This window comes from Ammospiza caudacuta, chromosome 1 (assembly GCF_027887145.1).
Source record: "Ammospiza caudacuta isolate bAmmCau1 chromosome 1, bAmmCau1.pri, whole genome shotgun sequence".
Taxonomy (NCBI): domain Eukaryota; kingdom Metazoa; phylum Chordata; class Aves; order Passeriformes; family Passerellidae; genus Ammospiza; species Ammospiza caudacuta.
Window position 1 is genome coordinate 14867224 of NC_080593.1, and position 144179 is coordinate 15011402.

The following is a 144179-nucleotide window of genomic DNA, read 5'->3' on the forward strand; positions in this document are numbered from 1 at the left end:
CTTGTTGTCAAACTGAAAATGGGAGTATAATGATATGTGAGATAATTTGCCTTTGACACAAATGAAAACATTGGACTTCTGATGATCAGATAATCAGCTAATAAAGCCTGGGGCTGTGCTAATTTTTTAGAGTGTTTAGACAGGATGATGGACATTGATAAGGCATTTATATCATGGCACAGTTGTGATTCCAAAGAGTTTGGTAAGATATTTGTAAAATGAATCTCAGCCTAACAATGTAGTCAGTGTGGAGATGATGTAAAAGCAAATGAATCTGATCTCTAACCAATGGAGTCTAGGATATGAGTGTATATTGCAACACATGGCCATATGTAAATGCGAATAATGTATAAATCAGATGGCACAGTTTATGAAAATAAAAGTATTTGCAGTGGTTCTTTGTAGAAGGCTAAGATGCGCAGAGAAAGAAGAGGGATCATTTGGATGTGCGTGGCTCTGTGTGGAAAAGAGGTGTAACGTGAGAGGACAGGGTGAAAAAGCATTGGGTGTGAGAGACTGAGTAGGAGGATAAAAGATGTAGGAGATAAAAGGGCTGAGAGAGGAGAGATATAGACAAGGTAAAATGTATGTCTGATCTTAAAGATAAGGGTAAATAGCTTTGGTTCAGTACAGTAAGCAACAGGAAGCCAAGTAGTGATTCATATGGCCAAAACAACAGAAGAGGAGATGACACAGAAGCCTAGTTTTGGAGAGATTCTTGGGCAAGATAAGTGCAGAAAAAAAGGAAAACATTAGAGAAAAGGATATAAATGAGCACCAGACTGTATATGAAGATATTAGCAGACACAGTCATAAAGCAAATATATTTGTATTCTGCACTAAATGCTCATAGGAAGTCTCCATTTTCAGGCTTTTAATATTATGGATGAGTTTAATTTGTTGTGTTTCTTTTTGAAAATAATAACAAATAAAGGTGTCTTCAGCCATTGATTAATCATTTGCCAAACTTAGTTTTTAATTAGAAGTGCTGTGTGAGTACATAAAGGAATAAACATCAAAGTTGCTCCGTTCTGCTATTGTTAAAATGGGAAAAAATGTTTTTTTCTTTGGAATTTTAAGTTTTATATTACATTATTTAGCCCAAGGCAAATATTTTTTTTATGGCTGAATTATAAACTTCTTGAGAAACAGGTTTATAACAGAAGTGCAGACAATCTTCAAAAAAGCATTATAAACACCAAGTCAAATTATGAAGCAAAGATGGGCCTGAACCCAAACCCCAAAGCTAGCCTCTCCATTAACTTTTACATACATTGGACTCAGATTCAGTCTTTGTAACACTAACTCATCCTTGCCTTAAAATCCCATTACTGATGTGAAAATGGAGAGCTGAACAAATGTAAGCAGTTGCAGGATCAGGGCCTAAACTTCCGTGACTAAAATGTGAGAAGTGGATTATACAAAGAGACTTCTGAATGTTTCATTTGATGCCAGTTTATATTCAAGATTATTAAAGATTAATAATTTTCAGGTAAATATATGTAAACCAAGCATAGAATGTCTTCACTCATCATTCCAGGGCAATTCATACTTAGGAGAAAACTGTGCTTATATAGAGAGAAAAAGATGGGTGGAAAAATTAGACTGGTGTTATTCATGTTGTGATAGGGAAGGACATTTATGTACCAGACTCTGGTATATTTGCTAAGCCTTGAGACATCAACAGGAAAAAAAATTTAAATAAAGCCCCATTGTGGAATCCAAAATGCCCACACAGTACTGAGGAAGGGGAGAAATCCTTTCCTGTGGGCCATGGTAGCCCTAACAGAGGCCATTCCTATTCAGCTCTCTTTGCAGCCTGTTGCACATCTCTCTCTCTCTCTGCAAGAAGAGGAAACACTGATATTTGAGACATAAGCATGTTGAAATAAACCTTGGGATATGGATTAGTGATTACTGGCTAGGCTCAGGTGATAAAAGCAACTTTAATCATTATCTTAAAATTTATCACATTGTACCATCTTCCCTAAAGTACATGTTCTGTCTGCATTTAAGTGGTTTTCTTCCAGAGAAAAGAATTTCTTTAAAATACACTAGCTACTAAAAACTATGTCTCCATCAGCAAAAAGCAATTTATTAATCAGATAGGAAAACGAATTGATGAAACAGAGTGGTTGGTTGGTTGGTTGGTTGGTTGGTTGGTTTGTTGGTTGGGAGCATCTTTACAGCATACAGCTGGCAATGATTATTTCCTTTCTGTAGATCCCTAGAAATGACCTGACAGACAATGCTAATCCCAAAGCAAGAGGGCCATCACTGTCAGTAAGTGTATTTTTTGATGTACATGCTTTCTGGGTATCTGTCACTTGGAGAATTAATCTTGGTTTCTGGAACAGGTTTTAAAACAAACATGTATGTATATATTTCTGCAAACCCTTAGTAAGCAACCATCAGCAGGTAATTTCTGTTTTCAAAAATAGATTTGCTTTATTTTAAAAGCTATATTGTTGCTCAAACAGTCAAACTATGATCAAGTCAGAACCCATTTATCTCAAGAACTGTCCAGCAGAGTGAGTTTTAATAATCAGAAAGCATGGTTAACTCTCCCCTTCCCCCGTGTTCTGGGAATGCCTCTAAAAGGAAAAAAAATAAAGGGGGCTTAATGTGCTACCCATAAAATATACATCCCAATCAATCAGGAAAATGCATAAGTATTGCAAATGATGATCCAGAGACTGCCTAAAGACAGGGAAATGAGACTGAACCCAATAACTCAATCTGACTAGTTTCAGCCTGCCTGTTTCTAGCCCGCCTGCAGACAGGCATGGGCAGAAGCAGGGTCATGGGCAGGGGCAGAAGCAGAAGCCAACAAAGGAAAGAATTAGGTGTACAGAGAGTATAACAGCATCAAACTGCATTTTAGTGCACAATATTAGGGAACTGTAATCACAGAACAGAAGGGGAATGTCTGGAAAAAACTCAGAGAGTAGTGGTGAGAGAGTGTGCAGTATGAAACCAACAGACAGATTTCCTACAGACTTAATCTCCAGACTTCAGCTGACCTTAAACTCAGGGCTTCAAAAGGGCAGCGAGGGAGAGTGAGAGTAGAAATCTCAGACTCAGGGCTAGAGACAAAGGGATGGAGGAGGCTGGATTTGTGTATGGTTTCTGTACACAGATGTAACACATTTGTAGTTAATCTGTGTGGCTGCAGACTGACAACTATGTTTGAAAATTATTTCAAACAAAGCTGTATGTTCAGAGTGGACAGGGGTTTACTGCCATGGCTACACTTGGAGGATGACCCTGTCCTCAGTAAAACCCAGCTCTTTTCCCACTGCATCCTTCAGAAAAACTCCTTATGGAGTAGGTATTCTATCAGGCCTTTTTCCTGATGAAGCATTAACAGAGTTTGCCTTGACTGTGCACCAGTAACAAATTGTTTTCAAACTGTCCTGGGACATGACAGAGGCTGACATCCACCCCTGGCTGCAGGTAATTTTCCTAGCACAGACCCGTCTTTGGGAACCATTTAACTCTGTGTTTCAGCTTTCAGCCTTGGAGCTCTCCCTGAAACCCCTACCCCAGGGACTGGATTGCCCTCACATAGAGGGTGTGCAAAGTACTCCACATAAAAAAGCAGCTGGGTTCAGCAAGGTGATCACTCCCCAGGTGCAGGGACAGCCTGTAAGGCAGGGCAATAGAGCAATTCCTTGGACAGGGCCCGTAGGTGGTGAGCACCAGACCGTGCAGCCAAAGCAGCAGGATTCAGAGCCTGGTATGTCCCCGCTTTGTTCCTTCCTCTGGTGCCTGTGGGGGTGGTGGGGAGAATGCTCAGGAGGAGACACACACTCCCCAGTGGGGATTTCATGCTGCATAGCCTCCTTCGGGAGCAGAGCCGGCCCTGGGGGACCCCAGCAGCTCCTCAGCCCCTCAAGAGGCTTCATGAAAGACAGACAGAATGAGAGGGGCAAAGCTGCAACAGGAGCTGAGAGAGATGGGAATGACAGCAAGAGTGGGAGAGAAGGGACGTGGGAAAAGGGTGGGAAGGGAGGGGATACAGGGAGGCAGATGTGCAGTGGCCAGATGAGCCTGACACCTGGGGGTGCTCTGACAGGGGTGCTGGCAGCTCACCCCACATCAGCACAGCGTGCTTCCCCTAGGACAAGAAGGGACGGTTGTGTCCCAGTGGGGAAGGGGCAGGGACTTCGAGGGACACGCACTCTCTCACGAAAGAAAAAAAAAAGTGTTGGAAGGGGGAGAAGGTGGCGGAGGAGGGAAAGGTGGCAGAGGGGATGGCCCGGGAAGGGACGGGGCAGGGTTCCCGCGGGGTCCCGAGCCGGGAGGCGGGAGGGATGCGTGTGTGTGTGTGCGTGTGTGTGTGTGGGGCCGGGGCGACGGGGGCGGCCGGGCAGGGCACGGCAGGGCACGGCGGGGCAGGGCACGGCAGGGCACGGCAGGACACGGCGGGGCAGGGCCGGGCAGGGGCGGCGGGGCAGCGCAGGTGGTGCCGCCGCCCGCATGGGCTCTACCTGCCGTGCCGGGGCCGCCGCCTCCCGCTCCCCTCTGCTCCGCTCCGCGCGTTCCCCCTCGCCTGTCCCCGCCTCGGCTGAGCGCCAGAGCTGGGCTTGCCGTGTTTGTTTGTTCGTTCTTCCGCGCTGCCGATGTCTTGGGGGGCTGAGGAGGAGAAAGAGGAGGAGGAGAAGGAGGAGGGCGGGGAGGGGGAGGGGACTGGGGCTTGGGAGACGGCGGTTCCTCGGCCTCTCTTATTGCCGCTGAGTTGCGCTCCTCTTCCTCAGGCTGCGAGCAGGAGCCGCCCGGGCGCTTCCCACTTCCCCGGCCGGCCGGCAGTGCCTGCTGGGCAGCGCGCTCGCTCGCTCGCCTCCCGCCGGGGCAGGTGAGTGCGGGCACCGCCGGGCACCGCCGGGCACCGCCGCCCCGGGGCTCCCGGGCTCCGGCCCCGTGGGAGAGCGGCCGCTGCAGAGCGGGGCAGGCAGGGGGGACGCAGTTTGCCAAACTCCAGCGCCAGGCTGGTCCCCGCTCACGGCCGCTTTCCCTTCCTTATCTCCCCTCCGCAGAGCACCCTCGCCCAGCAGAGCGCTCCCGAGGTGCTGGCAGCCGCCAGTATTTTTTGTCTGTCTTGTTTGTGTGTTTGTTGGGTTTTGTTTTTGTTATTTTTCCCCTCGTTTTTATTTGGCTTTCTAGTCTCGCTGGGAATGGCAAGGGCAGCGGCGCCTGGAGAAGGAACAAGTGTGGGGAAAGGGAGAGGGAGCCGGAGCTAAATGACAGGATGCGGGCGGCTTGAGGCACAGAGAGAAGCCAGCCTCCTTCTGTCCCCGAGACTGCCCCTGCGGACCGTGCTTTCTGCTCCTCACTCCGGCTGGAGGATTTAAGGAAGAGTTGTGCGTGGAAGGCATTTTTATTTTTTTTTCCTCCTTTCCCTGCTGTCGGAAGGGAAAATGGATTGGGGACTTCTCCTACACTGTGCAGCCCTCACCTTCACCCTGGCCAGGGCTCTGCGGAGCGGTGAGTGTCACGGGCACGGCGGCTCTGGGCTCGGGCACATTCGGGGCTCCGGGGGGCGGGCGGCGGTGCCCGGCGGGCCGTGGGACCGGCACCCACACAAACCCGGCTGGGGGGAACTTTCTGCCCGAGGAGGGATGCGGCGCAGCCCTCGTCTGAGGATCGCTCTCCCCGACATTGCTTTCCGACTTTATTTTCTGCTTTTTTTGGGTTATTGTATAAAGCAGGCTGCTCATTCTCACTAGATCAGGACAGCCAATTATCTTAATAGCGTCCCGTCCCATAGGCAATTAAACGTCTCTCCTCCGATATCTGAAAGATAATGAATGCTTTAAAGCGAAGGCTCTCTTCCCCGCCCGCCCTTTCTGTTTTCCAACGCGTAAATTTTTAGATCATGCCTCCTACTAGCTGTGTGTGTACCTGCGAATAGTCTGCACCAGGAGTACCCCTTTCCCAAGTCTGCAGTTTACGTGCAACTTACACTGTGCCAAGAGGGAAGCTGAGCTTCTCTGTGAAAGCTCGAGACTTCCTTCCAGGAGGAGAAATCCCAGAACAAATGAGTGGTGCGTCTAGTTTACTGTCAGGCAACCTTTGAAAACACAACTAATTAAAAGCACCGTGCTCCTCCTTCCCCGAACAATGCCAGGGCACTGTGAATATTTCACTGCATGATGCATTTTTAAAGATGGTCTAATTGTGGGACTGCTTGACGTTTAGCTCTTGCACATGAAACAGCTCATGTGAGTCTTCCTTTCCTGAGAAATCCCGAGCAATTACTATTAACTAATTATCAAATATTTACTTTTGCCTGGCTGGGTTCTCAATCAAAGTAATTAAAAGAAGAGAGCACCCTCCACTTACCCTGTTATATTGTTTTAATAAGGGACCGCAAGTGGAGTGTCAAGCAAGAGTATTAAAATCACATGTTTTATGATGGAAGTTAATCTCTTTCCCAATATGTTTTGAGGAGGCTGCTTAGTTTAATCAGGAGCTCCCTCCTCCAGTGCTGTGGCACAGGAGCAGAGGTGCTAGAGGGGTGCACCAAGCCCGGGGTGGGGATGCTCCCAGAGGTGCCCTTTGCTCATCCCCCAGCCCAGCTCGGGGTGTGGGCAGCTGCCTCCCACACAGACCCACACTGCCACCCTGTACCTCTGAGGGACAGAAGGAGCCACCCCCGTGCTCTTGTTGGTCATTTGTCCCTGTGCAGAGCAGGAGAGGAAGTTGCTGGGCAAAAGCCTCCACCAGGAGTGGTTGATGTGGTGGTCCTGCTGGAGGCACCAAGGCCATTAACCCCCTCTACAACCTACCTGACCTACTAATGCCACCCTCACCTACATGCAGTATTAGTGTCCACTAAATTAATTCATTAACCTTATTTGGAACTAATGGTCCAAACTCATTAGAAACTGCTCTTCTTAATCAAGTGTGAGAGAGATTGCACAGAGCCAAGGAGTCTAGCAGACCGCATTATCTTATTACACTGACACTTTCCCAGAAGTCGCAGATTAAGGAGCGCTGGTGGTAGTGAGTCCACCTCAGCGTCCTCTGAAGTGACTCTGTCAAGTGACTAGAAGCAGCCCTGCTTTATTTCAGGCATTTAACAGATGCCAGACCCTGCCATGATGTTTGCAGGGCTGGAGTGGGCTTAATGAGACAAGATCACTTTCTGAGTGTGCTTTCACAGGGAGGAGAAGGCAAGATTCCCTGAGAGCCCCAGACAGCGGATTAGCAAGATCACCAGTGACAGCTTTTGAGCTTTAAGCACCAATGCCTTTTGTTCTGGTCAGAGGAAAATAGCCTGTTTTGCAAAGGCACAGCAGAAATATAATAAGATACCTTTCCCAGCAGCATGCTTGGCAGCATCTGGGTTTTGACCATACATCTGAGCACCTATCAACCCCTTCCCTCCTAATTTATGGCAAATAATTTCTATAAAGAGTGTTGCTTTATGCATTTTTGATGTGCACTTCCTCATTCATTTCCATTTGACCTGTTTTTTCCTACAATAAAATCCTGTATATTTATAAATTCATGCTGAGAGCAAGGATTGCCATTTTGCTTTCACAGGGAATGTATTAGATAGAGCGCTGCAGACTGTATATACCATTATTGAGATGTAGTGATATATAGTCTTGCTTTAGTGGGGACATTCTTCCTGTCCATAGTTTACTGTAATGTTTTATTGCTCAAAAATAAACAACCAACACTTGGAGAAAGTTTTTCCTACCTGAAGGTGCCCAGAAAGAAATCCATAGTAGTAAAAAAGTGATAACACAAACCTGCACTGGACAGTGAAGTGAGTGACTGTGTGGGTTGGATGTTTTTGTCCCTTTTTTTTCCTATAAAGCTTAAAATGCAACCCTGACAATGCTGACCCAAAGGAGCAACCATCACACTTTGTGATTCAAGAAACTTTTGCAACTATTTTGCTATTAGAAGTAAATCTTTGTTGTTGTTCAGGGGAGGAAGGAATGAAGGGAAGAGGAAGGGAGGTTGTTCTGCTCCATTACTTTGATGCAGTCTCCAAGCATGAACAAACGTCCTTGAAAGAGTAAATAGCGGATGATTTCTGCTTCACTAGAGCTACTTTGTTCTCTTCTATCCTGGGTCTGAAGAGCACAGATAGCTTCAACCTGCCTAGATTTATGGACTGATAAAACAAAGGGAGGGTGTCCTGAGAATGAGCTTGGATCCACCAATACAATCCCAATGGTCGGTGACACAGACCAGACTTATCCTGTAGCTGAGCAGGGCATCAAATGGCATCTCTTAACATCTCCTCCCAGCTTTTCTTGAAACTTCATACTTAAGAAGAGTATAGTTTTTGGAGGTAATTGTGTCCCATGCACCCTTCTCAGCCAACATGAACACAGTTATGAAGGGGCAAGGCCATAACGCTGTAAGGGGTACTATTGGAGTGGAGGGCTTTTTAAAAGGATACTGTTTAGTAATGAGAGTGCCTTCTGCTGTCTGCTGCCTGTCCAGCCACCGGGTTTAAGGAATGGGGTACGGGAGGGAGTCCTCTTCCTCCGGTAGATAGTAGCTCAGATGCCTTTAAAAGCAGAAGGATGCTAAGTTAGCCTGAAGAAGGCTGCGGCCCCGCAGCATTCCCACGGCAGTCTGCCGGGTGTGCTGCTGCGGGCTGCGCCCGGATGCTTGCCGGGGGCGCTGAGACCAGCCCATGTGTTCCCTTCCCTCGCAGACAAGTGCGGCGACACGATCAAAATTTTAAGCCCCGGGTACCTGACGTCTCCCGGCTACCCGCAGTCCTACCACCCCAGCCAGAAGTGCGAGTGGCTGATCCAGGCGCCGGAGCCCTACCAGCGCATCATGATCAACTTCAACCCGCACTTCGACCTGGAGGACCGCGACTGCAAGTGAGTGAGCCGGGGAGGGAGCGGGCAGGGAGCGCTGCGGAGCGCCACGGCGACACCTGCCGGCCGCCAGGGGCAGCGCCGCGGACAGCTCCGGGCCGGCGGCGAGCGAGGCAGGCAGCTCTGAGTGTGTCCGTGTGTGTGTGCGTGTGTGCGTGTGTGTGTGCGTGTTAAAAACGTCTTCGCAGCTTTCTGAGGTTTTTAAGCTCCGTCTGAGCTGCGCCCGCCCGGTGCGCTGCGGGCGGGGGCGGTGGTGATGCGCGGAGTGGGGATGCGGTTGTGGTGAGGCACTCTTTGCTGGCCTGCTTGTTTTTGTAAGTTTCGTGTTTGAGTTGGAGTTTGAAAAAGGAGCTCCTTTGCCTTTTGTACCCCCACGACTACAAGCAGCCCATGGAAGAGACAGGCCGTTTATAAATTGGCAAACCTTTCTAACGCAGAGTTAGTCTGGCAATTACCCTCACCCTTCAAGGGGCGGTGGACTGGAGGACTGATGGTCGTATTTCCTTCTTTCTCCCTTTGCTGCTGATTTATAGCCAGTAGCTTTTCTTTCCCCTCCTCCTGCTCTCCTGTAGTGCCCTGAGAGGAGAAAGGAGGGAGCTGAGCTCCCTTTGTCCCCTGTCCTCGCATTCCCTTTGACCACCCCTTCCAAAAGTGGGAAGGAGAATCAGAACCTCCCAGAAGCTGTTCTCCACTTTCCCCCAAATCTGTAAATCTCACAGCTTGCACAAGACAACATATGGTCAGATCATTCCCCTCTTCAACATGCCCTCTGAATTCAGCCAGCTTGTTGCATGAAGAAAATATTTTAGTGATTCATTATTTAAGTATTTTCTGGAGTATCATAGTTATTTAAATATTTCTTGTGTATCATAATATTTTATCCCCTACTGATAACTGCAAGAGAGTTGCTGTTGATTAATGCTACCAGTCAAGATTTTCTCTGCCTGTCAGAAAGATTAAACTCAACAGCCAGTGGTGTTTGGTATTTCACGGTAGTATACAGGATTTGGTCCCGTAAAATGATGTTCAGTTTATCAGGACTGCTTGTGATAGACCATGAGATGAGAGTGTTGGACTTTGGAAAAGAGAGCAAGTGTATTCAAGCACTTCATTTTTACTATGCATGTCTTTGTCCTATTATTAATAACTTGATTACTTAGATCACAATTATTGTTTTCTCTTAAAATGAAGTTTTTAATGATGCATTGTGGTACTTCATTGCTTTTTTATGGTATTTTATAACCACTTATAGATCAGCATTGCAGTGCCATAGTTGAGTGATAATGCAGGGAAACCCTGTGCTCATAAAATGAAACTTTGTGAAAATGAGTTTTTACTGTGGTGTTGGAGCTGCAGCTCATATTCACACCATATGTTCACACGCTGACTTCCCATTCTTTAATTTTTAATGTCTTGTACTCAGGCAATGGTTCACTTCTCTGTGTCTTCTTGATACAGGTTTTGCTTTCATTCTGTGGAATGCTGCTAATGCTTTAAAATATTTGTCACTCTTTGCTTCATAGAGAGAAATTAAGAAATCAAATCAAGCATATTTCAGTGTCAAATCCTTTTTCTCCATTGCTAGAATGCATGTTTTTCCAACTCTGTAAAACCAACATGGTCTTTGGCAGCAGTAAAATGGTGTGCAGCCTACAATTATTTGAAGAACAAGTAATCTTTGTGGCACAGTGTTGTGCTAAACAGTGCTAGACTGAGCTGAACTGGGTCCAGGGAAAGGACTGAATCCCTCCCTCTGCTGCTTCCCTCTCAGTGTTCATTGTCCACTCTCCCTGCTGCATTATTTCTGTCCCTGAAATGGAGCCCAAAGCAGTAATGAGATGGTAGTGGGTGGAAGTAAGTCTCTCAACAGGGTTGTTTGCATTGTGTTTGCAGTGTATGATGGTGATGACTTTACCATTATTTTGTCTGTGCTGAAATGCTAATTTTCTAGGCTATGCTAAATTACTCAGCTGCTACTTCATTTATATCGAAAATTGCTGTTTTTAACTTGAGAGGGATTGTATTTGTGGGAAGAAAAAAAAATCAACAACAAAAAAAACCACCAAAACCTTAGGACCAGAGAGATTATTTCAGCAACAGGAATTTGTCAACAATCTCCATGGTCAAATTTCAGCATCTACTTACAAAATTCACATTCCTTGTACTTAATATTGAATGCAACGGATGATTAATGCAATAAATGTATCACAAGATTTTTTTCTTTTCCAGCTAAGTACATTTTGTTTCTCTAATATGCTTAGCTTATTAGAAACCCAGTTTGCAATCTAGAAATGTGTAATTTAGGTTACAGTCTAGTTTATTGAAAGGTTTAGCACTGGAAATTAATAACCACTTAAATATGAAATGCAGATAGAAAATGGGAGATAAGGGAATTCATGTCTGGGAACAAAAAATGTCCCATACAATTAGAGTAGACTAGAGAAGATTAGCTTGCTGGCCTAGCTCCCAAAATCCTCTTTATAATGCTGTTCATTGCAACTTGGACCTTAGTTAGCATTGAAAACAACTTTAATAACAGGGAACCCCTGAGCCCGGGAAGGGAAACATTTTGACTTTGGAAAGGTTACCTTCTTGTTCCGTAGTGCCAACAAGAAAATCAAGAGGCTTTACCTAACTTTAAAAAATATTGCTGTATATGGAGGGCTAGATGTATTGAAATGTAAAACTGGTGAAAGGTTGGTTCTCTGGGGAGAATCAAAAGCAGCACATTTAAGCACTAGCTGTTACTGAAGCTGTTCCCAGTTAGTCTCTTTGTATGTTAGGGTTTGGAATTAATTTAAGAAAATGCCCTTGATTTACCTACTTATTATGCTATGCTTTAATGAATAAGTATTTCTCAAATGACTGCTAATAAAATTCATATATGTATGTTTTTCTGACAATCAGAACCATTTGAGTTGTTTTAAATTTCAAGTAAACATGGTGAAAATTCCTTTTTCTCTGGAGGCATTCCAAAGGACTCAACTTTCACAGTTTTGAAGAATAAAGATAGGAAAATAATTAAAAAATATGTTCACACAAGCTAGGTTCATCTAATAAAGAATCTTCTAGACAGGACTACTGTACCAGCATTATGGAAATACTGGGTTTAGACAGGAAGTACACAAACATGTCGACCACAGATTGTTATCAAGGACATATATAATGAAAAAATTCACAGTGTCTTTAAACATTTAGCTCTAATGAGTGTTATGCCTCCTCTTCAGGAAGCCAAGAAACAGAAATTATGGTTGCACTTTAAGAGAAAAGTAGTTTTTATTTGCCATTTTGCCTTTTCTCAAGCAAGTCCCAAAAATAAGCATGCGTTCTTGGAGTCAGGAATACGGTTAAAATGAATAGAAGAGACAAAACATATGGCCACATATTAGTTAAAATGCTCCAGTGTTTGTTGCATGTGGTAAATGCTTTTCAGCACTTAGTGCAAGCTGTACAAGTCTCGTGTTGCTGAAGTATCCTACTGTGTAAATGCAGCCATCTTGAATCTAGTAAAACTTTATACCTAGATAATAAACAAGAATGTCACTGATACAGTACTTTGAATTTATGGAACTTTTCCGGTTTCCCAGCAATGCACACTATCAGCATGATAATTTATAATGGTTTGTGACAAATGTTGCTGAGCAAAGAGGTGTGTGGTTACATTCAGATCAGATGTCATTATCTAGGGAGCAATAAAAATTTCACAGACACTAGGTTAAAAACATTAAGAAAATGAATGTGAAGCTTCAGAAGAAAAGGGCTTAAGAAAGGTGGAGGGTTGGGTAGAAAAAGCCCAACAGTGGTTTTCTTACTGACAAATTATTAACTTTGTTGCCAGACTTGACTGTATTGTTTTACAAGGTTTTCAGAGATATGCCACACAGCACTATTATTATAATGGCCATCATTTATAGATGTAGTAAATAAATATAATTCTTGCTTAACACTTGTGGATTATATACAACAGTGCTGTCAAATCTCTCAGAATGGAAAAATTGCCCATTTTGGAAACATTCAAGTTATAGGAGAGATGTCATAGATAATTACTCTTCATATTGCATTTACTAGGGATTAGTTACATGAATGAGAGCAGAGCTGTATAGAAATTGCGGTCAGTTCTAGAATACAGAGAAAAAATATCTATGTTTGTTTATATAGAAGAAAATGCCTCCTCCAGATCCTTGGGTAAGGAAGAAAGCATAGGTATTCAGACCTACAGGGTGAAAGTATAGCTCCACATAACTCCCACAGACCTTAATGATGTTAGAAATTCATTCATCCATTTTACTTCTAAATAATGTCAATGGATTTATGCTACAAAACTGTAGGTATAATAAACTCAGGCTGGTAAAATAAACAGGAGCAAGCAAAGTCATGGCTCAGCCTTCCTTCAGTTTCTGCAAAGTTTAAGCTTTCATTTGCTTTTGTCTAAATCCTGATTCCTATTTTTCCATGCAGCAAGGTTTGCTTTGTGCAGGCCTCGTGCCTCGTGTTGGTTCCTTTTGTGCAGGGGTGGTTCAAGCCCTTTGGGCTGAGCTGATGGGAGTAAGAGTGCCCATGTCCTTGGTGCCCAGCTGCAGAACCACGAGGAGTGATCCTGCTGGGCTGCCACTGAGCCTGTCAGAAGGGTTCTGCCATCAGCTGCACACAACAGCTGCTGCTTGATTGCCCCAGGGGCCCTGGAGCCTGCACAGCCCTGAGCTGCTCCCACAAACTGCCCCAAGGTGTTCTGGGCTCAGTGCAGCCCCCCTGCCCATGGGAGCAGTGGGAACTCTGCCCCCACTCCCACAGAGCTGTCTCCCATCATTCCCGGTGGCTGTGGGGAAGGGCTCAGTGCAGGCCCCGTAGGATGGTTAATGGCTGTATTGGTTGTTTGGATAGCAAATGTCAGTCAGAGCTTCCTAATTCCCTCTGCCTGGCCACCATGGGGCTCGGCAGGCACAGTGCCTGCCCCTGACAAGGCAGGGTGAGCAGCACAGGAGCAGAGTTGCTCAGGTCTGGGGAAGGCAGGGGCTGTGTTTGCCCACCACTGAGCAGAGAGGTCTGAAGGAGCCAAGGCCTCTGAGCTTTCCAACAGAAATATGGCTTGACTGGCTGGGCACCATCAGCTAAGCATCAGCATGGGCCTTTTAGTGGACTTCAGCAGGACAAGGCATCCAGGAGACATGGGAATGCCCCCTCCTCCCTGCTGAGGGCAGCTGGAAGGATGCCTGCACTCCCCTGCTTGCTCTGGACTGGATTCACTAATCCACTCACACATCACCCACCCTGGGCTGCACTGCCCAGGCAGAGGTGGGCAGGGACCTGGACATCTCTGTGTCAAAGCCAGAGTGGGAAGTGGGCACTAACACACTGGGAAGGCCATACCTGGGCTGAAGAGGCAGCATCTTGTCCTTTTTGTCTCCCTCAAAAATCTGTCCCTAAGAGCTGGTTGGGGTTACCAAGAGATAATTGGAAGTACTAAAGGGATGAAGGGGGCCATCCTTCAATCTATTCCTAAAACAAGAAACAAGTGGGTTTGGCTTAGTTTGAGATGGGTTGTTGCAGTAGATTGGGGGCCATGTGCTATCTCATGTTTCAGGGTGTACTTTATACATTTCTCTGCTATGTATATTAAGCACATGTAAAGCTTTTTCAGGGAGCACTCAGCTAGACCCAGACAGCCCTTCTGGAGACCACTGCTGTTTGGTACCCTCCATATGGCTGCAGGAAAAATTCTTCTCAAAGAAAGGAATCAGTTCAGACCCTGTGCACGATCAAGGAAACAAAAAACTCTTGTACCCCCAAAATTTTTTTAACTTGAAGACTTTGCATTATGAAAGTATATATAATATCTCTTTGCCACAAGATTCCACTTGTATCTGCACACACAGGTACAAGTATTTAAAGATAAAGATGCTGTTATTTTATTGTAAGGACTAAATGAGAATTAAAGGAATTTGGAAAATATATTATTTTCTGATTATACAGTGTAATGAAACAATTCCTTTGGTTTTTATCCAAGCATTTAACTCTTGTGAAAGTCTCTATTGTCAAACTGTTTAACAATTTGTTCTTTTAGAGTAATGGTTTTTGTTTGAGTTTTCTCAGGAAAAGGTATTAGGAAATCCATGACCAAAGTGCCTGGTCATAGCTAGAGGGTCTGTGCAGGACTGTGTTCAGGGCTGAGGGGTGGGATGGAGAGCCCATTATTGCACTCTGTGTATGGGTGCATCCTCTGTCACAGCAAAGTTAAAACTACAAAAACATATATATGGTTTTTCATATATACATAATATATGGATGTATATATGAAACATATGTATATATGATAGAAACATCATATATGGATGTTTCTATTAGTCTGAACACTTAACTGTGAGGAGAATTCTGTCTAGATGTGCTACAACCAGATGCCCTTGAGACAGGAAAAATTTGAGGGTCAAATGTGGATTCCCTTAAGCCTAATCCTTCATCCTTTCTGTGAACAGAGATAAACAAATTCAGAACAAAGGTCTAAGTCCTTTCTAAATTGAAACCCAGAGTTGTTGGAATTAGCTCCGTGAAACTCTCAATATGTTTTCAGTCAACCCCACATTGCTCCTCTCTCCACCCTCCTCTCCTTTGCTAATCTAATTGGAACAAAAACCTATGTGTTTCTGTTAGTTTCTTAGTTTCTTAATCATAGTTTATTGAAAGCTATAACATTGGATCATAATTTGATAATTATGATATAGAGATCTTTTTACAGCTAATGTGAACCCAAATTAAATTATTCTCTTTTGCACTATTTTCAAGGAATGAAATTATGCCTGAAAACTAGATATACATGCACTCACATGTCATGTATATGTCTAGGCTTATATATCACACCAAACTGCTTGGATATAGGCATATTTTATGTGCACCTCTTTAGGGCTGTGCATATATGCCTGTATTTATGTATATGTTATGGATTTCTTAGTTTATGTAGAAGTTCCTAAAGTAATTAAAGCCCTAATACCCATCTTAAGGCTGATAATTAGGTATAAAGAGAAAAAAAACCCAGGATTAGTGTTCAGATCATGTTCCAAATGCCTCTTAATTGGGTGTTTGTAATCAATCCTGATTGCAAGAGGCAGTGGTTTGGCAGAATAAAGAATGAAAAAGGCTTAGCCCTGCTATTCTCTTGAATGACTTGGCCGTAGTATTTTAGGACAGGATCCAGTGTTAAACAAGGTAATTTTGTCAGCCTTAGCAATCCTTATAAAACATCTAAAAAATATTTTCTAATGATATTTTTTTCAATCTAATAACTCTCTCAAGCTAGAGAGTTATTTTTATCCATAATCTTAAAAATTGTTTTCAAGTGAACCACAGGAAAGACTTTGTTCTCCTGGCCTCCATCCACCACTGGCTTCGGAAATCATGTCTGAGTTCACTGTGGGTTTTTCATTGCATTGACCTTGGTACTTTTCTCACCAAGCCACAGTTTTCCATCATAAAACCACACAGCTTGGTATAATGATTATTTCTTTATCCTGAGTAACCAAACAATTTTTTAAACAGGGTGACAGATTTCTCTCTTGCACTGTGGGAAGCAAGCACCTGGCCATTTCCAAATAGACTTTTAATTAACTTCCTGAAGGAGATTTGAGAGAAGTTTAATAAGTCACCTGCCAACTTTTTGGGAGCATAGGTCATTTCCATTTCTGTAGGAATTCACAAAAATGTGAGAATAACTCCCTTCCCAAGTCCTAAACTTCCATGGAGGAAATTGATTTTCATGGGCAGTATCAAAGGTTTTTAAAAGTGTAACCTCAGAAATTGAATTTCTGATTGTTTCTCATGCACAAGGTACTGTGAAACTCTGTGATCTGCAGAGCTGGTTATGAACTGTGTGAACTTTATAATAATTTATTTAAACATGATCAGATTGTGCATATTTAGACTCATCTTGAAGGTTAATATCATTACAAGGGTTTTACGTAATGCTATAAAATGAAGAATTCAAATGGCTCAAAAGGACCATTGAGCAAATATCTCCATATATGTAAGAGACGCCCATTTAATGTGATTTTGTCCAGAAGAAACTATGCACATCCCAGAAGCACAATAACCAGCTGTTGTTCAGGAGAAACTGGGCAGTTGTCTGCTGCCTTCCACACTGACGCGGAGCTGCAGTGGCCACACGTTCCATGCCTCCTCTAAATACAGATGGGCTGAGCCTCGTGCTGAGTGAGCCTGGCTCAATCCCTTCCCTGCATTCCCAGCACTGGGCACTCCCAGCAAATATTGAACATTTGTGCTCTGGGCTGCTCTGTGCCCCCACGTGAACACAGAGCCATCAGAGCTGTGGTGTGGCAGTGGGATTGGAGCACCCCACTGCAGGTGGGGCAGGACTGAGCTCACGTGTCAGCCCTGTGCTGGGGCCATGCCATTCTTTGAAAAAAGTTATATTGGTAGTCTTTTTCCTTTTGTTGTTTTCTTACAACACTCTGTATTAAACTGAAAGTTGGTAACCTAGAGAAATCTAGAGGTCTGTTCACACCAGAATGATTATTCTGCCTTGAGCTTTGAGAACTGCTCCCTCAAAGCCAAAGTTTTGCTCATTCACATAAACAGTCACACTGAAGTCAATTAAAACCACAAACTCACTTGAGCAGGGCTAATGAGTAGGACATACATTTCTGGCACTAGACAAATTAATAATTGCTTCATAACAGTGGTTTTCAGATGTTTTCAGGGTAATTTAGAGTACAGTAGGAGATTCAGCCTCATACTTCATAGACCATGATAAATAGGTTATTAGTTCTTCTCCAGCTCCTAGGTCTTACTAGGGGAACAAGTTCCTAAGTGCATGAGTAACAATCAAAGTTTGTCTTCTTATGCCAATCTGTCATTAAGCCAGACAACTTCTACTGACTTACTTCTGATGTATTCATCTGTAACAAGGAAAGCAGATCAGCAATTTAGAAAAGGTTTAGTTTGATCACTATGTAGAAATGCAGGCTACACTGCCTATTTCCATAGTGATCACACCACTTTGCCAGATGCAAAATGAGAGGCTTATATCCCTCATGCTAAAAGCCCTTCTTAGAGGAAATCCTAGGCTGTCGCTTCATTTGAGTAGCTTTAGCTAAGTCTAGAAAAATATGCAAAGGTAGCTCTTAAATGAAAACTCTTCCTTTTTTTTCATGTTTCAAAGTCATCTCTATAATCTCTTTTGGAGACAGAGGCATAAGATATATTAACATGGAAGGCATATGTTCTGATTGCTGAGTGTTTTTTGACATTCCCAGAAAACCCCTGGGACTTTGTGTCACAGTTCTGTAAACTTTATCTATTTGTATATTCATATCTGGGCCTAAATCCAAAACTTCTTTACATGCATTACAGCAGACAGTTTAGGTTCATCTCCTTGTGCTCCAGATGGCAAGCAGTTAAATCAGGTACACATTTTAACTACTCCACATAGTCTAACGCTCTAATGCTCTAATGCATTTCAAAAGTTTTCCAATGCATTCTTATAGCATATAGACTATAAAATGTACGTGTATAAAATAGATACAGGACTACATTGAGCTGTGAAGCAAGTGAAGACAGCTCCACTGATGCCAGTAGAGCTGCACCTGCTAATAGCTCAAACACAAAATACCATAAGTATATCATATTATGTTCCTTACTGGTTTCCATTTTCATTTATTCTCCACAGCTACACTAGATGATGGCCTTCCAACAGTATAATAGTCATCTTTATCTCATTTCTCTGACATAATTTTCAAGCTCCTTATTACTGTTGAGCAGTGTAGCTAATACTGCCCAAATTGCTTCTCATTCTTCTCATTATAGTAAGTCATTATTCAAGAAACCATCCTTTCCCACACAAATAGCTCTCCCCCAAACTAAACTTAAAATTTACCTCCAAGTACCAGTCTCACATTTGCCAATTAGACTCCTTGTACTGGCTATTACATTTATACTTTGCACATTTTTACACCTTTTTTACTAACTGTACCTGTGTACTCCTTGGAATTTTAATCTTTGTCTTCTAAGCCTAGTTTTCATGCTCTGATTTTTGGACCAATTTAATTATTTCAATTAAGGTTTTGTTTGTGTATAGTTAAAACAATTCAGCATGCACTGGGGGACGCATATATTCTAGTATAAAGGTGTCCTGTGTCAGTATTTTCACAGAATAAACCTTGCTAATGTCAGCAGTTTGCAGCAAAGACTGTACTGCTTTATCTAGAAAGGTCTCTAAACTGGTGAAGCTACAGTGCCTGTAAAAACAATGTACAAACCTACTTCTGTGTGACATAACTAGTCACCAAGGCTAGTAGAGGATTTGGGATCCCATATTAGCTATATTTGTCAGCAAAAGTTAATTGGATTGCCTTACTGACTGCAAGCTGCAAATTGCAATGTGGACATAGATGTGCATATTGAGGGCCTTCCTGACACATCCATTTTCTCCCAGCTTTTAGTCTTCAAACAAAAGCTTAGCCAAAGTGTCTAACTAAGCAGTTCCTCTGCCTGCTGTAACTTATGCTTTCCAGGAAAGTTTTTTTTGAGCTTGTGTTATGAGGCAGCTACATAAATTACTGTGGTATGACCTTCAAGCACCTGACTTACTCCATGGAAATTATCCATATGCACACTCTCACCCTGTGATCTTCCATATGACATGCAAGTTTCTTAGTTGTTCCTCCCCCACACCTGAAATTACAAAGTAAAAACATGCTCACAGATGTAACCACAGCTCATCTGATGCTCTGAAATGAAACTGACTACTCTGAAAATAAATATCTGATCCCCAGGTAACTTTTGCATGTCCCCATATGCTCAGCATAGAAAAGAAAATAAATCCTCCTTTCAACATCCCAGCTTCAGCTCTTTCTCATCTGAGAGACACCAGATAATTTTGATTTAAATATGTAAAGAAAGAAAGCTGTTTTTCATGGACTATATTCCTAATTTGTTTAAAGATCATTCTACTGAACTTAGTAGAACCCCAGTGATTTATATCAGCTGAGTGAGGAGCTGACTCTACACTTCCACAGTTCCCTAGAAATTCTCAGAAGAAAGGTCAGTATTCTAGCTGAACAAATGTTAACTCAGAGTGAAGGCTGTTAAAGTTTTGCCATTCATCGGGATTGCACTTTAATACTTTGACCAAATGGGTAGGAGCTTCTTAAAAGTAGATGAAATAAAGACAAAAGTAATTTTGTATGTGTACAAAACTCTCTTTCCACTAACATCTTCAAAGAACTGTACAAGACTGGATGCTGTGGTACTGTGACTCTTTATAGTGATAACTCTCTCCTACTGCTTGATCTTGGGACAGTCAGTCATCATCTTTGTGCCTCTGTTTCTTTCGAGAGTGTAATATTTCTCTGGTTTTCAAATATCTGAGGATGTGCTTATTAGTGTTTGCAAAACCCTTAGAGACTGCTGGTGAAAATGTAAAGCAGTATAATAGTAATTTTCCATTGTTTTGTGTTGTTCATCTTCTAGCTGTTAATTTTTTTTAACAATATACTGCAATGTAAAAATGCATGTGGCAATCTTCTAACGTTCAGAAAGAAGTGTTATCCAAACAAAAATAAAGAATAGCACTCATGCTCACAAGAGACACATTATCTGTGATGAGGAGAATCTGTAACAGACATGGCACTAAGTCAAAGCTGTGCAGCAAACAGCATCCAAATGCAGGCAATTTCAGACGTGTGCATATTGCCAGCACAAAACCAGGCCATTCTGCAAATGCAGAGTCCCCCAAGGAGCAGTGAACCTCGCAGCAGCAGCACTAATGGCTGTCTTCTCGTGTGCAGCAGGGGAGAGCAGCACTTTAGAGCCGCCTTGGGCAGCTGTTAAGTTATTCATTCCTAACTTACTTCTATAAAGCTGCTATTGGGTGGAAGCAGATGACACAGAAGATTTTGGACCTGTTTTGCCTTCTGTGGGGGGAGCATTCCCCATTCTTGCACACAGCGTGAAATTCTGACTTCGTCCAAGTCAATGACAAAATCTCTCCCCAGTCTTGCTTGGACTGAAAAAAAAATTATTTTAGGCCCCAGAAAACCCTTTTTTGAAGAGCACTTTAGTGGTGCCAGTGTCTCTTGTAGGATTTTTCTCAGTTTGGACATTATTTTTCTTTCAATGCACACTATTCAAAGGCATTTTTACTGCTAGAACAATAATGAAATAAAAAAAAAAAAAAAAAAAAAAAAAAACAAACAAACAACCACAAAGCCAAGAAACACACCACAACCATTTTCTGTTGTTAGAGTACATGTAATGCACAAGGTTCTGTGCTGGACATCTGCCTTGTTTCTTAACCTCTTTTCAGAACATTTTAGTCTGGTTTATGGTTTGCTTGTTCCACCTGATGCCTTGTCCTTCCCTATCTCCTCTCTACAGCTGATGTGAAAACTCAGACTCTCCTCAGTAAAACACAGCAGTGCCCTTTATCAGTTTTGTCCACTCCAAATTTTGGACATCATAAGTCAGGCCTAAAATATTGCAAAACTTTATAAAAGTCCTTGCATCTCAAAAACTACTGCTGGTTCCTGTTTCATTTTGTATCAAGTATATTTTGAGTGCTTTTCTCTGCCATAAATGAGAAGTTTGGCAATACCATGACATCAACAGCTGATGCTTTAAAATATGCAACCAAATTTCATGCTACTCATGCTAAAAATAATAAGAGCTGGTAATGCTAGATTCTTGCTAAAGTCACAACTTCCTGATGCTTTTACTGTTCTCAGTCATAGCCCTGAAACTCCCACTGAAGGGAAGAATTATAGAAGAAAAAATAGAACCAAAAGGAAATTGAGGTGTTAATTTATATTGATTTCAGTGCATGACTAAGTTTCTTCAACCTAGTGATATTTGATCACTATATGATCAAAATTGGCAGAAATCAAAATTCATCCCAGAAAGAAAATACCTCTGAGTCTACCATCCTTTTCTCTGAGAAGACATGAAATAGCATTAGGAATTGAACTGTTATGGTGGCCACATATTTGCTTGGCTTAAAAGCCAGATTACACCAATGAGAAAAAATTTGATTGAAAGCCATAAATACCAGGAGATGACTTTTGGCTCAGGAAGAACCTGATCTGCAAATTGCTGGCATGGTTGGTAGAAAGATCACACTGGCTGCTTCAGGATCCTTTCCCTGTGCCACAGCTGTCCTCTGCCAGTCCTACTTTCCATAAATGAGGTGCGCTGACACAGAAGAAACTTGCCTATGCCACGTTCTTCTATGTGTTGTGCAGGCTTATGTTTGCAGGGGATTGTTCTCATTTAGATATTACACAAAAATACAGTGCAAAGCAGCTAACACTGACTTTAAGGGGCCCATCCTGCACTTAACTATACCATTTTTTTTGTCAGCATGTTTCTAGTGAAGTAAATGAAGCTGTGGCCAACCACTTTGTATTCCCTTAATGGTTTGGATCCTTCCCTGTTGCAGTTACAATAACTGCAGTGGGTCTAATCTGATGTGCACCAGCTGAGAAGTGGATGCAGAGCTCTAAACTCAGGGGCTGTCCTGAAGACAAAGCCAATTTTTGAAACGATTTTATAAACTCAAGGAAATCTTAATGTCTTTATTCTGTTATTGCTTTACAATAATAATCCCAAACTGGCCTGGGAACCATTACTCAGTGAACACTGGCCCCTTGGAAGGTTTCAACTTGTCAAGTTTAGCCATTTTTTGAATGCACAGAGGAAGTCATTAAGGCACATCAGGCTGCTGATTGCTATTAAACTCTGCAGAGACTTCTGTGCAAAAATCAATGCCATAACAGGGCTACAAGAATCTAAGAGGTGGGAAAAGCATTTCTTTACCCTCTGGTAACTCAAAAATGGATTAATAGACTTTGTGAAACTTCAAAAAAAACATCACCTATAAGCTAGGGGCCAAATGTAAACCTCTGTGACAAAATAATACAGCTCAGAAAGCTCCAAACATGTGAAAATGGTTTTATAATGGAACTGTCACTGCTGTGACCTCAATTGTATGTTTCTGTGCTGGGGAAATCTCACACATCTGCACATCTACGCATGCACGTGCTTATTTATTGCATCCCAAGGAACACCTTTTTTTGCTGTATTGCCACTAAGGAACCCAGAGGGAAAATGCTTTTTTAGTAAGGTATGATCTTAGATAGCTTTTGGCAGGAAAGTACAAGAATTTTCCAGATGAGTTCCATCTCAGCATCAGAGAAAGTGTTATTTAGATGACTGGCTGGTTTTGACTTGGGCGTGGGAGGGGGGAGATTTCACTGAAAAATGCAACACAGTTGCAACAATTGCTAACAGTTGAAGACTTTTGTAGAAAATATCTTTATCATGGGAAAAACTAGTTTAAATCGCATTAGGAAGTTTTATTGTAAACATGTATTGTATAAACCTGGCAAAGTCCATTGTCTGACTCTGGAATATCTTAAATTCCAACTGCCCATTTGTCTTCTCCCACAAAGCAAAAGGGAAGTATTCAATTCAGTTTTTGTCATGAATTTAATTTGAATTTGATGAAATTATGAAATGTTTATTCATCTGATTCTTAATTATTATTATTCTTATATGAAAATAAAATTTTACTGAGATGCATAAGAATTATTTCACCCTATCCTAGGAATATTTGGGTTGGAGTGGTCTAGGAGGTCACCTCATTCAAACTTACTGATCAAAGAAATTGCATTTTTTTAATGCAAAAGATAAAATGAAGCAATCCATGTAAACGAAATGTTGGTTTCCATAAAAACAAAGATCTAGTTATGGTGTTTCAAAACCTTTATTTCACTGACTTTCTCAGACTTTCTGCTTAAGCCAATACCAGTTTGTCACTAGCTCTGCTTATTAGTTTTAAAATTTTAGACAAATGTTTTTATTGAAAAGAAGATTCCCTTCTGTTTTTCGTTTTTAAAATACATGGAAGTGTCACATAGGATTGGCCTTCCCTAGGAGGAGGGCTGAGGGGCAGGGCCACAAGCATGTCCCTACACAGTGATTGCAGGGCCATGATCTGTCCCCTCAGCTAAGCCCAGAAAATACTTTTTTAAAGAAAGAGCATGAAGATGAGACACCTCAGTGTTAAGGCTCAGGGCAGGCAGGACTTAGGACCAAAATTCCCAGCTTTGGTCCAGGTGGAGGCAAGTTTTTCCCCAAGCTCATCAGGGCTGCAGCTGTCTGACAATTTCCACCCTGTGCCAAGGAATCACCACTGTACCTCCACCCGTGGCAAGAACATGTGTGGTCATGGCTGCAGCCAGCATGGCAAACCCTCCAAAGTATCTGGAACCAAGACTGAGATCTGGAGAAAAGGATCAAAAATAGGCTTTCTCTTAAGGACTGTATCAAGCACAGTCACTGGAAAAGCTTTTAGCAAATGAGTTGTTAAAGGCTGCTGTAGTGTGTATGGTCTGGACCAGCTGCAGTGAGGGGGCAGATTGTGGACCATTGCCCCAGCATGGTGCTGGGGAAGGAGGCTCCTATATTCTCATTATAGCAGGGGAAAATCCACTTTTGTCGCATGGATAATTTAGAAGTTATGAATCAGCCTGTTGTTTTTATTTCAGCAGAGTACAGACAAGAGTTGCGCAAAATGAGGCTGCTGCCTGTCTGTTAGGCAGCTGTAGTTTTTTACCCTGCAGCTCCTTTTAATGTGCATTCTTGGCAAATTCTGAAGAGAAGCAGTCACAACTGTGCACTCAGACGTTAGAGCAGATCTCATTCCCTTGCCATTGAGCCAGGGCTTCACTCATGCATCGTCCGCGTCTGACGCAGGCATTGAGCACCCTGACCCAGTAACCAGAAAACTGAATTGGAGTCTAAGTTAAAAGGCACTCTAAAAATATGCTCTTGAATCATCTGTTTTTGAAAAGAGATTAATATTTTCTTGCAGTGTATCTACTTTTCCCAGGTGTTAAATAGACCGTTTGCTGTCTGCTGTCTTTAGGATTTTTTTAAGTAGGTGTTAAAGGCTATTCCAGACTAGCTCTACAGGGTTTTAGGGCATGAGAGACAGTTACCTGCAGAAAAGTACCCATCTCTCTCAAATAATTAGCAATTATCTGTCAAAAAAGCTTCTGAGCTGACTACAGTGAGAAAAATACTTTTCATCTTTGGCTTTTCTGACTCTCTCCTTCCCTCTCCTCTTCGCCTCCCTCCCACCTTTCCCCTAGCATTTTTTTGAGCAGCCTTTTCCAAAGGAAACACTGATGAAAGCATCTTTCAGTGCCTGAGCAGTTCCCTTGGACACCTCCTCCCTGTCCACCCCTGAGATTGCAGGAGACATCTGCCTCTGTACACACCATGTCAGCATCCTGCAGAGGCATTTTGTGTTCGTTGTTTCTCCAAAATAAATAAGAGCAGCACAGACGATGCAAACTGGCTGTAGATGTCCCATTGCTAATAACACAGCTACATTGGTAATTGCTAATAATGATGCAGTGTTTCAGCATGGGAACACTCTCCTAGCTGCAATGTGGATAGGGCCTGAATAGAGCGACACAGATGGTAACATTATTGCATATTTCTTTGTATAAGAAATTGAAATTTTGCTGTGGGAAACAAAAAAACAGCATTCCTACATTTTGTTCCAATTATTTCTTTAATATTAGCAGCACTGGCATGCTTGATCTGTGAACAGTGTCAGTGCCACCTAAGGAAACACCAGGAAGAGTCAGCAAAGTGAGGAGAAGCAATTGTTTCCACTTAGCAAAAGAAGCACTTAGATGCTATTTGACAGAATTGCATTTGCCTTCTTTGGCAAGGATGACCCATTTTGATCACACGCAACAGCCAAGCAACATGCCATTTGCAGTAAATCAGACTTTAAACATTTCTGTAGCTCCTAGACTGATTCTGGAGCCTTGTCTCATGTACCAGAGCTCTCACATCTGTACCTCAGTTGTCCGGGAGTGCTTCACTGCCTTTTGCAGGCCACAAACAGCAGGAACACATGGTTTGTGGGCCAGCTCCTCGGTTTCAGCTTCCTTTGATGCCTGCAAACTACGTGCTCCTCTGGGAATGCCTGACATCCTCCCTGCTTACGTGCACAGCCACTTCAGCACCCTAGTGGGTCCCAGCCAGTGGCAGCACACAGTGCTGCTTTGGCCCGACTGCAGCACGTTTCCTTTGGAAGGTGTTTGGAGAGCTGTGGCAGCGTGTCAAAGATAAGAGAGGCAGGAATTGGTTGTATTTGCCAAGCCCCTGCCTTTGTTGGCTCTGTCCACGAGAGCAGCCACCCTCACTTTTGAACTCTCCGATCTTGCTGCACGTTCAGCCACAAAAACTGCTAGCTCACCCAGACCTGGAGTGTCAGACCAGAGCTGTCCTTCCTGCAAGATTAGGTCATATCATTAGATCAAAGTCCTATTATGCCATTTTACACCATGTGGATGCAAAGCCAGCCAAGTTTCAAATCCCAAGCACAGGTGTCTACTAACTGTATGCTGCACACATGAAAATTAGAGCCATAAGCCAAACTTAGAAGCTAAATTTCCTGTCTTTCCCCAATGTTACACCTTCCTCATCTACACTTATAACTGCATTTCCAACTTAGATTTCAGAAGAGCACTGCTAATGTCTGAAACTATCCTACCTGTTGTTCCTTTGCAACTTTTTCTCTTCATCTGGCAATTCAAAACTGCTCTTAATGACGCTCTTTTAAACAGTGATCTGCCAAAGAGGCTTTTTCCTGGCAAAAGGAGTGCTGTGCAGTATTAACTTCATTGTAGAGGGACCGTGTAGCAGAAAACAGTGTTAGCACATGGGTAAGGAAATAAACAGGGTATTTTGCTGCAGAGTTGTTGTGTAGCAGAAAGTGCAAGGCATAAGCAGGAATGATAAGCGAGTGTCATTTAAAAATAATCACGAGGAAAATGATGAAAAAGCATCAAAACCCACATAATTTCACCTAATTCATCTTCCAAAAAAATGTGTGTGTCCTCTAATCTGGGTATGTGGGGTTTTTCTGTGGTTTATGGAGCAAAAATAAATCCCACCTTAAGACTGATCACCAGGATAAATCATTCTTTCCAGGTGCCTTTATCTCTCTCCCCAGACTACCAAGGGATAACTAGCTCAGAGTATCTCCCTGGGTTTTAGACAACTATTATAAGGTGAAATAAATTTCACCCAAAATCCTCACAAATGGCTGCCCTAAGTGGACAGGAAAGCTGGCAGACTTAGATAGCTGTTGGAGCTCATTTCTGTCATGGCAGACACAGAGCTGATTGCCAAGGTTGGTACAGTATTGCCCATCGCAATGAGGATTAAAAAAATGTTACTACCGTTTTGAAATTTTTTGTTGTGTCACAGGCTTAATGCACAACAAATGGCATAATTCGTTTACAAGTGAAAATTAAAACAGAAAATGAGCACAAGACCTTTATGTTCTGTTCTTATGAAAGTAAACTTTTCTTCAAGAGCTGAAAGAGTTGTGTTGCACTGTATCACGTTGATGATAGTGTCAGATTGTGTTTGCTTAGGCAGTGTTGCCTGCAGCACCCGTGGCTTGGCCAAAGCCTGTGGGAGTCTAGTGGGATGGGCTGACAGACCTGTGCTCGCTGGGCTGTGGGGTTCAGTCACTCCTGCAGAACACAGGGGTCAGCAGTGAGGGACCTTCTGCAGCAAAGATACTTGGTACAGGACACAGTGATATGAGCAACATCCCTGGGGTGGAAGGGAATGGAAAGAAAACTACTGGAGTGTAAGTGCACACAACAAAGGCTGCCTAATTCAACAAATGTCATTAATTCACTTAAACTTCCTCATTCTTCTCTCAGCACACGCTCAGTCCTGTTTAACATATGCTTGAATCCTGCTTAATATAACATAGCCAACTTACAATTAAGCACATGCTTAGTAATGTGCCTGAATTAAGGCCCAAAATATTCCTGCTCTAACACATGGACAAGACTGTTTCCATTAAGATGGAGCACTGCACGCTAGGATTTGTGACAAGTACAGACCACGCCACATGGACGATGAAGCGCTGTGAAATGCTTCTGTTGAGAGGACTGTTCATGTGCATCCATTTGGGTCTGAGCTCAAAACTCTTTTTTAATCAGGGTCAAAGCAATGACTGTCTTAGACCAATTTATGAAGCCCAAATACTGAAGTTCCTGTTGCTTTCAAAACTCCCACAGGCTTGAAACATGCAAACTGGATGCAGTTCATGGACTCCTGGCATATGGTCAGGGCACTGTCCTTAAGTTTGTGATGTTTTGCTAAACTGTACTATGAGGTTCTGTTTAAAATTCAGGAAAAACAGAGGATACTGCATTTTCACTTACAGTCTGATTTGTTGTCTCTGCCTCATGTAACTAAAGTAGGGTGGACTGGAACACCAATAGGTTAAGCAGTAATGACGCCAGTAATTTCTTTTGCTGAGGCTTTAGTCTGGCTAGGGACACAATGTTAATCTGGGGTTGTTTCTCTTTTTCCTTAAATAATATTTTTATTGAGCAAGAAGCGGATGTCAGAATGGCCTTTTGATCAGCTAAAAACAACAGTGTCTCTAAGGGAATCTTTCCTGTTTACTGTATGCTGCTGCATTTGAAAAATGCTAGCCTACAGTAGAGCAAGACTCCTTAACATACACGAAGCAGGGCAAAACAGGATGAGACCAAAATGGGAACTGTATATCACAGGAACTTGGAAAGACAGGAAGTCACAAAAGAAGTAGAAATTCTTGATTAAAAGTATAATTGTACCAGCTTGTGCAAGAGGATAATGACTTTCAAATGTCAGCCTTTGTGCCTGTTCATAATGATAAAGCTATTAAACCATATGTACTGTTCTTAATTCCATTTCTCATGGCAAGTCATTTAGGATCTATAACTATTCTGTCCACTAAAATCCAGAGTACTTCTTCAGTTGTGTATTCAAACAGTAGATTAAATGGAGTGCTACCTAAAGCAGAGCCAGCCAGGACTGCTTCACAGTAGTTTAAACTGCATTGGAGATCCTGTTATAAGACTCTATTTTCAAGGGTTTAAATATCAGCCATAAAAATTCACTCCCAGGATTAAAGTCAGCCAATGAGTGAATACTTGAAGAAAAATTATTAAAATAAAAAGGCATAATTTTTACACTTTAGAAGTTTCTTGTGTAAAAAAGAATAAGCTTTTCAAACATTTTTCGCAGATCTGTGACTGAAAAGTAAATTTACTTCAAAAATTTCCTCTGTAGGAAATTAGCCCTTAAAGCAGTCAGTGGTTTTGTTATTTCACAAAATCAGTCCTAGCAGAAATAGTCACAAAAAGTTGCACTATTGAGCTTGGTCCAGCTCTGGCTTGCAGAGGGAAAAACCTCGTTTGTATCAGTGAGAATTAGATCAATGCTAACTTCCTCCTCAGGAAGCTGGAGTCTGGAAGAAAAACTAAGAGCTCAGTTTTACAACCACTGTGCTTGTTAAAATTGTCACCTATAATAACAGCAAAGTTACCTCCGAAGGGAGGAAGACAAACACTGTGCTGGTGTCACCACGGGTGCCTCAGTCTCACCAGCACTTCAGTCAAAGTGTCAGTGCTCCTGATCCCAGGCTCTGGGATGGTGCTGCTTCCAGACCAAGCTGCTGATCTATAGTTTGATAACAGGTTCTATAGTTGTAGGCACACAAAAACAGGAAAGCTGTAGAATAAATTTCCATTATAAGACGGTTCAATGAGGAGATATTGGCAAATTCTGCAACAGCTTCTGCAAATTTTACCCAGCAGGTGATATTTATGGACTGTTTACAGGATTTTCACATATGGTGTTTTAAATAGGTTTGTAACTTTTATGCTCATCCATCCAGTTCATTTATTTTGCAAGAATCCTGCTCCAAAGGTGAGCTATGTTCTGTCTGTCTCAGCAACTCCAGGCCTAGGGAAAATGCTGAATGTAATCTCAGCATGAAGTTATACAAATGTGCTTTTAAACATGGTAGAGATGGTTTTGTGTCTTGTTCTCATATATCTTAGACTTTGTGTCTCTTGGCTTTATACATCATTTAGATGAGAACACTGCTTAGCACCTCTTTCACATTCAAATGATGTATTTGTGCTCTTTTGTGTAGAAATGTTTGTATATTTTCAACACTTCTCAGTTCATGTGAAAGCAGACAGGAATAAACCAAGGAGACAAAGATTATGTCAAAGTGGCTGAATAATACTGAAATGATCATGATGTATCTATTCTTCTTTTCAAAATCTTCAGAATAAACCCTTCTTTCCATTTCCAGCTTTCAAGCAGTGGAAGGAAATTTATTTCCAACCCCTTCCAGCCTGACACTCTGCTCTTGGTGTTGGGTTCCCAGCTCTGACTCTTCTCCTCTGCTCCGGCTGATTCATGCCTGGAGGCCAAACCCTAATAATGCCTTTTCCTCCTTACCTGACAGCAGAACAGAATACCTTCTCTTTTTTTTTTTTACTATATCTTATCTATGTAACTGAATAGATCCCATGTTTAGTAATAAATTGCAGGTGAATTTATGCAAACACAGCTGCTCTCATCTGATTGATTCATTTTTCAGGTAAAAAGTGTGCTTGCACACAGGGAAGTCACAGATCAGCTTTTTATGTATATCCTAAAAGTCACTGTAGCTGGGAGGTATTAAGTACCTCAAAGTTATATTTTCTGTATGTCTTGGTTTAACCTGGCAGGCAGCTGAACACCACACAGCTGCTTTGTTTGCTTCACTCCCCACCCAGTGGGATGGGGGAGAGAATGTGGGAAAAAAAGAGTTCAATTTGTGAGTTGAGCTAAAGACAGTTTAATAGGAGAGAAATGGATGGGAAAATAATAATAACAATAACAGTAATAATAACACACAAAACAAGTGATGCACAATGCAGTGGCTCACCATCCACTGACCAATGCCCAGGCAAGTGCATGCAGCCATTGGCCAACTTTCACTCTAGTTCATAAACTGAGCTTGGCACTGTATGGTCTGGAATATCCTTTTGTTCATCTGGGGTCAGCTGTCCTGGTTGTGTCTCTTCCCAGTTCTTGAACCCCCAGCCTACTCCCTTGTCAGGTGATGTGAGAAGTTAAAAAGTCTTTGACTTAATGTAAACACTGCTCACCAACAACTGAAAGATCATTTTTATCAATATAATTTTTAGCTTAAATTCAAAATACAGCACTGTACTACCCACTAGGAAGAATATTGACTCTATTATAGTCAAAGCTGGGACACTGTAGAAGACCAGTTATAAAAATTAAACCAATACTTGAATAGCTGAATCTCTCATTCACAAAAGCAATATGATTACAGAGAAACTATTATTTGTATAATGTTTGATTTGTGATATATGTGTATAATCAATTGCAAATTATGTGCTTTTCTAACATCTGCTGCAGTTTATTGTGAGTCTATTAGAGGATGTCTTATATTCAGTAAGAAATTATGTGTAAGAAATCCATTACCTCTTTTCTGTCAGAAGAGGCTTGTAATTCAAACAGAGGCTGTCTATCTTCTTTTTTATATCAGCCATCTGAATCTGAGGATCTGAGGCTTTCTGCTGAACTGTCATGAAAATACATTCATTATATTTTCATGTCTGCCATAATAAGCCTGTTTTTTGACCAAGGGACAAAGCAGCTGTATAGTATGAGAAAACTGGCACAGCTTTAAAACAGGTATTAGTTCAAAGTCATGAAAGAATGTTCTTAGAAAAATAAAATCCATGTCTTCAAGTCAAAATCACAAAATTCTTATTTTCAGAAGCAAATTATCTGGTTGCCCATAGGGATACAAAGGGAGGTTTGCACTTTCTGGTTTTATGTGAATTTTGTCAAACCACCACAGTTTATGAATTCCACATTCTTCACTCAAGGAATTCCACAATTCAGCTGCAAGGTATAAAAGCAGCTATTAAATATACCTCCTGCTACATGTTTATAGCTGCACTAGGAGGACTTGCCTTGAGCTAGACCTCAGCAGGTTAAATTGCCTCCACTTAAACTAATGGAGCTGTGTCAGTTTTCAGCTTTGGTGGAACTGGAGTGGTCTGACAGGACGGGATGCACATCCTGCAAGCAGAACCAGAAGAGCTCTGTGAGAAAGACTTGAACATATTTTCCAAGTGCAGATTTCTTTCTCTTTAAGAGCTGAGATTCTCCACTCAGGAACATCTTTTCCCCTCCTGACAGCATCACCTTTGTGCTCTCATGCCCTCTGCTACCAAAGTCTCAACAGTTTGGCTAGATGCCAGAGAGGAGAGTGTGGGTGCAGAGTGCAGATTTTTGGGTTCCCTGTTGGGTAAGGTGTCTGTCACGTTCCTCTGCCCAGGGCAGTTGTTGCATGTCTCTGTTGGGGGTCCTGGTCTCAGACACACTATGCGTGTTTTTCCTTTTTGTTTTCATCTCAGCCTGGAAAAAGTTCTGTTCTCTCTGTGGGAATTTAACTTACGTAGAGACTGTGGGATTGGAACTGCAGCTTACTCTGTTATACCTAATTAACCCTGGGAATTCATTTCCACAACAGAGAACTAGGCCAAGTATATACGTAGCTGTACAAAAGAAAATTAGGGATTTTCAATGAAGACATGGAATATCCACAATTACATTTCATATGATACAAAATAATTAAGGGATATAAGCCATAATGGTTCATGGCACAATCCAACTTCTAACAGATGGGGATATGATAAAATTTACCCATGGGAAAGTGATTTTGTAATTGTAGAGGTGGGTGTATTCCAGTTACTTCTGTATTTATTTTAGATGAATGTTTATATTTGTATAAACATTAAGGAAAAACATCATTCTATAACCTCTGGGTATTTTTACCATTTCTTTAAAATACAGAAGTAATTACTGCATACTTCTTACAGAATAAAAGGAAAAAAATTAAAACTCTTGGTTTTCCCACCCACACATTTCTCTTCACTTCATATATCCCAGCCCTCAGATTGCTCCTCCCTCTGCAAAAGCCTGGGAAAAGATTCACAAGCACATGTGAAAAATGATAGTTTCACATGGCTGTAGTAGGTTCACATCCTTATTATGTAAATGAGTGGTTTTGGTTTGGGCGTCTCTTTTGTGGTTTTTGTGCAGATGGTTAAATGCTTATAGACAGTGGGCCAAATTCTTCCTACTGGAATTTTACTGGCTTTGGCTAAACTACACCAGGAATCGAAATGGGCCATGGAACCAAAATCTATTTTTGCATATAATGAAATAGTCAAATGGGTAATGGGATTGCTGCACAGTAGCAGAAAGGAAGAAGCAGCCATGAGGAGATTTCCCTTTGTCTGTTTGGTAACTAATGAAGTACCTGGAGAACAACATATCTGAGAAGCTTCACTTTGCTCCTGTGATCTGCACTTCCTCCAGCCAGGTAAGCACAGAGCTGTGTGTGCTGGAGACTGATTAATTAGCCCAAGCCAGTTGTAAAATCGTTAGGAAACAAGTGGTGTCTGTTTTCTTCTGCACAGGATGCCAAGAGATGTATTTAAAGTGTGAGAGTCAAAGGTCAGTTTGACATCATGTGCTCCAAGAAAGAGCCCTTGCTTAGATCCCTGTTTCATGTTAGAAATGCTGTCTGCAAGCCGTGAAGTTATTCTACTTGATAAGAGAAGGGGTAGGATTAATCTGCAGCAAGGAAAATTTAGGTTAAATATTATGAAAAATGTTGTAACTGTGAGATCACTTAAACAAAGTAGCAGGCTGTCAGGGGAGACAGTCAAGGCTGGAAGTGACACTTTTCTATCAGTGCTGGTTGGGAGAATAATTAATAAGCATTTCTCTGTGAAGGGGGAGCGGCACCCGGCTCCCCCAGAGGCTTCTGCCAAACCAAAGGAGCCGACGGATCTCACAGATAGGCTTGGAGCTAATGCTTATGTACAGATAAAATGGAGCTTTCTGAAAGGACTTTTACAACCTCTTCTCAGCTTGTGTTACATGTTCTAAATGTAAATTGAATGCAAATGCTTTGAGCTGTTTGCCACAAAGCAATTTACAATCTCCTACGCTAAATCTGAGCCACTGGAAATATAAGGGTCCGTAGTAATGCTTCATATAATTCTTTAGAAACTAATTGGTTTACAACAGAAAAAAGATCTGCTCCCAATCTCTATGATTTCTCATGCCTATTTCATTTTTTTTCACAAGATTCTTATTAACATTCAATATCTTTAGGTTTTTAAGCAATGTCTTCCTCTATTGATGTTAATGATCGTGCTGACATTGCATTCAGTGAGAAAATGCCTAAGTTAGATGCGTAGCTCAAGTTCTAAACATTCTGCTAAGTTTTTCATCCTCAAATTGTTCAGGCTTATCTACTCTCACTGAACCAGTGATAATAAGGTATCTTTCTTTCTGTCTTTGTTCTGGAAAGATAAAATTTGTCATTTCCTAGCATTCCATCCAAGTGCAGCAAATTGCAAAACAAACCCCTCTACATGATTTTGGGGATCCAGTGAGTATTATGTTGATTTTCAAAATCAGATTAATCTCAGTCCCTAATTTGTGCCAACAAAATTGTCAGATCTTCTTAACAAAGGGCCTAAGAATTATTGCCTTGATAATAACAGAAAATCTGGATTTGGCAGTTATATAGATTGGCCCGTGTCTAAAAACCTTTAGTAAAGGTTGTTCTCCACCATCTCCAGTGGAGTAGTGTTTCATAGAAGCAAACATTCATTTTGTCCACTAACAGGGGTTTTGGCAAAGTGAAGGGGGGCATAGGCAACATGGTGTTTAATCCATGGCTTTCTGTCTACTGCACCCTACAGAGCCACAACCCAGGCAACCAGAAGAAAGAGATCAAAAGACTTTAAAAATGTCAGGCAACAGGATCTCATTTAAATTATTAGGTGAGATGGCCTCTTGGGTTTGACAACAGCAAAACATACCACATAGCCTGTTTTCTTCTCTCCCTTTATGCTGATTTTGACAGGCTGGTGCAATTGCATGTAGAAATTGTATTTCTGCTCTCCAGCAGAAATACTGGACACCATTTGAAAATGTGTTTTTGTACAACAGTGTAATATACAAAGGTATTTGAGCCATGCAGAAACTGGGGGATTTGTAACAGGTTCTTAACCCATATTGACTGAAATAAAACTTATTTGACAAAAAATAACTCAGAAACCTGCATTAGGTGAAGCTCATAAGCACTTGGAGAATACAGAAGGGCTTATCTGTAATTCTGTTAAGTGATTCAGCTTTAAAAATTGAGCATTTCTAATTCACATACATATGCTAAAAGGCCTTTTTGAGTTTTCAACAATTGAAATTGTTAAAACCATATAAGCAGAGATTTTTTCCTTGTTATTTGGATTGGCTTTATTGCTGAAAGATAGATACAGTTCCAACCTGATGTCATACTGCGGAACATTAAAACCTTTTTCCCAAGCTCTGTGTGTAACCTCTGTGCTGCTAAATCCTTGTGCATGAATAGTCTCACTGACGTCAGCAAAAGCAGGGCTGCACAGTCTAATTCTTAAAATAAGTCATGTTCATATAAATTCTTGCTGCTGTCATTTTTATCTCAGATTTTGTATGGTAGAGCATATGGCCTGAATATGAGACTGGCTGAATATTAAAATTCTCAAGCTTAGTGAGTAATTCATGTTTCTAAATCGTACGAGTAGCGGATAGTACCGATTTAAAATGCTCCAATCAGTCAAGACTTATATGCTTAGCATGAAAGAAATACAAATAGAAGGTCATCAATACACACATGATTAACGATCACACTTAAAAGCAGTTTGAACCATGCCTCCTAATCATGGATTTGCATGTCTGTGTGTCTGTCTGTATGAAGGATGGGCTGAAAGAAGGGGGAAAGAGATCTCAGCACTGTTCTGTGTTCCTTACTTATGTTAATGCCTTTGAGATTCTTTGCAGAATAACACAGATATTGCAGATTTAGGAAAACAAAACAGGCTGTTTTTAGGATTCAGTTAATATGAAACCATGTTCACTTACCTTATAGTAACTCCCTGATTTTCTTCTCACGAATTACGTTGGCTAAATGCAGATGGGCAGGAGACTGCAAAACTGAACAGAGCAGGACTTGCATCCCTAAGGATTAAAGGCATTGGGAGACAAAATGCATGCTGAGGAGGAGCAAGGTTCTGGGTGTAAAGGGTGCTGGTCATACTGGATGAAAGACACGTCACATTCTGAATGCCTCCCCATAGCAAAGTGTTTGCTAATGTGCTCTCATCCTCCCATGTTGCCCCAGGTACCTAAGACAATTCCTACATGCAAATGAAGGGAGAGTCATTCATAACGTGACAGACTCATGCTAAGGCTGGCAGGGAATATCGTTAACCTCACGAGTCTTGATGTGACTGAAGAGGCTCGAGATCTGTATGGGAGACAAGTCTGAAAATTAACAGCCTCATTAATCAAATTACAATGTTTTGACAACTTCATGGTGTGTATGCAATCTATCCTGTATAAAATTTAGCTAAGGCTTTTATGCAACAAGAGGTTTTTTTGCAATAACTTTATGTGAAAAGACACCACCTCACAGAAAATTACTGGATTGTATGTGGATTATCAGAGTAAAAAAGCATACTAAGATGAGATTCAAATAGAAAATCCGGCCAGGATTATGAAGGGGGCAGAACACCTCCTTTTTTCCTACTCTGCTTTACTGACAGCAGTATAATCATCATCATCACTTATTTAAATAGTCTGGGGGAAAGCTGGCCAACCTCTCACACCTGAGCTCAGGTGCTGGAAATACTCCTCTTCAAAGCAGAAACCCTTTGAATCCACTTGCCCAATGTGTTTAGTCAAGAGTGAAACAAGAGTGGATAACCAGCTGGGGCACCCTGCCATGACGTGCCAGAGCACGTCCTTCAGATAACCAGTTCTCCAAAGCAACAGGTCACTCAGGGTAACTCAGAGTAACTCTGGGTCTCCCAGATGTCAAACACTCCTTTTGTGCTGAAGTACAGACTGTGCCCCAAATCCTTTGTTTTTCAGGCTCTTTGTAAGTACCTACCCTAAGGAGCTTAGGGACGCACAGTTGCCTCTTCCGCACCTAGGGATTTATGCAGGAGGCTTATTAATACTTCTGAGTATTAATTGTCTAAATCCCTGCACATCTAGGCAAGGCTACATCAATGATTATTTCTGGGTTATGAAGAAGTGTTGTTGCTTGTTATAATGGGCTTCATAGAAGAAGGTTTGATGTAGTGTCAAGAGTAGCAACACACTGTATGAATGTTTTGGAATGGAGAGTCACAAAAATACACAGTATTTTAGATCTCTTTGTTCTTGTTATTGTCCATTTTCAAGGGTAAAAATTTGAAATCACAGTTAAAAAGGGTTAGAAGCAAGAATGAAGAACTGTCAACTAAATGTATCTATTTGCAAGAGATGTATTGAATCACAAAATTAATGCCAGTGTCAGTAGTACTGTGGCCATCTCTGTTCATCCTGCGCCTTCAAAGTCTTTCAGGGAAATATCAATATCTGATTTTCCAATCCAGAAAGCTGTGGCACAGGGAAGTTAGCTGACACTTGGCTTCACTGAATAGCCATGGCAGATGTAAAGAACTTGCTTTCAGCCTTCCAGTCAGTGTCTGCTCACTTTCACCCATCAGCTCCTATGTCCATAAATGACCTAACTAAGCCCCATCATACTGAGGGTGATCTAGGCTCACATTTGCATCTTATAATACTAACTCTCTCTCTAATCTTACAGCTTTATGGCCCTGCTAACTACTGTGTGAACATAACAGAGCTGTAACAAACCAGAAAGCATACAACAGGCTGAACAGCCAACAGGCAAATTGGCTGAATTGGGCAGCCCAATTCCTTTGCAATGCTCCTGCCTTCCCAGACAGTGGCTCTGATGAAAGCAGAAGGACTTCCAGCTTCCAACCTGCAGCAGGTTGGGTGTTTGCATCTGCACTGCAGTCAAAGCGTGACTGCAGCATCCATAGCAGTGCCAGATTCTGACCCAGTCAGTGGCAAAGCTGTAGTGGCACAGGATTTATTGTTCCTGGTGGGAACATTCAGCACTGAGCAGAGTCCATGACATTGCAAGTACCTCAGCCAGTTAAATAAAAACAGTTCAGACATGTGTTGTAATCACATCTCCAAATGCAAGCATTGCAGTTTTTGTAGAGTTTATCACTGCTCTGAGCAGCACCATTAGCAAGGAATACTGTGATTTTCCCAGAGCACAAGGCTGTGTAGAAACCTTAGGTTCTTTCCAGCTGACATATCCTTTTGTTGCTGGCATGAGACATGTTTCCATGATCCTTATCCCTGTGGGGAAAAAAGAGGTAATCCTTCATCAGTTGTCTATTATCCGTCTGCTAGTTCTGATTTCTGTTAATTCCCAAGTGGAATTTTTACAGGGGGGAGAGACTAAGGTTTGAAATTTTTCTCAAAGTTGTCTGGCTGGAGTGGTTCCTATAGTAGCCATTCAGCAATCATATAAAGACAGAGGACACTTTGTGGTATCTGTTTGAGGAGTAATGTGCAGTAATTGAGGAAAAGCTAAAAAATGGGATGTTATATGCCAAATATGTGAAAATTCAATTCGGTGGAGCTGTTTCATTGGAACATGTTGGTACTGTGACTCAGGCAGGATTGTGCCTCTCCAGTGGTCTGTAAGTCCCCTAACATCCCTTTGTTCAGGGAGAAAGAGAGACTGGCTTTACAGTGCCCGTGAGACCAAATCCGGGTTAAAGCTAATGAGGAATGAGTACAATTAATTTGTTGACAGGGTTTTCTGCATGTTTCAGGGAAGAGGGGGTTTACTACCATTTCCCCCCATAATAAAAAACAGGATCCTGTATCTTGGAAATGTTTACAGTGTAACAAAATGAGGTTATGTTACACTGTAAAATTTTAAAGGGCGACTAGCAGAGACACCTAGACTCAGCAGCATGAAACCCATGAGCTGTTCGGACAGGAAGGGTTTGTGTTTAAAAATTATGAAAATAATGTTTCAGTATGAGATAAAAACAAAGGTTGAGACTTTTCCAGCTACAGACTCCCCCCTGCCAGGTACCAACAGTTTTATTCAGAGTAGGGGCTGAACAGGATGTATTTACCACCTGGCTCAAAGCTGGGTGTGCTGTTGGTTATTTGGGTAAAGCAAACCCACAGGTTCCTCTTTCACTGCTACCCTGCAAGGTGACAGTGTCTGGAGTACTGCTGGCCAGGGAGGACAGCTCCAGAGGGGCACTGTGTGCCCTGTGTGCAGCACCCTGGGGTCTGCACCACCTCAGACACAGCACAGGGAGTGTTTGCAACAGAAGGATGGAGGCTGTGCTGCCAAAAGGAGTGCCTGAGGTGCCTGAGTCCCTCTGTGCAAGTCAGTCCTCTCTGTCAGCCTGCTCAGAGCACTCAAAGTGAGGAAAGGCATGGTGTATTAACTCATTTCCTTCCCAGACTTCCTACTACTGTTTTGGGCAATTTATACCTTTAAGAATGCATAAGGCAAACAAACCTTGTTCTCCCCAGTGTGTGAAAGCCTGTCTTTTGCATTATTAAACCATAAAGGAAAGCCTGGCGTTATCTCGCGCAGATTCTCTGCACGTACGAGAGGATCCGGCCCAAACACATTTCACGGCTTGTCTGTCTGAGTTAGTGTGCTGCTTGCCAGGAGTGAAGGAGAGGAAAGAATCAATGCTTAATACCACAGAGTCTTACACAGGTTGCTCTTGGATGTGCTTATCACCACTAAGTAGACAAACAAAAGTAAAAGCATTTATAAATACCTACTGAAAGTGTAAACCAAACAAAAGCCATCAAATCAGTATTTTATCCATTTAATTGCAGAGTGTTTTCCTCAGCTGTATAATGTTTTATTGCCTTTCAAAGCTTATTTATTGTAATTAATTAAAGAAGACTTAGAACACCGCTCCCTTATGGATTACAAAAGGAAAGAAGATGCAATGCCATTTTTATTTGCAATTCATTGAGTTATTTGCAGATCCCCTTGGTCTGCCAGGGAATATATTATTATAGCCCCATGTCACACTGTCCATTTCTCTAAGTAGAAAGCAAGAGCAGAAGCCTGACCCGTGAAATGCAGAAAACATATCAACATCATAATCTATACTTTCTTGGACCCAGTAACAGCTCTTTCCTGAAGAGTGTCTTTTTCTTGATTACAGCTGTCAAAGCAGCCTGTACAAGGATGGGAGAGTGGTTCTAGGAGAACATTACTTCTGACCTCAAAAGCAGCAATTTCTTTGTGAGTGTGCTACTCCTGACTTAGGTTTTACATTGCCCTGATTTCAAAGGCAGGGGTCATCTCACAGCCATGCCGCTCCAAAATGGACCTAGCATCCACTGAGTGTGAGCCCAAAGGCTCAGCAGACTTAAGAGAGAGTACAGCTCAAGAAGTTGCACTGATGAGGGAGGAAAAGGAAGTGGAAAGAAGACAAACTCTGTCCCATTTAATGAATACTTCCTTGACATTTGTGCAGCTCCCGCTGGGGGTTTGAGCTGGCATGCATGTATTCAGTATGGTCCCAATTACTGAAGCCCATGAGCTGTGTACGTGTTTGTGTTGTATGTCCAATACCCTGCTTGCTTTCCAAAATATTAAGTACCAGAAGAAAACAACGGAAAACAAATTTTTCAGCAAACACTTGTGAATTCTGGTAGGTTTTCCACTTAGTTTTCCATTTTAAATTAGTGTAGGGCAATGCACCTCAGATGCAATGCCGCTAAACCCTGTAAATCTGTACCAGAGATGATGCTGATCTGCTGTGCACATTTTCCTTCCTGTAAGTCATTATCACATGCCTCTCTTTCTAAGACATTTTTATGAAAGGTGAATCACTGGGGTGGGTTTTTTTTGCATGACTGCTTTGCCCCTCATTCCAGCTATAACAATGCAGTTTCACTGGGCACTGGGTCATATGGCTGACCTCAGCTAACAAGCTGTTCCTGTTTTTAGGCTACTGGGAATGTTTATTGGCCACCGTTTTCCTCTTTTCTAAAGACATAGTTATTTCTTAAGACCCATATAAATCATAAGGTCACAAAACACATAAAAACTGTGACATTCTTTGTGATACAGGATAAAAATTACCTAAATTCAGGCTTAGCAGCTTTAAACATCTATGGTATATTTTAGCATAAGATAAATACATTTATTTAAGTTATATATACTTTTCAGTTCTAGGATACCCACAATAAAATGGCAATAAAGTTGCTCAATGGGACAAGCTTTTATATACTGGTGTTTCAAATTGGTACACTTTAACTGTGAGCTCTATTACAAAAACAAAGTACTGTAACTCTGAAACACTTTAAATAGTGATCTGCTTGCAATAAACATTAAGTAATCATACTTTATAAGAAAATTATAATTCTGAGGGTAATATTGAATTTCCTAATGCAGATTTCAAGAGCAGAATCTCAGGGAGAGGTTGCACTCATGTTGGATTGACGCATTGATGTGTGCAAAATCAGATTACACCTGTAAGGACATGCATAAGTCATGCATTATCAACAGGGGTTTTATTTATAATGTCTCTACCAAAGTTAGTCAACAAATTAATAGAAAAGCATTGGTTGGCAATTACTATAGTTTAAATCTACACAGACATTCTGCTTCCCTGCTCTTATCTGCTTTAGTGGTTTTGAAATGAATGTCTTCCAGGCTGAGAAGTTTCCCAGGCTGCTCTCTGGCTGAGAATGAACTGTAGGAAAAAACATCTGAAATTATTCAGGTCTTTTCTTGTATAAAGAAAATAAAAATATACACACAGAAACACACACACATACTTGCATACACGTCCCGGTTGCAAAACAGAAGACAAGCCACGGGACTTTTTTAGGCAGCTCTTCAACCACACTTAGTCAGATCAGAAGTCTGGAATTTGAAAGCACCATCCTTGAGTAAATGTTCCATGCACTGCTCTTAGGAAATATCATTCAGATTTCACAAAGCCAGGGCTCCTTTAAAGTTGCCAACCCTGAGTATTACTCATGTGCTTAAGGGTTGTTTGTTGAAGTGGCAATGTACACAACCAAATGATTTTGTGCTGAGATAACGGCTCGCCAGGAAACTTGCAGACATTGTAAGTGGGTTGATCTCTGAACTACAAATGTTTCTTATTCAGCTTTGTGTGCCTCCTGTGCCAGAGAGCACTCCTAGATGTTATGGCCAGGCACTTTGCCTTCCAAAGTTTGTATTAATAGAAAGAAGTATGGAGATGGTTTTCATCTAGATGTTACAATAGTCTGCCAAAGATCTTCTCAGCATTATGAGAATGTTTACCTAATAATGCCACATATCTCACACACTTAAGGACTCTGTTTTCAATACAGAAAAAAGTTTGAAAGTTTGGATCTCCTTTATATAGTTCAAACTATTTTTTTCCTTAGTGATAGCTCAAGAGAGTCTGACCCTCCTTGCCCCAGTAAAAATCCACAGGAAAAACTCTAATACATGCACATGATGAAACACTGACAAGCCAAAAAGTTTCAAATGCAAAGCTGGACATTTTCCAATAACTCCACTTGTTTGTACATATGCCTAATCGTGTGGCTATATACAGGTTTGAGACACAGTCTCAGCAAAAAATCAATCCAATCATTTACATGTGTCACTCTTTCAGGCAAGGAAGACCCACAGCAGTCATTTATATCACTACAGACTAAGTATGTGAAGACACTAACCCCACAGTGGATTTTCCACTTGGCCCAGGGTCTGCCCACAGGGCATGTGATGCAGAAATCACAACAAAAGGAACAACACTGAAATATGGAACTCCAAGTGCCTAAAACTGCATCCTTAATATTCCCTTATGTAGTTCCTAACTGGAAGTAAATGAAAATGCCCATCATTTTAGTGTATTTACAGAGCTTCAGGACATGGTTGCTATGGAAGAGAATTGCTATAACTTTTGATCTAAAGCTGATATGTATGTCTGTAATTTCCTTTCTCCTTCAACCTCTTTTAGTTTCATTAATTACAGGTATTGGTCAGAGAGGTTGTAGACAGCCCACAAGGGACAAATATCTGAGTTTCCAAAGTGTGGAACTTATTTTATGTTCTGAACTTTCACAGTTTCTGTGAAAAGCTAACATCTACCTTATATTCTTAAAAGTTGAGTTCCTAAGGTTGTGATTAATATACTACATAGATTCCCCAAAGGATAATTACAAATTAATCAGTGGTTCAAACTCCCAAATGGAGTGTTATAAGGTTGCCATAACTTTAAAGCATTTCTTTTCTCCTTTCATGGAAAGAAAAAGGAGTCACAACCGATTCTGATCTCCATTTGATACAGCTCTTTCTCTGTTCTTTCGGCATTCGAGGAAGCAAACCGAAGGCTTCTCTAACTTACCAATTAGGCAGGCTTTTTAGTGAATTCAGCAGTACATGCACAGAGCACTAATCCAACCACAAATCATTAAACTTGTTAGGCACACGAAAACAATGTTTGATGGATATAGAGGTGTACAGTGAGTGCGAGTGTGTATATATGCATGAGTCTCTGTATGCAAGTTATTTAGTCTAGTTCTCCTACAGAAATGTATTTGTGATTCTGTGTGAGACTTTGCAGCCCCTTCTTCCAGTCACTCTATAGCTTAGGAAAACTTCCAAGTTTCAAGTCCCTGTTAAGAAGCTTTATTTGAAACCCACAGAAGCCACTAGGAATCTTTCCATTATTTTGGGAGAAGCTAGACTGGGCTCTTATGCTCACAACACAGTATATGGCTATCTCAGCTTCATTCCTTGCTGTTTGCAAAATTCCTGTAAGACTGCTGGCACTCAGTCTCTCTCTCCTGTCTTCACATATGTAAAATGAGAATGACAACTTTACCTCAGAGGAATGTCGCAAAGCTTCACTTATAAACAGATTGGCATACTTGGATGAAGTTGCTGTACTAACAAGAAGTTTTCTGATTGATCGGCATCTCTTGGGAGGTCATAGAAACAAAAACAAAACCATATAGTCGAGTTTTTGATTTTTTTTTCTTTAAAGAGCCTATTCTTATGCATGATGGCTGTTTGTGCCATCTTTCTTCTTTCTCTTATCACCTAGGATATCTTTCCAAATATAACCATGTCAAATTAGTGGCTAAATGCTAAACTAAGCCTAGGCATAACCCTCACACTTGAAACATCCACATGAAAAGCTTGAGGTACAGTGAATAATAAGAAAGTTAGTTTTTAAAAAATGTAACTAATTCTCCAGTCTCCAAAACCCTTAGCTGTCTCAACATAGATAAAGTAACTATTAAACAACCAGTAAAAATTAGACTGCATTTCATTTTGTGAAGAACACTGGAAAGTTGGCAAGAGGTAAGATTTTGCAGTGAAATAGGGAAGTGAACAAGTTGTAAATGACTCTAATATCTTCCAGATGGCATATTTTACTTGGGGACTGAGTTTAGAGTAATTAGAGGCATGTGAAATTCCTATAAATACTAAACTTCACCAGTTTGACACTAGAAAGCCCCTTCCTCTCTGAAGTCTTTAAACTGCTAAGTGTTTCTTTTTCCCCCACTTAAAGTGGAAGTCAAGCATTTGTAAATTTGTCTTATTTGACAGACAGAAACCTTTTCCGTGAAAAGATAGCATTTTTCTTTGCCAGAAAGTTATGAACTGAAGTTTTTCACTGAAGAAGTTTAAAATTGAATGTTTCTTCCCAGAAGAGGTTTTCATTTTTATATACTGGGATCATTATATTATAATTTATTACAGTATGTGGCAAGCAGTGAAATCAGTGGAATTTACTGTAACTTCAAGATCAAGTTCTTTCATTGGTGAAATGGTTTTTTCAAATAGATGTGCTGAAGACCTTAGCAGATGAATTTTGCTTTTACTTCCCTTAGGAGATTGTAATGGTAAAATTTCAAAACCCAATCCATAACCTCTGGTTCTTCTTGGTTTTCTGCATGACAATGTTACACACATTCCAAAAGTGAATCCTGGTGTTCTCATTTCTGTTGAAGAATTTTCCAGATTTTATTTGATATTAATAGAATAGAACCAAGTAAACACAAGGTAAAATATTCTGTCACCACTTGCACCCTCTTTAGCCATATGTCAGTGTAAACCAACTTAGATCCATTGGTATAAAGGGCCTAATCTCATTTGCAGCAGATAAAGATCTGGCCATTGCTCTCAGTGGAGCTGCATTAGATAAAAGTGCAGATACAATCTTGCTTATTTGGTTCAGATCTTCAGTTCTGCCAGTCCCAGGTACTCAAAAAACATGAGCCAAAATGCAAGGAGTGTGTGATAAGATGAAGGATACTCAGATTTTAAAATGGTGATGATTGTTTTTGTTACTTCTGGGGTTTGAAATGTTATTGGTTAAGATATGAGGCATTTCAGATTCCTTTGTTCAGCAGAGAATTAAAAGCTTAATTTTAAATGAAAGTGCAAATCCCAATGCATTCAATTATTCTAGAAACCAGTGTAATAACAAGACTGCTGCTAACATTAGTTGGAATTTAACTGTTGCAGTGGGTAACTGTAGATCTTCATTGATGTCTTTGTTACATCTTTTCTCTTTTTCACTACAGCATTGTCTTGCACTAAAATAGACCCTCAGAAGTTCATTCTTAATGGAGACCCACTGTCAGTTAATGGCATTAGTAAATTACTGAACAGTGGCCAAATCCCAATGGCCTTATTCCCAGAAATCTCTTAGGCTGACAGGACCTTTGTATGAATAACTCCAGTGAATTTTGGCCCTGGGTGAACACCATAAAAACACCAGCTCACAAAAGACCAATGGAAACAAAGGCCCCCCAAACTGACAGTACATTACGAATCATTAATCGATTGCAAATCGTGCATTTAAATATCCAGCACATTAAAGAACTCTGGGATTTAGATGATCTGTTGTCTCCCTCAGGGGGCTGCATCTGCACCATGAATCCACTACAGGCAAAACCAGTTTAAAAGCTCCTGCCATGGGCACTGACTCCCACCTTCCCTTCTCATGGAGCTTGCACTGCCTGGCTCATCCTAATTCAAATGTGCATGTCCATCCTTGGAGGAATATCTGCTGGGCATTTTAATAGACTTGGAGAAAAAAGGGAGAGGGAGGGAAGGAGGGAAAGGAAGGAGTGACGCATTGAAGGAAGGAGTGAAGGAAGGAGTGAAGGAGTGAAGGAGTGAAGGAAGGAAGTGTCGGAAGGAAGTGTCGGAAGTGTCGGAAGTGTCGGAAGTGTCGGAAGGAAGGAAGGAAGGAAGGAAGGAAGGAAGGAAGTGTCGGAAGGAAGGAAGTGTCGGAAGGAAGTGTCGGAAGGAAGGAAGGAAGGAAGGAAGGAAGGAAGGAAGGAAGGAAGGAAGGAAGGAAGTGTCGGAAGGAAGGAAGTGTCGGAAGGAAGTGTCGGAAGGAAGTGCCGGAAGGAAGGAAGTGTCGGAAGGAAGGAAGGAAGGAAGGAAGGAAGGAAGGAAGGAAGGAAGGAAGGAAGTGTCGGAAGGAAGTGTCGGAAGGAAGGAAGGAAGGAAGGAAGGAAGGAAGGAAGGAAGGAAGGAAGGAAGGAAGTGTCGGAAGGAAGTGTCGGAAGGAAGGAAGGAAGGAAGGAAGGAAGGAAGGAAGGAAGGAAGGAAGGAAGGAAGGAAGGAAGGAAGTGTCGGAAGGAAGGAAGGAAGTGTCGGAAGGAAGGAAGGAAGTGTCGGAAGGAAGGAAGGAAGGAAGGAAGGAAGGAAGGAAGGAAGGAAGGAAGGAAGGAAGGAAGGAAGTGTCGGAAGGAAGGAAGGAAGGAAGGAAGGAAGGAAGGAAGGAAGGAAGGAAGGAAGTGTCGGAAGGAAGGAAGTGTCGGAAGGAAGTGTCGGAAGGAAGTGTCGGAAGGAAGTGTCGGAAGGAAGTGTCGGAAGGAAGTGTCGGAAGGAAGTGTCGGAAGGAAGTGTCGGAAGGAAGGAAGGAAGGAAGGAAGGAAGGAAGGAAGGAAGGAAGGAAGGAAGTGTCGGAAGGAAGGAAGTGTCGGAAGGAAGTGTCGGAAGGAAGGAAGGAAGTGTCGGAAGGAAGTGTCGGAAGGAAGTGTCGGAAGGAAGGAAGTGTCGGAAGGAAGGAAGTGTCGGAAGGAAGGAAGGAAGGAAGGAAGGAAGGAAGGAAGGAAGGAAGGAAGGAAGGAAGTGTCGGAAGGAAGTGTCGGAAGGAAGTGTCGGAAGGAAGGAAGGAAGGAAGGAAGGAAGGAAGGAAGGAAGGAAGGAAGTGTCGGAAGGAAGGAAGTGTCGGAAGGAAGTGTCGGAAGGAAGGAAGTGTCGGAAGGAAGTGTCGGAAGGAAGGAAGGAAGGAAGGAAGGAAGGAAGGAAGGAAGGAAGGAAGGAAGGAAGGAAGGAAGGAAACGACATACCCACACCAAGAGATGATTTGTTAAGATGGAGAAGGAACTCTCCATTGAGAAGATTGCAGTGTGGTACAGGAGCAAGCAGCCTGGTAGGAACACGCCATGCAGGACCCCTTGGCACTGAGCACACTGGGAAGGGGCTTAAAAAGGGAAAAAGCCCTGCAGTTCCCTTGCAACCCTTGTGCCCTGCTTAGACTTGTTGCGGTCACAGCAGTCACCCAGGATCCTCTGAGGGCTGCATGCTGCCTTCACCTCCATCAAGGTGTCTTGTGAGGCCCACATGTGAGAAATTATTTCCCCTTGGTGCAGACACCTGCCCTGACAGCCCCAGCTAGAGGGAAGGCTGGTGTGTCTTCACACAATGGGTCAGTTCCCCAGTGCCCATGAGATGGGTTACAGGAGGCCCTGGAGATTGCTCAGGCTGCGCAGAGGAAGCTCAGATGAAGAGAAATGCAACAGATGCTGAGGTTACAGGCAGAAAATCAGCCCATTCAGGGCTATGCCTAATTTTTTATTTTTTTATGGCATGGACTTCTTTTTTCTTGTTGCTAATAAACTGGGATTAAGGTTGGTGTCCCTCGAGTGCCTGCAGCTTTTAAGCTTTTAGCTCTGGGATACAGATTGCCTTGTGTCACAAGCACTGCAGTAAATCCCACACCTCTAACCCTCAGTAACTAATGGGGCACAAAGCCACAGTGCAGAACAACTTGAAGCTCTTTATTTAGATTTCTTCTTGCATTGCCTTCTGTTCAACTGAAGTGGAGACTTGTGAGGAATAAAAAAAAATCTTTATAAAATAAAGGCAAAAGAAAGATACGTACTAAGAAGAAAATTTTCGGAACCAAAGATAGTCTGACCAAGGTGGATAATTCATGTCAGGGAGAAATTTAGCAGCTTGGTTGGGTGTGGAATCAGAATGATAAAATAAAGAAACATTTGGGAAATTTTTTCATCCTAACAGGTGAATAGCCAAAGTATTCATAACAACCATATAGATCACAGTAGGCTGCAGAAAAATATGGTATACTTGGATGTAAATTATAGTTTTATATATTTCACTGACTGTTTCATAAAATTAAATGGCAGATATTTAGATTTCGTCTGAGTTCTGCCTATTTCTTGAGAAGGAGTTTTATAAGGAAAAAGGCAGGAGATGTCACTGCCCTGGTAATAGCAAATGCAGAGTGTAGCTTGGCAGAATGGCTGGGTTCAGGAGCAGGCAGGGCTTTCCAGCACTTGCACCTCACTTTCTGCAGTACAACACGCAATGCTGCATTTCAGGGTCTCCAGCATGTTCAGAACTGAACCCCTGTATAAGCACTGTTACCACTTACTAGAAACTGGTACTAGAAAATTCACCAAAATTTGAATTCCGCAGCTCTTTATGTTTTTCACTGCCCAGGGCTCATTTTATGGGTATTGTTTGGCCTTTTCCTTAAAACCATAACTTACACTTTCCAAAAAAGAACAAGTTCTTTGCAATTCCTTAAAGACATTGTAGAGGAATTTGAGATTCCCTTATCTTTGCACTGGGAATGTCTCCCAGGCATGGCTTTACTAAACCATAAAATTAGGGCTAACTAGCATGCCTGTCCAGGCAGCAGCTGCGAGGAGCAGGAAGTGTGTGTGAGCTCTTGCACGGCTGTTCATCAGTCTCCCACCCAAAAGCCTTGCACACTACAGAGGGTGCAAACAGAAATGGGATATCTGGAAAGACCCAGGCAAGCAAAAAGGATATGCTTTTTGCACCATGGCAAAGCGGCTCCGTGAACATATTCACTGATTGTCCTCCCTGCTGGGCAGGCATCTCCTGTTTTCACATCTGAACTCATGCTCAAGTCTTTCACCCAAAACTGCACTCAGTGGCTAGCACCATGTTTATATTTACATCTCTCTGCCATAAGCCCTAAAGGACTATAAAATTACGAGAAATATTTGCCACACCATTGACAGCAGTAACTGAGTGAAGAATTGCCAAATGGGAAATCCAAATTTGCAAACTCAGTATTCTGGGCTGGGTGCCAAGTCTGTCTGGGTGCTGCGGAGGTGACACATTCAGTCTTCTCACAGGGATGCCAACGTGCCAACTGTATCCCTGGCACAGCATCTTCTGACAAACTTATGGAAAAGAACTGCTACCAAGTCCAGAGGGACATGCAAGCTGCTTTCTGAGCTTCCTTGGCAGCAACTCCATTTCCAAGTTGTGACTGTACTTTCTCCTATTTACAAGACCAGTTGTTTGTGATATGCTGTGGTCTCTGGTAGGATTTTGAAAAGTGCAAAAATGACAGCAGGATGTTGGTTTCCAAGTATAAATTAGTAAAATGCAGAGTAATTTTATTTCTCTGAGAAAAAAATAATATAGATACTCATTTACTGCAGCCCAGATATCATATGTTGCCACCAGTGCGGGAGAATCCAAATCCATTTGTTAGCTGCCAAAAGTAAAACATGATCATTAGAATATGAAGGTTGTGGGGCTGATCTCTAAAGCTTCCTCTTTCCAAATTGTTCTTCTTACCCTTTGTCTCACAGCTAAACTTCTTCACTGTCTGTCAGTAATTTTTCAAAATGAAAGAAAAAAAATTGAAAAATCCTCCAATCTTCCATGGGGCTGCATGACCTCTAACTTGCAAAAATCCATTAGAAGAAAGCCTTTTAGTAACCAAATTGTGTCATTTACAACTGCACAGCAGCCAGGAAGAGCACCATAAATTACGATTCTGTCACTATAGCAGACAATGGAAAGTGTGGGCAGGCTATTGCTATAAAGGAGGAAAACTAGGAGAGTGATAGAATTTCATTTAAATGGGTTTTTTTTTGCCTAATTTACTTCATGTAATAGCAAAATTGGTACTTACAGGTTAGGTTTTTTTTGGCTGTATATGGAAGCAAGACTATAGCGAGACTATATAACATTGTTTATTTTTAAGGTGTACCAGAATAAAAGCACCAAATCCAAGCCTTTTGAATTTTTATCTCCTTTATATATGAAGCAAAAAAGAATGTAAAATTTGCTTAGCATTTTTATTTAATTTTTTTTCATACCATTTTAAAATTTGTGTACTGTTGAAGCTTGAGCAAAGAATGGTGCCTGGGAAAATGGTGAAATAATGTCACGATGGGGTAAATGGAGCAAAGACTGTCACTGAGATGCTGTGGGTTTATGTGGTTACTCTTTCTTTTTAACAAGCAGCTGATTATTTGGAGAAAGATTGTCTTGTTAAAAATTTTCAACATACTTTTTTTCCTAAAATATAAAAATCAGTACCATGTATCCCTGAGTACTTTCAATATGTTTTGCAGGGAACCCAGAGCTGGCATTTATAAAGATATTTTTGAGAAGGGAAAATAAAAAACAAACCAGACAAAACCCCAACAATTCTGAAGTCTCTTTACAGCTACTCTCCTTACTTTCAAATCCTGTTATACACATATCATAAAGACATTATAGAAAGAACAGAAGTCTAATTTTAAAAAGTACAGGCTACTAAATTATCTGTAAAATTTTCTCAGAAATGCATATTTCCACTTTGTATTTCCACCAGTCTGCACTGGGACAGTGAAGCTAGTAAGCTGAGCAATTGCTACTAGAAAAACCAAATACATAAGAAGAAATGCAGTTAGCACAATATTTCACATATGTTAATGCTTACAGTTCCATCAGTGTCAGCTTTATTTTCTATTTGATATACACCAAAGCTGGCACGCAATTTTAACTGATGAGGTAATGTCATTTTTAATTTAAGGAGCCTTAAGCTGTCCACTTTAACTAGTGATATCATCTTTGCAGCTGTCTCACAGGACTTCATGTAAACATAAGTAATGTGCCCTGGATGGTTTGGAGCAGAGTTGTTAAAAATGACATTGGTCATCATGAAGACATTTTTTTTCCTTTGATCTCTTTAAAAATGCCAGACACACTTTATTGTCCTGTCATTTTTAGCTCTTCCTTGTATATTAATATGCTTGGAACATTTCAGTTAGCATAACAGTAGAATATAAAGGTCTAAACAAATTAATGGCAACATTTTAATGTCAGTCGTAGTAAGATAATGAAAAGTAAATGAGATTGTCTGGCTAACAGCAACATGTTAAATGAAAGGGCAGCGTGGCTGAGACACAGAGGCAGCAGCAGGGAAAAGCCTTTTGCTGCTGCCTGCAAGAGTCACAGGACACAACCCAAGCTCCAAATGCCACCACTTTCTAGGAGAAGATAAAACTGCTTCTACAGATTGGGTCTGATCCTCCTTCCTGTCTGGGGTCAATGAAATCATCTGCTAATAAAACTCAAGACCAGACCTGTCTCTGCACCTGCAGTTCTCCCTCCCTTCATTCTCTTGTATTCCCTGGGCTGGTTTAGCACCTCAGCCTGCTGGGCTTGCTCTCCTCAGCCCTTGAACACCAAATCTGTCACAGCAGACACTTCACGTTGGCGTCTCTGGTGACTGGGCTGAGGAGCCCTGAAGTGTTGCTCACAGGCAAACTTTTACTACCAATCATTTTTTGGTTATTGCACGATTTTGCTTATACAGTCTAAGGTTTGATGTCAATCATCACTGAGGTTTTTAGCCCTGTCTGTCCAGTAATCACATGCTGTACAATTATGAATGTGGTAACGTGCACTTCTTGATTCAAATACCTAAGCAAAGGTGATTTGTATTGAAACAATTTTTGACTGAGAAAAGCCAAGTGCTGTGACTGACTTGTGGATTTTGTGATGTGCTCCAAACTGTTTGTCCAGATAACAAGGAAAAGAACAGATTTTTCTACCACTGATCTGCAGCATTATGGAGTTTTGAGCAAAATCTAATGTTTAGGGATTTATTTATTATTCTGTGGACATATGTTTGGAGGACAGCATATGGAAATCAAAGCATTGTTCATAAAGAGCTACAGCCAAGAAGACATTTTTGAATTCATAACAGAACTTCACAGTTTGAAAAGAATGCTATGCATTATGTATTGATAACAACACTACACAGACAAAGGAACACAATTTAATAATACAGAATTGTGCTCGTGAGATTTCCTTTTTTTTTTTTTTTGTTAATTGGTTACTTTAGCTGACATTGTCTGCAAGCATAATGGACACCATTCTTCCTAATAGTTCCATGTTGCCAGATGATGTCTACAGACATAATGTAGTCCATTTTAATTATTTCATTTTGCTTACATCTTTCAGCATAATGCATTTTCCAAGCAAGCTAGCATTTTTCTTGATTATCTATGTTGTGTTATGGTTTCTAAATTAATTAGGTCTCCTTCTTTCCTGGAAGTTAAAAGTTTCTTCCTTCCATTTATCTACCAGGTATGATTATGTTGAAGTGATTGATGGAGATAATGCTGAAGGACGCTTATGGGGAAAGTACTGTGGAAAAATTGCTCCCCCTCCTGTAGTGTCTACAGGACCATATCTTTTTATTAAATTTGTTTCTGACTATGAGACACATGGAGCAGGATTTTCTATTCGTTATGAAGTTTTCAAAAGAGGTAAGAAACTATTCATTTTTACATTGTTCATTGTGATTTTTACTTGCATCAGGAAGTTCACCTTAATTCTTTGGAATGGGGAAAATGCATGAAAATGCTTGAAAGAGAAAATCTTATTACCCTAGTCATTCCAAGGTGGGGTGTGTGTTCAGTGGGTATAAATCATCATGAATCCAGTGGGTCAGCTGTGTCTGAAGGTTGACTCCTCTGCATGAAATATGGTAGTTTTCGTCAGCTGTTTGTTTCAACCATCTTAAAACCATTAACTTTATTGCTTTCCTTTTTTTTAATAATAATTACTGTATGATTTACAGTGTTACTGCCTCAACAGCACTGCCTCAACCTTCTGAGTCCCAGGGTTATTTTGGTTAGTGCTTTGCTCTGTGCTCCCAAGGGATAGCTGCGGGCTCGAAGGGACCCGAGTACACGTGGGCAGCAGATGATGTTGCTGCTGCTTTCACAAATCATGTTTGGGAGGTAAAGGAGAGGAGCAGCTCACACTGATGAGGCACGGCCTGCTGGGTGCTCGTGCCAGGAATTAGTGCCAGTGAGCACAATTAGTTTTATGGGGCACAGAGAAACAGAGAGTGCAGGATTAACCAGACAGAGAGACACTCCCTCTTTTATAACACTCTTCCTGAATCAATAGCTGGAAGGGCTGTAAGGTCACTCTTTTCGGCATACATCTTCTCTACAGCTGGATGGAGAGTAATAATTCATATATTCCATTCCTGGAGAATACAGGACCAAAACTCATCATATATGAAAAGACAATAACATTCATTTTATAGGAAAGAAAATTGACTTCAACATCAATGTTTAGGGTCATATTCACAGAAGCAGCTCAAAACTTCAAATTTCCAATGCACACCACTCCCAGTCAGTGCCCCATTTTCAGAACCAGTGCCCAAGTCCCTTTTATGCACCTACACCAGAGCCAGATTTTTAGCTGTGTTCAGCACACACTCTTGGTGGCAGCTGTACTGTTAATGAGGAGAAACGCAGTAGTGAAGCCTCTTTTCAATTGCCATTGCTGCTCTGCACAGTGCTAATTGGGGCCACAGACCTCTTGTTCACCATCTTCCCTGTCTGTAAATCCACTCTTGACTCCCAGAAATTCTTTTGCTGACCTTCAGGGTCACATTTTCTGAAAGAATTCAGCATCCAAATGACACCAAGCTTTCCTGAAAAAATATCTCTATTTATTTTGATATCCTTTGGAGCTTAAACTCTTGAAAATGTGTTCTGACGTTTCTCAGTGCTTATATATGCAGTACCATCTTTCATGAAGAACAAGGCTGAAACACAAGAGGAAGTGAAAGAATGATCTGTGAAACAATCTATTTTAGTAACTGAACCCTTTCAAGAAAAAAGTTTTATTTATTTCCTGACAGTGTAGTGACGATTCAGAACTCTGACAGGAACATTGTGTTTATTTCCTTGTGTGGTCATTTACATGCCTCAAAGATGCACATTTACCATGTTAAGATGGCATTATGAATGTGATTTTACACACATGGAAGTCGGGAAACGCAAAATTATGGCTCCCAGAGCAACTTTAACTCCAATTCATTCCACATAAACTGTATATTAAGGCAGGACAGTTATCACCATGCCGTGTTAGAAAATGCCATGTGTACACAAAGGATACAAATTATCATTGCTGTGGGAACACAGCCCTATTTAACTTCTCAAAAAATTCATATATGCTGTACCAGTTTTGCATTTTAATATCTGTGCCAAATAAAGCAGTTCACCCTTTTGCACAGGTGAAAGGTGAAGCTCAGCTGCTCACACCAGACAAGTATGTCTGGTTTAGCATATTCACAACTTAGCTCATCATTTCCCAGGTATGGGAAGAATGATCCCAAGCCCAAGGTCCTGTGATGCTGAGCTGAAGGCTGAGCTTCATTCCAGCACACAATCTATTTTTGCCCATTACTCTTTATTTCTCATTCATCTCTGTAGCCAGAGAGACACTGAAGAAGTTGTAAAGCTAAAACAGGACTAAAACATGAAACACATTTTGCCCAACACTTAGCCCACATGAAATGTGCATCATTTTGGCTTGGGCAGACATTCTATTTTAGGGTGCATGAGTGACGTATTCACTAGGAAAGGATCTACACAGTTCACATTCAACATTCCTAACTTTAGTCAACTAAATTTATGGTGTAAACTGAAAGAAAAGAAAGTTTCAACCAAGAAGGCAAATTATTTTTTGGCCCAGTGACACCCACAGATAGCAGATTAAATTATCCCCAATGTCATCTCCTTTTCTTTGCTTTCTCTGTTGCCTCCTCTCTGTATTTCCTTAACTTCATATCTCTTCCTTTGTTTCATGTACATGTACACATGCAGTTTCTCCACCTCAGAAGTATCTACTTTTGGTGTCTCCACTGGAACCTTTTCTGCCAGTTTTCCATGCACATTGGCCCACGGAGTTCCTTGTAGCCTCAGTATTGATGTAATTCCTGCAGCTGCTTCACAGTGTCAGTAAAGGGTCAAAATCTTTGGAGGGCATTTTAGTGAGAAAGCACCCCTGAAAACAGTTTCTGTTTCTTGCACCAGATTGATTCAAACATGTTTAAAATAAAGCAAGCTGGCATCAAGATACTATGTGTGAGTGTAAGAGCCTGACGATTGCACACACTCGGAGCCAGGATCTGGCTGTATTTAATAAAGCAATAATGATCCAGGCTTACATTTTATATTGCATCTTTTATTGGATTCCAAGAGGAGTACAGAGCACTTTATACTATGAATGGCATAGCAAAGCTATTTTATCCTGGAACAGCAGCTACTGGTGGGAGTGAAGAGCAACAACCAGAATATAACCCTCCCCTACATGACAAGGAGACAAGGGAATGACAGGGAGAGAAGAGGAATATTCAACTAATGTGTAAGGGGGTGATTTAATTATAGGCAAAATGTAATTTCCCAAATTGGAATGGGTCAGGTTACATGAGCATCAATATCCACATCTTCCAAAATATGCCATGAAGTGTTCTGAATATTGATGTGATAGTTCAAGAATTTCCTCTCAGTGTCTGTTGAAGGGCAAGGATACCTGAACTGAGTAAATTCATTCAGACCTCTCTCTCGAGTGCTGAATTTAGCTGGGAGTTGGCCAGATCTGTGGGGGGTAATATGTTTGGCACATTCACAATGAAAACATTTTCTAGAGTGAAATAAGAGTATTCATATATGCAACAAGCCAGACTGTTTTCCTTCAATGATCTGTGTTAGGCATTGGAAATCCTCTAAGGCTGCTGACTACAGTCTCTAAGGATGCTGGGCATCCTCATCCAGATTGGGGCCTCACACACATTGTCCTCCAGCACAGACCTGCCTGTTGCCACCAAGCTCTCTCTCTGTGTCCTTCTTCTCCTCCATGTCTGAGGACCTTCATTTGAGTCATGCTACTCAAACTCCCAGTTAGGCCAGCTGATATCCACCAATGCCCCCAGTCCTGTAAATCACTCTATTAAATCTGGAGTGTCAAAAGGCAGATCTTGTGGGAGGATGTGTGGACAGTGCCTGCAGCTGACTTGTGAGTACATCTGCAGGTGTGGGTTCCACAGAGGGGATTCCTGAGGGACCTGAATAAAGGAGAAATGAGATCCGTCAACAAGAGAGAGACTCCAGTTTGTCCCCTGTACCCACAAAGGCAAATCCAGTGACCTGGCCTTTTATACCCTCACATCTTCACTGCCAGTTTCCTGCTCCACCAAGGGCACTGTTTGGAGCATCCCATTATGCCATGGTGGGAACATCAGGGAAAGCTGGTGTGTCAACACTGACATTAGGTGACTTCTAGCAACACTGCCTGTAATCACACAGTTTATCATGCCCACACTAACAGCAACATTTTACTGGTGCACCTGTGTCAACACCACTCAGAATGAGTCACTCACCCTCAGTACATGTACGAATTACCTTTCACATTTAGTTTGTCAAGGAGGCATAGGTCACATCTGGCAGAGTTACTGAGTCAGTGCTCCAGGAATCTGAAACCACTACTCCCTCTACTGAATTCATTCACCCGCTTTTGTAAAAAGTTCTATTTCACCAATAAAAGCCTGTCAGCCATAAGATTTAAAGATTTGAGCTTGAAGGGGCTATAATTATTTCTCTAGGGCTCTGTCGAGATTTCTGCAGCTTACACTTTCATTGTTCCCACATGACTTTGTATTTGTCATAATTTTTTCTAGAGCTGGTACAAGTTTTCATATTGTTCCATACAAATTGAAAATTGAAGATCAGACAGTATATGTGGATTGGGCTTTAAATGACTGACTATCAATAATAGGAACAAGCTGGCTGAATGATTAATGCAGCGATTAAAATGAGGTGTTTCATTGAAAAGCCACCTTTGCTGCTGGAGAGACAATACAACCTAACTTGTTTTCCAGCTAACTGCTTTGCTTAGTAGCACAGTGTTAACCCCGTTGATTTTTCTCCTCCTACAGGACCTGAATGTTCCAGAAACTTTACTTCATCAAGTGGAGTGATAAAGTCCCCTGGATTCCCTGAAAAATATCCCAATAGCCTTGAATGCACTTACATTATCTTTGCACCAAAGATGTCAGAGATTGTACTGGAATTTGAAAGCTTTGAGCTAGAACCTGACTCAAATACTCCAGGGGGAGCTTTCTGTCGCTATGACCGATTGGAAATCTGGGATGGATTCCCTGATGGTAAGAGAAAAATGGACTGTAATATGCATAACCATTACTATGGAGTGGCCTGCAGAAGGCATAGTCCCATTTTTTAAACTGTCATGCTAGAGAGATCCTTGCTTGATTTATGTGAAGTGAGTTGAATTAAAAAGAAATGGAGAAAATGCTCTGTAAATTCATTCAGTAAAGCATATCATAGTGTGAATGATTTTTTTTTAATGAAATATGTTCAGCTTTAACACTTGGCTTAGCAGAAACCTCTGTGCTCAGTGGTAATATGTGATGAACCTCCTACACTAAAATAAATTAAATGTGAAGTCTTATAATAATGAGTCCTCAAATTTTCACAGCTAACCCAAGAGTATAGTCCAGACATTTCCAACAAATTGCAGAAACTGGACTCCAGGTACTGACCCTCTGGCTTGCAGAGGAATTGTGTTACAGACCAGCTGCCAAAGCAGAGAATCTCTTTGCCAGAGAAAATGTGGTGTCCATGCAGTTGAAATCATAGTGACTAAACAATTACCCAGGTCAGTAAACAGTCACTGAGTTATTCATTCAGGTGACTTCAGTGACTGGGCACTGCAGGGTTCCTCCATTATGGTGATCTCTCTTCCAACAGTTTAAGCAAATCCAAAGGTTTTATCTTAATTTGTTAATTTATAATCTCTGATTAGATGGCCTCATGTGTCAGGGTGGGTGTGTTGGGTACCCTTCTGGAATGTCTCTGCCATCTCAGTAATTTTCCATTTAGTTGTTGACCACACTTGACCTTGTGCACATTCACTAAGTGCATAGCTAGATATTAGCTAACCCATAGAGCCAGAGAGCCCAACCCCATATCCCTGTTTTACACTGAGTCTGACAAATAAAATAGCTACATGATTTCTCTGTGTTTTTCATGTACAATCTTGGGTCTGTAAGATTCAAATCTCCCCTAGGCAGGGCAGCCATGTATCAATTCTCCAAGGACCCAGAGACAAAGGCTGCATCTCCAGCCTAAAAGGGATTGTTCAAGCTGAATCCCCAACCTTTAGGGTGCCCAAATGCCTATATGAGCTGTGTGGAAACACCTATGTAAAGCTGATTATTAGTGATGCCTTTTTCACTGTTTCTGTGTTTGGCATAAGCTGATAAAGAGAAGCATCTTGAAGCTGTCCTTTTTCTTCTTAATTTTTAATTTGTAGCAAAATTCAGTGACTGAAGATTTATGTTGTTTGTATAGGACACTAATTACAACTATTTCAGTTTTCCACTAGTGTGATAACCCATATTAATAGATTTTTTTGGTTTGTTTTATGAATAGCAGCAGCAGTTTCTACAAACTGCTAATCCTACATTAATATTTGATTTAAATGAAAATATAACTTAAGGAATGTACTTTAATAATGCATTAAAACTTGACTGTTTTCCTAAATAAATCCCCAGTATAATTTTGTTTAAAGCTTCCATTGATGCTGCAAGAAATATATGTCTTTTAGCATATATTTGTGCTTTTTTTGTTCATATTTTATGCTTAATGGGTTTATCATGGCTCTTTTCAGTCCATTTCAATAATGAGTGAAGAAAGACCCATAACAGTAGCAAAAAGACTATTTAGCATTTAATGCCTCAATTAGAAAAACAATATTTTAATAGTACAATAATGATGTCTGGAACATTTAATAATAGGTTTATTTGTATATAGGCCAAATCTGTCCTGTAGAGCTTGCATTTAAACTGATATTTGAAAAGACGATCCTGTAAATCAATTTATGTGTAATATAACCAAAAAGAAATGCATTATTATCAATGTAGAGAGTTTCAAAGCGGTAATTTCCTGGTTCAAAAAAGTGGCTGAGCCATACTGAAGACCAATTATCAACAGGCATTATCAGCCTTCTGCAAACTGTCTCACAAACTCTCTGCACTGAAAATGGTCCTGACATCCACTAAGGGTACTTGCATGCTTACTTGTAAATATTCAACAGAATTTGTAGGCTGGAAAAATGTTTTCTTTGATATAAACTGTTGGAGGTTGCAGCAGTTGTAGGAAAAATGTTTGCTGCATCATTTCACTGTAGGATGATCCTCAGCCAGCAGTCAGTCTCTCTTGTTTCACTTAACACTACAAAGAAAGAGGGAGTGTGATTGCTTTTCTATAAATGCATCACAGGATGAATCCCTGGGAGGGAGAACTATTTCAACTGAAGAGCAAAGCTGGCACAGGAAACAACCTGGCCTTGAACTTCAGTTCAAGATAGAGAATGTCTGGATACTGGAGAATATATAGAGAGAGAGTATCTGGGGGAAAATAAATCTAACTTGTATCCACATGAAAATAGTAAATTTCTACACAATGGTAATTAGACAGTATGGTTCCCTTTGATGGAGGGAGTGAGTCTTTGAGCCATTTGTCCATTTCCCTTTAGTCTGAGCAAAAGTATTCTGCATTAACTGGTATTAACTAATATGGTTGTGTGCACTTCTAATTTGCTGGTGTACTCCCTTGCACAGTTTTAGCACACATCAATTTTCACTTTCGCAAGAAACTCCTAAGCATGATTTGGAGGACAGTGAGAGCCAGGGATCATTCTGAACAGGCAAGCTGGACTTGGCCAGGCAGTAAGAGCCCCATAGGAGCAAGTTGTGTCCCTCTCTTAGTCTGGTCCCAGGAGCAGTTCCTGTGACTGGCTGCAGGTCCAGAGGGTGTCCCCTGGCCCACTCAGTTTAGTGATATATCCACAGAAAATGAAGTTATTTTTCTTTGTTGTAATGCATTGCTGCTCACATGCCCAGTTGTGTTAAAGCTGATGTTGCAGTGATATAAATATGACAGAAGGGGTTTTTAATATATGGAAAAAATGTTTATCCCTCAGTTCACATCCCCTGCTTCACAGGATCAATGTGGTTTCCTGGGATGATGGCAGTATTGTGAGAACACTGAACAGTTTTTTGGAAAATTTTATTGCCTCAACTACAGCAGAATGAGGTGGACAGCCCCCTGAACATGCATCTCTGGAAAACAGGCATGAGCATTTGAGCCAGGCACAGCTGGTCCCTCTGTTCCCAGCAGGGAACAGCATCCCACTCTGACCTGTCTCAACATCTACTTTAGGACACAGCTAAAGGACCTCTGCAGTGTCTTATCTCATTGACTGTAGTGAAAGCTATGAATCCCTAAGTCAGATGTAAACTTCAGCCTAAGTTAGAGCAGATGAAACCCAACATAAGTAGAAAATGTTCCCACTATAGAATTTAATAAGCTACAGTCCATAGAGAAAAGCAGAAAATAAATTTGCTGTTTTATACAGTTGTGATTATATTTTCCTTCCTTCCCCCCTCAAAAAGAAAAAAAGTAGAGAAGAGAAATGGTCTTTTAAACAAATTTTCAAAATGATGATTAAAAGGATATGTCAAAGTCAGTAAGCGTGCATTTACATTTTACTTCTACATAATTTCTATTTCACTGATGGAATACAATTTTCTGTTAGAGAATTTGACAGCAACTGTAACAGTCATTCAAAAAGATGTAAATCCTGAAATGCTCTGTCACAATCATGGAGTCCTCAGCCTACCTGGCTCTCCTTTCAGTGGATTGAAGCTGGCAAGTGCTGACTATTTGCTACTTGGTTCTACAAAATATGTGCTTATCTTTGAAGCATGTGAACAGTTAGATTGCCTTCAAAAGGAATTCACCAAGGACCCTTACAAGACTGAAGTTAAACAATGGTGTAAGTGTTTTGCTGTTTCAAGAGGGGAATGCTAGGCATTCAGGAATGTCTCAGACCTGGCATTTTGTTTCATGGAAAAAAACCCTGTTGAGGAATATCTGAGAACTACAGGTGCTTGTTGCAAATATTGTACAGAAAAGGGACCATGGTTTGAAAGAGATAACAGGTGGATTTAGAGCAGCAGAGTGAGTAGATCTCAGGGCAGAAAGATATGATTTTGCATTAATAAACCAGATACCAAAAATATCTTTGCCCAAGGCACAGATATATCTCAGCCAGCATCTGCTGAGAACACTCCATTGATGACTTTGAAGAAAAATAGCCCACTCAAGAGGAGGACGAGCTTTAGTGATGAATTGCACATATTCATCATGCAGCTCTCTTTGAAGCTCTATAGGCTGTCTACTAGAGCTCAAACGTAATTTAAAAAAGTTTACATATGGTTTGAGAACCACAGCCTAAGCATTGCTGCTTCAGTCAATACCACAAGAGCTTCCACTGAATTACAGAGCAAAGCAGAATGCTTTACTGCAGTCATTAACATCGGTGCAAATGAAGGTTGCTATTAATCTAAGTGTGTTTCTCCTGTTGTGGTTGCTTTCTGCACTCTTGTGAGAAGCCATTAAGATCTAAGAGCATACACAAGCTCAGTGTAGTTGACTGGTGGAATGCAAAGATGGAATCAATTTTTTGGTTGTTTCTTCTTCAGCATCCTAAATTGTGTGCAAATGTTTTTTCAATAAAAATCATAATGATGTGAAAATACTGTCCACAACATACGTGCAAGCTTATAAAAAATAGCTTGAAAATTAAATACATGGCTACTTAACATAACATTTGTTTTAATGTTTTAGAAGTCTGATATACTTTTTTTCCTTGCTTTTGTTTTTTTTTTTTTTTGGGGGGGCATTCTTAGCCTAATTCCAAAAGCTAATATTTCAGCTAAATGCATAAATGTGTATTTCAGTAATATTTAGAATTTCCTCATATCAATATTTTTGTGCAGAAGGGCAAACAATGGTAAAGAAAGGAAGAATCAGTAAGGATAAGGTTTCTGCTTAGTCTTGAACCACCAGCCACTTACTATATATTCTGCACTCTGATCTGTAAACCTTACAAAATACTTATTGAGACTAATCAAGGATTTATTCAAGCTATAGAATTAGATTCTGCCTTTTGGGAAATGCATGCAAAATAGGTTTCTTAGTTGTCCCTCCATCTGTTAACCAGGAAGTTACTCAGTTTTACATTGTATGATACTGTGTCAGTGAAAAGAGGAGCCAAGGTCTCAGAAGTTGCTACAGCAGCCAGATGAGGTGGCTGGCTCACTGAAATGCGTTTGTTCTGCAGGTAGTGTAGAAGCATCCTTGAGTGAGAACATAATCCAAGTGACATTTGGAGTATCCCTTACTGAGGGAAGCTGTCATAGCAACAGGATGGTCCACAGTTAGAGGCTGTCCTAGGGACTTTTCAGCACCTTCTGCCCCAAAATTCCCATTTAGAACTCTACACAGTCTAATATGAAATCCCATCTCATTTCCTAAGGAATTGTCAGGAAGATGTTCAAACCTAACCAGTAGCATAGTCTGCCTAAACAGACAGCAGTCTCAACCCTGAATGATTCCTCAGATGGGTTTCCTGCACAGCATTTATTTGATGTGGTGACACACGAAATATTTGATAATTTATTGTCATTCAAAAGTTTCCAATACTTGAATGAAAAAAAAGAATAGAAGGGAGGAACTTTGTATTAGTATTTATGGAAGAAGGAGAATTTCTGTTTCATCCAGTTGTGCTCAGATCAATATCGTATTAGCTCAGCAGGCTAAGGTTTACACATTGCACAAAAAAATTCAATACCTCTTTGTGTCATATTCTGCACATTTTTGGCACTTGCATCCACATAGCTGGCAAAGGGAATAGTACTGTGATGGCAGGGCCAATCTGTTGAGGACTCAAATGCATAATCACTAAATATGTCTTAAAAATTATAAACCAGTGAGTCATGGGGAATCTTAAAGCCTGTCTGCTTTAAACAAAGTTCTCTTCTGTTTGTCCTTTCAAGGAGGCTTCCCTACAGGAAATGGGAGGAGGGAGGCTCAGAGCACCATAACATGGTAGCCTTATCCTCCTTATATTCTTGCAGCTCAGAGCACCATCAGCAGCAATAATCTTGAAAGCCATTCTGAGAAAGAGCAGGATCAGAGCTGTTTGCACACAGAAAATGCAAAAGAAAACAAAACAAAAAAAAAAAAACACCAAAAACCTGCAGCACCTGGAATGTGGGGGCATTATTTTATATTTTTTAAAAGCCACTAATGGTACCAGTCTAAATAAATTTCTCTCTCTGAAAAATTAAACCATGAAGCTTCAATGATTTCTAGGATGAGGAAGAATTCAATTCATATCCTGTATAGGATGTTTCATTCTATCAATGCTGCATGGAACAACAACCTTAGTGAAAAAAGTCTGAATTGGCAGGTATTTCAAATGCCATGGGATTGCCAAGGCAACTGAAGAGTAACTGTGGCCAGAGTATGGAAAGAAAAGCACATGCTGGCAACAAGAGCTATAACATCTGAGCTCCCTCTTTCTGGCAACTCTAGGGCCTTACAGAAATGTGTAGCTTACATAAGTAAGTATTAAGTTATTCCAAGCTGGAACTGTTTTACTTGTTGGAAAATGCCAATAAAGGACTAGAAAATTATGTTAGCTGTAGATTTTCGTTGAACTGTGAATAATTAGGATATCTAAACATTTTACATTTTAAACTGAAAGTGTAATGGACTTCCTAGAGAAATGACAAGGTGTTAATTTAAGCCTGGAAAGCCAGTGGTGCAAGCATTAGAATGGCGCCTCATGATTATTTTCATGATTGACTCCATGGGTGGGTTTTAGCATTATCCTCTCTTATTGTTTGTAAGCACAGATGTACCACCATTCCACAGCCTAGGGACCTATCTGTAGGGAATGCTCAAGTGCTAGAAGGCCACATATGTTGGTTGTGAATTGAGTAGCTTAATTAAGGAAAAAGATTATCGCACTGCCCAGGAAATGTTGAAAAATACCAAAATCTGGTTTATACAGTATTAACATAAAGAGAGATCATGTAACTGTGTATGTGTGTGTGTATGTGTATTCTGTGACATGAAGATATACTTAAGAAATTCTTGCTCTTTTGAGAGGATTAAGATTTCACTCTCTAATTCTTTTACAATATTCCTTAATATTGGCCATATGGGCAAAAGAGCTATGGGGTTTTGAAAGCCTAAATCAAGGGGGATGAAGAGTCATTGGTCATAGCCTCAATATGAGTCAAAAATGTTTTTCAAAGTTTGAGATTAAATTAACAGATCATCAGCTGTATAGAGCATAAAACCTGGAAGGCACTGTTTGAACTCCTCACAGCATCTTGTGTACTAGGTTGGCAAATCAGGCCATTCAGTTGCTCTTGTCATAAATTGGTGCTTCAATCACACTTAGGAAAATACTTATGGTGCTTTGTATGAGTAATTTTGCGCATCACTGCCCTCTCTGCACACTTTGAAGGACACTTTTCTAAATCCTGGGTCTGTACATTTTCAGAGGTTCATGGAGTGCTATCTGGAGCACTTTAGAAGTACGATTGCCAGGGTAGGATAAACAATTTATTGTTCATCGCTAAATTATTGATGGCATTGTTATTTTGAGCTGCTACAGAGGCTGACCATTTCCTGCTGAGGGCCTGTCTTTGGGAGGATATGGTAGTGGCACCTATTGTGAGAGCAGCCCTGGCAGTTTACTATTGTATCCTGTTTCTCTGCAGTTGGCCCACACATCGGGCGTTATTGTGGGCAGAACAACCCAGGACGTGTCCGCTCTTCCACGGGGATCCTTTCAATGGTGTTCTACACTGACAGTGCAATAGCAAAGGAGGGCTTCTCAGCAAACTACAGTGTCTCACAGAGCAGTGTCTCAGAAGGTCAGTATTTATCTACCCCGCAGAGCTTCTTGGAAAATGCTCTCTGTTATGTCTTCTTGCACACCAGGTGTTGTCTGAAGCTTTAAAGAAACCTTAAATAAATAAGAGGGTAGAGAATGATTGGTTCTGTTTTCCTTTTTCTCTTTTTTCTCTTTTTTCTCTTTTTTCTCTTTTTTCTTTTTTTTTTTTTTAAGAACAGCTGCCCTTTGAAAAGAAGTGCAAGGAGCAGAATTCTCCTTACAGTTTTATTCCACTGTATTGCCAGGAAGTTGGGATAATTATTGTGAAAAACTGTGCTGACCAAGGAAAGGCAGGAATGCAGAGCAATTGAACACTTGCATTAAAACAATGAAACATGAACAATGAATGCACTATCCAAAGCCTCCTTTTATTACATGGAATAAGCTTTGATGATCGATTTCTTGAATAAAAAGGACCCATTTAATATATGTGCTCTTGTTAAACCATTTCATAAGCTAGCTAAGCTTTGTTCTCTGTCTCATATTTTTTCTCAGTTGACTCCTTTTCACGCTTACCCTTTGGACAGAGAATGAAATGAAGTGAGGGAAACAGGAAAATAACACACTGTGTTACACCATGTCCTTGCAGATTTCATTGCTTTCCTCAATGATAAAACAAACACTTTATATCAAAGTCCCTCTCCTTTCTGTGTCTTTACTGAGTTTTGAGCAGATTCATACCGATTTGATGTACTTGTTTAGTGAAAAAAGGGACAAAAGAAAAATGAGTAAACTGAAAATTTAACTGTAACTCCCTATCTCTCCTCCACTCTGTGCCTTTTTAAGAGCTTTCTTACACACACGTAGGCAGGAAGAAGGAATGGGGGACTCACAGCCTCTGTGCATGGGAAGCATTGCACCTTCAGCTAGTTTGTTTTCTCCCTATGTAGGTGCTGCTCCCATCCCTTCATAACTAGCACAAACAGCCTGTGTCCCCCATGTCCCCCTCCTGCACAGCCACCCTCCCCAGGCTGTAGATGCACCATCACTCTGAAGTCAGAATTAATGATATCTGCTATGCTGAGATGCCTTCAGCTCCTAAACACAGGACGGCAGAACAGAAGTTGGTGTGTATGAAAACCCTTTTGGATGACAAGACGAAGCATTTTACATGCTGCAGACTTAGACAGAGAAACAAATTCTCTCATTTAATTTCAGCCACCCTTACTCTTTGTGTTGTCTGGTCACCTCCAGAGGACAGCCCAACCTAATTATCCCAGATGTCTGAGGTGTCCCCAGGACTTACTTGTCCCTCTCAGTAGACTACAGGGCAAGCCAAAGTGTCTGGATCAAACTAGACACTTTTTAGTTATTTTGATAGTAGTCCTCCCCTATCATGTTTTGCATTCTCTGTAGTGCCTCATGGCTTCCCTGTAGGTTTCAGGTAGAAGTTTCTTGCCTTTGAGTCTTACCCTGCTGTAGTTCAGCTTCAGTACTTCACCATGTACCTAATACATTGAAGCAGCACAGAACTGGAGGAGAGGGTCCTATTCCACAAGAAATGCTGCTGATATGATTGAGTTATGGGAAGCCCCAACTACTGTTCCTATAAAATAACCTGGTAACATTTCTGAATGTAAATTTCTGGATCTCTGATAAAAGATTTAAGCTTTTTTTTTTCCCACAATACTTTAATTTTCATTGAAAACACTAAACTTCATCTATTTAAAGCTCAGTTTTCCAACTCGTGGTTGTTGAAATTTTCAGCTCAGCACCCACCCCTACTAGAGAAACATCAGCTCCAGAGAAGGTGCAATAAAAAGGAGCATATATTCAACATATATCCAACTCCATTTCACAGAGTTGTGTCAGCTTAATTTCTAATAAAGGAATTAATTCTATTTCGTAGTGTGAAGTCCTTGAACAGAAGCATGGGCACATAGGGTTTTTTTCTCTTGCCCTTGTACCGGGGTGCCCTTGTACTGACATGAAGGTCCAGGAGCACCTGGGTGTGAGGATCTGTCAGAAGCTAGTGGCTTCTCTTGCCTTGGTACAGGTTGGAGCCTTTATTTTTAAAGACTGAGAGAAGAATTGAGTCACTCTGCCCTACCAACCTTTGAACTCACCATAGTGATTAGGAAGTCAATTGATTCTAAATTAGCTAGGTAATTTTTGTGTAAACAAAAAGAAATTGAATGGAGATGATCAACTCATTTGCAATGCACCACATTACAGAAGAGCTGGTAATTTCCTTAGGTCAATAATTTTGTGGCCTGAATTCAAATTTTGTTGATCAAGTTCATTCCAATGTCCAGAATCCAAAGAGAACGGTTAAAATTTGAACAATATTTTTTAAGCATTTTATATTTTTTGTACTGAAGTAAATAGTTTTAAAATCAAATTATTTCATAAAGTAGTCTAATTTGTCTTTTCTGGGTTTTTGCATAATTTTGAGGTGAACAGAGATTGTTCTGTATTATGAATCCACAGGAGTGTCTGTGCTATCCTAAGATAGACACTTCTATTGTCCTATACTGAAATGGCCACAATACTGGGCTAAAATATTTGTATAGCATTATTATTGCAGGAATTGCCATGGCAACTCAAATGGCAGTATTAAGAATGACACCATAAGCCCAACACTGCCTCACTTAAAGTTGCTAACGTATTCAAAGTCACATAACAATAAATTCTTTAGATATTCATATTCAAAGCAGGTAAAATGTTCTTATTATTCAAAGTCTAAATCCAAAAGCTGACCATAATAATGATGGTGATTTATTTTTCTCCAGATTTCCAGTGCATGGAACCACTAGGCATGGAGTCAGGAGAGATTCACTCTGATCAAATCACTGTCTCCTCCCAGTACAGCGCTATCTGGTCTTCAGAAAGGTCTCGGCTAAATTACCCTGAGAATGGATGGACCCCCGGGGAAGACTCTATCAGAGAATGGATACAGGTAAAAAGATAACATTTTAAAGATGTTATTAATAATACTCTGTGGAGTTTATTGGATGTGGAGAATGCAAAAGAAAGAAAAAAATAATAACACAGGGAAGTACTTCTACATAATTTAAGAATCGTTGCAAGGGAATAGCTCATATTCCCCATTAGACAGACTAAAAAAGACTTACTCCCAAAGGCATAGAAAAAGAAAAGGTCAGGGAGATTAATTCTTCTGCTTCTCACATCTATTGTTTTTGCAGTCTTCTGGGCACAAATAACAGAGACTTTGGTTTAGTGGAAAAGTCAATATTAGTTTAACATGCACTTAAAGTGGAATGTCCCAGTAAACTGAGCATGTGCTATGTCTCTAGCTGATTACAGTTAAGCATTAATACAATGTGGTGTTTTCCTGCACTCAGATTTCACCTCAGAAGACCTATGTCCCTTCTAGAATGTGTTACTCACAGAATGAGCTCAATGGTCTCTGTCTGGTGGCTATTCTTCCACATCCTTAAACACAACATTCATTACCAAGATGTGCTGCCCTGGCTTTGCTCTGCTAGCACAGAAAAATCCTGCAACGTTTGTTACCATGAAGGCAGAGGCTCCTTGAGTTCAGTCAGTCTCTTTGGACTTGTTTGTTACATTTTATCATGTCCTTAGCTGAATGGTATATAACTACTGAACAGGTTCAGATTATTCATATCAATTACTATGTGCAAAAAAACTATACTGGCAGGGAAGTGTTAATATCATTATATGGAAAAACATTGATTTTCCTCAATTTTAGGTTGACTTACACTACTTACCTGAAACCCAGGATCTATTTCTGCTGGCAAAAGCTAAGAGAAATGCTTAAGCATATTATATTACTAATACTGAAAACTTGTTCATAGATTTGAGACATTCCTCCTACTTCTGTTATTTTCTATAGGAAATTACTAACTGACATATGAAAACAATGCCTTAATTAGCATTTCATACAAGTGTTCACACTGACGTTTCCTGTGAGGTTTGATGTCTGCAAGAAAGCTCAAAAACATGTTGAGTAGTAGTTAGTAAAGGGAAGAAAGAGGGAGAAATCTTTCATTTCTGATCCCTGGCACACCACGGGACTCTCAGGTGTCCTGCTTGGGGGCCCCTGTGCATCCTGAGCTCTTGGCAGCCGAGTACAATGGACCTAATCAGACTTCAGAGAGGCAAAAAGAAATAAAATCTGTTGATCCTTTTTCATTATTTAGGAATAAACACTAAAATCTCCTCAACCTTATCTAAGTGCAAGGCTTGTTATTAATCATTGCGACTTGCAATCCATGGAATGCACATGGAAAAAGGGTGGAATGCATCAGAATGAAATTCCATATGTTTCATCTGGTCGCAGGGCCGCCACTTTTCCTTTGTTTCCTTCTTTTCTGCTGTCACTTGCACATTTATGACCAGATAATCAAAACAAGAGAGTTAGTCAAATCTCATTCATGTGTTCTGTGCGCTTATTAAGTTTATTAAGTTATGATAACTGCGTACCTCTATATTGCCTATATATATATATCTTAATCCTTTCACTTAGAACTAGATCTTTCTGAGAAAAAGTTTCAAAGGACTTCTTTTGACCATAAACTTCATTAATAACAGACACATAACAGAATTCAAGCTAATCCAGGTTTTATGCTTAAAACAGTTCAGGGTACCTCAGGCCTCCTGCACGTGAATTTCTCAGCCACCTTTTTCCTCCTGCCATAAACCAAGGTGCTCAGGGGCTGAAAAAAACAGCATAATTTTTAGCAGCTTTTTGCTGCCTTCAGCTACCACATCTGCCCAGAAGCTGGTGCTTATTTACATGCTGTGCTGCTCATGCCACAGCTCTCACCTTCTTCACCCAGCTCCTGGTCTGGAAAGAGCAGCAGGAACCATTTCCCTGAGCAGTGCCTTGGATTAGTTCACTGCCTGGGGCCCAAGTGGAGGGACTGGCATCCCCAAGGCAGATTTCATCACAGAGCAATTAGGCTGTTGCTGTGTCCTGTTGGCAGAATGAGCCTGCAATTCTTGCCTGAAGATTCACTGTGTTGAGTAGAGATGCTTTATACATGCTGCAGAACACAACCTGTGCAGCAGAAGGAACTGAGCTAGTTCAGACATTCAGTATATCATCCCCTTTCACAAGGTGCAACAACTTAACTCATCTTTGGCTCTGATAATTCTTATTTGGCTCTCATTATGCTTATTTTATTGTGGTTTAGTTCTACATGACATTGATAATTCAAACTTTCAACTGTGTTCTAAATGCTTTCCTGTTAATTGACCATCTTGTGATGAGTGCTAAGGGCTTTGGACCCCCAGAAACCTCAATAAGGGGATCCTTGTGCATATGAACCTCCATCTTCTACAAAGTCTTGATGCCACTGGCAGTAAGTGCGTGTTGTGAATTTGTGTCTGGATAAAATATTGAAGTCCCATGTTTCCTCTGTACAAATATCCCTGGGAACAGATGTTCATCTCCATAAGAGCTTACAGACAAACAACCAAGGACATGTAACTGATAAAGTACTCTGAAATTATCCGTAGAAAAAAAAATTGTAATATTTTATAAGAAGCAGGAAGGCACTTGTATGTGAAGGACTGAGGTCACTTTGTTCTGCTTTGTTGTGCATGCTATTGTAAACTAGTCATTTATGTGAAGTATTTGCTTTTGTGCAGTGCAGCATAAATGGATTTTTGCTGCACAGTGCAGAACTCTAGAAGATATTCAACAGCAAAAAAACAAAGCTGAAGGATACAGCAATGCTGAACTTAGAACTTTCAAAGTGAAAATTTCTGCCTATATGCCCTTGTCTGAGAGACAGAAGTTTTGTGTGTATCAGTTAACCATTAATTTTTTCCTAATTGCAGGTTTCCATATGTACACAAACACTGCAGCTGGTTAAATAGAGATATCTGTCTTTGAGCTGCTAATGTGCATATGCAACTAGGGCATCTATATGAGCTATGTACAGCCACACATGGGCAGAACAGCTTGAAAATTCAGCTCCAAATATTAATTTCCTCAGTGTGTAGGGGTTTCTTTGTATAGAGGAAATATTATAGTTCTCCTTTCTCTTACTTTTGCCTCTCCCTTCAAGGTTAATGTTTTTGTTAAGACAAAAGAAACAGAAAACCTCTTTGAGTATCAACCAAAGGAGATTGGCATCTCTAGAGGACATCTAGAGGGCATGAGATATTGTCTCCTATGAGCTGTTGAAGTCTTTTGGAGCATTTTGATGAAAATAATTAGGAAAATAGTGTTGGCTCGTTATTAGTAATGGATTTGCATGAGTTCCATCTGTGGACCTGAATCCTATTCATTTGTGGAAAAGCTAGATTGCTCCTTTGTGGCTGACAGGTATGGACTCCTGAGTCCATCTGAGTTCCACCTGCTTACAGGGCTCCGTTAAGTGAAAGTTGCCTTTCCCTTCCTTAGTTATTTGAAAATCAGTTTCAAAGTTAAGATTCAAAATAACCATAGTACAGTCATGCTGCAAGTCTGCCCAGCACTTTCTCCATTTTATTTTTACCCTCAGACACACTTTGAAAATTGCTCAACTAACACGAGATTTGGAGTGATTCCTTAATCAGAAACAGAGTCACTCTAGATTGAATTTCTTCTTTAAAAACACATTAATAAGTCTGTGAATTTTCCAATATGAGTGGAATAAAGATATGCATGAGGGAACAAGGGCTGCCAAAAATATGTGTGAAGGTAGTTTATTGTTATATGGGATGTTATTAGCATCCCAACCTTAAGCTCAGCCTACTTGTTTATTGCACTTATGTTTCACACACTTGACTGCCCTTCATTTTGAAATGGCATAATTTAAAATAAAAAATAAAACCAGACCTTTAATTTAATCAAGAGCAGGGAACTGCCATTGCAATGTAAGTCATTGTCCCTCATTAACGTATCCTTTCACAGGAAAAATAGTATAGTGTTTCTATTTCTGTAATCTGAACAACAAACATGTTAATAGGTATCAATTACCAGCCAGTTTCAGTACTTAGAACCAGTAAGAAGGCCCATGCAAGGGTTTCACATCTGGTTTTAGTGAAATTGTTCCTGTCTGTGGTATTTAAAATTTAAAGAACTCCTGTTATTGTGCAATTGGGAATCCTAGGGGAGTACAATGTTAATGAAATCCATAATGCACAAGGATTTTATGATTGCATTTTCAAGGCATTCCTTCAAAAGGGACAAGTGATGCCTGCCATGGCAGCAGTAACTGTGTTTTTACAGAGTAGATTTAATGTTCACGTTTAAGAAAGCAGTTACATTTACACTTATCTGAAAAAATAACATGCAAAATCTTTATACTTAGGGGTCTTTTTGCATCTTATTTTTCCTTTGCGGAGGAGCCACGGGCCATTGTGCCTGGCAGGACCTTGTGGCTCAGGGATGCCCCATGGGCTGTGGCCAGCAGCCCCAGGGCAGGAGCAGGAGCAGACACACTTGAGACCCACGTGTGTGGCTTTGAGGGGAGACTGATTGCCTATTACCAGGGTCACTGGGAACCCGGGCTGCCATCAATCCTCATCACGGGCTGGGTTTTCAAACCCACAAGGAGCAACACCTTCTGGGTGCTTTTACTGCAGGATCTGTATGTTTTCTATCAAAACGTTTCTTCTAATGCATATAACACAGATCTTTGTGCTCCCACCAAGCTGGATGGCAGTTTCTGGGTGGCACCATTTTTCTCTCATCCTGTAACAGTGAGTGAGACCTCCAGCTTGCCCAGAGACCAAAATGTGTTTGTTAATAACACGAGATGTTCAGTTCACTTTATGTCTGGGGTAGGAGAAAACCATAAATGCAGCTTTAAGAATCCTGGTATCAGATCAAAACTTTCAGCCATAAACCAAAAAGCATTAGTATGGTAAAAACACTCTCTGCCAGTTCAGATTTGTTCGAAACCATTAACAGGGGGTTAACATAAGTAGACAGTATGCTCTGGATTGAGCATTATCTGTCATTCTGCAGCTGTCATAGGGCTTTACACTAAGATGAGCTCCTTATTGTGTGTTCTGGCTAATATGACACAAATCCAGCCAAACCAGCCCAAACTTATACTGCTGGGTTTTTCAGCAGGACACAGACCTGATACCACGTGTGAACCTCCAGACTCAGGGGGTAGCACAGGGAGCACCAGGCTCCCTCTGGCCTCTGCCTCCCAGTCCCTATCTCAGTGCCCACCCAGCCCTTTGGCACCTACAACCCCTGCAGTAATTTGAGACCTCTAGACCAGTCAGCCCGAGCAGTGTCAGCTGATCTGGTGCAAAATTCTCCCTCTGCATCTTTCAGCATTCTGGAGTCTGGAGAAAGGCCAGAGAGGTAACAATAGGTCTCCTCAAAAACAGCCTGGGAGATCCCCCTTTCCTTCACTGATTGAAATATCAGTTGTTTATTTAACACTAACTCTGCTGTGCAAGGAAAATATACTCCCGTTGATTTAAAGCATTTCTCTGTATACACTACTTCACCAGAATTGAGAGGGAGCTCTGAAATGGAATTTGCCTTCCACATTTGTCTTCATTCCTTCAGTTTTTAACCTACATTCTTCATTATTTGGTCCTTTGTAAGTGTAACCCAGGAGCATACATCACTGATGTGAACTGGTATATAGATTAATACTGATTTATTTCCATATCACTTCTGAAAATAATTGCAGTTCATCATTTGGTGTCTTGACCTTTCATCTGTGTCATAGCTGATTTCCTTATCAGATATTCACTTAAAAACATAGTCAGTATTTATATTTGCTGCTGCACAGCACATTCATTTCATTAACAGGTTTATTCTTACATCAGGCAGATGTTTAGGCTGACTTTTCCCAGCAAGCTTATTTAAGTACTTCACATAAAAAGCCATGGATGTGCTAGTCAACAGTGCTTGTTATTATTATTATTATTTCTGTTTCTTTTGGAGTTTGGTGCAGAAGTGAAGTGCAGCATATTACTGTGTAGAATAGCATGAAAACTGGGAAATCTCAGCCTCCCAGTTTTCCTGGCCTTTGAAGGACAACCTAAGAGCTGGAGTGCAAGGCTTTGTGGTGGGGCTTGCCCATCATTAGGGAGCACACTGACATTAAAGCACAAAAACTGTCAGTCCTTTGTCTTCTCTGCCACTTTAGATTATAAGTCATGAATTTAGTTCATGTCATTTTACAGTTCATAACTGCACTCCAGAAATCACAAAAAGCAGAGTTAGCTTTGTGTAGAAAAGTGTTACAGTTATCTTAGCGGTCTTAACATGCTTTGCACATGGGCAAAGAATGACAAAAGAATATTCCTTTCTGGAAATCACAGGCAGCACAGACTGTGACACAGCACAGAACCAGGGTTAATTGACCCAGCAGGATACATTCATACCTTTATTTACTGTGACATGGGAATAAATGGTAGAGTTTCACAAAGGCAAGTACTGAAATTAAACTAGAGGGAGAGGGAGAAATAAAAGAGCCCTACAAAGTATGAAGGTTTTTTGATTATTCAAAGTGCTTTAAGAGTTATTTTAGTACCAGAAAGTTCCCAGCCATAGATTTATCACTCTGGGGAGGCTGGAGAGATGCTCAGAGAACTGTGCAAAACCATTGGCAGCCTTATTGCTCTGGTAGTGCAGGTGCAAAATGCAGTTTAGAAGAAAATCCTCTCTACCTCCCTCTGAAATGTTTCAACATCAGGCCTAATACAGAGGGGAGTTCTGTGTGGCTTCAAGCAATCCTGAGTGCAACATATGGAGGAGCAGCAGAAGCAGAGCCCCTCCGAGCCCCCCACCACCACCCTAATCATTATAATAGTTTCATTTTTTTCAGGGGATCCACTGTGCAGAGATCTGAGTAGTTTGTATGTGGCTCTGTAATTACCTATGCATCCACTTCCCAGTCCAGCCCTACATCCCCTCAATGGCTGTGAGACAGATGGCCCTTTAGAGCTGAGATAGCAAATTCAAAATGTGTCCACCAAAAGCACTGATTCAGCAACTACTGAAATAATTTTGTACATTTATCCCACTTTCACTAGTTGGTTCCAGGAGGGAAAGAAATTAAAATATTTAAATCTAAACTAAAACTAGTTTTAAACTAACCACCACTGGCTTGTTTAATTTCTCTTTTTTTTTTTTTTTTTAATCACATCTTTTTCTTTATTTCACGTAAATTAAATCCACTTACTCTGTACAAAGTGGTTCTTCTCTCTCTCTTTTGTTTTTGTTTTTATTTTTCCCATTCACCAGGTTCAGATGTTTGGCTTGACTCAAAATATTTGTTCTGTTTTTCTGGGTTTTAAGTTGCCATCACGCCAAGAAATCAGTTGTTTGTGCCACTCTGCTGGGTAGGGGAGCTCTCTGCTCTCTCCCAGATGGTTTGCAGACCCTGTGGGGGCTGAGGCAGCTTTGCCTACCCAGTACCAAACAACACATCTTAAACAACACCAACAGCCAGGACCTTGTGCAGATGTGAAGGAAGGCATCTCAGAGGGAGATTTTTCTGAGTCTGGCAGAAATAAATTAATCTACGAGACTAGGCAGGTGTCAGACTAGGGTGAGGTAAAGCTCAGGGCTGGAAGTTAAGTGACTAAGGGCAGTGGCTGGAAACAGAGCCTTGGCTAGGAGCACACAGCTGAGGTGTGTTCTAATAAGCAGAGTTATTACTGAGCTAAAGGTCTCTGCTCTCGTGGGGCCGAGCCTGGGCTGGAGATGAGAGGTGATGCTGAGTGCTTTGCAGAGAAGATTATGCATTTTTATTCACTCTTTCCACACCTGCACAGTAGTATGAAGCTGTAGAGTTGATGAGTCCTGTGGGCCCTTCCCCATCCCAGCATCCAGGCTCCAGATTTTCTGTGGCTGAGCTATTATTTACCTCTCCTGCCCTTGTGTCATCCTGCTTTTCTGTCCCAGTTCAATTCTGTTCTGCCCATTAGGTGACATTTTCACAGCGGTAGCAAAATAGGTAGAGTGAAAGGATAAATGAGATTTCTTCCAAGTGGTAAATACCTGCCCTTCAGAAAGCAATTTGTCTTCTTGACCCCGCAGAAAAAAAGAAAAAAAAAGTATCTTTCAAAAAGGAAACACTTAATTTCATTTTGTCTTTGTCTCTAATGTTTTCATTTAAGGTTTCAAAAAAAAGTCTTTTAAAAGGCATCAGGATAACCTCCAAAGCTGACTGGCAAACAAAAGCTGCTAGCAGAGAAAATACAGTTTACCAAACATTGAGCTGAGATCCAGTTCCTCTGTTTTCAGGCACAACTGGCTTCTCACCAGGGAAGAACTGTTTACACATAACTTCACCAACCAGCTGTACCTGTGGAGTCTGGTCTTTCTCTTCATTGCAGTGTGTTGAACACTTCAGGCTAAACTCATTTCTGGTGTTGATCCTCTTAAAGATGATGAAAGGATCAATCTGTCCCATCACATATCAGACCAGGATATATTTTAACTGGTTGTATTTAGGTTACAGATCATTGCACTAAAGACTAAAGTGTCTTTCAGCTGTAACAGGAGCAGGTTCTTCTCCAATGCAAATGCTATTAACTTTAGCTGATGGACTGAAGGGTTAACATAGCACAGAATAATTTTTAAATGTTCTTACCAGGCCTTAAATATTAGCTGTCCATAGGAGGGTTCCCCCCTTTCATGATATGCTTAACTAAGAAAATACATCCTGTGTTTATTTTTAAAAGCCGCAGCACTTTAAAATCAATAGGTTTTCTCTTTACATAACTGCAGATAGAGTAACTTTCAGATAGGTAGAGTGGGGATACAAAAACCAGGCACCATTATCTGGCCAAAGAAACCCTGTAAATAAAATCTTCCTGCCTAGATTTTGGGCATGCTTTGCTGAGGGAAGGACAGCCAGTCTCCCAGGACTGCTTTAGCACTTGGGGGAAGTTGTCTTGGTAGTCAGTGACCTGTGCATCCCTTCTGCTGTCCCACTTCCTCTCTGGCACAAGACAAGAGCTCCACTCTCAGCAGTGAGATTTCCAAGTCACAGCCTCAGAAGTATTTAATATACATGTGTTCATTTCCTCAGAGCTGTGAGGAACATACCAGAAAAAGTGAAATAATCTTTGCATGTGCAGTCTGTCTCTCATTTTTCACCAAACATTTACAGCACACTCACCTCACTGTCTAACTGTAGCTACCTGACATTTTTCTAGAAGGTAGCAGAAACTCATATTGTAAAAAAGCAGTGACTTGCTTGGTGACCCAGCAGTAAATTAAAATCATCATATACAATGTGTATGAAATAGAAAATCGAATTTTGATGCAACAAAACTGACAGTTCCATTTAACAGAGAATAAATGAATGCAGACTCCTGTGGATGAATGACTGATTTAAAGAGGCTGTGCCGATTTTCCAAGATGAGAAAGCTGATCAAAAGAAAAGACATGTATTTCCATGTGACACAGGTTGTACACCTATTCCAGTGAAATTAGACTTAAAAAGTATTATATCACAGACACTGGCACTTTTTCCTCATTTTCCTGTGATTCTTTATAGAAAACCCAAAGCCTGAACTCTCAAAAATATCTGAGTGTAGTAAATTCCAGTTATTTCAGTGGAACTGACAGTGAACACAGTGATTGCACAGTCAGATCTATCTATGCCATCAAGGTGTGCTGTCTGAGACAGGAGAGGTTTAATTTTGCACAGCGTATCATCCTTTGCATAGCAGCTTCCTGCCATTAGCATAGGCATGCTGTGAAACAGGAAGAAGAAATTATTACTGTGTGTTTACACATGTAGTATTGTACTTATACTCAAAATAACACAATTATAAACCAAGCCCTTCTGCCTGTACCCCCTGATTTTGACAGGACAGCAGCTGGCACAAAAAAACCAAAAGAACTGAATAGGCAAAATTCAATTTTTTTCTGCCCAAAGTCTGGTTATTCTCATGTGAAGAAGGCTGAATGAGAAGCTTTGGATTACTTGTTTCCCATTTGTGCATTAGTTGCTTAGTACACTTAGGGGAAAGAAAGTCCTACAATTATGTCCTTCTCTCAGAAAAGAGTGGTTCTGCAAGTATTGCTATAGAGTTTCCCTTTTCTATAGTTTCTAACACAAACCAGGGAAGGTCACATTCAAACTGCACTAAATAGTTGTCTTCATTCCAGATCAGAGGATTAAGCTCAGGTTTAAAATTAAATGTAAATTACAAATAAGTATTCAGAAAACGTTAATTAAAAGTATTACGTTCCTGACTCATTTATTGCTCAGCAAGGGTTCCTAAGTATCTTAGCTGGAGAAAGGGGCCATTCACATTCCTCCTTTTTTTTGACCAAGTCATTGTACATGTCTTAGGTTATCCATTTGCAAGTTAATGTAGTGCTGATGCAAAGGTTTTCATTTTAAAGAAGTAATATTTCACAGCAAGATATGTTCCTGCAAGATGTAAAACAATCTTTTTCTAAAGCACTGGGAGTTAATCAGCCTTTCTCTCCATTGCTACAGAGAGGATTTGAATGGCACAAGATGCTGATTGCTTAGATCCCAGAGTCTATAGAAAACCCAATACGATTACATTTTCCTCCCTTTGTTATCAGAGTTTATTGTATCTCAGCGTTCAGGTTTTAAATAGTGTTCCAGAAAGAAAAATAAATTAGGAAAAAGGTATTTTCTGAGTCTTCTGAATAACGACGGCGCTGCATCAAAGCCCCACATCAAGGCGTGAGATGGAGCTTGCAAATGAGTGCCAGGGGGATCGTTCCGTGTCCCTGCGAGTGCCCGCCCCGGGCGCGTCTCACCCTCGCAGGGAGCGCGTCTGTCCCGGGAGCGGCTCCTGCCCGGCTGTGACCGGCTCTGCGAGCGCCCAGTGCTGTCACACCGGGCTGTCACACCGGGCTGTCGCACAGGGCTGTCACACCGGGCTGTCACACCGGGCTGTCACACAGGGCTCTGCCCGCACTGCGAGTGCCCCAGCCCCGCTGTCATACCCACTGTCACTGCCCGCTGTCACACCCTACTGTCTCACCGTGCCCCAGCCCCGCTGTCACACCCCGCTGTCACACCCCACTGTCACTGCCCGCTGTCACACCGGGCTCTGTGCCCCAGCCCCTCTGTCACACCCCACTGTCACACCGGGCTCTGCCAGTGCCCCAGCCCCGCTGTCACACCCCGCTGTCACTGCCCGCTGTCACACCCTACTGTCTCACCGTGCCCCAGCCCCGCTGTCACACCCCGCTGTCACACCCCACTGTCACACCGGGCTCCTGTGCCCCAGCCCTGCTGTCACTGCCCGCTGTCACACCGGGCTCTGTGCCCCAGCCCCGCTGTCACACCCCGCTGTCACACCGGGCTCTGTGCCCCAGTCCCGCTGTCACACCCCGCTGTCACACCGGGCTCTGTGCCCCAGCCCCGCTGTCACACCCCGCTGTCACACCGGGCTCTGTGCCCCAGCCCCGCTGTCACACCGCGCTCCTGCCGCCGGCAGCGCCGCTCCCGGCCCCCTCGCAGCATTTCTCTTTTCCCATTTGATCTTTACCGTTCCCATACTGGAGAGATTTGGCTTGCTGAATTCTGGAAATGGCTCCAGTTAAAATGCGAGTGTATTAACCTGCTGTACTGAGTCTCTTTTGTTTCTCTTTACCAGAGTGCTGCTTGCCAATTTTTATGACTACAGCAGATTTTACTATTCAAACAGAACCAGATGGAACACCAGTTCAAAGAACATGTCAGAATTAAATATTTCTTTTTTAATTAGTTGCTTCTGATTTATGCAAAAAAAAAAAATTAACATAAGAGTGGGAGAATGTGCCATGAATCCAGATGCAACACAGCCCGCACAAGCATTATCTTTTCTCTGTCAGAGACACAGAAGCTTTTTCTTTTATTCTTTTCTTGTCTTTTCTTCTTTCCTTTATGTTTCTGGATTTCATTTTTCTTAGGCTTTCTGCATCTTTTCCTTCTTGAACCAGCTTCATAATGATGACTGAGGTTCTCTTATGTTTATCAGTCATACTTTTTCACCATTATCCTAAATTTTCTCCTATAGAAACTGGCTGATCTGCTTCTGGGAAAAGTTGCTGTACTCAATTCTGTGACCACAGCATCAGTAGCTGAACTTGATAGCATCTTTTGACTCTATTCTTTGTTTTCAGTTGAGGGAATCTTTATACTTACATTTTTTTCTTCTGCAGAAAGGGATTTGAGCAGAAGGTGAAGATTGTGAAAATATATATATTTCAACTGCTAAAGAAAGGTTCTTTTCCCTTTTGCTGCCAAGAATTCCTGTGTCTTTGGCTTGAATGTTTTCTCATCTCTTCTTCCATGCCTCCCCGTTTTGCCAAGTCACATAAGCATCAGTTCAGTAAAACAAACTGATTGGGGACAGTTGTTAGGCACAACTGTTCTTTGCCAAGTCACTGCTTTCCCTTTTGGGGCTTTCAGGACGTTGCTGTCAAGGTCAATGAGAAAGACTTCAGTCTCTTCAGGAGAGATCTTAATAAGAGCAATATTTTCTCCCTACCTTCTTTCTGGAGCTGCTGCAACTATCACTGCAAATCACTAAAGATTTGAGGTAGTTTATAAGCTTAACTATTTTCACTTAAATCCAGGATGAATATTTACCACCTGTCATTAATCAAGGAGTTGTGCTCTTGTAATGACTACTCATGTCAAGAGAATGAAGACTTTTGGAAGTCATTTTCCAACCAAATTAATTAGACTATTTTCAGAATTTCTACTGGAGCCTGTCCCATTCCTACTTAGCATTACAATCTAAGAAATTAAGGAATGAAGTCATAGTTGTATATACCTTATGAGAAAGCTTGATTTGCCAAATCAACAGCAGTGTTAAGAAAGTAGATCAACTCTCGCTTAATTAAATATTTGACAGAACAGTGAAGCGTCGCAGCATTTAATCTGACTCAGAGCACTGTATGCTATCTAGGGAAATGACATGGTTCTCTGAAAATATTTGCTTTGGTATGTTGTGTCAAGTGATGGATTGTACAGCTTTTCAAGCCACAAGAGATGCCCACAACAAAAAGCTTCCTGTTGTTAATCAAACTCTAGCACTCGGTACTTTATTTTCTCAGGCTGTTGAACAGACCTACGGTAGGAGTGCTAAAAGCTGGCAAAACTGCTCCCTTGCTACAGCTCCCTCAATGACTGTATTTTTTTTAACAAGGCAGATTTTCATCCTGAAGATAAGGTCTTCCATACTACAACCCAGTTATGTATGATGACAGGAAGAAGCAATATTAATTTCAAGCCGTGTATGTTCTGTGTCATTCTTTAGCTAGCAGTTTGCTCAGATTTGCTACGTGATGCATTGTGCAGAGCTAAATGTTATTTTTTTCCTTCTCCTTAACTGGTCTCAAGTAAAATGCATATGCCAGCCCTTGCATATGTTTGCCTTAAAAATGTGTCACCCACCTGCATTTTTTGGAGACAGTGCTACAGCAATAAGAATATTTCTCCTGGATGCTATGAGATATTGTGGAATAAATAGAGAGTAAGTAATTCATATGTAGAAACAGCTAGTGCCTTGCAATATGCTTCTGTAGGAAATAAATTGATTTTAGAAATAGGAACGAGTGAGGCTTTTTTGGAAAAAAAAAAGAACATTTCTCTGCTGGAAAAAAAAAAACACATTCAAGATGCTCCTCATTTTTGGTAAGGTAGGGGCCCATTCCTATAGTCAATTCTGATCCCAGACTTGCACTTTCAAATAAAGATATTCACATTGCAGTGCACGCAACTATCAAAGGCTGTCATTTTGGATAAGGCCCTTAGGCATCATTTTCCAAGAGAGATATGCTTCTTAAACTGAATGAAAGTGAAAATTTGAAAAAAAAGAAAAAGAACTTGAAACATGCTGCTGTTAGTCAAAGCTGAAAGTCTGGTCATGGAAATGAAATGTGAAGATTTCAGGTTTGGAGACAGCTGCCTATCTCAGATCACAGCCATAAGGCTTGCAATAACTTACAAAATCGCTTGCATTTTCTAAAATAAATACCAGATGTTTGTTTATCATATGTGCAGAACGTTAAATGTCAAATAATTGCAGGGAAATGCATTTGATGTTCATCTTCAAAAGTACTGTATTTCAACACCACATCTCTTCACAGTCACTCTAACATGAAACACAAGTTCTTGAAACAAAAAGGACAAGAAGGCCAAAACGAAAAGCTAGTTATTAAAGACTTATATCATAATCATAGCTGGAGTAGCCTGCATCTGAGAAAAAGGGGTTACCTCTGGTCACATTAACACTTGGAGACGTCTTTGGAAAGGACATACTGTGTTGACTGAAACTTATACACAGAGGTGGACTCTCCAGACATAAGCTTCAAGATGAAGAAAGCTTCCTGTCTGGTGACACAGCTGTTCCAGAGCTATTACCCTCTGCACTGACTCCTCTGGGAAAAATAGAGAAGACCTGTGTCTTATCACAGCTGCACTTTGGTACCTTCAGCTTCCAGTTGTTACTAGCAATTGATATGGTTGCACTTCAATTCTGAACAGTCCCAGTGACTTTTAGAATCTGTGTTTTATGGGCAACTTTTTGCATTTTATAGAAAGCAAACTTCCAAAAATCATTGGAACAAAAACAAAATGCATCACAAAGTGATTAATGAGGGGGAGCTTAACATCCCATTAAAATGTGTCATGCAGTTTCTACATAATTCATTTCTATCATCTTACTTAGAGAAGATTGTTACATTTAGAGCTTAATTTGCAAACATACCTAGGCACCACAGAGGGGTGCACAGTGTTGCAATTCTGTTTGCATGCACCTGGAGAGGGGCAGCTCCCCTCCAGAGGCCACGGCAAGGAACTGTCAAAGGGAAGTAAATGCCTTAAGCCCTACCTCTCTCCTGGACTTTTTCACTGACAGAGTTAGTACTAAACATTCCAAGAGACCCTTCTGCTTCTCTGTTGTTTAATCTCATCTTTCTTGTTTGCACCGCTTCTTTCTCACAAAACACCAATGGAGAAATGTTGTTCTTCTTTCCTTTATCAGTTTGTGAGCAAACAGCCCCTGGCATGCAGCAGGTCTGGGGTCACAGTTTGCCTTTGCAAGGGCTTTAAAGCTGTGCTGAACACTTGAGCTGTCAGACTCCAGGAGAGGACTACTGCTGACATAGTTCCAGTTTGCAAGAGCACACAAAGATTTGCTGACTTGGAGAGAAAGCACATCCATGTGAAGAGATGTGCTCCCTAACAAGGAGAGCCCTCCTTCCTCCAGTAATGTCTTTCTCAGTTACTGGAGCCAGGAGTGCTAATGAGGTTACCTTTCCTTCCTTACTTATAGGCAATAAATCAGAAGTCCCCTCAGAGTCTCCCTCTCTCCCAGTGAGAGAGTTCTGCCAGGTTCTAGGCATGAAAGTACATGTCCATATCCATTGTGTGTTTGGGACTTAATCCTGGGCAGTAAGATGGATGCTGTAGGATATTCAGTGCCCTGGAGTTAAGAAGGTGTATTGAATTCTTGAATTTAGGACCAAGCAAAATTTGGGGCCTGAAGTTTTCTGACAGGACAAGCCTGAGGTCTGAATGATCAGTGACTGGTAGCAATTGATATGTCAGGCATCAAATAATCAAATCTTCCTAAGCTACCAATGTTAAATTTTAACTTGGCTTCAAATACCTAGAACTCTTGTAAAAGGCCATTGCTTGACTTTATTCACAATGAAGTACTTACTGTATATTAAAAAGCCTCTACTAGAATAATTTCAAATCAGTTGGAATGGTACAGGCTTGGGACCCTAATCATTTCAAAACTGAAGAGCTGTTTCAAATTGTAAGAGAGGCAGATCATTTAAATAACTTAGCTCTGTGCTCCCTCAGACTTCCAGATTTTCAAGTGCACTTCAGCCTGGAAGTGAATGTGGTATTGGACATAACTCAGTGCAGCACACTTTACAATCAGCAGAGTACAGCTTGGAGAGCATTTGAAGTTAAGCTGAGATTGCTCAGAGCAATGATGCCCAGATTCCCCCATTAACTTTCAGATTGCAACAATCTAACATCTGAGACTCTCCAGTTACTTTAAATCACTTGATTGTTTTTGTGAGGTGGCGCTGGGATTTTATTTTTTTTTTAAGACTGAATTTTTTTTATCACACAAAACCAAAATGTTGCAGTATTTCACCCCTAAAGACAAGGGCTAAAATGTTACATATAGACTTCATGAGCCTAACAAACTGGGGCAGGGGCTTTGGCCTGAAAGCCAGTTCTATCTGTCTCACACAAGGCTGCTATTCTTGTGCTGGAGGACTCCAAAATGCCTTGCATATGACATGGGCACTGAGAGAGTGACACTGTCCTCAACAGAACTTCCTTCAGCCTTTTGAGAGAGAATGCACAGCATGTTGATTTAACTGCTCCAGTGCCTTTGGATATATGACATAAATCCAGGAAAAAGGATGCCTGTGAGACACAGGACACACATATTCTGCATCCTACATACTTTGGAAATACTGAAAGAGACTGGGACATTCATGGGGCCATTCAATTGAGAATGGTTAATTCAACCTATTATCCTACTAAACTCTGGACAACTGAAGTAAGGGGGGAAAATTACACTGATTAATATTTTGTGAATAGGGACATTTTTTACTGAAATAAAATTACCTACTTTAGGAAACAAAGGTTCTCGCTACAGACAAAGACAGTGAAGAATTTGATTTTACTTGGTTGGTTGTTATGGCTAAAAAAGGCTGTAAGGAAATGGCAGAGGTTTCAAAACTGTGGTCACCAAACTGACTGTAATAAAGTGTTTTGCCCAGTTTCAGCTATTTGGCAGCTGGGCTTGTGCACGGGGATAAGGGGTTCTTTTGCCAGCAGAACTGAGTAGCCAGCTACTTAGGTAGCTGTATTCCTGCACCCCACATCATTCTCCCAAATATGTTGATACTTCTTGGATGCCACATGATGAATTAGATAAGGAAAAGACCTGGATGAAAAATAAATAATGGGGGAGAGCAAGGTTAACCTAAATCACCTGTCCATTTGTAATGGACAATGTAGTTCCATGAGAGAAGGAGGAGACAAAAGAGTGAAGAAGAGAGATGACCTCTAATACACATTCATGTGCATTTCTCCAGGGAGTTCAAAATGAATTGTTTTCTAATGAGAGAAGTTGGAATTTGAATTTGACAGTTGGAACAGAATTACTAGACTTGTGCTAATGCTTCTTTCTTTTCCCCAAATGCATCATGCAGTACTAGCAACTAATTTGTCTTTTTTCCCAACAAAATCACACAGTGGTTTGTAATTATCTTGTGACCAACTAATATACATTGGGATTCTTCTCTTCTATTTGCAAGTAATGATCTTCTGGGTTTTAGCAGAATTCTTCTTATCATTCCATAAGTGCAACTTTGATTATCCTAGTAAATGCCATCCCATTTCTACTGCCACAGTCCTCAGGGTCACTCAGCTCTCACTGTATGAGTCTCCTCTGCGTTGACAACACCTTGCAGCTGAGTGTCCTTTGGGAATTTCATTAGCATCTATGCAAGTGCTTAATGAAAGTATTAAGTAAGGTTTTTCAGCAGGCTGGTCCTTGAGGAATTTCTCTGGTAACTCCTCTGCAGTCTGGTGGTTCCCACTTGCACTGATGGTGTCTCTGGTTCCTCCCTCGCAGAGGAAACAGAATTCTCTAGTGTGTGAAGAACATTCCTGGCTAATTAGGCAAATTTTCCTGAATTCTGTGATGACAACAGTTACAAAAGAGGAGATTATGTCTATGTTATTGTCAACAATATTTGGCAGTTTGCTTTATATAAAATCCTTATTATTTTTGTAAGGCAGGGTGAGGTAGAGAGGGTGCCACTGCTCCAATGTTGTTACGCTCTGAACTAGTTGTCCTCACATTCCAAATTATTCTCTACCACAGGTCGACCTGGGCCTTCTCCGCTTTGTTTCTGGAATTGGGACCCAAGGAGCCATCTCAAAAGAAACAAAGAAAGAATATTATCTGAAAACGTATCGTGTAGATGTCAGCTCCAATGGAGAGGACTGGATTACACTGAAGGAGGGAAACAAGCCTGTTGTAAGTATTTTTTTTCCTTTTATTGTCTCTCTTCAGCTGAGAAATAGTCTGCTGAACTGTTTAGTTATTATTATCTGTTTAAAAAAGAGGAATAAGGTTTAGTCAGGTTGATCCGCACTATTTCCCAAATCCAAAAGCCAGCTTGTGTCTCAGTAGTAATGGGACACAGAAATTGTTTATGCAAAGCCTAGAGCAGCTGAAAATGGTGTAAGGTGATGCCCTATGTATTGAACTCACCATAATTTGAGTAATTTTCTGTTTTTTTCCTGGACTGTTCTGCTGTTTCCCTGTTTCTCAGAGAATTTCAATGTGACCTTGAGAAAAACATTATGCAGAACTTCTCAAAAAATGTGTCTGTCTGTTATGTGCAGTGAAACTCTGGATATGCAATAAGTCAGTGCCTCAGCTCCCTGTGCATGGCCATGCAGCACTGCTAGCAGATGATTAGTGGTTTGTTAGACTTCCAAGTATCTCAGTGATGGGGGTCATGCAGACAGATGATTAGGCACATCTTTCCATCCTTATAGATTTTTATCACCTTTCCATTTATCAGCAGATTTGCTCTCTGTGACCTCCCAATGAAACAGCTTTAGACGCTCATAAGAAAAAATTGTCATTATCCGCTACCATGAGCATAAAGCTCATTACTGAGAAGTCAGTTCTGCTCCAGCTCGCACATGAATAGCCCCAGTGAGGCTGTGCCTCCCTTCCCACCTCGCTCAGGATGTGCCTGAGAGCAGCATCCCCAGAGGCTGCCAGGGGCTGATGCAATTGGAGTCGTTTTGTGGTACCTCCCTTCAAAACAGCTTTTTTGTGACCCCTCTGTAAAGACACAGAAGAGCTGTACGATATCAAAGTCTATCAGTGTAACCCTATCTAGCCCTAAATATTTGGTTACTGTTTGTCCCTGACTCATCTGTAAGGGCTATGCCAAGTCCACTACATTTATCTAATCAATGTGGTAACAGTGTTTAACAAATACGTCTTGCTCTTTTTGAAGCCCTTTGGAAAACAATAAAAAATGAATACTGAAAACTTCTCTCTGGCAGGTATTATCCTGGTTTTACTGGAAGTTCTAAAAGTCAGATAACACAATGTGGGCACTGTACAGTGATGTATATAAAGATACAATAATTGTCTTTCCCAAAGTCACAAGAGGGGCCAGGGCAGTGGCTGGTATGAGACACTGGGTTTCCTGACTCTGGATTCTGTAATCTGAACAAATGCTTCTTTCAAAATCAAACCATGCCTGATTTTCATTACCAGCTTCAATTTGTAAACTCTCCAAAAGTGTATTTTACATGAGTTTCTCTTGCACATGCTGTCTTTAATTAGTGAGAACATTTCCTAAACCTGCGTCACTTGTACAAAGAGTTTGTTTAAAAAATCAGTTTTCTAAAATGGCAGTATTTTGCTGTTGATCAAGACAAGAAAAACATATGCACCAGTCTCCTTCCCAGATATTCTAATTCAAATGAAAACTTTGCAGCTGCAGGTCTCAAGGCAGCCATACACCAATGTTGCACTAACTACACATAAAAATCTGGGTACTTTTGCGAAAAGACTCCTTTTCTCTGTCAGATGCAAACTTTGAGAAAACTACATCAGGTCTTCACAGAAAATAAAAAAGTTACTGGAAGGAAATGCAGTTCCATTAAAAATCTCTTACTAGATATGAAACTCTGATGTTAAATTACTTGAGCTGTAACTGAGCCTTATGGGTTGGCAGCTGTGTGCTGTTGGCCCCCGCTCCAAATCAACGCAGCTACTGTAAGGAACAAACAGGAAAGCAGGACAGTGTGTGTAAGAAATGGGAGGATCTCCCATAAAAGGAGAGGGGCCTGCATCCATGGAAAACAACAGGAAATTGGTCCCCTCTACGTGAGGAAGAAGCAGGAAGCTGAATCACCTTCTTTGGACTGGAACATTGCAAGGTTTTGGCTGGGCTAGGAAGGAGTGTGTCTGCAGCATCCTCAACATGAAAGCACAGCACAATCATGTGCTTCTGGTGGAAGTCTCATTGTTCATCTAATTTGACTGCCAGCCTCGGGGGATGCAGGGAAAATCTTGGAGCCTGCTAAACAGATTTTAAATAGACTTCAATCTCAATATGCAAGGCGAAGGAAATACTGAGACCTTGTTGAAAAGGATTTGAAGACAGGGTGTTAACAAAGCAAGGTTTGCACAATACATTTTAAAAATCTTAAACCCAAGGTCAGCAAAATAATATATATATTTATCATAACTATATAGGATTTTTATATGGTCTAATTGAAATCCAAATCGTTAATTTGAGCCTGAGATTTTTTAGCTTACTGCATTATTTGATGAGTGTACAAGAAATAGAACTGCTTTAGTGGGGCATTGGGGGATTCTTCCAGGACACAGGAGTTGTTGGGTGACGAAGACCAGGGTTTGTCATTCCTGCATATAGATCTGGGCATTAGGAACAACTTTTTTAGTATCATTGAACACCTTACATCTTCGTTTTTCCTCCCCAAGGAAAGCAAACCCGTCTGCAAAAGTTGTGTTAGAAGATTAATGAAATAGTTTCCCATGCAAGTTTTTGTCTCAGCCCCCACAACCAACCCTGGTTAGACCTCATATCAAATCTGTAAAACACAGAACTGTAAGCACCAGTTAAGAGAAAGCCTAACAAATATATACTTTTTCTTTCCACACAAAGGTGTTTCAAGGGAATAGCAATCCCACTGATGTTGTTTACAGAGCTTTTGCCAAACCAGTTTTAACACGGTTTGTGAGAATCAGACCTGTGTCTTGGGAAAATGGAGTTTCACTGAGATTTGAAGTGTATGGCTGCAAGATAACAGGTAGGTCTTGGGAAAGATTATAAAATATGGGGATTTTATTCTGCCTATACTGTGGGATTTATTTTTATGGGTAAAATTCATGAACATGATTTCCACCACAATCTGAATGTAGAAATGTTTTTTAAAAAAGATAATAAAACACCACAAACCAAACATCCAGTGTTATCTGAATATTTTTATGATGCTATATTTTAGTTTTATTTACTTTTATTGCAATCGCTTTACAGCTTCATGCAAAATTCCTGAGATACACAGATATTTTGCAAATTCCCATGTCATTTTTTCCCTTCTAACCCTTCAGTCCATCTCTCTTATGTCTGCTATTCATAGGTAGTTCTGAGCAGGTTTCTCAAGGAACACACATGACTAGGATTAAAAGGATTGCAAGGTACAAACACTTGTATCTGAGGTCTGTGCAAATAATGGTGGATATAGTCAAGTTCCAGTCATGATCAGTATGGCAAAGTAATTCCTTTATATCACACAGTTACCTGTCAAAATTTTTTAGAAATATCTTTTTTATAGTTACAAGTTTTCTATAATTTCTACACAGTGGAAGTGCCTTTATCTGTAAAGTAGAAATACAACTTACATTTGAAAGAAAATTATAATGATTTATTAGACTTTAGAAAGCCAAGTTTTCTAGCACATTTTTAGCACTTAATACAGTTCAATGGCATTTTTTGCATAATTTCTACTATTTAGGTTTTTTTTTCTTTTAGAGTGTTTCTTTAGCCTTGAAAATGTTTCTTAGAAGAGGTTTCCATACAGAAGGAAAATAAGATTACTGATTACTTTGTTAGAGAATTACAAGTCATTCTATGAAATCTTTTCAGATTAGATGTAGGTAATCAGATCTACTGTTTCATTCTACATTAAAATTCTTAATGTCTTGTTAGCAGGTACTTCTAATTTTTTTTAATCTAGCATCATAAAAGAAGCAACTATTTCACTTCTGTGTCACCTGAAAAAGTCTGAGAGATAAAAAAAATGCATTAGGAAAATCTCAAGTGCAACAGTAAATTATATTTTCATGTATGAAGATTTCCATTTCCAATATCACCAAAATTAGGTAATCTGCAACGAGGTTTTGGCTGCTTTTGGAAGTTTTCTCTGAGGAAATATTCACAAATTCAGATGGCCCTGCACTCTTTTAGCAAGAAGAATAGAAAACAAGAATAGAATAGGATTTTCTGATCCTTTTGGTTCCCACCAAGCCAAAAATACTTGTCATATTTTGGTACTTCCTGCTAAAACTAGGATGTGCAAGTTTGAACGAATGAAAATTATATACAAATCCAATAGATTACTTTGACTATAAGAAATAAATAAGTAATTAGCTATGATAGTTTAATTGACTGATGTGTCCTGTTTCTGTTTTGGCGCTTGTTCAGAACAACTATTTAATTTATTTGGATTTTTTTTTCTCTGTAGATTATCCTTGTTCTGGGATGCTGGGTATGGTGTCTGGCCTTATTCCTGACTCTCAGATTACTGCATCTACCCAAGTGGATCGGAACTGGATCCCTGAAAACGCTCGCCTGATAACGAGCCGTTCAGGCTGGGCGCTGCCCCCAAGCACCCATCCATACGCAAATGAATGGCTCCAGATCGACCTCGGTGAGGAAAAGATTGTGAGGGGCATCATTGTCCAGGGAGGCAAGCACCGAGAGAACAAAGTGTTCATGAGAAAATTCAAAATTGGCTACAGCAACAATGGGTCAGATTGGAAAATGATCATGGATTCCAGCAAGAAAAAGATAAAGGTAAGGGCAAAACACTGTGCTGAAGAAAAGTTTGCGTTACATTTCCACGCAGCTCTGTCTGACCTTAGGAAGGGCACACAGCTGGGGTGAAGCCAAGGAGGAGGACTCCAAGGGCAGCAGCCCTGAAGGAATGCTGTGGGAGCTGTCCCATGCCTGAGGACAAGAGCTGCCTTAGGACATTTACCTCTCTGGCAGCAAGTTTTGCTGATTCGACACTTAGTTCAGGCTTGACTCCTGGCAACATTGGTGCCTCTCTGGCTCACAACTTACTGCAAAATCCCATGCAAAGGGATTACTCTAAAAAGCCAAACTCTAAAACTGAGAGTAAACAAACTTACTTGAGACAAATTTATTTGAATTACTTTTGTTTTGCTTCTTTTTGTTAGAGCTATAGAATGAGAATGGTGTTACTCAGCTCAATGGGGTACCTGTTGTGTTTCTCAGCTGCCTGTAGATTGCTTTGAGAGTTTCACAGGTTCTCTGTAGTGATCTGATCCAAGTCCCTCCAAAAGAAAGTGGTGAAGTTTTGGTCATGTTATCCCAAATGAGAAGTACTATTATATTCTCACAAGGGAAGCATCTTGGAGGATGCTTGAGAACACATTTCCAGAGGAGGGCCAAATCAATTGCTGGGTTAGATTCCAAGGAAAAGGAAATAATTGTGGCCCAGAAGAGCTTCTTGGAATGTATCTGTTTTGATTTGGTTTTGGATGTATGCACTTCAGGACCTAAATTACACTGGGCATTTAGCTTATATACTCCAAGTCCCATTGAAGTCTTCCATCCCATTTTGCTATCTCTGCTCACAAAGTGCATTTTTGCCTCAAAAGGCACAACTCTTTCTTAGTCCTCCTACCCAGTTCCTTGAAGAAATGAGTAAGCATGCAGCCCTGCTCACAAATTGGTGCTGTGAGTACTGTAGTACTGAGATGACCAGGGAATCGTGTACCAAAACGTGCCCTCAAAAGGCAAATTGTTGTGGTGCTTGGCAGATGGGATCCTGGGAATTGCTCCATTTCTCATCTGTGTTAGTTTGAAAATTAGATGTAAAAGCTGTTTTGCTGTATAGACTCATCCATTGGAGGAACCTGTGTTTCCTTAAAGGAAAAGCTGAGTGGGCCCATGGATGTAGCTTTTCCAAGCACATTTGGTAAATATTGGACTTCATTCTCTCCTGTTTTAATCTCGCTGAATATGTCTGCATTTTCTCACTTTTCATCATTTGTTTGGGGGATTAAAACTAAATGGATTCAGCCTTTGCAGTCATCTCCTTTCTCTTGTTACCATGAGTTTTGACTTCATCATAAAGTGTGAAGGGAGTGTAAATCAACAATGGGATCTTACCATTTTCTTTCTAAAATAGATGTTGTTTTGACATGTACTTCTACACTGTGGCTCAACGAGGGAAAAAAATAATGCCATATGCTTTCGAAGCAGCGCGCCGTCTGCTGCATGGCTTTCTGTTTTCTAATACAGGCACTTGCCATCATTGTCAGAAGTTAGCAGTTTGACAAGAAAACTAGTGTGCTAACTAATGCACTGAGCCCATCCTCAGTTTTCATCACCACCAGAAATTAACTTCCAAGATTAATGGAACGGAGAGGGCTGGAATTCAAATCTCTTGTGGCATAATTATAATCCTTCCTAAAAATTCAATATACTTAATAAACTTTATTCCAAAGCAAAAGTCTTCTTTAAAGAGAATAGGATAAATCCCATGATTTTGGAGCCTGAGGAATTTAAAATGTTAATACTGGAATGTAGTGTTTTTAACTGTAAGTCGAGCTGGATGGGACAGGATGCTATAATGAGTCACAGCAGGAACATGGATTAGAAACAGCCCCGTTATAAGAAATGAAACACATCGTTTCACTTGGTTAAAGTCGTGACTTTCAATAAACAAACAACTGCATTTCATAGAAGAAAGAGCAGTGACAGGCTAAACATAACAACAGAATGTGTCCAAAGGGTGAAACATCACCTTGTTTCTTAGCATGATCTTGTCATTCATGCCTGCAGCTGCTTTCACAAAGCCTGCCATAACTCCTTCCTCTTTGGCTGACCCAATTTCAGCTATTTTTGAGTGTGCAAAATGTTTCCCCCTTTGAGTGCTTTAGCTCAAGCACTCAAAGGAGTGAAAATCACAAATCATCAAATAACCATGCAGAACTCCATTTCAAGATCCAATTTGTATTTCTTGTCCCTGGGCTTGCTTACTCAAGCTTACTCCAAAACGTCATCTTTCTCTTTCATGCTTCTTTCCTCCTTTCGCTTTTTATGGGGGTAGAATGAGTTGTTTTGAGTTTTTTGCTGTTGTTTTTAAAATTACTCTCCTAATTTCTGGTACAAGAAACTTCAGAACACCCTGTCATTTAGAACATCCTTTTAAAATTTTTCTGCAATGTTTATTTTGATTTTAAAATAAGTTAGGCAGATTTTTTCTGCTCACCATCTTAGCTCCTCTTTTGTTTAACTATTATTTATTATACCTTATCTTTGTAGTGGCGTACAGCAATTTGTGACATAGCTTGTATAAAGGACACTCTCAAAGTGAAGTTTTGCTGTACACTCCTCTCTCCTCTCCCACAAAGAGTATCAGTATGTGTTTTAAATGAACATTCAAAATTGAATCACAAGCAGCTCTGCTCTACAAAGGACAGTGATTCAATGTAATTCTAGATGCCTATTGAATCCTAATGTCTATGTGTCAGTACTCCATAGTGATGTCTTTTATAAATCAGTTTTCATTATTATATGTTGCTATTAAGACTACTATTAAAAAAGGGAGCAAGGATTCCTCAGATACATGTGTCTGTCTACATTTTACACATAAAATGGCATTCATTCTTTTTCATATAGTAGGTAGCTTTTCTGATCATTTGCACTATATTGTTATTCAAATATAATAATATGTAATTCCATGTCAATTAGATCTGACAAGCCCTCTACACATGAATTTGTGACAACTGTCTTCCAAGCACTGACAGTACACTGGGTCAGCCAGTGCCCCTTGAAGCCACCTTGGAGGTGCAATTTCCCTAGGAAGTAGGAAAAGCAGCATTGATGTTAAAAATTTTTTTTGTTTAATTCTTCACAGTCTCCCATCACTATTGGCTTTTCCAACTGGCACTCTGTAAACAGTGGCTGGAAGCATTGTGATCATAATGCAGAGGTGTACAGTAAAAACAAGGAAGGCTTTTAGAACTGCACTGAAAATCCAAGAAGCAATCAGGATTACCTGTGCTGATTTTCTGCCTTAGGAATCAGACAGCTTTTCCCATGGCCTCTGTTTTCTCTGCTACAGATGAATAGAAGGAGTTCATTGCAGGTTGGGTTTTGTTCCCATCCAAAATGAAGGGCATCTCATGGTTTTTTCCTGAAGAATGATTCCAGTTTCACAGCAATATCTTAGAAGTATCTTATGGTAGCACTTCTAATCTTAAATTTGAACTGCAGTTCAAAGACATTTTTTAGAGTTTTGCCATTTCATTAATTCATGGAAAACGTGAAAATACTTTTACTTCATTGTTATACGCATTTTCATATTTTGTACTTTAAAGGCTTTTGTACATTATATTCTGAAGGCATTTTTTTCTATAAAATAGGCATTTTTTGCTTTTGCCTGTCTTGGGCTATAAAGCTTTCATACCAAGGACCATTTCTTTGTTCAGTTGATTCCTTCTAAGGACTGCTCATCTACATGGAGGCACTTGAGGCGTTGCTGTAAGTCCAAATTATAATGTGTTCTATATGCAAAAGATTAGTGATAAAGAGAAACTGAAGGTATCAAAGAAATGCCATTGAGAGTTGTATTATGTCTGAAGGACCCAAAGTGCGATTCAGAGATGAGATTTTTTGTCTGAAACGTACATTTGCTGACCTGCCTTGCCTGTTGGATTATATTGCAATTTTGTTAGGAAGCAGCTTTTTTATCTTTCTTCTAATTCTTCTTCAATAGCTGGCTCACTGGAAGAACTCTTGCAGCTACTGCTCCTGAAGTTTAATTTATGCCTTTTGAAATAGCTACAACTTGTGAAGCTCTGTCACTGGGGGAAATCAGATTGAAATTTTCTCTTGAATAGTTGGATTATTATTGTAACCACTTAAAAGGTGACAGGATCTTCACCTCAGCCATTTTTTTCCCTGAGAAGTGTTGGAAATGTCACCCAGTTAAACCTCAGATCAGAGTGTCATTTAAAAACATGTCTCATTAAACACTCAGCTCTTGTTATGACCCTGATGGATTAGTTGCTACTGAGTTTATGAAAAATGAAATGCATTACTTTTCCGAGAAGCTTTAACAATGTGTTTTCCATTCTCATTTAGGATAGGAGTGCCTGACACTTACTAAGCCGTTAGAATATGGCCTACGGCTCACCTAATTCAAAGGCTGCAGAATGAAGGAAAAAAGATGAGTGTGGAAAATGGACTTTTCTTTCTATTTTAACCAGTTGCATTTGTCATGCTTTGCAGACTTTTGAAGGCAACACCAACTACGACACGCCTGAGCTGCGGACGTTTGAGCCTGTATCGACACGATTCATACGCGTCTACCCTGAGAGAGCCACGCACGGGGGACTGGGGCTGAGAATGGAGCTGCTGGGCTGTGAACTTGAAGGTAATTGCTCTGCTAGAAATGAATGCACTTTATTATTTTCATAAATACATGTTCATAAATACAAATTCTCTGCTTGGTCTGTTGCTGAAGACTGCTGTGTGTGCACAGGCAGCACATCGGACTCTCACTTCCATGACTGCCATTAGTGCTGGTTCTTGGCCTGTTCAGCTCCTCTCTGCAACATTTGAATGTGCCCAAGGCACAATTATTATTCTTTTTCCCCTTCCTTTGTTGAATCACAGTGATACTCTCCACCTGCTTTTCCATTCCCTTAAGCATCCTTCTGATTATACTTTTGAGAATCATAGAACTATTAGGAGAGAATAAAGACAGAAACCTAAATTTTATGTTACCATGATACAACCCTGGAGGAGATGTTTTCCGAGAATGCAGAGGGAGCTTTGCACTAAATATAGTAATTACATCCCTCCATCCTTCAAAGGACCTGAAAGTCACACCACAAACTATGGTAGGCAAAGATCACTGGACTGGACAGTGTCTGTGGTGTTACTTTTGGGGGCTAAAGGGGCCTCTTTGTGCTTTACTAAGCTTTAATTTTGCAAGAATATGTAGGAGATGAAAGAGCAGGAAAAGCAAAGTTTAGACATTTGTCCTTGGACTGTGACATGAAGTCTGCTTTGATTTTTGTTATATAAACATAAATATTTAACTTCATAGATAACTGCAGATAACACTATGTGAATTTAACAATTTTATCTGGTGGATGATGACACAGTGGTGAGGCTTATAAACCACACAGCTTAAATATACAGAATAACAAACCATATTATTTGGGGTTTCATATGTCACCTCTTATAGAAGCAGCTGAACAGATTCCCAAGATGAATGGAAGCAACTGCTCTACCTCCATTTCTTTCTCACCATTTCTCCCCCAAGAGGGAAGTGTGAGAGGCATTTGTTGTGAGAACTGATGAGTTCTGTGTTGTTTTTTTTAGTTTAGTGATTGAATTAGTATGATTTTACTTGGCCCGGAAAGTGGGGAGGCTGGAAATACTTCTTAGTTCCCGCAGGAAGTCCTCATTTCCTGTGGGAATACTTAGTTCCTGCAGACTATTGTGCTACTTGCTCAGAAAAAAAGAAAACCCAGCACCTGCCTTATGTAAACTCACAGATTCTGGGCAAAGCCCTTCAGCCACAGGGCTCCTGTAGCCACCCAGCCATCCAGGAGTGAGTCTTGGGCCACCTCACATGAATATATTGCTCAGTGAGATGGAGGACCATTGCTTTTAGGCAAACTGAAACAGCGGGGACATTTTTGTTTGTCCACTGGGGCACGTCTTTTCACATTTTTTCTTTCTGCTATGGCACACTTTTGATGTATCCTCACCTGTAGGTCACCCATGGACAGGTGAGGTCAATTCCCATTTGCCTGTGGGAGAAGCACAATAATGCTTAATGTTGTATAATTGCATCTTAAGGGGGGAGTTGAATCAAGTAATTTGAGATTTACTGAGCAAGAAAAGAGTTGAGATGAGAAAAGAAGCATGGAGGTTGGCACAGAGAGGAGTAGAAATCAGCTCTCCAGCAGTAATGAGCAAGGGCAAGTTTTGTGTGCTCGAAGCATTCCAGGGGGGCATACATGAAATGATGGCAGAGATGTAGGCAAGCTTGAGGCTATACAGGGACACAAAGATCAAGATAAGAAACTTAGCTGGATGTAGAAATCTACAGGGATCCCCCAGAGGGGTTTTTGTAGCAATGTGGGTAACAAATGTTCTGCATAATTCATAATAGGTACAGAACTGTTTCTCTAACTAGGTAGGATTGAACCTGTAAAGCATAGGTCAGGGTCCTAAAGAGGCATGTTTTATGCCATAATATAGCTATAATATAGCTACTTCAAAAACTACCACCTCTCCTGACATTTTCAAGCCAAGAAAATGTGGCCAATGGATGCTGAGGGCAGCAGAAGGGAAAAGAAGAATCTGCAAAAGACATACATTATTGCATAGCCTATAATGAGTGAAAAAGATTGCTGTTGAAAATAACAGTAAGTGAGAAGAGACACAAGCCTGGATCACATTCCAGGAGTGCTTATCTTAAGCCAGGGAACCATACGTGTGGCATGAAACACCAATGTAGCACCACGTCTCTGTGTTCTGGTTTTCCAGATGTGGTGTGCTTTGCAGATTCTGGGCTAGGTGTTTTCTGGCATCTTACACAAACTTGAAGCTTTTAAGTGTACTAACAAGGTTCAGACATTAACTGCTTAGGCAGCAGCTACTGGAAAGTCATCAGCAGTGAGAAGCAAGCAGGTGGCCAGGAGGGATGACTGACATCACTGATGTCTTATTTATTTATAACTTCAACAAAAAACAAAAGAAACGCCTTCCATGTGTCCTCATGAAGCACAAAATGATTCCACATCACACTGCCTTCCTGCTGCTGTTACCAGAACCGTGCTCAGACATTTCCTTTCTTATGTGTGCTCTGCAGAGAGGTTTCTTCAGCAAAGCATTGGGTATTAGAGAATTACCACCTTGAGTATGCAGCCCCCCAGCTCCTCTGCACAGGCCCACTCCCTGGGACTTCACAGAGCAATAAAATTATGGGGTGTCCACCCCACACACAACTCTCCAGGACTCTCCTTCTGCCTTGCCAGGCTTTCACTATTCCTTGATAGGAACAACAAACACCAGTGAATAGACAGTCTGGGGCTTTGCTGCCCAGCTCTGCTGAGCCCTTCAGATCAGATGTGCCCCAGTGCAGGAGGCAGAGCAGATACTCCCCGTTCCAAAGAAGTACTAAAGGTACTCCCTGTTCCAAAGAAGTACTAAAGGTACTCCCCATTTCAAAGAAGTACTAAAGGTACTCTCCATTCCAAAGAAGTGCTAAGCAACCTGCAAAGTAGAGTTGCTTCAATCCTCAGACACAACACATGGTTGTTACTGCCAGCTGCAGGATGGTTCTCCAGCTCGTGTTTTAACTGAACAATGGATTTTGTTTCAGCTCCAACCGCTGTCCCAACCGTTTCTGAAGGCAAGCCTGTGGATGAGTGTGATGATGACCAGGCAAACTGTCACAGTGGCACAGGTGATGACTACCAACTGACAGGTGCAGAAACCATCCTCATTCCATTGCAGCTTCATTGTAGCTCATATCCATCACCAGCTTAATGTTTGCACTGATTTAACCACTCAATATTAATGGACATTAGTATGCAGTTTGTATTGTTAGTGCTGTCAAAACATGGGCATCTGCCTTTTATATATGACAATACTTTTGATTGTTTTCTCAGCTATGTAATTTTTGAAGAAAATAATAGTGACTAGATGAAAGAGAGGGCAATTTTTTGCGCGGTAATTGTGTCTAATCAAATAGTCTAATCAAATCTTCTAGTCAAACTTTATCTTACTAAGAAGAAAAGCTGGACAATACTCTTGAGATTTATTATCTGAGATTGAAGAACTTGGAATATTCCTTGGTTTACACATAAGTTTCCTACGTAAAACTTAGTGTAGGATTCAAATCTCATTCCCAAATCTTTCCTAGACAGAAACAAAACAGACTTGTTTCATCAAAGTGCACTGCCACATACTCACACTGCCAGAAATATTTCCATGAGCTTCCCTGCCTACAAGCGTTACAGCCACAGAGGGGCTGATGCTCTCCAAGCCGCTATCACCAGCAGAAAAGTAGGAGGGGGAGATGTAACATAGACGGCATCTGAAATAGAGGAAGCCTGCTAGGTTTCATATCCTCACACTTCTGCACAGAAGTATTAGTTCTTCTAAGACAGCTGACACTGCACCTCTATGCTTTTGATCTCTTCTTGGAGGTCACTTGTTCCACAAATCTCTGTGTCTGTTTGATTAGATCTATACATCTGCAGTAATTGAGGTTGTTTTTAGATGCAGTGACACAAGTTATTTCATCACTGCTCCCTGATGTGCTTATCTAATAAATGTTTATTGCTTCTTATATCCATGACATAAAATAGCATTAAAATCTGGCAATAGCTGTCCAAGAGGTCATTGGGTGAGCTTAGGTAAGAGATTGGCTTTTTGGAATGAGCCAAGTAGAACATCAGGCAACAGATACAAATGAAAGTGAAATTTCAATATCAAACCTTTTCTGAGCTTGCCAATATCTCCTGTAATTGCACACTGCAAATCATATATTGAAAAAACAATTCTTGAGTGGAAAAGACAGTGCATGGTCACTGTCACTTCTTTTCAAATCAGTGTCTCAGATTAACCTTATTCTTTTTGAAAACAGCCATGAAGGGAGTCTGATAAAATAGTCTGTATTGTATTAAGGTAACTCAGAAAGCTTTCAATGTTACTCAACAATGTAATTTATTTATTTATTATTCAGAAAAGAAAGAGGCAGGTCAGGAAACACTAGAGCTTCCTGCAGAGCCCTACATTGTCTTGCAAAGCCCAGTAGGTTGAGACATATTGCACATAGAGGAGGCTCTGTCAGGGAAAGCAGACAGATTTGTGCAAGCACCTTCCATGTTCATAGTCTCTGCACTTCAAGGAGCTCAGGACGCCATCCCACATGTCCCTTAGGGAACGTTTATTGAGCAGAAAAAAAACCTTCTGGAAGTTCCTGCTGGTTGTGCTTAGGGGGCAATTTATAATCTCTAAGACAAGGGAACAGCTGCCAACCTTCCTGAGCACCATCTCTTCCAGGGAACTGAATGTTTTTCAGTATTAGTATTGAAAATTACTCTATAGCCTTCCTACAGAAGTGCAGACACTTAAGTACAATTTATTTTTACAACACCTAGAAACCCTAGGCAGTGCATGCCCAGTTGTTCTGGACATTGGAGAAATGCTGCATTGTACGTATGGTTTTACTTATAAATGCACAGAACTGATTTTACCAATAAATTAATTGTAAACATTCTTTTCTTCCTGCAAACTGCATAGAAGGCAGGTGTGTAGGTCTTGTGGCCCATTAAGGATAGCAGGGCAGCGCAGAGGGGATTCCATGAGTGCCTTGCCCTCTCTATCCCATTCCCAGAGCAGGCATGGTGCCACTGCAGAGTCACTGCCCTGACAGCACTTGCACATATGTGAGTGCCACAGTGAGGCCTCCCTTGCAATTAACTCTAATTGTGCTCTAGGCCAAATTCCTTCCTGCTCTATTTGGACCCCATATAGAGCTCTCTATTTGCGTGGTTTATAGCATTTCCCATCAGATCATTCTCACAAGCATAAAGCTGATACAGCCTGGGTATTTATTCTCATTGGAAGTCAACATAGTCATCCTTTCTATAATGCTTTAAGTACTTGCTTGCTGGAGAAAAGAAAAACAGGAGTCATCGACTGGTAATCAGCACCCCACCGTGCATTTATAATTGTACTAATTTCCTTTTTGTTTCCTTATGAATATGAGGCTTGCTTTAAAAAGTCAAGTATTTTAAAAATATCAATTAGTAAGCCTAGGAGAGGGCCATGACCCCACTCACCTCTTGTTTATCTGCATGAAGAAAAGGACAAAGAGGAAGTCCTTAATTCTTCCTTCACTTTGAGACAGAAGTGAAACCTACTTTAGACTAGATCCTAAAGTCTGGCAATTTCCATGCCCCTCTCCTGTGAGCTGGTCTCACAATACAGCTATGAAACAACTTACAGGGAGCCCTAGTTTTACCTCACATCCCTGGTATGAGAAACAGCAGGTCATGGGTAAATGAACAAAATAGTGACTCTTAGGAGGTGCCATGAAGACCAGCTTCTCACTTCCCATGTGATTTGGAGCAAATCAGTGTCTATAAATCAAGGACGGTCACAGGGGCATGTTGTGGATGATTTAGTTGGTGTCTGCAAGGACTCCAAAGATACACAGCTTTATTTAATGAAGAGTTCTTGTGGGACTTTTTTGATAAAGAAAACCAGACTTTTAATGTCATATTTTCATGCTTAAGCTCACATACTCAGTTACCTACATGTCTAATAAAGACAGTAATATATCAGGTTTATATATAGGTTATTCCTAATGACTGCTGTGTCCTTTGTTGTGTCACATGTATCATGATACGCATAATTTCTTTTCCAGGTGGGACTACAGTGCTGAATACAGAAAAGCCAACAGTAATTGACAATACATTACAACCAGGTAAAAAAAAAATTTCTTATTAAAACCACAATAAATTCCATACCCAAATTTCATGCCAGATACAAAATAATGAATTGCAGCACTTCCTGACTTACCATTCCTTGAAGTCTCTGAAGTAAAGAAGCATCTGGTCTCTTAGCTCTGTACAGTAAATATTTTATTCCTTTCATCCACATGTAGATACAGCAGAGAACAAGATTTCCTTCTGCATCAGCAAATGCCATGTGCTGACAAAATTAAACTAACTTAATCACACAGTGCACTGTTTAAATGTGGCATGTCAGTGACACAAAGTGTGTTTGCAAACTCCAGGAAAACAAAAACAGCCACACAGGCCCAGTCACTATTTATATCCATGGTTTTACAAAACTAAGACAAGTAAAGTTTGCCAGTTTTTTCCATCAGGGAGCTGGCAGTCCTACAATATTGTTTTCTAGCAAGTTTTCTTGAAATGGGGTTACATAAACTGCTGCCATGTACTTGAAAAGGGAAAACTAAGTTGTCACTGGCAGCAGGTCCTTGTTACTTTATACAATAGCTAGAAGCTTTTAAATTCCTTAGTTTGCTGCTTCCTCAGCTTTCATACCATTTTTTTAATATCCTGTACAATTTACTGGGAGTGGGGGAGAGGATGAATTTGGGCAAAAAACCCAAACTCCAAAAACTATAAGCACTGGTTAAAAATCCTTTGCATCAATAATTGTGGAGCAGTAAAGAGGTCAGTTTTCAGTTACTCCCATTTCCTCCATTAAAGCACAGTCAGGCACAGTCTTGCAAGTGATTTATTAACAGGGTGGGTAAATGTTTATCATTGTTCCCTCAACCATGTGACACAATCCACTCTTGCTTCAAGTGAAAGAAAGGGACTAATAATGTGAAAAAATTCCTAAAGGACACTTATGGTGTTGATCTGATTAAGAAATAGAGCTGACTTAGCTCAGACTTTGTTCCCACTCTCAGCCTCTGCATTCAGATATTGCAGAGGCCAATGCTTTTACTCTCCTCAAAATTTGTCTCCAGGGTCACCCAATTGGCTAAGTCAGCATACACTATTTTTACCTCTGCCCTGCTTTATGAGCAGAGGCAAATCGTGGAGCAATGAGAAACACAACAGTGAGCCAGTCCCCCCTGTTGGGACACCTCCACCCTGCTCTTCACAGTCAGTGCTGCTGAAGGGCTGGATGGCTGCTGCTGATCTCACAGTTCTGCAAAGGGGCTGGGGATGCAGAGGGAGAAAAGAGTCTGTGCAGTGGATTTAGAGCAAAGCATTTTAATTGTTAAGTCTGAAATTATCTGTTAGGTTTCTGGTTTTGATGACATTTTTTTACAGTTTTTAAAACTATCTTCTTGCATTTAAACAGATTGCAAATTTAGCCAGTGCCTCTGTGCAGTGCAGTTTCACTCCCTCCCCAGCAGTGCCAGCTGCTTTGGAGTTTGTGTTTAATCCCCTTGGCTTGGGTGGGACTCTCCAGTAACAGACTGGCTGTTACTACCAGAGATTAAGATATCCTCATTTTCTCTCCTTACTTCCCTCCTGCACCACCTTTGCTTACTCTGGGATGTGCCAAGTTTTTTCTCTATTAAAGGAGTTTCTGAGGCTCTGTTCAGAGCATGCCAGTGTTACTTCCCTGCATTGTGCTCGTAGGAACCATTTCCTTCCGGGAATAAGGGACGAGTTCACATCCCAAACTCCAGGCTCCCACATGGCAGCACATTACAAAGATCATAGATAGAGATCAGCCAGACGCTAATAAATAAGAATAAGGTTTCCAGAATTTCCAGTTTAAGACATAAAGGTTTCCAGCTGCCTCATAATCCCTCACTGAAAACCAGCCAAAAACTCCCAAAAACGGGCAGACAGAAATTTCCCCCAGCATGGGGAAGCCCCTCCTGGCCTGGAGGTGGTATAAACATTTCCCTCTGCTGAAGGGACATGGCTGGACCCGAGTGCCACAGTGAAACACAGGGAGCAGGGGCCATGCAGCTGGGAGTGAGTCTGCCCTGTCGGCCACAAATAATGCAGTTTAAACTGCCCTTGAAGTTCCAGGGCTGCTTGGGGCCCCTGGCCCTCTGCTGCCTGAGGATAAGTGCACTCTTTCAGCTCTTCTCAGGCTGAACAAGGTAGGAATTTACCACATCAAGGAATGAGCCTTCAGCTTTGGCCTTAATTCTCTTTAAGGCCCGCTTTGCCTTAAGATGCTAACGCACCATGAGGTGAATGATGAGCTCCAAGCCAAGGAGCTCTTCCAGATCAGTTGCAGTTTGCAGGCTCCAGCGGGTGACCACTGACCCTGTGGTGGCCACAGCAGCTGGTGCCACAGTGCCTGGGGACAGAGCCTGACCAGGCCTCCCAGCAGCAGCACGTGCCGTGGCACAGGTACTGTGCTCTAGGTGCCAGCAGCACGTTCCGCTGTCCCTCTGCCTCCATTCCAGCCTGCAAATATCCCTAATCTTGTTATCCCAGACTAACGTGCTTGTGTGTGTCAAAGCCTGAGATTATCCTATTCCAACCGGCTTTCATACACTATGGAAACAGTTAAGAGCAAATAGCTGGAAAGCCTCTGTGTATAAACAAACGGTTCCATCAAGGAGACGTTTACATTTCATTTCAAGGGGACTCAATTGAAAGAAAATAAAAAGAATCATGATTTCAAGCTGCTAAAAATGTTTAAAGGTTTGGATTTTTTATTTTTTTTAAGAGAGGATCTGCTTTCCTCCTCAAACTTAAAAAAATATGCCTTTCACAAATGCATCTGTCAAGGTAAATACCTCCGTTCTCAGCCCTAAGACTTTCTAACATCTAGTCATTTTTGAACACATATTTTTAAATTCTAAAAGACTATTTGAAATGCTTGTCTCTTAGCTATTTACATACAGAGCAAGCTGTTAATTTACATTACGTGTTCTCAGTGTGTAATCTGAGTCCTTTGTAAAGAAGACTGTTCTGAGAAGTACCTTGTTTTTCACACATGTAATAGCTATGTCAGAAAAATATAACTAAAAAATCTTGAAGTTAAAATCTCTGCTAAAAATAATTTAAAGGTAGAATAGGTCTGATTCTCATTTATGCTGGAGCAACTTTGTATCAGTAAAGGGATATTAAGGCTGTTAAATTATCATTTACTATCATTTAAGGTAATTCTGTGCTGCCAGCATAAATGGTATAAAAATGCAAATCCAAATCAGACCAAATATACCACTTTGAAGTGGTCCAAATTATGTGTGTAATTTCCTATTTTAATGTTGATTTACCCTTTGGCAAGAGCATCTAAGAGAGCATTTTCATATCATTTTCAGTGCCATCATGCTTCTTCTTGCCTCTTGTTGAAGGAGTTATAAAAATATGTCAAAGTCTCTGGGCCACGAAAGATTAATGGACTCGCAAGAAACTCACTCAACTAGATTTTCAAATTACTTTCTTGTTCATGTGCAGTAATAGTCCCAGCTGTGAGCAAGATGTGGTCAAAAAGTACAGCTGTTGGTTATTCTTTGAGAGGATAAATCTGTTTTAATTCAGTATCACATACCCTACATTTTGAAGAAGGCATATGGGATTTCGTCACACCTCCCTCTCAGATTCTCATCTGAGCTGCTGCTATTTGATTACATAATAGCTGGTTTTCTTTGTCCTCTCCATACACACAAACCCAGAGATCAATCACCTATTGGCAGGAGAATTATCCTAGCATGGGAATGGGCCAGCAATACAGAGGGAGCCCAACAATTGCTACTCGTCCCCAGTTTCCTTCCTTCCACCAGAGCTGCCAAGCAATAGTCCAAGGACAAAGGAGAGGACAAGCCTGCAGCTTGCTGTGAGCTACTGTATCAGCCCCCTGGGACCTTTAATAGGAGGGCTGAACTAGCCTGTCTTTTCTGGGGCAGATCCATTGTCCATACTGAACCATAATGAACCTATGCTGATGCTACAAGTGTCCATTATTAATTGGCTAGCAGGCCTGTTTTTCCTTTTTTATGAGTCCCTGGGAGAAGCACTGGAGGAGACATAAGAATAGGCAATAAGAGATGGCATGTTTAAGAACCTCATAAAATAAGAGCACTCTGAAATGCCTTGCCTTTGACCTTCAATCCCATTACTGTGATTGTCTAAGGAACATAGTAACACAATAACTTCTGAGAAAACAACAGGAACCTAGCAAGAAACAGCTAACTGTGCGCAGGTTACTGGTCAAATTCTCCTCAGTTTCAGTGGATTCTACTTCTGCATGGAATACAAATTCATTTTTATGCTACACCATGCTGTCTCTGAGTCTGAAGCCAAGGAACACAGGCATGGCCAAAGCATATCAGACTTAGGCTCTTTGCCAATTTCCTGGACTATATATTTCAAATGAAAGTGGAAGAAAGTATTTATTAGATGGAGCTGTGAAATTTAGCTCTGTTTTGAAACTCTCCGTCTGATCCCAGTGTTCAGAACTGTCATCAGAGCATGAAGTAAAAGGCTTTTGTCACTTCCTGCACTTTAGAATTAACTATTAAATTCTGGATGTTTTTCTTGTCCATGTCAATGTCCAGTTCTCTTTGAATTGTGTTCAATCTTAGCAGCAAATACCACTCACATCATATGAGAATTTTTTTCCTTTGATCCACATTGAGCTTCACGATGTATCTCACATTACTTAGGCTGTGAAATGGAGAAACCAGAATATTGTTCTGTTCTGAGTCTCTGGATTCATCATTCATTTACATACTTCTCCGATGTATTCTGCTATTTATTTTTATTCAGAGTTGAACAATACTAGTCCTGTCTTTGTCCCCTGTGCTCATTTCTGCTGTGTGGTGTCTTCAGATGGATGTGATCTATCTACCACTGTTCTCCTTTCTTGTGGTTTGAATACCACACAGGCTATCAGTACTTTGCGTGATATAATCCTTTGGGACTAATAAGATTAATTTTGTTCCACATTTTCTAAAACCTTTTCTAATGTTCTGTCTCATGGCTCTGATGTCAAAGCCATGCAATATAGCTCTCCCTGGGCCTCCTTGACAATGAAAGGCTATTTGTCACAATCTTAAAACTCTTTAATTCATTGCAATGTCATTCTCCTTCCTTTAAAACCCTCTTGATTTTCAGATGTCCCCTTTTGGACAAGGTGTCTTTGATCATGGCCCCATTGTCCAGAAGAAAATACCTAATACACTGATGAAAGAGACAGAATTCCAGGATTGCCTTTCTGCACTCATGTGTGCACAGACTGAGTTCTGCTTCTTCAACATTTTGAGCCCAAAGAGAGATTATTCACCACAATCTGCTTTTTTCCTAGAAAGGGCTAGGGTGCTCCAGGAAACATCTTTCCTGCACATTGAATTCCTGTGTAATTCCAGACATTATCTGTTGAATTCATTTGTTCCCAGCTAGGATGCTGCATTCGTGACAATGTGGAGCAGACCCCTCTGGAGGCCAGCAGGAGAGAGGGGGGAGGCAGAAGGGATGGGGAGGATGAAAGCAAGGAGTGAAGAATGAGGGCTCAGTGCAGAAAGACCCCACAGCACAGCCAAGGGAGGCACCGACAGGCAAAGCAGAGGGGCAGGAGCTGCCACAGGCTCAGTTGTCTCTGCTGACAGAATGAGATTTTCTAGGGGCCAGAGGGGAGAGAGCGCACTAGCCACAATGCAGGAATCCAGTGAGTTGAGAAAAAAAATGGTGTCTGGGAGCAAGGGCCTGCCAAACAAGGACACAGCAGGCAAGGAGAGAATGATAGATGAACCCTTTTTATATCCATTCTGTCTCAGCCTAGTCACCTGAGGTTTTGTGTTGTTAAAATTATTATTCTAGTTTACCTTCCATTAAAATCTGGGTTGTGAGTTCAAAAGCCTAACCAGTCTTCGCTGGCAGCTCAGTACATGCAGGAGGTCTTTGCCTCTTCAGACTGGAAGAGCTCCACCTCAAAGGTCTGGCCAACTGCAGGTCTCAACACACTTCCCATATTTCTCATTATTTTCCCACAATAAACAAGCACATTCTAAGAGCTGCATTATCTTTCCTGGCTTTTTTTGTTAATAATGGGCAAGAAACACAATTCTTCCCCCAGAGCTGATATTGATGGAAGCATAGAGTCCTTTGTTCTTAGTTCATACTTGCACAAAGCATCTCATTAAAGTAAACCTAAGTTATTCCTTTAATAAGGCGTGAGTCATGCCTGAGAAAATACTCCAAGATTTGGTCACATTGCTCTTGGGAGGGTAATGCTCTACTGGGAGTAGTCACTGCTCAAGGTGAGATAAATTTCATACCAATGGGGTAGGAACCAAATGCTCAAAAGATTTCAAGCTGCTTCTGAAAATAAGAAACGCAAAGGATTTATATGCTATCTTTGTATAATCTTTCAATTGAAATTCCTAGTTCTATTGAAGAAAATAAGCTACTATGTATTAAACCTTTGGGCAGAATTGAAAAGAAGCTGAAAACAAGATATGATCTCATCCTGACCATAATACCAGACTTCCCTTATTTTACGCAGAGCTTGTTTTGAAGCTTATTTTGAGTTCATTTGGCAATCAGCCACATTTGTCCCTTTTCCCTCTCAATTTGTCCATTTCAATGCTGCCATCTTGTGGGCCTACTTAACTGTCTGGAAGATGCTGAAAAAGTTCCTTATTGAAGCCAAGAACTGTAGACTTCACCAGCAATCCTTTCCTGCCAAGGACATTCCATTAATGTTTCTGATTGGTCTTATTTTTTTCCAAATCTCATTGAGAGCTGCAAATTGTGGCACCATTACAGTGCAGGGATATTGATAACCAGAAAATACATCTGATAAGTAAGCCAGAGCTTTCTTTATGAGTGTTCTGTGCTGCAACGTGGTTATCTGATAATGTGGGCAAATCAGAAGAATTAATCTAACCACAGGAAAAAAAAAAATCCCATCATAGGGGTCATAAAGAGACAAGAAGCAACCACATCTTTTACAAAAAGTAGTGATTTTTCATGTTTCCCAGGAGGGCTGTTCTTGCTATGACTTCCCAGAGTCTTGGGAAGGAATGGTTCTGCTAATGGTCAAATGTATTTGTTTTGAAGTACAAATTCTGAATTATGCGATTAATAATCACATTTCATCCCCTCTTTTCCATCTTTCCTTGCAGAGCCACCAGTATACAACTGTGGCTTTGGCTGGGGATCCCAGAAGACTTTGTGCCACTGGGAGCATGACAACCAGGTGGATTTGAGGTGGGCAATCCTGACCAGCAAAACTGGGCCGATTCAAGACCACTCAGGTAATCATGAGTTCATGATGCAGCTATTTCACACATGATGAGATTGTTCTGTTTAATACCAATGTCTTCCAAAATCACAGGAGAGTGAATTATACCCAAGATATGTAAAGTCACAAAGATGGTTCTCTAGTAAACCTAATCCATTACCATTAATAACAACTGACTGTAATTGTCCTTTCTGTTGGGGAGTAAATATTGCTTCTTGTCAGGAACTGAGGATATTCCCTTCCCCTGACTTGCCTTTGGGTAATCATCACCTGGGGTAGAAAAAATCTGAATGACCAAATATTTTGCAAATATCACTGACCAGCTAATAGAGTCAGTCAGTTAATGACCTCACATTATTCCTGTTTGTAGTTACAGGGGCTACCCACCACAGGAAAGTTTTGTATGTAAGTGAAACTCCCCAGATGGGTGTGTTATCACACCCCTCTCCTTTCTAGCAGGAGCTGGAGATTAGGGCCATCCTCTGCTTACAAACAGTTTTTCAAAAAATATCACGCTGGGGAATTGATTGGTTTGTTTTGCAGTAACTAACTCATAGCTCAGCATAATTAGGCAATAAATTTGCTGCAGGCTAGTGGAGAAGGGAGGGCACTGTGTGACCTGCACAGCCTCTTACTTTAGTGTTCTCGCTTGCATACGTGCAGATTAATCAAATCGGTGAGATGAATCCCCCTTCCCACTTCTGCTACCCTTTGCTTAATGAGAATGACAAGGAAATTAGACAAAATTGGACTTTTTAAATTCTGAGACACTTTCAATTGAATCTTAAGACAAGTACAGTAGTTTCAGGGGGGAAAAAAACTTGTAATACTTTGACTGTAAATGGCATTGTACAAATAAATGGCATCAAATTAACTAAATGCAGTTAGCTGAAGTGAAGGCTGTAATGGTGGAAAAATTGATGTAGAGTAAAGTGAAATGGCTCAGTAGGATCTGACATTGAAAGGAGGTTAAAAGCTATGTTAGCCAGAGACTGACAAAATCTAAAAGGCATGCATAAGTAAAGCTCTAATTAAGACAATGAAGACAGAGTTCCTGACCTGGCACTGCAATAATATTCTGAAAATGAGAGCTATCTGCACTTTGCCATCAAGGATTATAGAGAAAGAACCTGTCTTCAATCAGGAGATGAAGAAATTATATTCTTCAAATGAGATTTTGTTGTTTCCACTGTGCCCTGCTAGTGCAGAAAACTTATTTGTTCCATGAGCTCTAGCTGTAGTAAATCTTAAAGGCAGCCCCTTTTTCTTCTACTGCACTTTCAGTATTTTCCAAAATTCTCCTTGGACTCTAAGGGCACCTTCACTTGCCAGGTTTGTGACCTGCCTGCCAGCAGGCACACAGTGAGTAGGGTGGGTGTGAATGCAGACCATGAGCAGTCTGAATGGCACTGATGTCCCAAACAAGCCCTCAGCTGCAAAACAAGGCCACCCTGTGTATTGGGAAAACCACAGTGAGCAACTCCCAGGCATATCTTTCTCTCAGACACATGTGTAAAGCTGAAAAAATACACAGAAGTAATCTTCAGCAGCAATTGCTTGTAGATGGTAGGATACACTGCATGTCACTTCAAATTATATAACTTGTGATGAAATCTGGCCAGTGTTCGGTCTTCCAACTCAGACAGCCATCCGAGTGCTGTGATTATTTTCCTTTTTTCCTCCCTCTGGATTTCCCCATTCTTTGATGGGATTTGCACATTGTGCTGCTCTGCACAGAAGTGAAGTTAATTGGAAAGAATGTATAGACATAAGCATTCCTGCTCAAGAAGCTGGATGCAGAAAGATGGGGGGGAAAAAAGCTTAATTTTTTTGCAAAATAACATCATCTTCTCCTATACAATTCTTCAACATGCATATTAGGCTGGATACCTCTTCTGCTCACAGAAAGATCCAAACAAAAGAAAACACCCTTGTCTCATGTAGGAAGAAGTATGTTCCTTTCTTATTTTTTAGGTCTAGGTTAAACCCAGTGGCTCTGGGTTTAACCCACTCCTCTTCATTCCTGGTTCCATCTCACTACTCTGTCCTTCTTATGCTCACCAGAGTAGAGTAGAGTAGAGTAGAGTAGAGTAGAGTAGCAATGCTCAGATTCCTGTCTTCATTGGTGCAGTACTATATCACTGCAATCCAATTATACACTATTTCACAAGAAATTCAAGGATAATATGTATAGGCAAAGACCAATGCTGACAAAACACCTCCCTCCCAAAACATCTTCTTTTGCGTCTTTTTACTTTTCTTTCTTTTGAGTGTTGGTATAAACAATGATATGTATACTTATTTCAGCAATACTTGAGAAATAGTATTTTTTATCATTACTTTTATCCTTCTGACTCTCAATGGGATGATGTCAATAAATGCTGACTCCATCCTTTGGTGTGAGTGCATTGCACATTCAATCTATTCTTCTACACACCAGGATTAACTTCATGTTTTTCCACCAGGACTCTCTGCAAAGACACTGTTCAAAAGCTAACTGGAATGGATGTGTGGCTGATGTAATTCAGAAGCACATCTCTATAGTCAGGATCTTACTTAGCAATTTTCTGTTACCAAGCTAATCGCACTCCCACATGCTCCTCTCTCAGCACAATTGAGAAAGTAAGTTTCCAAGTTAAGGGTATTAGACGTTCAGATTCCAATGAGTACGAATCCATTATGCCCTTGAGAAAGCTATAATCAGCTATGTAATATATTATAAGCTTACTCTTTCAGGAAAAAGGCTCATAAATATATAGAGCCCAACATATTGTTACAAAGGGCATAATTCTGACACCATCTGTGACAATGCTCAGCCTCTATTTGGGAACATGCTTTAAATCTCAGCTCCTGATCTCTGGCTATGGCTGTTCAAAGCCATTTCACCCTTCTCAGTGTTCTTCCCATTCTAATCTTGCCCCTTGAGCACAGATTACTTCAAACAGAAATTTTTTTAATAGCTCTTTGCACAATTAACATAGAGTAGACCCCAGGGATTTCTCTCTAGACTGCTGAACCAGGGATGGCTGTTTTCAGGAGGTGCACACTGACTAATGGAGCACATAATGCTGTCTCACCAAACATGTTTGTGTCTCCTTCCCTTAACAAAACAAATGCCCTGTGTGTTTCATGGGGTGAGCATGTTGATAGGGTTCACCCTTGGCACAAAATATCCGAGTGAATAGCACAGGAGATGGACAGAGGAAAGTGAAGAATAACAGAATTGCTTGGGTTGGACGGGACCTTTAAAGGTCATCTGGTCCAACCTCCCTGCAGTGACCAGGGACATCTTCAAGGCTGACCTTGAATGTTGCTGGAGATGGTGTGTCTTTTTCCTCTCTGGACAACCTGTGTCAATGATTCACCATCCACCAAATTTCTTCCTTATATCTAGTCAGACTCTACTCTCTTTTAGTTTAAAACAATAACCTTTACGCTGTCACTATGGGTTCTATTAAAAAGTTTGTCCTCATCTTTGTTGTAAGTCCCTTTTAGTGGCTGAAAGGCTAGAGGAGAGCCTCCTCTTCTCCATGCTGAGTAACCCCAACTCTCAGCCTGCCCTCAGAGGAGGGGTACTCCAGTTCTCTGATCAGCTTTGTGGCCCTCTTCTCAAAGCACAACAGCTTTCCTAGAGCTCCCAAAACAATGCACTCTGACTCTTATTTGTGATGCCTGACCCATCAGCATGGAAAGAAAGCAAAAGATATGGGGTGGTCAGGGGTTTTTATGTTGAAAAAGAAAATTAAATCTTGTGGCTATTCTTAACACAGTCCTTCTGTCACAGTAGGAGATGGCAATTTCCTTTACTCCCAAGCTGATGAAAGCCAGAAAGGCAAGGTGGCCCGGCTGCTGAGCCCCATGATTTACTCGCAGAACTCTGCCCACTGCATGACCTTCTGGTACCACATGGCGGGCGCGCACGTCGGCACCCTCAGGATCAAACTGCGCTACCAAAAACCAGATGAGTACGACCAGGTGCTGTGGACCCTGAGCGGGCACCAGGCAAACTACTGGAAGGAGGGACGTGTTCTTCTTCACAAATCTGTGAAACACTACCAGGTGAGCTGGGCTCTTCCTCACCAAGCTACCACAGCCAAGGCCAGCAGCACCTTGCTGGTTGTGTTTTATACACCGCAGTAAAAGATGTCACTGAAGGATTTATGTAGACAATATTACACCTAGAGATGAACTGTTCTTGCTGTGACTAATAATAGTGAAATATTTCATGGTATCTCAGATTACTGTGATACAAGCACTTTCTTATCACAGGCCAAATAAATACTTTATATATCATTTATCATCAGTCACAAAACTGCCTCTTTGCCACAGTTTTGCTGATGTAAAAGTCTTTCATAAAGTCATGTCAGTACATAATTTACATTTGCCTGTATAAGTTCATAAAGGCAATGCAGATTTTCAGGCCACGATTGAAGCACAAGTGTGACATCAAGTGAAGATGTGTATTAACAGCTAATTAAGAAATCCTGACTGCTGCAGTTGTATGCTAACCTGAAAAAAATGTGAGCACTATCTTGTTTTTCCAGGTGGTTATTGAGGGAGAAATTGGAAAAGGAACCGGAGGAATTGCTGTGGATGATATTAAAATTGACAATCACATAGCACAAGAGGAGTGCCGAAGTAAGTGTAACTAGCAAGAACACAGAGAGTTCTCATCCAAAATATTGTTTATTTTGTTTTGATAGCTGGTTTTATCTGTGAGAAAGAGATGGATAATTATTAGCTATGTTTCCACTGAAAATATCCTGATTCAGCCCATAGCTTTATTCATAGCAGTGCCACTAGTGTCACCTTGGTATGGCAGCAGTTTGGACCAGAATTGGCATCCTACTGTCATGGGTAACAGCATATTCACAATTTCACATCTCTCCCTGCATTTCATATTGCTGACCTCTTTAAATTTCTCTGCTTTTCCTGTTGCAGGACCCTGTTTCACCTAATGCACAAAATCCAATTTTATTTCTTTGCCCTTTTTAGATCACTTACTCAAAGCCTTCTTAATTTTCCCTAAAGGGCCATATCAAACCCTTACAGGATAAGCAGATAGGGTGAAAAGGCCCCTGCTCTGTCCTCTGCTGTCCTGTCATTCTGTTTCCTTTGGCTCATTTGCTGTAGTCATCAGCTCCCAGACATGTGGGACACAAAGCAATGTTAGGACATGGCCTTTCCCATATCTGAGCCAGGCTATTCCTGAGATTCTCTTTGAGCCCTTTTATTCCTGGCCAGTCTCGAGTTATTCCAGTCACTGCTGATCATATGCACATTGCATACTGCACGTAATTTGGCAGCAGCAGCAGCCCCAGATAAACACAAGAAACAGAACACTGTCCTTCACAGTGGAGATGAAGCAATTACTTTTATATAAAAGAGGGAATAGAGATGAGAACTCTTAGCATTAAGAAGATAAATTTATTCTGTGTGACTTAACAATACAACTAAGTGCAATAATAGAGGGTGTTCCTCACCTTTTGTAGCTAACATCCTTTTGAGGGTAACATGACAGTCCTCACATGGTAATTTCACTGCAGGATGAGGAAGCAATCTCTTTTTACCACGTGGCCCAACCCCTGGGGTTTATCAAATGCCACCAGGTTGGCAGTTGGCAGGAAAGGGAGGCAGGACACACTGCTTAGTCCTCCTGCAGTGTCCCCAGTGCCAAGAGAGGTGCTGAGACCACAGTGCCTGCATTTAATTGACTCCAGCATGAGAAAGGAAAATAACTTCTCTCCTACCTCTGTGTTTTGGTTGTTCAAACCAAATGTTGAGCAAAGATTTCTGCCTGAGGTAGCTAAACCCAAAAGCTCAGTCTGAAATCCAAACACAAGTGGTCTCGCTGCAGCCAGTGAAACTACTCTTGTGATTAACTATGCCTATGCTGATGAAGTGTTATGGAATTGGGCTCCAAAATTGTAAATACAGTGAACGAGATGCTAATTCATCACTGATTTCTCCTTCCCAGGCATGGAAAACCCCTGCTGATAACTAAAACTGTGCCAAGACTGGGCGGAGGGGAGTTTTTTAATCTTTCTTTTTTTCTCCATTAATTTTCAGAGCCCATTATAATGAACAGCTCTGTCAAGACGCCATAATGATGCTCTGACACAGGAAAATCTGCTATACCATTATTGCCAGCATGATAGTCAATCAGTGTTTGTAACCCTAATAATCAATGTCAATTTTTTTGCTTCATTAGAATCAACTGATGTGGGGAATGAAATAGATGAAGAAGAAGACCCAGAAAGTAATCAAACAGGTAAAATTTGTGTTATTTCTTAAAAGGGAATGAATTTTAATGTGTATTTTAATGTGAATTTTTGCATTCTATTTATTTATTTATAGATTTGTTCTCTAACTGCATATTGTATTAAGGTGTTAGGATTTTTCTGTATGAGATGATAAGACTTACATTTATTTGAAGGTTGTAATAGCTTTAATCTTCCATGTCATATGAACTTTTGTCCTTTTTATTATTTTTGCCTATCTCAAACATTTGAAATTTCATATACCTAATTTGTTACATTATATTCATATACATGCAAGCACATTATAGCTCCTCAATATTTTGTTACCTAGAAGGCTTGTCCACTGCTGAAGAATGAATTATCATTATATCTTACAATTTATGACTCGCACTGTGCCTCAGTAACTAGGCTCAAAACTCTTCAGATTAAATGTCTCACAGACCTGGCTGAAAATGCCATTTTATGACCAGTCTAGCAAAGCATTATCATTTCCAATGATGATAACAGTAAATGGATCATTAAATGGATCATAATTGTCATATTGTTCCACTAATAAAATATACTTGCATTTTTCAAGCAATGAGCTTAATTTTTTTTCTGTTACAGTCAACAGGATTGCTATAATTGATTTCAGTGAAAGAGAGTGAGTTTGTCCAAAAAGACTTTTTGGCTTTTCCAGCAACAATTACAGGGTTTGCTGCTTTTGGATCATTTTCATAAACTAAAAATGTTGAGGAAAAACATTATGATACCCAGTGAATATTTTACACAAGAGGGCAGGGTGCTCTTCTATATCAGTTCTGCCACTGTTTGCACTTCTAGATCCAATCCTAAAGTCATTGAAGTAGAAATAAAATGGCTGGACATTCCCAACCAATGTCTAAGGCTCTAACCTCTCACACTGAGCTGAGTAGGAATTAATTAACATTTTTGAGCTATGTACAGCAACATGGCAAAATATGATTAAAAGGCCTCCTTATTCACTCCCAAGACTCCCACTTAATCCAAGGCAGAACCACAGCTCTACTAACAGGCAGCAGATTTAAAGATTGGAGAACAGTCTGGAAAAAATCCACAGCTATTTGGGCCACATTACAGTTTTCAGCTATTTATGACCACCTTGCAGAAGCTAGATTTTAAAACTATGTAAAAAACTTACGTTAAAAAAATTGATGGTCTTCTCAAAATTTCCAATTCATTGAACAAAGTTCTGGCTGGGATCAGTTCTGAAAGTTTTGCAATTCTTTATTCAATTTCAGGGTTTACACCTCCATACCGTAGCACAGGTGAGGACTATGATGACAACATCTCCAGGAAGCCAGGCAATGTCCTGAAGACCCTAGACCCAATCCTCATCACCATCATAGCCATGAGTGCACTCGGGGTGCTTTTAGGAGCCATCTGTGGAGTCGTGCTGTACTGTGCCTGTTGGCACAACGGGATGTCCGAGAGGAACTTGTCTGCACTGGAGAATTATAACTTTGAACTGGTCGATGGTGTAAAACTGAAAAAAGACAAACTGAACACACAGAATTCATACTCAGAAGCATGAAGGCGTAAAGCAACTGGAGAAGTCAGAGAATCGGGATGGAAGGACATAGCTCGGTCGTGCTGGGGAACTGTTGATCTTTTACTGTACAGGCTGAAAAGTGCATTGATGACACTGAGCCAAGCTTTTCTCAGGAGCTTCAATGAGTGTGTAACTGATGAACATGGACAACAATCTGTGTTAACAACCTGAATCATGTACAATCTGCTTTTTCTGTTGGTTTTATTTGAAATAATCGGATGCTGGTGTTGAGACCAAGTATGATTGACTTATAGTTCATTTTGTCTTTCTTTCTCTCCCTCTCTTTTGTTTTCCTTTAATGGATAATTTCATTTTTACTGTGCAAAATCCAAGATGCTGTCACAAAATGTATCCAGTGGGGTCCTTTGGATGGACATGCTGTCTGTAGCTCAGTGCCCAGAAAATATTGGAGTAACAGCAATTTAGTGGACTTCTGCACCTGTATTTGTGTATAATTGCTCGTGTTGTGCATAGGCAAAGAAGGGTTAGGGTGTTTTTGAAAGTACTGCTGCATCAGTACCGATATAGCGTGTCAGCTCTGTTTACGAAGCAATACTGTCAAATTTTATTGATGTTTTTCAGTGTTGTACTAAATTTTGTGCTTGTGAACTCCATAAAAGAGTATGTGCCATCATCAGACACAACTGGTAACCAAGTGTACTGCCTAAAAACTAAACAAAAAAAGTCCTTGGCACTGGCTAGTGTATGTCCTCTCAAGTGCCTTTTTGTTTGTACTGCTTCTCATTGTGTTAACATTAACTACAGCTTCTCTGCAGTTATGCCCTTGTCTTTAGTCATATTCTGATGGCTCACTGACTAAAAGAAAAGTATATTTTAGTGTAAGAAAACAGCCTCAGCCAAGGCAAGGGCTAATCAGATTTGACAACCTGGCTTGATTGTTCTGCTTTCTGTATTTCAACTTCATGTCTCTTGACCCTTTTGTATAAAGCTGCAATATCTCCTTTTATTGTTCTTTCATATAGAATGTATTTTCAAATGTAAAATCTCTCTCCCTTTCTCTTCTCTTTCTCTCTCTCTTTGTCTCTCTGAGTAGGTTTCATAAGCATTTGCCATTGCCAAGGAAAGAAAACTTCAGCTTTAACTTGCTGGTAATGGCAAAAGATTTTATTAGAGTTTGTGTTAAAAAATAAGGGAAAATTCTTAACTTTATCCTCCAAAGTCGAACTTTGGGTTTCTTCTTAACAGCATAAAGTGACAGTATCTTTTTTCCTGATGTCATGAAACATATCTTTTATCCTGAACAGCTTGCCTGTTTATTACACTGGGGAAAATGCTTCCCTTACAGAAAAGATTGCCTTTAAAACTAGAAACTTTCCTCCTCTTGCCCCTACCTGAACTCGGAGTTCTGTTCTCTCAGTAACCTATTTTCATGCTAATCAATGCTGATTTGGCTTAGGAGTGTGTGCTGAGGGCAGAATGAAATCCCACAATGTATGTAGGGTATGTTCCTACCATCATGTTATATCCAGTTGGTGTTTCAATCTAGGGGGTTTCTGTTTGACCACACGTGCAGGCAGTGACCAATGCAGTGAACTGAGAACTCTAAGCCATCAGGAAAATGTGCTTGACAATGATGGGGCAATTTTTAAAATATTTTAGGGCAAATACTATTGGTCAAATAATATTCAGCAGCCTATGCAGCTGGTCCAACAGGGTAAAAAGAAACAAGAGCATGTTTCCCATGGGGTCCGTGCAAGGCAGTGGGAGAGCAGAGGGGCCATTCCCCTCCTGCAGGTGCAAGGGAGCCCCTGGGTTTCTGCAGTGACTGCACACAGCACAGCCATAACTGGGGGGCAGCATCAGCCTTCCCCTGGGTATCCACCAACCAGCAGAGAAAAACAGCGCAAACGTGGGGAAAGGAACGTCCTACCAAGTGCTGAACTCATGTTTTTCCTCATTGAAATTCCTGAGCAGAGTCAGGGAAGTGATTGGGACTTTCTGAGTTAGTCTTTTCCAAAATTGCTTTTGTAGAAGAGCAATAAAATATCCTGTCCAGGATTAGGATTAAAGAAGGGCTAATTCAGCCTTGAATTACTTGGGGCAAAAGAATCCACCCCTATCTATACACCAAATGCTCTGAAGTGTATAATTTCACCAGTGTGAATTATAAAATAGAAAAATATATAGAAAATTCACTAGTAACCCAGAAATGGAAGAAAAAGGAGGGAGACAGTAGGTGAAAATAAGGTTTGAAGTCAAAAATATTTTAAAGGAAGTCCCAATAGGAAAAAAGCATAGAGAGTTGCTACTTCAGAGGAGTCCTAAAGGCAATGACTATCCCAAAACCCCAAACACCCACTTCAGGTCATCAAAGCTTAGATTGATGCAAGAGCTACCTCCCCAGCCTCTCAACCTTGGGTCCTCCAAAGGCTGAGACAGTGCACCTAAGGCCTGAAAGTTTTGCCTAAAAGTTAGTCCATGAGATGTCCCAAGGGACAGACTCACTTTGTCAGAGGTAGGATTTTCATTGGTTTCTAACACTGTAATTTGACCATAATGCAGCAGCTAGTTAATTAACCCAAAGAAGAAAAGGATTTTTCAAAACTATTTTCAGCAGACCACCACTGTGTGAGTCAGGAATTAAGGGTCTATTCTCCTTAGCTGAAAAAACTTCTAGTCCACTAACTTGACTAAGAGTTACATGCTTATATTGCCTTGAAGAGAAAATCCCACTGGGGAGCCCAAGCCCAAAACCTTTTGAAATATTCTCACTGATTTCAATAGATTCCAAACCAGCTTTGGGTCTTGATCTATTTGAACAGAAAAGCTGGTGTTTGGTGGGTTTTTTCCTTCTTTTAACATACTGAGAATTGTGAACATTAAAAAATTATCTCCTTTGTGGTCTTCAGATATTACTATGATAATGAGGATCTAGCACTGAAGATTTGATTTCTCTGAAGGTAATAGAATTAAAGTTGCCCTTCAATAAAGGAAAAATGATACTGCAACTTTACATTGAAAAGTATCTTGCACTGATAAATATATTTAAAAAAATTATATGTTTATAAAGTTATTAATTTGTAAAGGCAGTGTTACAAAATGTTCAGTTTATATTGTTTTAGATTGTTTCATAATTTTTAAAGTGTAAAATAACATATTTTTTTCTTTATTGAAAAACTATAAAAATCTTCTGTAGTAAAATGATTTCATTTTACTGGTATATTATTGCTTCATGTTTTGTACCATCATAAAACTTTGTGCAAATTTTTTTTACAGAAATTTTTATTTTCTATGACAATATGACACTTGTAAATTGTTGATTCAAAATGAACAGCAAAGCCTTAACTTTAAATGACATTTGTATTCTCAGACACTGAGTAGCATAAAAAAAACCACATAGAACTGAACTGTAACTTAAATTTCCAAACTATGACTACTACATTCCAAAGAAACAGTTGAATTAAACATTTTCATAAAATATCCCATAGCTGATGTATTTTATTATACTAAAATGGATTGGTATTATTAAATGGATGGTTTTATTTAGCATCTTTGAACAAGCACAGTGTTTCAATCACAATTGTATTTGTTAGTAGGCAGCTCCAACAGACACCTTGGTGGGTTTGTTCATTGTTTAGGATAGAGGCATTCACCTTTGCCTGACCCATTCTCTTTCCTTGCTGGAAGACAATCCCATAACCTTCTTTTTGGCCAAACAGCTGGGATTTAAGGGGACAGATCTGCCTCCACTGCTCCTTGCCATGGGCTGCCCAATGTGACACCCTGTGCAGGTGTTACACCCCCCTTGGGCAGGGATGGGATTTACTGCCAAGTACTGCCCATTTCTGATGTGTAACTCCACGAAGTCTCTGCTCCTCTGGTAAGGTTTGCACCAATAAGCTCCTGCAAATTTCCAGGGGAGTCATCAGGATTTACTCAGCCATGGCCAAATTTCCAAAGGCAGAGCACAAGTTGGTGATTGGAGCAAATGCAGCCAGGGTGGCTATTGGGCCTGGTTTGGCCTCAGCTGGGTGCCAAACTCACCTGTGGAACACACAAACACATGGTCATGTGCAGAGAGACCTTGACAAAGCTTGCATCCAGATCAGAAGCTTTAGAATCAACATTTCCTGCTTTATGCAATACTTACCTATTTTGTTTCTTTTTAATAGTCAGCACTCTGCACATTAAAGTTTGACAAATCTTTTCTTTACATTGCACACATGAACAAAGCACAGACTGTCAGTATGTCATTAGGTGCAGTATAAACATTTTACTTCAGCTACTTTGCTACTCATGGGAAAAATACTGTGCTTATTACCATATACTTGATCATTGTTAACACTTGAAAAGAATGTATTGAATCTTGTCTCCTCAAGGGAGCAGAGCTGTGTATACCTGTTTAAAACATGAGATGGAACTTCAGCAAGCACCTGAGCAAAATCCCTGCTCAGAGTAGAGATTGCTCCCCAAAGGTGGTTGTGAAAGTTGCCGTCTATAGAACCACTCTACCCAAATTCATTAGAGGTGTGCTTCATGGCACTCTGTTTGCTTCTGTGACAACCAGCCAAATTTAATGGCAATGGAATTGATCAGTGAAAAAGGGAAATCTATAAAGTCAATCTGTTGAGGATGAAGCTCAAGAAAGAGAGACAAGTATTTAAAGTTAACAAAATTCCCTTTCTTTCATTCAGGGATTTGCCTAAAAGCTTACAAGTGCTTGGCACTAAACCTTCAGTTTTCCACACTAAATGGGCTGCATAAAGCAAGAACAAAAATGGTGCAACGCCATCTGAGTTACTTTAGTTACTTCTCAGAATATAACTTTAAACTTGAAGAAAAAGAGCAGATGGAAATAACAGATGGGTCAGCTGCAGACAAACAGTGCCAGAAGTGCACAGCTATGAGGGTCATGGTCTGTAACAGGAGTCTTTGGCAGGTAGTAAAGGCAAACCCCTTTACTATTTATTTCTCCAATCAAATGTACCTCTCCACATCCAGCAGCCACATAGCCAGTCCCATTTCCTTTCCTTTTGGGAGGACATAAAATTGCACAGCAAAAGGCAGATGCAGAGGAGAGGGTGAGGGCAGCACTGCTGGTGTAAGTTTGTGTGAGGCATGGAAATGACAGCAGCGCCCACCTGTGCCACTGCCCACCGGAGGGAAGCTGCCAGTCCTGGTGGAGATGAAGCCCCTCCAGGCTCAGAACCTACCTTTTATGAGGCCTATGAAGACCTGACAGGTGCAAGATAATGCAGCCATAAATTTGACCCTCACAAATTTTGACCCTTTTCATATGTACAATTGGTCCGTTCTTTAGTCAATTCTTCTAAGCCGCTTTGCCAAAGTCAAATGTTGGGTTGGGTTTTCAGATTGTAGCATCTGGACATTTCATCCCAGAAGTAATTCCCTTTCCATTCCTTAATTGTCCTATCCCTTGCAGTACATTATGCCTAACAGCATATTGGTTCAAGCAACATTAATTTATTAGAGCTTTAATTTCCTATTTTATATCATTTTATCCCTCAAGTCACCCATAACCACAATTTTATCTATGAATGTCTGTTAAATTATAACAGAGTATATCTGATTTTTTTTTCTTTTTTTTTTTTTTTGCCATGGGATATGTTGTATAGCTGTTTTATTTGCTGATTAGTCCCCCTGTAGTCCCTAATTGCTTTTCCACAGTAGGTCAGTTCTCTATATACATTTCCATTCTCATAACTACACACAATCAAGCTCTAATCTTATCACCTCAGGACTGATGGTGTCTCAACGTTTATAACCCAAAATCTCATTAAAAAATCTTCTGGCATTTTTCACAGATGGATGGAGTCTTACCATGTGTCCAAACCTAATTCCATCTTCAATAATCATATTCTCCTATTTAAATTTACATTGTTTTTACTCATCTCTCAGACATTTGATACACGTCCCTGTCATCGCACTGCATCACTGTGCACCGTGCACTATATTTTATTACAGATGGTTGTGTTTCCATAATGGCTGAGGTGGGTCTGAATTGAAAAAGGAATTGCAGTCTTACTGAAGCACTGTGGGTACCAGAGAGAGAGGGCTGGTGTTTCTCTCAAGTGTAGAAGGTAAGGACAAGTTTTGGCAGGGTTTGGCAGGCGCTGCCACGACAAAGACTGAGGGATTCAATGTTGAGAGTCTGGAGGATAAAGGACTTGCCTGAGGAATCAAGTACTTCTGGTGACAGGAGCTGCTAGGAGAATTACCAGAAAACTCCCTTCATTTTGATTACTTCATTTTCCCTGACAGAATGAAAAAACCAACCTCACAATTCTAAGAAAAAATATCTGCAATATAAAAATGTCTCTTGCATCTGCCAGGCACTTTTTAAAATCCACAGGCATGGAAGAAGGGAGTGGGGGTACCAATCCATCTGCTAGCTGAACCTAAATAGCGGATTACTTAACTCAGAGAGGCAACAGGTGTGGATGTGGCTTTGAAGATCCAAGCAGCATCTCAGGGCTGTAACACAGGCATTCTTCATGCATCATTTTCATCTTGAAATCTCTTCACCTTTATTCCCTTTCCTCTGCAATATGGTGGTTTATGCCACTTGTTTCAAACTAAATTGTCTGGGCTGAACTACTGGCTTGTGTCATCTTCTACTAACAATATATTTTTCTGTAGTGCAATTTATGCTTCCTTCACTGCTCAATTACTTTTATAACATTTCCCTATGGATTACTAAGGGATGAATAGCATGAATAAGCCACCCAATGCCGCACATATTTTTTGTCAGAAGATAGAAGAACTCACTTTGTCCATATCCTCTTCTACATCCCTGCTGGGGATGTGTACTCCATGTCAGAGACTCAGACACTACATCTTTAATAAATAATCTACCTTTCAGGGAGCCTCAATGCTTTCAACATCATGTCTGATATCTTTGCATTAATTAAATATTTATATCAATATTCTTACTAAATATTTACTTACTAACTTTACAACTGTGAGCATACCAGAGTGGGTCAGTGGGTCACTCTCATTTTGCCTTTTGAGACTACTAAGTAGACCACAATGCTTCATCTTTCTCTACTTTTAACCTGCTAATCTATGTTTCTCATAGCTCTATCATCAAGAAAAAACAAAACAAACAACACAAAAGAAGGATAGATCTATACATATAGATCTATCTATAGATCTATAGATCTATAACTTCTATTTACACAAATGAAAAAAAAAATCCACTGAATATATAAAGAAATAAATATTTCTTTTTATTTTAAAATGTGTTTTTGTGGAGTGAAGAGGAAAGTCACCAGACTGGTTGAAGGTAGAATTTGAGATGTCTGTGAAGCAGTAAGGAGACAGCCACTGAAACCTTCTGAAAATTAACCTGTAACATCTGGAAAGGGCTAACAAGTCTGCCAAGTGATGAGAACACAGGAATATCAAAGTAGACAAATATTGGTTTTACCCCAAGCATGGCTGAAAAACTGGAAGAAAAGCAGGAAAATACTTACTGTTAAGAGTAAATCAGAAAGGACCTTCTTCTTCTTGGCTCTATTAGTTTCTCCTTTAATCAGTCTTCAGAAGATGGGAGGCAAAACAAGGAATTGACTGAACTACAACTCTGTCCCACCTACAGCTCCCATGGACTATCCATGTTCTAGAGTTACCATGTCTTGCATAAAGGTAAAACCTTACAAAGAGGAGGCCTTGTAAAATCATGGCTCAGGCATTCCACTTCAGATGAGCAGAAAAGGAGTGTGGGAAAGGGACTCAGCTGAATTAGAGGCAGAAAAACAAGTTACATAACCATCATGTGTTCACATCATGGTGTGCCGTGGTTGGTTGAATTATGTTTCTTATGATTAAAAACTGTAGCTGATAACCAGCTAATTGCTTTAAAAGGCAGGTTTTTGGAACAAAGGGCTCTCCTTTGACCTGCCTGGGAACCCTGTGTCATTTCAGAGCCTCTCCTCACCACCATGCTCCTCTGAGACTGAGGCAAGGAGAAGGTACGACGACTCTTCATGTGCAAGAGCACAGGCCCTCAACACCAAGCCCTTTGCCTGTTCTCCAAACAGTTATATGCAGGAAGTGAAACCACTTTGTACTCATAACCTGCATTTCAAATGCATTTTTCATGCCCTACGCCACATTAACTTCCTTTTTCATTTTTTTGGCCTTTCTTCTTAAGATGAGGGCTGCCAATCAAGCCACATTTCCCTTGGGGCATCCCAGCTCCCATTTACCAGGTTGGGAATCCCAGTGTGGGACCAGACATCCCATTCTCCCAGCTGATGCTGCTCTGCTGACCAGCCTCTCCTGCCTTGATGGTTGTTTTACATCACTATCTTGTTTTCAAGAGGAGGTCACTGAAAGTTCACCTGAAATCTGGACTCTTATTTCACTGCCATAGTCTCTAGGTGACTAAGGATCATCTTTGCTACTTTTAACAAGTCTTTTCACAATCTATACCCTTTTCTTCATGCGTACTGAGGTCTTAAAGTGGTCAACTTAAAGCCATATATCTTGATAAAGTGGCTGAATTACTGCTGCTGAATGGGAAGCCATTATCTACAATTAGTTTATGGCTCTTAATAGCCATTATTGCAAAAGATGGATTTCTCAATAGGGTAAGTGTCTTACCAAAGATCCTGTTAGTAGTCCTGCTTATGAAAACCTAAATCGTAGCTGCTTTCTGGAAAAGATCAGGTTGCTCTCCTGTGAAATAAACCATTACCAGCTTATTCCTATGGGTAATAAATAGGTTATATGCATTATAATAATCGGTATAACCTAATATGAGGACTATTTGGTTCTCTGTGCTGTGTACTGCATGCAAATGCATGCAGCACTATATAGACAGACTGAGGATGTCACCATATGATTTAAGAGAAAAATACCAAACATCTCACAACCAGAAGATGTAGTAACTTGCCTCAGACTAGCATCTCTTCTTTCTGTGTTTACAGAAGGTGGTTATAAGAGTTAGAATGTGTGCCTGCCAATTCATTGGGGAAAACCACGGATTTATGAATCTCCTTGAGGAAGTGCCTCCTGATGAAGGACACGAAGGAGCAGAGAGTAGAGGCAGAGTAGATGGGGTCATGAACTTCATTTTACTTCTCATCATGAGTAATAGTGCTAAACTGATAGTCAGTCAGATCTCTCATTTTCTTTAATTTAACGCCATACTTCTTGTTCCTTGCATTACTGACCCTACATTACAACTGAACCATGCATTTTATTACAATGCTAAGCACTGCTTTAAATGCACGAGAAGATTTCACTGCTTTTTATACTGAACAGTTATGTGTGGTAAGTTTTGTTCTTTTCACATGAAGAACCAATTCAGAGCTAACAGCTTGTATAATTTTAATCAAGTCTCATTTCACACGGACTGTGAACTTTAATATAGATTACTGTTTCTTCTGGGTTTCAAATACAGTGTACAGTTCACCACAAGCCTGACCTTCGTGGCTTCATATGGGCACATACTTGCTAAAGTCACTTCATTAGACATCAATGGCAATAGAGCTTTCAGCCTTGCTGCCAACTTTTTTCAGAGCTGCTGCAGATTAACAATATATACATTTTAACCAATGTCACATTGTTCATGCATTAAATATAGAAAGCACACATATGTACATATCTGCTGAGATGCAGCTGTGGTTTTGTCAGAAAGTGAAGGAGCACCAGAAGCACTAGAATGGAGGGTTTGCCTAAAAGTTGTGTACAGTTATTTAATATCTGAAGGTTTTACTCAGATTCCTTCTGATGGTGTAATGCATTTAGAAATGCAAAGAGCTTCTGTACAAGCAGAAGTATTTTCAGGCTATTATATCTGCTCTTTTAGTTCACTTCGTAACACTCAGATTTGGGAAAGTCTTTAATGTTTAGCAAATACTTTGCTCTACTATTTTATGCATATAATATCCTTTGAGATAAATGAATTTGTATTTAAAGTTTATATTGTGATAGTCCATACAGGACCACAGTTCATGGTCCTGTAAAGCTAAACAATATTTAAAAATACAGAAAATGTACTTTCCAGCCTCACAGAAGAAGCTGTAATGGCTGTTGTGACCACAGCTGGTTCTGAACACAGTGTCTTCACCAAATACCTTTATTTCACACTCTGTCTCTTGTATTTTCCAGAGTATTTACTGGATTTTAGGATCAATATATCAAAAGCATGGGATGCTAAGAAAAAATGTGGTCAATTAGGTCAAGAGTAGCATCCAGCTTGTCTATCACTGGCTATGTTGGGCATCATGTCCACAGTGTGAGTTTCATTCACTGTTTCAAACACCATCCTAATGGGGTGAATTTTCCTTTTACAGCCCCAGGTTCTCTTGTCTGTACAGTAGCTTGAATTAATAGTTTGGATTTAAGGGCCTATATTTTAGATTAATAAAATGAAATGAAAAAAAATCCCAAGCGTTTCTAATTATGTGCAAACCAGTTGTGGCTTTGTTTGGTTTTACCAAGGACAAGGATCCTAACTGCTTTGACTGATTTTTACCATAGCTTGTTTTAATATCTAGAAGCATTGTGCACCTGCTAGTAGGAGAGCAGAAGCAAAATTTCACCACTTAGGCCATACATAGTAGGAGTCTCAAAACCCAGTGGCTCAGGTTTGGTAGTGGATGCAAATATGTAGTTTGAAGTTTGGTAGAACACTGGGTCCTTCATCACTGTGTCAGCCACTGCTACCTCCAGATTCATGATATGCCTTGAAGAAGAAGAAGCTTTATCCTACCCTTATACTTAAGTAGCCTTGGCTCTAGTCATGTCTTTATTCAGAGTCTAGAACTAAGAATTCAACCTGGCTTTTTATAGGCCTGCTAAATTTGCTTCCTAAATTGGTTTTGCTCTGGCTCTACAAGGTAATTATAGTGTTTCCTACAGTGCTGCAGTTCAGACCCATCGTCACCTACCTCACAATCATCTATTCATTTTCTCACTTCTTTTTGTGTTTTGGTTTTGTTCTGATCTATGTGTGTAACTTCACATAAAGCTGAGGGTTTTCTTCTTAGAGATTTTCTCTACCTACAGTTTTATTCTCTTGTGACTCTGTGAATAAAAACCATCCATTTTAGAGGTGCAGCTCTTAATTCTCTCCAGGAAGTCTCAAACTTCTGAAACTTCCAGCTTTATTTTATAACTTCACACACATTTCTAACCATTACTTTAGATGGTTTGTTAAGTATTTTTCTGAGCAACAAGGACACTTATGTCCATGACAGGCAGCATGAGGATGACCCAAAATCATAGTCTGCTTTTAATACAGAAGAAGGCTCAGTGAGTATATTAATGAAACCTGACAGAACCCTGAAATGAGCTGGAAGAAACTCTCATCAGAAGTGTTAGTAAGAATTATTACAGTTATTATTATTGACACCACTGTGCTTGCAGCAAACCTCCAGCTCTTTTCTGATTGGTTTTTATTAGGAAAAATCATATTTCTCATTTGAATATATATTTTAACAAAAGGGCCATGACGTGTCTTCTTTCTTTTTGCACTTACGTGGGCAAAGAGAACAGGTCCCAGTAGATGCCATAGGAATCACCATATTGAAGAAACTTGTTCTGATGTTTTGGTGCTTGCTACACTAAAGAAAGAGGCATTCATCTTATTTCCATGTTACTTTTCAATATTTGCAAATCTCTATGGTTTATTTTATAGTCACTTCCAAGCACAGTTTCTGTTTCTCCATCCTCACTGCGCAGAATGAAAATTAAGGTTTTCTGAGTCTCTCTTCAATCATTCTAAAAAATCCACTTTTTTTTCCCTTTCCTTTTATGATTATTGTCTCAGCTTGGTGCGTGTTCTAAAACAAATATGAGTGTGCACAGGAGACCTCTGTGATCTCTTAGGTGCATGTGTTATCAAATGTCTGAAGATATTGTGCAAACAAAATGCGCAGACCATAGAGAAATGGAAAATGGCTAGCCATTTCCAAGCCCTTTAAATTGGAGTAATCAGACATCCTCAAATCTGCTGAGCTACGTTGAAGCTGGAGAAAGTACAGAGCAATCAAAATGTCACTGCTCTTCCTGCTAATGGTGCTGCCAGACCCAGTTCAACAGGTCTTAGTCAACTGAAGATGCACAGAAAGTCTGATGGAGCTTTTCTGAGAAATGTTCAGGGCTGCAGTTCACTCTTGCCAGCTGATAAACAGTGTCTTAAAGGACTACTAGCAGAGAAGTAGTAATTGCCATAGTAGAAGAAATTGAAAATGCAAAGTTAATGTTAACCAATTGGAGAAGCAGAGAAAACTGGTCATTAGCAATTCACACAGGCTTTCAAATATGAAATAGTCATTATAACTGTTTGCACAGATCACAGCTTCAGCCTTTTATCATAACAGCTTAGCTATATCTCCTAGCACTGAATCTGTTTTTACATTCAATGCAGTATAATTGTTGACTTTACTGTACAGAAACCAGGATCTGTAAGTTTGTGGTGTGCATTAAGAATGTAAGAATGTAAGAAGCCCCCAGATAGCAAGTTTCAAAGAACTCCTGATGCTAACAAATATAGAAAGCCACTTTTTACATCATTCTCTAAGGTTAGTAGCTCCTCATTCCTCAAGCAGTTGAAATAACTTCTCTCCCTAGCCGTGCTGTTTGGTGCATGACTGCAGCAGATACGGGTTCACTTCAGGCACAGAACTCATTAAACATCCAATTTAGGTGCTCTGAATTACAGTTTGTGAGAGCTTATTTCTCTCACTAGAAAAGGAACTTTAGAAGACAAGCCTCATCTTCTCCTCTCCCCCGAGTCAGTTTCAGTGCTCAACTCCTGCTGTAAATTATTATTCAGTGCAAGCCAAAGTCTCGAGAACTTGCTGGCCTGTTTGCTATTGGCAAGCATATCACAATCATTCAGCAGTTTTTCATTTTTTTTTAACTCTTCTGATCTTTATTTCACTGGAAAGGATAAAAACAGAGGAGGTTGATTAACATGGATCTATCCAAAGTTTTTGACCCAAGAATGTGGTGGCCATCATGTGCATCAGCAAGAATACTTTAAAATAGATCTGTAAGGTTTGGCATTATCTCAATATTCCAAACACAACAAAACTATACGCCTGTAAAATCTGTTTGATGGCCATTGGTAGTGACAGGATTTGTCTTTTTAAATTCCATCTCACCTCTAGAGAAATTGAACTCTATTTGCACCATAGTTCAGATCTTAGAAGCTTGAGTTCCACCTCCCAATAAATCATCATCCTTTGACTGCAAAGACTTCACTCTTTTCCAAACACTGAAGAGCAATGCAAGTCCAGCTCTGAGAATTAATATTCCAAAGACCATGGATATTTTTAGACCTCTAAAACAAACTGCCCCCATGGAGTGAATAAAAACATACCTTGTCAGCCAATCAAGATGAAATGATCCCCGGAAGCAGGGATTTGGCAATGTGAGAATATTTTTAAAGCTTGCTTTGAAACCTGCTTGAACACAAGGTCGACTATATTGAAAGAGTTACTGAGGAGTAGTTAAAATACTATATATTTTATGTGTGACCCTAGATTCTACATAGATAGAATAATTAAATATAAGTGAAGAGAAATAGTTCATTAAGCAATGAGTGTAACTGCAGTTTCCTAACATATGTCTTCATCTCTGTACAGACAATGGTTTCTATTGTTTTCTTTAGCTTGTGAAATAGAACCAGCTGTCACCAACACTGTTGCCTTTTCACAAAACAGAGCATTTGGCTGTGGCAAATTGTTCCATTTTCTAACTATTCAACATACAGGTTCATCTGTCTCTTTTCTGAAGATTTTGCACTGAATGGCTAACAAGAAGATACACAGCTTAGTCATATTACTGCCTTAATTAAAGAGGGTGTTACTAGAAAAGTGGATTTAATCCCAGTGTTTTAATTGAGTTCTAGCTTGGCACAAGTCCACCTGTCTGGATGCAATTGGATATAGTTCTTTCCTTCTTGCTCCAGACATTATTGTTTCCTGCTACTATTGAACTGCTGCAGTGATTCTCCCCTTGCATCTGAGCACATATAAAGGCAGTCCTAGAATATAGAAAGTCTCCTGCATAAAAATGATGTAACATAAAGCTACTATTTCAAACTAAAACATTTCACTGCTTACATGTTCAATTGTCTGAGGAAGGCAGTTGTGTTCACACTCTGACCCCACACTGAGTGTGATGGTGTAGCCACAACATGGAGCTCAGCACAGACAACCCAAATTAGTTCAGAAAGGCATCATCCCTCCTGTTAGCAAAACCCAAGTTATCACTTCAAAATTATACTGGACAAGTTTATACATGGTGCAGTGACTTCATAATGTCACAAACAAGGGGGACAGAGATTTCCCACCCAGAGTCACAGAGTGGGTGAAGCCAAAATCCTGAATGTATTGACAATGGGCAATATTTTGGCAGATTAATTTTACTCATCTTTGAAAATCCTAACTAGTTGAACACAAAGGCTTTCAGAGGTGTAGATTTCTACTCCTTCTTCTGCTATTAAAAATCTTCTGCTATTAAAATTCCTATGTTAGTTGTCCATAGGTGGTAGATTTCCTAGAAGTGGAGAAGAACCCAGTACAACCCAAGGTCACAGTTCAGTTGATCTTAGGGCAGAAAGGGTTCTGAATCCTGTAGATAAGTATGGTCACCAGGCTATCAGTCAGTCACCAAAAAGAAAACAAAGAAACATGAAATGGAGGTTTCATTTTTTTGCACTTCTCACAACAAATATTAAAACTTGATATTGCAACCTTTAAGGTTAATCTATGATCCTATTCCATGATTCTATTTGCTGTCTCTAGCCAAAAAGTTGCTCAGGCATATAATGAGGAAGAGGAAAGGACAAGGGTGGAAAGAAGCAAAGAAAGGGACGTGGATGCAGGAAACTTGAGAAGAGTGAGTTACCATCCTCCAAACACCAAAAAAAGAGATCGAGCGCTGAGTCACAGCAGTGGGGTTCATCTTCAGCTCTCTAGTCATTCAAAGTGGGGTCTAAACCAGCCATATCATTTCCTTCTGAGATAGAGATGGGCACCTCCATGTGGCAATTCTGCTCACAGTTCTCAGGTGTGTGTCTGGGTAAGATTAACCCCTCATGTTCCAGCAGCATGTAGCTACAGCCACCTCTGAATCAAGGCTCCTTGGTTCATCGAGGGTTGAAATGTCAATGTATGCATTGCTCACCACTCCCACAGCCTTGATCCTCTCTCACATCTAACTTCTATAGCTCATCCTTTTAGTCCCTCCTTCAGATATTGGAAGCAGCTGTTGAAAGATACTCGAACTTTTAGACTCAATGAGATTTGTTATATTTTAGAGCTACTGAAAAACAGACTGGTCTCAGCACAGGCACCAGAACACCCAGTCTGTACCAGTATGATGGCTCTGTTTCCCCTGAAGTGTCATATGTGAAATACTGAGACTACACCCCCTCCCCACATGAAAGCAAATACTGAGAACTGCACATGTTTACCAGCCTGAGAGCCCTGCCACATAATACAACTCTGATCTGCCAAGCACTTGCCAGTTTCACTCTCTGCAAAGAGCATTTTGCCACTCTCAGTTTGCCCATCCATTCTGCTGCTAAAAAGAAGACTTTTTGCCAAATAAGATTGGTAATAAAGAAGGAGATATTAGAGGGGGGGAGGAGGGGAAGAGTGCTACATTTCTTACTGAAAATAACTGCAGAATTAAATGTTACAATGTGCATTGTTGGGCCTGTTGAACTTACTTGACTGCAACATATTATGAAACTAAATTCATTCACTTACCTGGCAGGAGGCAAATGTCTAACTCAAACTAACATATCCCCAGATTCATCTTTATAGAGAATTATAAGATGACCAGAGGCATGGGTTTTTTCTGTTGTTTTAATTTAGGATACACCCACAAGACTTCATACTGAGCAAATTCTGGAGATTAAAAAATGCTTTCTAAACTCATCTAAACCTCAAGGGCCCAATATCCTCATGATTTTGAGAATCACCCCAGCCTCAGCACTCAAACAGCTGGTCCAGAGAGCAGCTCACTCTCTCTTCTCTGCACAGATCTTCTCCTTCCCAAAGATGAAACCATGACTCATAACTGCAGTTTTGCCATACTTCTCTCTTTCATGACTTCTACTTTTAAAATTATGCCAATGCCACTGGCAGGAAATTTTCCTTCATGAGGCTGTTCTCTCTTCTCTGTCTTATATGGTAGAGATCTGGTTATTTTGTGAGTTACTGTATTGCTGTGCTTAATCTTCAGCTTCTTCAAAGGCTGGAATACAGACAGACTACCCTTAAAAATCAGTGATGCAGAAGTGTTTTCATTCTCTAAGCTCCTCTACCTCAGTTAGGCCATTACTTGGGCTGGTTTTTATTTTACACTGATGGAAGTTTTATTTTACACTGTATTACAGAGGAGGAAATGATAGCCCTATTCAAATGAGAACCTAAGCCTCAGTGTTCTTTTATCAACAGAAACAAGTTACAGGCACTAAACACAAGTTCTATCAAACTTCCATCAGTCATCTTCCCTTTTACCTTCCCTTTGGAATAACTGTGCAGGTTTCCCTCTCCCCCACCTGCCAATCCCACCAGTGTGCAGGAGACTCAGTTTTGGTCTCACACCTTCTGTGGCGCTGCTAAGGCTGCAAGAGCATCTGGGAATAAGAGAAACTGCAGGCAGCCCGATTCCTTTCCTGTGTCTAACATGGGGATCACATCAGCTGGACATGAAGCTGAAAGTGTTTCTCAAAGTGTAAATAGCTCCTCACTTTCAGAGGAGGCCTCCCACAGTGGCACCATCACTTCATAGTCCCAGCACTCAGTGACCTCAAGGCAGGGCTCCAAACACTGTTTGTGTTACCATTACACACACAGTCTGGATCACCATTACTCCCAGCATGGTCTCTCTTGCTTACAGCAGACAGATGTACCAGACCTGGGGGGAGCAGCAGCTCAGACTAGAGGACAGGAGATGTGTGGGCAGGTAAGAAGGGCACTTTGCTCATGGAGGGCCGCTGGAGGCAGGAGGGATGATTCAGACGTGCTTGTCTCTCTCCAGCTCAGGAAGCCCCATGGTGTGTGAGGAGCCAGCAGATTGCAGAACTCACCTGTGCCATGTGGCACTCGGAGGGAGCAGCTGGTGGCACTGCAGGTGCTGGAGATGCTGCTGCTGCTGCCTGGCACTGCCAGCCCCTGCCAGGGCTGCTGCTGGACCAGGCAGGGACACACAGCAGAGATGGTGGGCCAGCAGCAGCAAGGTGTGATGGCCCAGGCTGTTTGGAGATGTGGGAGTGTGGGGGAGGCAGTGAGGGATTCAGGTTGTTGGGGGGGTTGAGGGAAGCAGAGGGGGATTGTGTCACTGTCACTGGGGGGACATCTGGGCTGGGGCAGTGGGACTCACAGGATGGCTGGGAGAGTCACTGGGGAGGGAAAGGCTCTCAGCCAGATGAACATGTTGGATTGTTGCTTGCAGGACCTGGCAATCTGGGCACCCCTGTCACAAGCATTTAGAGGCACTTTGGGTTCTGTCTTTCCCAAATGAGTACTTGTAAGTCGCCTTGATGTTAATGAGAATTACATGCACGCATCAGGGAAAGAATAGTCCCTCTACAATGGGCATGTGACAGCTAAAGAGCATCAGTCAGGAGGGAAACAAAAGAGGTCATAATTTATGTAAAAGGTTCATTTTTAATGTAAATTCTGCCCCCAAATGTTCTGCTTACCAGCCTGAATATGTGGTATTTGGCAGCGGAAAATGAAAGGGGTGAAAAGCTCACTGCTGGCAGGTAACTGCATAATGTGATAGATTGATTTAAAATCCTTGTCATCTTTCTTTTTCACCTGCATACATAACGATCCTCTGTTAGTCATTAGGGCTCCTTGTACCTTCAGCACTCTAAAAAAATATTGGCTTTGAAATGATACTTCATTGTTAAGGAATTTTTGTCAGCTAGCTCCATTTATCGATGTATCAAAGCCATTTTACAAGAGATAGGCCCCACTTTGGCACGGAGAGCGCATACATTACACGCCTTGCGAGGACTCATCTCATTCCAGCACTGAGTGGAAGTGCCAATTGCCACCGCGGTACATAATGAGCCATGTCACCCGCGCTGGGGACATGAGGGACGGGCAGGAATCGGCCCCCAGAGCTGCTCCCGGGCAGAGATGGGAGGAGCGGGGACACCAGGGTCACAGCAGACACATGCTTGGGGCACTGCGCTGCCCAGAGGAGCAGGGCACTCTGCTGTCAGGGCTCCCAGGTGAGGGGGAACATATGCCACATATGCCACCAAGCTGCAGCTTTCTGTTGTTCTATTTACACCTCCTCCCCCGACAGCGAGAGCCAAGCCAGGAAACACTCATTGCTGCAGCCATATGTGTGTCTGCAACGTGTATCAGTGATAACTGAGGGTGTCACCCTGCTTTGTGAGCAAAATTTTGCAGCATAAGCCAAACAACAGAAAGACTACCACCAGCAACTACCTCCAAATCTGTTCAGGCTGTCATGGGAATTTAATCATTTTTCTTTGTCCTTTTGTTTAGATCTTTACCTTGTGTTGCCAAGCAACTGCACATGGAAGGTTAATGGCAAAGCTCTCCTTTTGGACCAGGCAGGTAGGAGATCTTTGAACTGAGTCGATCTGCTATGGAAAAGGTAATGATTAACAGAGGAGAAAAAGCTCATGGTTGTTTGGACTTCTTGTCTTTCCCATGCATCCTAGAAACAGAGAATGCTGCAGCAGAGATAGCAAAATACAGGGTTTTCCTGTGCATGGGTGATTACTGTGCAAGTTCAAGGAAACTGAACCCAAGTGTAGGCTATGTCAAAAAGAAAATATCATTGCACCAGTGATTTCCAGTCTGAATTATCCTACCAACAGGCTTTCTCCCTCAAAAGGAGAATCTGAATTCACTGCCACTGAAGCACTCATAGTCTGAGCCTCTGCAGCCCAAGAAGGAATCTCTGTCTCCATTAAACCCCAGTGAAGCTATAAACGATGCCACAGCTTCCTACCAGCAATACCTATTTCACCTTCCAGGTGAAAAACCCAAAGCCCACAGATGCTCTGTGAACTGGGACGTGTTATTTATTTTTAGGCTGAATGTTCATAGCTTAAAAAGAGGGGCCCAAGATTCTGTCTCATACTGTCTGCCTCACTCAATTTGCACAATTCACTGAGCACAGTCACAGGAGCTGAGGAGTCCTGGCCATTAAGCACTTCCATACCCAACCATCAGACTCCTGAGCCTGGTCTTTTCCATTCACTGCCTTGCTTTTTCTTTCAGGAATATTATTAATGACCCTAATTCTGTTTTCTAGTTACACCACATAACATCCATGTGTGTCAAGGCCAGCATTTCAAAGGACTCGCATTATTCCTAATTGCATCCTTCATTTTGTAAACTCCTGGGTTTAGAAGGTATTAATTAGATTGGCCTAGTTAGTACTATTTTCAATTCATGATTTTTTCTATGCTTCATATATTTGGCATTACTCCCAGGAGCTCTACTGCTGGCCTCAGGACACTGCACAGGGACACGTCCAGCTCTCTTTGCAGAGAAGAAACCCAATGCAAGTCAAAGCTTTTGCACCTACAGGCTCAGAAGAGCACCAATAAAAGTGTTAGTTCAAACAAGCCTCTTGAGTTTTTAAACCAATCAAGCCATACAATGACTTTAGAGGTTCTGATTTTAATACCAGTACTAATAAGTTGAACTAGTGTGAGCTCAATTGTTTAAACTCTGGTCCAGACATAGCCAGAATAAAGGAATCCATCTCCAAAAGCTGTACGTGCTATTTGTGCCTCACTTAATCTCCAAAGGCCAATAAATACATCAGCAGGATCATGAAAGAGCTATGCATGGAAGCCAGAGACTCAGTAAAAAGAGGGTCTCATTTCTGCTGGTTTTCTATGGGAACCAGAGGGAACATGAAAAAAGCCATAAGAAAGGCAGAGAACTGCTGAGGGCTCAAGGGATTACTTCAGTTGAGCCAAATGGAGCACAACCTCTCTCCCTCTGTCTCTCTCACTGAACAAACCTATTTAGAAGTGAACATTATTCTATGTTCATCATTCACATTGGGAAAAAGGTTACTATTGCAGATGAAAGACTATACCACGATAAAAAGAAACTGCAATCAAGCCCAATTTTTGTCACAGTGTATCATTGCTGCAGTCATGAGAGCTGTGCTGAGGCTTGGTTAAAATACTCCTATGCTATTTTGCAAAGTTTGCAGGCTGAACTGACCTGGCAGTTTCTGTGTTTCTATCAAGTCTAGCATCCTGTCTCAGAGAGACATTTACACCAGCAGCTTCAAAGAAGAAATGAAACCTCTCACAGCAAATGATTGATTACTGATGGCAAACTGGCTCAGCTTTGTAACAAATTCCCCATATGCAATAACAGCATTGTAGTTACAACTCATGTATGTTAAAAACCAAGAAGTCTTTGTTTTATCACTAATAGCATCAGGGACCTTTAGCAGCTGTAGAACTGCTGCCAGCTCTCTCTAACTATTTTCTGAACACAGTAAATGTTAGCTTATTTAACCGAGCAAGGTAAATGCAGCTGTGATCTTTAAGAAAGAATAAATACTCCTGTATGGTTAAAATTGAGGAGATACAAATTTAATATCTCAGCTAAAACTATAGAGATCCATCAATGTGCCAACATCATAATGTAATTGTGCACAGCCCAACTCACAGTACTAATATGGCTTAATTTTTCCTTCAAATTTTGCCTGAAATTAACAAACATTTTATTCTAGTTTGATAATGTTTTATTTCTTTAATTCAAAGTATTTGTGTTCATATATATGACAATCTCTTCATTCTCTTCTAAACAGGAAATTCCACTGTAGAGCTCTCTTCTAAAATCTCTGATAAACTTCACACCTATGTGTATATATGCATACCTGATTAGGGCTGGGATGGAGTTCATTTTCTTCTTGGTAGTTGGTACAGTGCTGTGTTTTGAATTTAATAGATAATAATGTCAATAACACTGATGGTTTTGTTGTTTCTTGTGGCACTCACTCTAAATTCAGAACTTTTCAGTTTTTCTTGCTCTTCCAGCAAGCAAGTGTGCAAGAAGCCTGAAAAGTGCACAGGCAGGACACCTGATCCAAACTGGCCACAGGGATGTTTCCTGCCACAGAACATGATGCTCAGTTTATAAACTTGAAGGAGTTGTCCAGGAACCCCAGGCTGCTGCTCAGGGATGGGCTGGGCATTTGTCAGTGCGTGGTGAGGAATTGCACTGTGCATCATGTGTTGTTTTTAAGTTTTATTCCTCTTTCTCCCTCTTTTCCATTACAATTATTGTTGTTTTCATTCGTGTTATTAGCAGCATTATGTTTTACTTTGTTTCAATTATTGAGCTGTTCTCATCTCAGCCCACAAGTTTTAATTTTTTTTGCAATTCTCCCTACCAGGGGCAGAGGTGTGTGAGTTAGTGGCTGTGTGGTGCTTAGTTGCAGGCAGGGGTGAAACCACAACACAATATTTGTTGTTAACTTGTATTTCTGTGTGACACAATGTGTTCACACCTGAAAAATCACTTTGTCAGGAAAGACAGTAATAAATTTCTCTTTGCAACCATTCTGTGTCTCCAGAATTCCCTAAACACCATTAAAGCCTTTCTGGTTCTTTGCAAGCCACGTTAATTAATATTAATTATACATTAATAAGAATACTCTGTGGTAGACAGCAATTCTAGACAGACCATAGACAGACCAAATTGTACCTTTAATTGTGTTTTAAAACATGCAAAGTATAAATTCTATATAATGCTTTTGAAGCTAAGAGGGTTGGAGGATGTTGCGGTGGTCTCTGTCATTCAGGAGAGATGAGAGAACTCACTGACAGGAAACCACCAGATAAATACACATTCAGAGCTCAAGAAAAGTGTCTTATGAGTTCCATGTTAATTATCCTCCCTCCTCACACACACACTGCTTCCTAATGGACTAAGAGAGCAGTGTGGCTGAGCACATGTCAGGTACACTCAGGTTGTTTGCCGAGCAGCACCAAAGTCTGGAGACATCAGACACAGCCTAAGAGAGGCACCTGCACCTGGGGCTGCTGTGAGGGTGAGTGAGACAAGGCCACCTCCAGAGAGACTTGAGGAATAAACCAGCAAGAAGCCCCTGTACAGGCTGGCAGGCAGAACTGGCAGCCTGTGATGCTGGAAGCCTGAGCTGCTGAGCCTCCTGGTGCTGAGCCTGCCAGGAAAACCAGGATGCAGGATCTAAGGGTTCATAGGGAGCAATCACATGCACACACCAGTAGCTGAATTACACACTCTGTGGCCAGGCAGTTGCCAGACACTGCCTGAAACTGAAGGTCTCCTCTGATGAACAAGATACCCTCTTCAGATGGTATTCAGAGACAAGGATTCAAGGTGCGGGGAGTTATTGGCAACACAGGGATGAGCTATGGACGGGTGCCTGTAGCCACTGGGGCACCTTTGTGGCTCTGTAAAGGATTTTCTCCCCCTCCTGGAAATGCCATGCAAACAGCTGAGCACTCAGACCCTGCTGACATTTTCCCCACTGGCTTCTCATGCTAATAAATTCTAATTTAGCAGAGTACACTGATCTTGCTATTTTAACCTTCCAGTTTTCTTCATTTTTTTTTCAAGAAAGATATTAGGTTAATGCAAAATGCTGTAGTCAGGAGATCAAGAGCTTTCTTTTCTGTCCCCAGTCCTGGCACTGCCTTCCTCCATGCCATCAGCATTGTCTTAGGGCTTTCACCCTCCCAGTGCCCACAAAAGATTGTAATGCTTCCACAATTGGAGGAACTTGCTGGTTACATTTGACCAGCCCTATACAAAAAGCAGGAATTTTAAGAGCAAGAAACTCTCTATAAGCCATGTGGCATTAACATTAATATATTAATAAATTCCTCCCTAATTGCAACAGATGCTCAAGTCAGTAGTTTCACCATACAATGCAATGCACTGTTATGTCCTTTTCTGTGAGCAAGAATAAGCCAGATGCTTTTCCACAACCCACCGGCAGAAATATGGTGCTATACAGCCAGAAAAAGCAAACTTTACCTTAGCTACAGATGAACATCTACAGAACAGCTTTTTTAATCTATCTTCCTTAAAACTGATTCATTTTGACAGAGGATTTTCCTACCAATGTCTATCCAGATGATCAAATACTGTTGGAGATGAGATGGGTTCATCATCAAGGAATATGAAGTTCCCCTGATGTTACAATTATATTTTTCTTATTTCTTTCTATAACACCATTAGATAAAGGAAAAATTTAGTGATTTTCATTTTTCCTCCATTAACTACTTTTTCTCTTATTTATCTTCTCTATTCACTCTCATTTATCTTTCTTCTCATTTCCTCAGAGAGCAAAGAGTGCTAACCCGCTTTCCTACTTCACTCATTAAATATAATTTTAATTATTTTTACTTCACCCATACCTGTTAGCTCTCTAAAGTTCTCTTCCAGCTGCATAAATTAGCACCTCACTATTCTAATCTTTCTCTGTTGCAAATATCACCACCTAATTTTGGCATTTGGTTCTTTGCTCTTTGATCCTTTAATTGGCATCTACTGCTGAATTCCTGTGGGGCTGCAGACGTCTCAGTAATTCACATTACCAACTCCTACCTGACCATACATCACAAATTGTTTAAGACGCCTGAAGACTGCATGGCCACCAACCAAGTGTAATCCCACCATCCCAGGGTCCCTGGGTGCAGGTTCCCACTCAGCTGCTGGCACTGGCATTGCCACTTGTGCAACCACACAGTCGACCAGACCACAGCTGCTCTTTCAGCTCTTGGTGCCTTTTTTGGGAGCTAAATTTTCTGCCAGATCATGCCCAAGGGAGCCAGCAAGGAGATGAGCAGAGGGCGAGGAAGGCCGGACCACCTTTTGTGCCCACAGGGCACACAGGAGGATTCAGAGCAAGTATGAAACTGCCATCTGGTAAGTGCAAAAACCACACAGCGACAGGGGGAAATGTGCATTTAGATTCTTTCCAGCTACCACTTTTCTGTTTTAATCACAATCACAGTTTCTGTGGGCAGTGCATTGCCCTCATGGGGAGGGGATTGCTTCTCTGAACTGTTGAACTTCTCCAGGCCCTCACATGAGCCAAGAGCAGAACACACAACTAGAAAGGGGCAGGTTTTGCAATCCTCAGTCATCAGCTTCAGCAGGAGGGGAGGAGGGAAAGCCGTTAACGAATAGACCTAAAAATAAATGCAAGGGTTTCCTGGCATTGTTTTCTGGCCCTCTCTATTCCCCCTATGAAGGAAAAAGAACAGTGGGATTCAAACTGCATTTTAGCTTGCTGTTAAAATTCAGATCTCAAGAAAATATATGACAGGACTCGGAAACAAAAGCAGGTCTTGGATGATGACCTTCACTTCTGCTGTCCCTGGGGTTTGTGAAAGAGAAAGGAAATCACCCAGCATTACCAACATCCCTTCAAATTATTAGGTACAAGCTTAGGTATCCAAATATCATACACTTAGAGGACATCCTTTCCTCCAAAAGCTGGACCATTTTTACACGAGAAATCCCTACATTACTTTTATAGGTAACATCTTAAACTTTTCCATGTCAGAGAATATAATGAAAGCTCTAATTTTTTCTTTCAGTATATTCAGGGAACCTGTCAGAGATTCTCCCACATCTGCAGCAGCCAAATATACAACTTTTCTAGCTATGTATCTATCTATGTCACATGAGAGGCTTAAAAAAGAAGCAGCAATATTGATCTTTCAGAAATCTATACAAAAACTATTTAGGTTCATCTATCTTGGATACCATAATTATAGAACACAGCTCTGTCTGGCTGTTAGGTTCCTCAAAACAAGCTGAAAAGTAGTAATTTGAGTCTTTATTTTCCCTTTTGGAGTACCTCATTGCAATTCCCCTAAAGATAAAAAATCCACAAGTTTTCCTAATGGTTTTCAAAAGCAAAAAAGCCAATTTTTAGTGGGAGGGCTGTACAGGATGTATGTAACAGGCAAACTCCACTGGAGTCTGGATGTACCTGGGCTCTGTTGTGCTGATGTAGCAGTGCAGGAGTTTTCTCACTGTTGCCCTTCTGGTGCCCTCGCCCAGCTGCTGTGGGGGAGTGAGCCAGGGTCTGTGTGAGGCTGAGCTACCTACCAAGGTCAAACTAAAACCACTCATTCCACATTTTTTTCTGTCCTAGTCAGTCTTGACTTCATGTTACAGAGCTTAAGAACCTCCAGCTTATTGTTGGTTGACCTCATAAGACCTTCAGTACACAGAAATAAAGTAAAACTCACTCACACAGTTAGGTAAGAGATATTTGCTTGACTAAAGGTTTCCAGTGTGGGGAACAAGCGCCAGTTTAACTGGTATGGTTTGCTGCAGGGATGGCTCCTCTGCTGGTTTGATGCTTGCCACGTGCTCGTCGTGGTCCTCTGCTCCTGCAACACCAGCAGCTGCTTCAGCTCTTTCCCCCAGTGCTCTCAGGCAATTTGCTGCCACTTGCACATCTGCTGGCATCCTGAATCCTTCTGACCTGAGTAAGCAAGTCTCCATCACCACCCTGACTTCTGCTAGACAAGAATTACAGGTGCCCACAGCCACCTGCTACTCTTCCATCCTTCACTGAGTCACACTGCTCTTGTTTGTTAGGGGCCAGAGTGCTTTGAACACAAGACAAAGATGTTATCAGCATTATTTCTGTGTACATATCCTGTCTCAGTCCTTTTTTCTCTTAGGTCCTGCCCTCCTTGTGACTTCTCCATGACCTTACCACTTGCTCTGTGAGAGTGCCTCTGGTTATTGTGCTTCTAAGCTTAGATGCTTTCCTGTTATTGCTTTACCTTGATCTGCTGCATGCCTTCCCAGCAGAAAAACAAGTGGAAAAAGGCTGAAGCTGTAGTCAAAATGCATTAATTTGAGAGTATAGCATATCTACCTGAGGGACAGGGGAATGAAAAAGATCTCTAAAGCAAGGAAGTGGATTATATAATAGAAAATATATCCACAGCTTCCCATTTTTCTTCTGATGCAGTTTAACATGATAGTTCAGCTTACAGAGATGATCTGGATGCTGTCCTTCACCACTGACCAGTGAGCACCAGCTCAGGAAAGAGGCTCAATATTACATGAACTATTACCAGAGACAGCTTTGTAAAATACACACCTACAGGGCTGCCCCTGTTTGAATTTTAACTCTCCACCTGAGGGATGCCTGTCAAAGCCTGTGCTCTGCTGAGGACAGGGTGTTCCTGGCTGGCTGCTGAAGCTGGAGCATCACCAGAGGAGGCAGAGCACAGCGAGGAGCCTGGAGGCAGCTGCCATCCTCTGCACTGATGCAGAGCGCAGCCACCAGCTCAAATCCCTTCTCCAGCTCCTGTTCTTCTCCTGATAATGTAATTACTTGATCAAGCCCCAAATTCATCAAAGACAAACTCGATCTCTGAATCATGATGTGATCTTGGGACAATGAAATTTTTGCAGTCAGGATGAAATGCACAACAGGAGCTTTTACAGGAGCTGGGAACAGAACATTTTTGGATGCTGAGAATTGACACTCTTCCTCCTGAAAAAAGACAAGTCTCAAGTCTGATTCATAGAATAAAAATAAACATTATACATGAATATAAAATGGGTGACCATTTTCTATAAAGCTATTAATATAATTTAAAATAGAAATAGACCACTATGATAATTTGTTTTTATTTCCTACAAGGTAATAGCTATATAACTTCCCTGAATTCTAGATTTAAAAAAACAGCTTGACAATATTTATTACAAGCCTGTTACTAATTATCCTCCTTACTAAAAAATGGTACTTTTATCAGTGAAAATTAAAATAAAATACTGTCATTCTACAGTGAATGCAGTGTGGAAATACATTAGTTAATTTTCTTATAAAATGTTGAATTTACAGGTCAACATTCATATCAAATTACTAATATGTAAATAGAGATATTCACTGTTCTGACAGCATTTAGAAATAATCAAATACACATAATACTGGCATCATTGAAAACCTATATAGAAACCTGGTTTGTATCCAAAGTAAATTAATCTCTTTCCAAAATGCATTCTAAATAAGAATTGATTTGGTAACATTTTAAAATTGTATTATCAAGAAAGCCAGGTCTAAACGTACCATTTTAACTTGATTTGCCATTTCTCATTATCATTTTACTATTTATTTTGTCCCATTTTTCAATTGAATGACTTAAGTATTGCCCTTGAGATGCTCCTATTTATAGCATATCTTAGAATTTATTAGGTTCACAAAAATTCAGTCAATGATGTTGACCTTTACAAGAAAGAATCACTCAGACTCCTTAATTCCATTTCACTGCATTGCAGTGGTAGCTATCTTTCTCCATTTTATCTAAATTTTACCTATTTATTTCACTATCCTAAGGTTCCCTCAAGCAGGAGAACATTTTCAAGCTTCAATTTTTCATAGCCTCTTTATTAAATGCAAATTTCCTCTTTTTGTACTTTTCATTTTCACTGAAAACGTAGGACAACACACAAAAAAGTCTCTAAGAAAAAAAAAATGTTGGTTAGTGAGGTATTGTAAGGTACATTCTGCAAAGACACAGAAGCCTTTCATTCCACAAAAGCATGGACAAGTCCAGACCAGGGTTAAAAATCAAACTGAAGGAGTGACCATGCAGGGCACCTTACAGTAATTGGTGGATTTTCTGCTTCAAATTAATAGTAAGACCATTAACTGAGACTAGGAATACCAGCACACAAGGGAAAGAAAGCCAAAACAACTCATGCAAATCTGAATTAACTCAGTAGATTACCAAGAGGTTAAATAGAATGTCTGCACAGGGAAGAACATACATCACTGAAAAGCTTCAGCGTACCAAGTAGATAATGGGACTGTGGATTCACGGAAAATAAGGTGATGGCAGGTTAATTAACCACATTTCATGTAGCCTAGAAAGATCACAAAAGGGGAAGAGTGTCAGAAATGATAGTAAAAAACCTTTATTTCAACTTTCAAAGTTGGAATTGGCATG

General features: G+C 40.8%; 1 protein-coding gene across 2 annotated transcripts; it reads left to right on the top strand.

Moving 5' to 3' along the window:
• The first annotated feature begins 4738 nt into the window (after positions 1 to 4738).
• On the top strand, positions 4739 to 119399 carry NRP1 (neuropilin 1). 2 transcript variants are annotated; one of them, XM_058808108.1, is made up of 18 exons: positions 4739 to 4858; positions 5167 to 5487; positions 8687 to 8861; positions 52396 to 52577; positions 57050 to 57277; positions 64778 to 64933; positions 67686 to 67852; positions 85711 to 85866; positions 88553 to 88697; positions 90132 to 90463; positions 94937 to 95081; positions 98052 to 98156; positions 101109 to 101168; positions 108270 to 108401; positions 112176 to 112447; positions 112933 to 113026; positions 114600 to 114659; positions 115908 to 119399. In XM_058808108.1, exons 2-18 carry the CDS (start codon positions 5421 to 5423, stop codon positions 116198 to 116200), a joined length of 2769 nt encoding a protein of 922 aa, XP_058664091.1. In that variant the 5' UTR covers positions 4739 to 4858; positions 5167 to 5420; the 3' UTR covers positions 116201 to 119399. The 2 variants fall into 2 exon arrangements, with proteins under 2 accessions (XP_058664091.1, XP_058664101.1); XM_058808118.1 differs by having other exon boundaries at positions 98052 to 98135.
• Positions 119400 to 144179: the final 24780 nt, after the last annotated feature.

What these genes read in the sequence shown, in the direction of transcription:
- NRP1 (XM_058808108.1), top strand. Translation starts at nt 5,421, where the DNA reads ATGGATTGGGGACTTCTCCTACACTGTGCAGCCCTCACCTTCACCCTG. An exon ending in CTGGGATGGATTCCCTGATG is followed by an intron (nt 57,278 to 64,777) that starts GTAAGAGAAAAA and finishes GTTTCTCTGCAG; the next exon opens with TTGGCCCACACATCGGGCGT. An exon ending in GTATGGCTGCAAGATAACAG is followed by an intron (nt 88,698 to 90,131) that starts GTAGGTCTTGGG and finishes TTTTCTCTGTAG; the next exon opens with ATTATCCTTGTTCTGGGATG.